The 106,434-nt window shown below is 43.2% G+C and overlaps 4 protein-coding genes across 4 annotated transcripts; 2 read left to right on the top strand and 2 right to left on the bottom strand.

Annotated features, from left to right (window-relative positions):
• Window positions 1–1,968: 1,968 nt before the first annotated feature.
• On the bottom strand, window positions 1,969–26,406 carry zdhhc5a (zDHHC palmitoyltransferase 5a). The gene is made up of 12 exons (XM_084005977.1): window positions 25,942–26,406; window positions 19,554–21,651; window positions 14,969–15,090; window positions 14,637–14,794; window positions 13,119–13,291; window positions 11,414–11,516; window positions 9,969–10,060; window positions 9,199–9,325; window positions 7,580–7,688; window positions 7,358–7,467; window positions 4,325–5,475; window positions 1,969–3,707 (listed from the first exon to the last, which is right to left on the bottom strand). The coding sequence occupies exons 2-12, from the start codon at window positions 19,715–19,717 to the stop codon at window positions 3,473–3,475; spliced, it is 2,544 nt and encodes an 847-aa protein (XP_083862103.1). The 5' UTR covers window positions 19,718–21,651; window positions 25,942–26,406; the 3' UTR covers window positions 1,969–3,472.
• Window positions 26,407–32,141: 5,735 nt separating this feature from the next.
• p2rx3b (purinergic receptor P2X, ligand-gated ion channel, 3b) lies at window positions 32,142–42,857 on the bottom strand (the record flags this gene model as incomplete). Its single annotated transcript, XM_084005021.1, has 12 exons — window positions 32,142–32,267; window positions 36,091–36,168; window positions 36,447–36,512; window positions 37,254–37,347; window positions 37,623–37,759; window positions 38,860–39,001; window positions 39,102–39,179; window positions 40,316–40,409; window positions 40,569–40,638; window positions 41,589–41,660; window positions 41,795–41,930; window positions 42,736–42,857. 12 exons carry the CDS (start codon window positions 42,855–42,857, stop codon window positions 32,142–32,144), a joined length of 1,215 nt encoding a protein of 404 aa, XP_083861147.1.
• A 9,981-nt stretch (window positions 42,858–52,838) lies between these two features.
• pold4 (DNA polymerase delta 4, accessory subunit) lies at window positions 52,839–56,387 on the top strand. The gene is made up of 5 exons (XM_084005282.1): window positions 52,839–52,973; window positions 54,773–54,891; window positions 55,126–55,209; window positions 55,462–55,573; window positions 56,095–56,387. The coding sequence occupies exons 2-5, from the start codon at window positions 54,783–54,785 to the stop codon at window positions 56,117–56,119; spliced, it is 330 nt and encodes a 109-aa protein (XP_083861408.1). The 5' UTR covers window positions 52,839–52,973; window positions 54,773–54,782; the 3' UTR covers window positions 56,120–56,387.
• Window positions 56,388–58,895: 2,508 nt separating this feature from the next.
• On the top strand, window positions 58,896–103,799 carry LOC311010503 (sarcoplasmic/endoplasmic reticulum calcium ATPase 2). Its single transcript, XM_084005019.1, has 24 exons — window positions 58,896–59,136; window positions 61,415–61,534; window positions 63,291–63,308; window positions 63,435–63,517; window positions 63,706–63,810; window positions 66,988–67,126; window positions 81,255–81,421; window positions 83,488–83,643; window positions 84,144–84,285; window positions 84,708–84,874; window positions 86,858–86,946; window positions 87,098–87,200; window positions 87,341–87,472; window positions 88,443–88,568; window positions 89,547–89,768; window positions 89,954–90,065; window positions 91,866–92,101; window positions 92,303–92,523; window positions 92,621–92,823; window positions 92,920–93,005; window positions 93,226–93,359; window positions 93,450–93,567; window positions 94,656–94,790; window positions 99,500–103,799. Exons 2-24 carry the CDS (start codon window positions 61,417–61,419, stop codon window positions 99,680–99,682), a joined length of 3,195 nt encoding a protein of 1,064 aa, XP_083861145.1. The 5' UTR covers window positions 58,896–59,136; window positions 61,415–61,416; the 3' UTR covers window positions 99,683–103,799.
• The last annotated feature ends 2,635 nt before the right edge of the window (window positions 103,800–106,434 follow it).

Below are 106,434 nucleotides of genomic sequence, written 5' to 3'. Positions count from 1 at the left end.
TTTAACTTGTTTTTTCAATGGGACGTTATAAAAAGATACGTTGGGACTGTTAACTACAAGATTTGTAATTTGAACTTTAAACTGCAATACAATTATGAGAGCTCAATATTTTCCCAATTCTTTTTCTTTAATTTTTTCATGAAGGGGAAAAGATTGATTTTGGACTATTTTTACTTTTGATATAAAAAAAGTTACGAACTGTTAACTACAAGATTACCATTGACTTCCATTTTACCCCCCCCCCCCCCCCCCCCCCCCCCCCCCCCTTTAAATTCAACATTGGGTCACCAGAGGTCAATGGGGGAGGGGCTATTGTATGAAGTTTGCTGCAGAGAAATGGGAAATTACAGGCAAAATAGTTTTTCACTTAATTTAAAAAATGTGGTAATAATGGAAGTCTATGGTACAAATGTTTAAGTTAACAGTCCAAATGTAACAAAAATATCTCACAGTTAAAATACAGTGGATATGGATGGAAAAAAAATAATAATTGAAAAACACTTCCTTATTCATTTTTATGGCTAGGGAACAATCACATGATCTCAAAAGATGCCCCTCACAGCTACACACACGTCCTTAACAGGCATAAGGGTTAAACGGTTCAGTGTGTACGCTCGGATGCTGCTCATGGATCGGATTCATGTCAAGTAACTGCTGATGAATTTCAGACTTTTATTGTGAAGAATTTAAAGGAAATTAAATGTGTTTTTCCAGCTGCTCCTTTGACCAAGAAATATATCTGATTCCAATCTGATCAGAAAGGTCACAAGAGGTCAAGTGTGGACACATACACACAAAAGAGGAGTGGACACACGGCCGATGTGAGCCAATATTTCACCTTCACGTAGACGTCGTATTCACAAACCTGATGAGAAGAGTCCGAGCTGTGGTTGGTCCCGTTGCTAGGTTACACATTATTTGAAAGAAGGTTGATCCAAAAGATGGATGCACTTTTAGTGACAATGGACAGAACGAATATTTTTACACTTTTTTTGTAATCTTAAAATGCTCCTAATAAGCGTATGGCACACTAACATGTAAAAAACATCCATCAGGTGTTGAAACTCATCAATATTTAATTCTCATATATTTATTATAAAAGTCAGACCGAATAAACTGATTGGGTGAGCTTACTGTCAATCATCCTCCTAGTGGCAGCCCGCCAAGCGTGCAAGACTGGGAAGCGGCGCGTCAACTAGCGTAGCTGATGCTACGTGCTAACACAGGTCAGGCTGGGGTCAGAGGGTGGGGCTTTGGAGGGAATTAACGCGGTTGGTTGGCTCAAGTATAAAAAACAAAGAACAAACATGATGAATCATCATTTCTCAGCAGCTGCAGTATGAAGCTAAACACACGTCTAGTGAGTCTCCATCACTTCATCTAGCTGGGAAAGGGAAAGTAGCCCAAAGTTAGCAACAATTCTGGCTCAGGAACACTTAAGGTGGGCTGACCTTTAAGGTGGACCAGCACTATTCACCTTTAAGTGCCAAGCTGCTCCTCTGAGTTTTATCTTTTTATCTCTAATATTTATTTGACCTGTTTAGCTGATTGAACAGTTAGTTATTAATATCCCTTCTGCAAACTCTGTTCGGTTTGTGTCAGGAAACACAATGTTATTGTTAGAACTGTGATGGTATTATAAATACTCATCAGTACTCTGTAAGTACTGGAATTTAATTATTTGTACTCGGTCTGATAAAAAGTGGTATCTGTGCATCTGTATTTGTAGAGGCTTCACATTGGGTGCATTTATGCCTTCTATCAATCATATTTCTGTTCCCGCAACATTTCTATATTTCTAAATGGTGATTAATCTTGATGAATCCAGAGCTACCCTGTGATTAATCAGATTTAAATGTTAATTGTTTGACAGCCCTAGAATAAACACAGATGATGCCGCCGTCAAGCTTTGCATTCAGTGTGAACACAGCCTCTTTGAATTGGAAACATTCTTTCGGATGTGAAATCTTGAACAAACGACGGACAGTTAAAGTTTATCAGGAGAAGGAAGACTTGGTGCACAGCTTTACAAGTGTCCACTACATCATCACAACTTTTTTTATTTTAACCATTTAACACATTTTCTCAGACGAGGAGCCTCATTTATGTATGAACTTCATCTTAAAGTCATTTGTCATGCCACACAGACTGAATTGGAGAGCAGGAAGAATTTCACGTAGACAGCCTCAGCTGGATCAGGAACAGAGTTCATGTTCTTCAACAGAAGCCAGAAAACACAGCGACTGTGAGACCATGTTAGAAATAAGGCGTCTGGTCTGAGAGATCACAAATCAACCCTCTTAACTCGATATTAAAAACTCTTCATTTATCAATAGCTATATTTCCATATAAATTCATATAAAACAATTTCAAATTAAATAGGTGACATAAAAAAACACTTACTTTTCAAGGCAATAGCTCGAGGAATGAATTTTCTAGAGAGACCGGCCTCATCAACAACAAAAGGCTAAAACATGACTTCCTTGTTCACGATCGTTTCCTCCCGTTTGTTCACACTTGGTCCACAGCCAAACACGCTGGCCTATAATAGTGGCTAGTAGTAATAGTAGTGCATGCTGCAGTCTGCTATGAACGCCACTTACAAAAAGAAATCCACATTTAAAATCACATCATCCTGTACAAACATGGAATCATATTCACATCTAGGAAGAAATCAACAAATCAATCAAAGAAACGAGGATCAACATCGGGTGGGGTTTTGTTTTTTTTTCAGTCCTCCATCCAAAGTCAGTTCACGCAGCAATAGCAAGCGAAAAGTCCACGCCTGGCGTTCCTTCCAGCCGCCGATAGATTGTCACATAACGGATCCCTTTGATTGGTTGATTACTGACCTCTGCCGGGTCCTGCTGTGCATTTCCATGACGGACTGGAAGGCCGTGAATGAGATCCGGGACAGCGGACCACAAGGACGCTGCCCAGCTGAGTCCTGAACTTGGGTTCAGAACTAGCCCAAGACTGTTGAATGAATACGTTTCTCATGACTAACATCATCATCATCATCATCATCATCATCACCACATGGTTCAGTGATGTTCCATATGTGACTGAAAATGGTGAAAAGTTAAAATATCAAACATTTGCACCAGTTTTTCCTTCAGTCCAAAAGTGAAGGTTGGAGTCAGCACTAGTCCAGAGCTCACTGATGGCGGATCAGGCTCCGCCCCCTGGCAGTGGTGACGCCGTGCGCTGCTATATTTGGAGAGCGTAACACCCAGACCTGAACTACGGTGAGGAGAAAACAACTAGCCAAATCATGGTGTGGTCTTTGTAGTCCAGAATCGGTGAGTCCTGGCTGACATGGGTAAAGGTCTTACTCTGTTATTAAGGAGTCCTCAGTCCAGCAGGTTCAGCTTCCCAGTCACTCAGCCTGGACTAAAGGGAGTCCAGGTCTGGAGGAGGTCTCTTGGATTTAATGTCTCCCTCAAAGGCAGAAGGAGGCAGCAGGATCTGATCAGACAGAGATCTCGTAGGTGGTGCCTCCGACGCCCGTCACCTTCTTCACCCCGCCACCCTGAGGCTTGTGGGCGGGACTCTGCGTCAACGCAGAGCTGGGATAGGCCACTCTGGGCCGGGCTGACACGCTGGCTGGGTGAGAGGGAGAGGAAGGGGCGGAGCAGGAGGAGGCGGAGGAGAAGGGCTGCCCGCCGTTGGTCCGACTCAGAGGTTTCATCTGGATCAGCTCATCCCTGATTTTAGAAAAACACAGAGACGATCAGTGGGAATCTGAGTCACAGCCGCACGACCACAGTGACACCGAAAACGCCTCAGCGTTTCCACTACTGTGGTTGTGTATCCGTGTATGAAGGCTGAATTATAGACCAATGGTCTATAATATATGCATATATATATATATATATATATGCATATATATATGCATATATACACACACACACACATATCCATGTTTGCTCTCCATCTTACTTCATAAATTGTTACTTGCATTCTAACACTATAGATAATTCTCTCGTGTTCCTGTGACATGGACTCATACTTCATAATCAGAGGTTTTATGCTGAAATGTTCTGTACCGTGTACTGTGGGAACAGTAATTATAATAATAACGAGCTCAAACAGGCCGACCACAACAGCATCATACATGTAGCAGTGAGAAACAAGGAAAGGAAAAGGAGGAAGAACTCACAGGAAGTCTGGCAGGAGGAGGAGAGGAGGAGGGAAGAAGAAGAAGAGGAGGAGGAGCAGGAGGAGCAGTCAATCAGGTAGTCAGGAGTTCAGGCGGGCAGGTGTTTTTTTCAGGGATAACAGCAAACCAATCGTCCTGACAGAAGGCGTAATTCATACTCACTTTGGTGCTTGTATTCCTCCTCCTCCTCCCATCCCTCCACTTCCTCCTCCTACCCCCGCCGCATTCGCTCCAGCTGATGCAGAAGCCTTGCGGACCAGTCGGTACTGCATCTCGGCGGCGGCGGCACTCGAGTAAGAGAGTGACTTGCCCAAAGGTGGGGGGTGCGGGGAGCGTGGAGGGTGGGTGGTGGAGGTGGAGGAGGCTCCCAGAGGGGTGTCCGTGGAGCGGGTGCGGTAGGGGTAAGCATGGTGGGGTGGTGGGTGAGGGGCAGCGAAGCGAGGAGGGCGCGAGGTAGTGGAAGAAGAGGAAGAGGAGGAATGGTGGTGGTGATGATGATGGCCGTGGTGGTGGTGATGATGGGCGTGGTGGTGGTGATGGTGTGGGGGCAGTGGGGCTGAAGAGGAGGGGGGAGCTGAGGTGTGATTGGCAGACGGGGGTTGAGCGCCAGGGTGGGGCTCGCCCAGCAGACACTCCCTCTCTGGAGGAGGCGGTGGGGAGGAGGACGTGGAGGAGGAGGAGCGATGGAGGAAGGAGTGGTGGTGGTGGTGGTGGGAGGAGCGGAGGTAGTGGTGGGGCGACTGGGCAGACTGGGAGTGCATCTCGGCCTCTCTCTGTTGTGATGACAGGAAGGGAGACGTGAAGCCGCCTGCTGCTGGCGTGCAGGGTCTCCCAGAGGAAACCTCAGGGGCTGCTGAACCCAACACCACCCCTTTGTCGAAATCATCGCCACCTGCCAGTAAGCTGTCATATGACAGGCTCCCGTTGCGGGACGGGTGGTGAGGCGGGGGCGTCTGATTGGCTAAGCTCTTGAAGCTGGCTGAGGTGGTGGTTGCCTCGGAGACGTGGACAGCACCTGCGGAGGTGTGCGCGGAGCTGGAAGATCGTGACGCCGCTCCTGATAGGACTGTAGGGTCGGAGAAGGAGGGGTACGAGCGCCCGCCGAGGGAGTAGCCGGGGATGCCCCCGCCCCCCGCCTCTCTTCTCCCCTCCCTCCTCTCCCCACCTCCTCCCACTCCCACTCTGTCGGATGAAGGGTCCCTCCGGTCCAGGCTGGGCTGGGAGCGGAAACCAGGCTGCTGGCTGGCCTGAAGGAGGGAGGAGGTGGAGGAGGAGGAGTCCCTGGCACTGCCAACACTCTCCCCTCGACTTAACTGGAGGAGGAGGAGGAGGAGGAGGAGGAGGAGGAGGAGGAGGAGGAGGAGGAGGAGGGAAGGTGAAGGAGAGAGAGGGGGCAGCAGGAGGGAAAAGAAACGACGAGCAAATGAGAGAAGAGACCATGAACTCCTGCTGAACTGAAACTGATGCTAAAGCCAAGACTTCTAACAGGTCAACACTGACATGATGGTCACCTACATATTATTACAACGTGTTTACTCTCTGCTGAGGGAGGAAGGCTGCATGGCCGCTACGTTTACAGACAGTTGATTGACAGGTGGGAGCTGTGGGCCAGATATGGGTACAAATACTGAGTAGAACCATCTTTGTACCATCCAGATGTTTCCAGCTACCATCCTTTTGGTTAAACTTTAAAGTCTCTTCATCAGACTTATCGTCCCGTTTTATTCATTCTGCCCAAACAGTGAACGTCATGACAGATAAATCTTGTCACTAACCGGTTTAAATGTGTTCAAACAATATTTCACCCATGTCCAGAACAAACAGAAAGGATCAGGAAACCAAAGTGAAGATAAGAGAAGGAAAAAAATGCTTTTAGAACAATCACTTACTGATACTGATCAACAGAAAGCCACTGAGAAACCAAACCCAGATGACGGACAGGAAATCAAAAGGAAAAACAAACAAAAAATGGAGATGCGTTAGCGTGAAATCAAAGATAAAAGAAACAGAAGCATGGACAAATGGAAAACCTCTCTGATCAGAAACAACATGCATACAGCTTCTGGCTTTAAAGTCAGACTTATATGGAGTCTTTGCTTTGCCTCGTCTTATGCAAACAGGCGCATGCAGGAAATACGACTTCAAGTTCAGTGCCTTGCTCGAGGACACTTGGACATGTAGCTTACGTTAACTAAATCATGTCAACATGGTTGGTGGTCCTCTGCCTGTGACAATGATTTTCTACGCTTACCTAATATTTGTACATTTATACTATAAAAACCTTGCAGACAGAGTCAACGTGGCGGTGGTTTGATCCCCGGCCCTGCACACCCGGTGTGGAAGTGTAAATACATTCAGCATTCATTTATGTAATTACTCAGATCTATTTGATCAAACCGAGTGTCAATATTCATTTTACGATGCTGACTGTTCTGTACACACGGCATCTATCGTGGTGTGGCTGTATTGTCGTACTGATGGTTAGGAGGGTTCCCACTTTAAGTCAATGGTCAAATTCCCGACATGTTCCTGAAAGTTAAGCTGAACAGCAAAACCAAACCAAGCTAGATTTCCACGACGGCTGCCTTTGTGCATATTTAAGTATTATTTGTCATTGACGAGAGGTAAACAGGCGCTGAAAAACCAAGTAACCATGGCAACTACTCATGAAATACCGCACAGGAAATGTTACATTGTGATAAATGGCAACTCAAATTTAACCATGCTACAAACAAAACTCCCTGATATTTCACGACTTGGCCCCCAAAAAATATCAAATCCCCCGATATTTCAGAAATCCCCTGACCTGTCTTTCTCTCCTGTGTGTGTGTGTCTGTGTGTGTGCATCACCTGTCTGTCTCTCCTGTGTGTGTGTGTGTGTGTGTGTGTGTGTGCATCACCTGTCTGTCTCTCCTGTGTGTGTGTGTGTGTGTGTGTGTGTGTGTGTGTGTGTGTGTGTGTGCATCACCTGTCTGTCTCTCCTGTGTGTGTGTGCATCACCTGTCTGTCTCTCCTGTGTGTGCGTGCGTGTACATCTGTCTGTCTCTCCTGTGTGTGTGTGTGTGTGTGTGTGTGTGTGTGTGTGTGTATGTATGTGTGTGTGTGTGTGTGTGTGTGTATGTATGTGTGTGTGTGTGTGTGTGTGTGTGTGTGTGTGTGTGTATGTGTGTGTGTGTGTGTGTGTGTGTGTATTACCTGGTTAGCGTAAGCGTGTGTGAGGGCTGTGTGGTTCTTGCCAGGGCTGTGGGCGGGCCTATATTTATACATGGTGGGGGTGGGCGGGGCTTTGTTCAGTAGACTGCACTCTGCAGGAGGGCGAGAAGACAAAGAATAAAACATCACTGTGACATCAATGTTTGGTTTTTACAACGAGAAGGTGAGATAAAGTCTGTGTGGCAGGAAGTCAGACAGCATTACCCTCCGTGTTTCCTCTGGTGATTCCTGGGTAACGGAGCTCCGGTTTAGGAGGAGGAGGAGGCTCAGCGTCACATGACTGGCTCTCCATCATCTCCAGGCTGGACTTGGACTGGATGGAAGGTCAAAGAATCACTTTTAGTTGACATATGGATGACAAATATATTGTGTGTGTGTGTGTGTGTGTGTGTGTGTGTGTGTGTGTGTGTGTGTGTGTGTGTGTGTGTGTGTGTGTGTGTGTGTGTATATATACACTGTGATCTGATTACATTTCTTTTTTTCCTAAATTAAAGTTGAACACCATAAAAGTCCCACTGGAACGTTTATTGAATATGGACAAAACATAAACAAACAATATCTAAAAAACAAAGACATTTGGTAAACATGGGAGAACAGCCTTCCCTTGAGACTGAAGTAACGGTTCGGTTATCGGTCCCTGATCCCAGGGTGGTGTCTCATTATTATTCATCTTTATTGATCATTAGAGATGCACCGAAATAAAAAATTCTTGGCTGAAACCCAAAACCGAAAATGAGGAAACAAAGGCCGAAAACCTAAACACTGAAAGAAATTAAAGTTCCAATTATTAGTACCATTCATTTATGGCTATGACTTTGTACTAACCTCACTAAAATCAAGGCATTGCAATTCAAAGAATAAATCAATTACAAAAGGATGAAAATATTTATTTAGCACTGACATTACAACAATGCACAGTATATAATAAAAATGAAATGTTTAATGTCGTATCGGACATATCAGACAACGAGGGTGCATGCCCCTCATCTGGTGCAGAGAGACGAGTCCTTTTTTCTGCACTCTGCTCTCCTTCTCCTGCGCTGTGAGCTTCTCTGTCGCGCCTGGATCATTTCTCGTGCGCGCTGCTTTAATCCCACATCCAAGTAATGATCTTTATAACGCGGATCAAGCACAGTCCCGAGGAGGTGCAGCGGATCCGAATAGATCTCAGCGAAACGTCCACACCGCAGACATGTTGGCGCTGATCCAGACAAGCGTGTGCTGGCCACGGTTTTTGTTTGCGTCATCACAACCTTCTGTTTCGGCCGTGTTGTTTCGGTGATAAAATGTATTTTGGCCGAAAAAAACGAAAATGTGCTTTTGGGCCATTTCCGGACGAAAATTTTCGGTGGGCGATTATTCGGTGCATCCCTTTTGATCATTGATATCAATAATTTGATTGATATCAGTATTAATTTTTAATAGTCGAAGCAGCTCTCTACTGAATCCCAACACTATTTTCCACCAGTTTTGTGCTTTTTGAACAAGACAGGTTTTCAAGATTCAGCAAAACAATCATTCAATCAAAAAACCCTGTGAGAGCGTGTTGGGTCTGACTTATGTGCATTCTCATATCCTTAAAAGCATTTCAGGCCGTCTGGCTGATGATGCTGTGACCTCAGAAGATTCCTGGCTGCTGAATTTCAAACAGCTTTTAAACCTCTTGCTGCCATCTGGAGCTGTAAACGAACCGAGTGCAGGTCTGAATAAGAAACAGCATCCTTACATAACGTGTTTCCTTTAAGGTGGGTTTACATCCAACGGAGGGTGACGACAACACCTCGGTATTTACGGCACTATGAGCACCCATCAGCTGGTCTTACCCGGTGCAGGTCTCCCTGTATGCCGTTGTCCAGGATCTTTGCAGCCAGCTGGGCCTCGGTCAGCTGTGGCCGCAGAAAGGGAGGCTGCACACACACACTCTGCACACACTTCTTTCTGCCCAGATACCTACAGAGAGACACACACACGGTGAGTCCACATCATGAAGTCCTGCAGGGACCAGGTCTAAAGCTGTGAGGACATTGGCAGGGGAACTTTCAGGGTTGGGCTTGCAGGGAGGAGCTGCTGATTGGTCGAACACACTCAACTTGTGTACTGTTTCATTCATAAAACCAGCATAGCACAGCATTTTTTCTTTTGTTTGATAATATTAAAAGTAAAGCCAGGCTTTGTAGTCGGCTTCTTGACCAATTTATAAAAAGAGAGAGAGATACAGCTGTGAATGAGAGAAATCTAAAGTTATTGTATGATTGTTTCATGCTGGTTACCTTCTAAAGCACAAATAAATTACATCAAACACTCAACAGATGATTGACTATAGAGACAGTTTCTGTCCTCACTCTCCAGGTCTTCAGACCTAACCAGGAACCATTTAGTTCACAGAAAAGTAGTCCCAGGACTCACATGACCAGGAACTTGTTGGTGAAATAATGTCTTTTTTTGATGCAGTGATACACTGAACTGAAGTGATCTTCCTTACTCCCTTTAAAATGACGGTGTTTGGATGTTTGACATCTGAGACATGATGCTTATGAACAGCCGACCAGAGTAACAAGTAGTTCATAAAAGGAGGGAAAGTTTAAAAAGTCACCTGGGAGCCTGGGAGCTGCAGAGGACATATGATACATTCTTCCAACAGCCATTGGTGAAAGGGTTGACTCCTCCTCTGAACTTCCCCGTTACCTGAGCAAGAAAAAGAGAAGCATTCAGAAGACGACTGGGAGGACAGATAGAGGACGTCTCCACAGCGTTGGGACGTCGGCAGACAAACGGACGCCCTGTATGGACAAGATGAAGCCTGAACATGTGGTCAAACAAAGGAGGACCACATGGAGACTGCATTCAACCATGAAGTCACCAGGGTTCGAAAAGGCAGCAGACCACTCCACACAGCACCTTTCCACGGGAACCAGTGACTACAGGAAGTGACCTGCTGACTAAACATTTTTCTTTTCAGGCAACAGTCTTTCCTCAACACGTTGGGCTGGAAACAGGCGGTTTTCTGCACGATCTCCCTTCTTTTTAGCTGCAGAAGGCAGAAATACGGAACGGACGTTTTCTACAATACACAAGGACCACCCTTACCTAAACCTGAAGTCATGTGACTTGCGCCTGTCACCACTTGCCGGACCGACTCACATACACTGTGACAAAGTGAGGGCTTTCTTGGGCAGAGCTTTAGGTTCGGTAGTGTAGCGCTTACAAACTTGCTTGTACTCGCACTGTGCTGCATAAAAATGCTCTCACGTTGAATAAAATTGCAGTGTTATTGAATGTGATCATCATGACTGGGATTTAATACATTCTATTATATTTGAACCAACAGTTTCTTGTGTATCTGGATAACAGCTGGTTGTAAAGGTTGGTTTCACTCCTTCAACCGTTTGTGCTCGTATGCAAATACTTATTGATAATTGGCTTTTGATTATATAAACCTTTGATACTGAGACTGTTTTCAAGGTTGGGTTATGTTTCCCTGATTCCAGGGCGGTGTCCATTATTACATTTGATCAATAATGCTATTGATATCAATACTTGTATTGTTATCAATACAAGTATTGATATTAAAAATGTGGTATTATTAGCCGAAGCTGCTCCTTCTTGTGCACAACAACAGGACGATTGAAGGCATGGACTCTCGGACTTGTGTTCTGAATAAACTCACTGATACTGAAATGTTTCTGATGTTAGCGAGGTGGGTCATTTGACGGAAAGCCCCACCTGCTGGCAGCAGAATGAAGTGCGGTTTTAGAGGTATTCGTGGAGTCTTTTTGAAATCAATATAATTCTGGATTAATGCATGACAAGAAAAAAAATCCTTCCGGCTACCATTTTGAATTCTCCCGCCAGGTCAGAGAGACAGCTACCCAGAGAACTGCTATGTGTGTAAAATGTGAAATAACACATTATGTCAAATTTAAAGGTGTAATTCTCTGGTTTCTCATCTGTCCCACCACCACTGAAAAGCACCACAGTACATTTTCATACATCAACGACAGGATTTCTGGGACTCAGCTATTTTACTTGACTCCCCACCTGTTCATTGGTAGTCCTGCCTCTGGCCACAAGCACTATGTGGAAACCAGTGAGGCCAGCGACAGGGATGAAGAACAGGCCTGCAACACACATTACAGCCAGCCTGAGAGCACGAGTCAAGGAACGTTTGGAGAGAGCCGATTAAACAGACAGGAAAGCCCACAGAATCATTTCAGAGATTTCATTTGGATGTGTGTGTGTGTGTGTGTGTGTGTGTGTACGTGTGTGTGTGTACGTGTGTGTGTGTGTGTGTGTGTGTACGTGTGTGTGTGTGTGTACGTGTGTGTACATGTGTGTGTGTGTGTGTGTGTGTGTATGAAGGTAAATCGATGTCAAAACACTTAGAAAGACGCGCAGCAGCGTGTGTGTGAACGCATGGTTATTTGTTATGCGTGCGTGCGTGCGTGCGTTGTCGTGCGCAGGTTGTATGTCACGCGTAACAAGAAGCTGCGTACATATGAAGCAGCGTGCGCACGTCTGTCTGTCACTGTTTGACAAATGTTGTTACGCGTTCACACGCACGTGCGGTCGCAGATTCTGATGCTGCGCGGCCGGAATTGATCTGCTGTGCGCACCTACTCCGCGTAACTTGAACGCGTAATGTAGTTGCCTCCCCTTGTTGACTGAAATGAACAGGCCAACTACATTACGCGTTCAAGTTACGCGGAGTAGTTGCGCACAGCAGATCAATTCCGGCCGCGCAGCATCAGAATCTTCGACCGCACGTGCGTGTGAACGCGTAACAACATTTGTCAAACAGTGACAGACAGACGTGCGCACGCTGCTTCATATGTACGCCGCTTCTTGTTACGCGTGACAGAGTCTGCGCACGTCGTTTCCGCGTACATGTGAGCGCCTGACAAAAATGTTCAATTATCTTCATGCGAGCGTTAATGCGCGCGTTCGCTAAAAAACGCATGAATGTTACGCGTAGTTACTCCGCGTAATGTGATCACAGGCGTGCAGCAGCCATCACGCGTGAACGCGTGACCATTATAAGTCAATGAGGAAACTACATTACACGTCAGGCGCTGTGTGCTGCACAGGCGTCAAAGCACGCGGGTGTGACGCGTTCAGTTGATAGTTGCGCAAGTAATATGAAACGATTCTGACGCCATTGTGTGTGTGTGTGTGTGTGTGTGTGTACGTGTGTGTACGTGTGTGTGTGTGTACGTGTGTGTGTGTGTGTGTGTGTGTGTGTGTGTGTACGTGCTCTGCCCTGCACACAGGAAAAGTAAAAGCCATGACTGTTTCTCATTTCTACTATCAGTGTGTGGTTGGTGTTTTGTGTGTTTATTCAAATGAGGGTTTGTTACTGTATTGATGAAACAAATATTTTTCTAAAAGTTGTGCAAGATGCGTTCGATGTATAATGGTTTGCTGGTAAAAGCTTTTGTGGGTTAGTGTGTCAAGCTTTGCAAAAAGATGGCCAATAGTTTCAAAGACAATGCTGACCAGAATAAACTGTAAGACATCCATGCTAGCTTGTCAGAAGGCTAAATAACTGGGACCTTATTTTAGAATAAACATGTTCTGTATTCAGACACGTGAGAACCTTTTGATCCTGTTTGTTTGTTCCCTGACTTCCACATCTGATGTGTGTTTCCAGTCCAGAAAGTCTCAGTGTGTCGTAGGTTTGTCCTCGTACCCTTTAGTTCGGTGTGAAACCGCTCAGCGAACTACATTCTCGGGTCTCAAAGGATACGTGACGATGGCGTGCAGGCGGTCGATGTTCTGACGATGGTAGAGGATGAAGAGCAGGCCAAAGCCAAACACGGCCATGATGTGAGCCGTCAGAGACAGCAGGAAGAGGAAGAAGTAGCGGTAGTTCCTCCTGCCGATGCAGTTGTTGACCCAAGGACAGTGGTGATCGAAGTCCTGCAGCAGGAGGCATAAAAGACACCGTGGTGAGGAAACAGCCAATAAGGTCGTCTCAGGGTGCGACTGGTCATCCGGTCAGTCAGCAGAGAGTCATCGACTGTCAACATGTCATTTAAACACGTACATTCAGAAAATAACAATACATTTAAACCAATGAGTAGTTCTGGTGCCGACTAACGAGGGTAGCAGCAGTTTAATGGACGAGTCAACCCATCCCCCATGATGCCATGCAGGAACTAGAGGTGTGGCTTTCAGGTATTTCTGTTACCAAACGTTAGTTGATTCGCTGCCACATTTCTGACAGGAACAACCTTCCTTTTGGTTACTGTGACACAAAAGCTCTGTTTCCATTCAAATGTCAATTTTAAGCAGACTTTTTTTTTTTTTAAAGTTGTGAATCAAAAAGCAAATTCGGTGAGAGAAACATCAAGGAACTTGTTTCTAACTGGACTTTTCATATGTCTTTCAAGTCGGCTACTATCGGCCATGTTTCATCCTGTCTGGAGACAAAGACAAGCATTTTGGCTTCATGGTAATATCCAGGAAGATGCCAACGGCAGAAATAGCTGATCAGTAATGTGAGCTGAATGTTGGCTCCATGTACTAAAGCTGTGAGTACATGTGTACTGTACTTCCGACTGCATTATACTGAACCATTAGGCACATTTGATACAAATGAAAGCAGACAAGTTCAGATAAGACACAAGCACTCAAGATCACAATAAGTCACATTAGTGACGCGTGCAGCACAAAGGGATGTGCCGAGCCCATCTGAAAGGACGATGTGTGTATATTTAATGGCTATGTATAGCCTGATCCACTTCAATCGTGACATTACTTTGACCCAATGCACTTTGGGTACGCTCGCACAGGAATGACTTCAAGTGAGTCTCTTTGTGTCTCCTATGGAAACATTTCTTAGGCATATAAATCATCTACAGTGCTGCTGCTGGTTGCTGTCCAGCATCTTCATATTTCAAGATGGCAGCACACAAAGACACAGACTATTGTCTTTCCCTGGAATGTAATCCAGGTGCATCCAACTTCTTCTATAGTTGGGAAGAACTTCCAATTTCCCATCGCGAGTTAATCTCATCACTCTCATTAGATACCAGCAGAGTTCGCAAGAGCACCGGGGTCTGGTGGATTACCTGAGACGGAGGAGGGTCCTTAAGAGGGACCCTCACAGACGCTAGGTAACATCCCAACAAAATGGAGGGGCTGAGACGGATCGTGGATTTGGTACTTTGAAACAATATATATACATATATTCAGCCATGGTGAACATGAATAATGTCCATGGTATAATATGGAAGCAGTGAATGGGCGAGTGGAAGCACACCTCGACACAGTTGTCACAGACGGAGCAGTGGGAGCACCGCGGCGGCCTGTAGAAGCGGCAGGTGGAGCACCACTTCATCCTGACCTGGATCCCTCTGATCTCCACCGTCTTGTAGAGCGGAGCGCGGAAATCGTCCTCCTTGTCCTCATCTTCCTCAGCTGCAGGGACAGAAGACACACGCATCATCCCAAACAAGCCTGACATTCACCTTGAACCTTTGAGCTCTCTCTCTCACACAAACACACACGATGAGTCTGGAACAGGAATCATCTTTGCGTGTGGACAACCATCACATCACACACATACAGTCTTTGTGCCGTCCATGCACTCACCTCTGGGGAAGATGCCGGGGTCCATGAACGTGGCCATACAGAAGTTAGCCAACACAAAGAGGAAGATGACTCCATTGTAGATGGGCACGGCGACCGAGAAACGCTCCGACAGCCACGGACACCTGAGACATGAACAGAGAGGACGGGGGCTGACACTCACAAAAGATCCAACACGTAGCATTTTGTTAGCCACTAAAACCACGTGGAGGTGCTCCAACCCGGCAACCTTCAGGAAACGGCTCAACACTCACTCTTAATTCCACCAACCAGCGTATGTCCATAAGCTGGTGTTGGAGCTGCAGGAAAGCATTTTGTCCCATTTGATGGCCACTGCTGGGTGCTAGTCATGGAGCTAAGCTTAGCTAAGACAGCACACAGGTTTGAGACCCAAAATGTCAAACTAGAAACTGAGTGTTTTGACAATTGATATGAAAAATGTTTTTGGAATAAATAAACTCTGTGTGCTGCAATTTAGTGACTATATTCATGTTTATAGTAGTAGGAATTACAACCGTACTCGGGCTGAACCATGTTTTGTAATGAATGCTCAGTCTCATGATGAACTCACCATTTTGTCTGTGTGGGAGGAGCCTCTCCCCAGTGGGAGGAGCCTCTCTCAGCAGATAATTTCCCTGTACTATCTTTTACAGTACAGATGTATTTGTATATAGTGTTTCTTTTTATGTTTGGAAATCGTCTTTTTATTTTTTCTCATGTTCCTGACTGCAGTACTTGCTTCATTGTTTACTGTTTGTTTGTAAAGTTTGTGCACACTGACGACAAAGGCAAATTCCTTACATGTGAAAACGTATTTGGAAATAAACTCCTCTCTGATTCTGAATGGCTATATGAGGCGGTCCTGGAGAGACCCGGGTTGAAGGTGGATAGTGGATCCGACCGTGAGCTTTCCAGCAGCCCTCGTCTTGACCTCGCCACTTCTTTAGTACACGCTTCACCCTCCCTCTCCCCCGGAGGAAGAACAGGGCTGCTGGTCGAATGTCCGAGTGGGAGGAGCCTGAACCCACCTGACCCGTGTGGGAACATGCAGCCTGTCTCGTTAACCTGCTTTGTGGGTGTTTCATGTCCATACAACCAGTGAGGTTATGAATACATTATTACTGGAGCACTCCATTGTTCAAAGAATGCAATTAACTTGCAATTTGTACCACATTTAGGGTGAAAACTCCTGTATTCTTTCATATCACAATATATATATGTTACAAAAAAGATATATCACAATGTCAGTTTTGTTCCATTTTGCCAAAAACAGCAGTCTGCCTTTGTGCAGTGTTGCATTAATTCAGTGGTGAGACAATAAGAGGTGTGAGTGAATGCAGGGATAAAAACACCAGCAGACCCAGAAAGACAGAAACACTGGATCATCACGGGTCAGAGTGACAGATGTTGGCCTATTTTCTCCTCAATAATCCACCACACACACACACACACACACACACACACACACACACACACACACACACACACACACACACACACACACACACACACACACACACACACACACACACACACACACACACACACACACACACACACACACACACACACACACACACACACACACACACACACACACACACACACACACACACACACACACACAGTGACGACAGCACCATTGACTTGCAGCATTTGTCAGAAACACTCATGGAGGCTGAAGGCTTATTTATCAGATATATCTGAAAATGCTTTGTTCAGTTTTCAGCTCGTTTTTTAGAAACATGTAAGGCAACATTAGCAGCTCAACAACAAACAAAGGAAACGGCCAGGCCGATAAAAGACAGTTAAATTAAAATTAAAAAAGACGGTTTGACAAGGAATGGGTAACAGTGCAAAAGTCCAATTTGTGGTGTGAGCGTGTCAGTTAGTCAGACATGCATGAGTTCCTGGCTGGTAGTGGGAAGGTAAAGGAGCTGAAAACAGACAACAGTCTGTTAAGAGGGGCCACTGTGGCTCAGTTGGTAGAGCGGGTTGGCCAATGTTCGGAGGGTCGGTGGTTCGATCCTTGTCACTGTGTCATGGTCGTTGTGTCTTTGAGCCAGCTTGTCTTGTGTGACTGTGTATGACTGCTGTATGTTTGAGGTGGTGGTCGGCTGTAGGCAGAATGGCAGCCACCCTTCCGTCAGTCTGCCCCAGGGCAGCTGTGGCTACTATGGTAGTTTACCACCACCGGTATGACTGTGTGTGAATGGAACCTGGAAGCCTGTCAGAGCGCTTTGAGTCTCCTGGGAAAAAAAGCTTCATACAAATCCAATCCATTATTATTTAACAGTCTCCGTTTACCAAAGTGACAAAGCAGGCCAACGGAGGATTCGTCTAGAGGCGTACATCTAACAAATCACAAAAAGCCGGATTGGAATGGAGGAGATGACTGCGGTGGCTGAAACGTTATTAAAAGGCCATAAAATCATAAGATAGAAATGTTGTCTGCTATTGGTGATTTAGAATTTGGTGCAACGAGCAGCTCAGGGCCACTTTCATTTTGGCAAGTTAGTAGTCAGAGGAATAAAGGTTGGAGACCGCTGTCCCAGAAGTTAAAGGACCACACCACAAGATGGGCCATCTAGTTAATATAAACCTGGTTTAACAAAGTAGCGTGATTTTGTTTTCTTCAATAAACGTTCCAGAATGTAACTGAACTCTTTTGACAACGTTCGCTAAAACTCACCTTGTCGTTCCTCCTTCTAGCTCAGTTAGAAATGCAGTCCTTGTAAAGGAACTATTTTTCCAGGCGTAATAACATTCAGCCCAACGGCTCTCTTGACTCGGTTGTGATTGACAGCTCAGAGGGCGGAACCAAAGTATGAAGGAGGTCAATGATTGGCTGAATGTTAGACCTCTGACTTGTTTCAGTCTCCATAAATGAATGATGTTCAACATCTCCCAGGACGTCTTCCTCATATTCACACTGGGAGTGTTGGGAAGTTGTTCTCTGACCAGTATCTTCTTCTCTTCATTGAATTGTGGATGGTTAACCAACGGTGAACATATTTCATACAAGCTTGTTTATCTCACTGCTTCCTGGTTACAAAGAGAACTTTCGACTAATGGGATGCAGCCGAGGGAACATGCGTTCCTTGTGCAGAAAGTAAAAGGAGTGTGTGCTTGTTATTGAGGTCGGCGTACGCCGGACTGAGATCCTCTTGAACTTGATGTCGGAGGCTAGCTCCACCCGGGCCACTTACGTAAACTGGAAGCAGCAAGTGAACCCAGAACCTGCTTCTAGCTTCAGACGCAGACGTGACTTGATATCAATGTGTGAATTTTAATGTATTTTATTAGAGTAATACAGTCATTTTAGATCATATAACAACACAAGGTTGAGTTACCTAGATAGTCTCAGTTTTTACACCATTTCAACATGAATGGCAGTGAACGGAGGTCAAAACAGGGAGGCTGAGCTCTACTACAGTAAACACTGCAGACACTGATGCTCACACATTGTGTTGAAGACGGGAGAGATGTCTGCTAACCCTAACCCTAACACATTGATAATTGTTATCTTAGTAATGTCAGACAGCCCGTCGTCTGCTGGAAAACCAGTCAAGTAATCAGAGAAGGATCCAGACGATCCATACTCTTCGTGATTATAGTGCTCACATGTGACAGAACTGTCACTTTCTGACACTAGTTTGGCCCCGCCCACAAAATATGTCATTTCTGTTTGCAAACACAGAAAGGGTCTATGAAGAGGGATACGTAGAGAACTTTATAGGAGTACTATGTAGAGGACTACATGGAGGACTACGTAGAGGACTATGTAGGAGGACTATATAGGAGGACTATGTATTGAGCTCATCTTTAAAATGTAAAAACACATTGGAACAATAATCGAGTCATGTTTTCTAGAGCTTGATAACTTTGATTTAACTCATGAAGTCTACCTGACACATTCAGGCAAAGGTTTCAACCCATTTAACAATTGTAATGCTTTAACCACATGTCCTATGTTACATTTAAACTGTCCCATGTTTACTGACAAATTTATATAACGCTAGTTATGAAAATATACCGGCCTTTTCACCTTAAAATTGTCACAGAAAAGCTGATGTGACATTTACATTTAGGGCATTTAGCAGACGCTTTTGTCCAAAGCGACTTACAATAAGTATTTGACAAAAGAAGGAAACAACATCATATTATTGCTGATAAAGTAGGAGCTAAAAAATAGAAACAAGTGTAGGTCCTCGTCTGAGTAAAGTAGTAGCTGTTCAGCAAACATACCTTAAGAACCACAGTGCTATGATCAAAGTGCTATAGGTAAGAACATAGAAGGGCTTTTTTTTTTTTTTTTTTTTTTTTTTTTAAATCAGTGCTCTCTCTACTCTCATCCATCTGTCATTTTTCCTTCAGTGCAATGCATGATGGTATATAATGCTAGGATGCAATAATTCTCACATTCAGCTTTGAGGACGTGTTACTCTGACAGCTCCGGAGCTAAACAACAAAGCCTGGTGTCAAAATCCTCATCAATCCACTCAAACAAAGCCCTGCGGTCTATTATCACTTATGATTGTTATGAAACTGGCCTGTATGTGTATGAGACAATGTAGTCGCCACTTACGTGAAGCAGAAGAAGAGCGTGGTGGAGCCAACGAGGAAGAAAGTGGCTGCCGACACCGGGACGTAGCGGGAGGGTCTCAGGGGTCTGGTGGGCGGGACCACGGCATGGGGAAGGGGTGAAGAGGACGGACCCCGCCCTCCACTCTTGCTGCTGCTCCCTGGCATCACTTCCTTTGTGTAATGGTGGGTGGGTCTGCTCAGCAGCTGCTATGCCGAGGAATTTAGCATTCAGATTTTAAAAAAAAATCTTTTGGTAGGATGTAGTGTGTGGATTTGGAAATCCTTTACATTAATACAATGTAAAAGAAACACAACAGAGATGTGGGGATAATTGAGGAGGACTTTGTCTTTCACGTGGACAAGAGGAGACCTCTGCTTCACCTCACTGATGGGAGGAGGAGCAAGCGCTTGTTTTCTTAGGTTCTTAGGTCAATCCTCATCTACTGTGTGTGTGAGATTAAAATAAGCTTACAAGTCGCTCTGCTGTAAAATCTTTGTTTTCCTATCAGCCAGAAAACAGGTGGGAAGGAGGGATGAACATATAAGCCAGAGACTGTAAAGGAATAGAGGTGTCTGGACAGCGAGTTCAAGGTAATTACACTAGTATCCCTCTGTTACATCCAAACATCCATCAATTACAAATACAGGCCAATAACAGTGATAGTCCTAACTGGTCCGTCTCAACAAGAGTAAAATCCGTCTAAAAACAGGACATCTGCAAGGGGAATAAAGGCTTGTTGGAAATTATGATAATAGTGCAATTAAAGAAACATGGCTGTTACTCAGGTATAAAATGCTATTTGAACCCTTCCATTAAACCCCCATTATTAATTAGTTGTGGAATTCCAATCAAATCCCGACAAACAGAAAACCTCAGCTGAACTGATGAACCTTGCACCGTGTGAACTCGTCCAGACTTGATTGGACTAGAAATGGGAGTTAAGTGAGGTCCAAGAGTTGGTAGAGGTAGTCCTGTTTTGGTGGGAGATGGACTTACAAGATGGACCAAAAGAAACCAGAAGAAAACAAATGAGGCTGAAACAAATAGAAAACGGAGCAAGAAACCTTGAAAGAAAAATAAATGTTCAAGGCCTAAAATGGGAAATGGCCTCGTTTGTAGCTAAGTCTATGCTAGCAACATGTATGGAGAATCCAGTTCACTTCAATTTAATATTTTTAGCACCCAGAGATCAGCAGTCTGGGAAAAGAAAAAGGCTTGTAAATAAAAAGTGGCAACCCCTTGCTCTCCGTTGGAGAAGGAGACTCTTTGCTTTCAGTCCAGGACTCGTACTAGAAACAGCAGTCTGTAAACGGGCCAGTGGAGTAGCCTGGTTTTCCTGTGTCGGGGCATCCCTAAACCCCGCCGGTGGCTGATTCACACCAGCTCACCTGCCAGCTGCACCAGAGATGTGACTGGACGACATAAAGCAGGAAGTGGTGGTGTGGTACTCTCCAAAACACCTCGGAGGGAATCCAGTAGAACATCCATTAGTATCCATGTAATTTTCTTTTTTTGTTGTTGTTGTTGTAAAATGACGGTGTTGCTTTGGAGTGCAGGGGTTATGTGTGAGAAGCCAATGGGTCCATCTCATATATCAGTCTGCAATGGCCACATAGAACAACTCAGTTCCCCCTGGTCTCCTTGTCCCACTGTGTTAGACAACCACGCCTGGTAGTTATGCAACAGCTCCGTCTTTTCCGTTTTGCCCTCCTCTCCAGAGACTTCCAGGGCCTTCCCTGTGCTTCCTTCCCCAGCAGAGAGCACTGAGGCTTGGATAACACCCTCCCACAACAATCCCTTGGAGGATACAGCCTCTCCGGAGCCGTCCCACATATGACCCTCAACAAAAACGTGAAGAACTGTGGCTTTTATATCTAGAAGATGGAGATTCCCAGGGCCATTGGTAACTTGGGGTCTGAAGTATCCTCCTCCAACCTCGAAAAACGGATTCAGTGCTGATCAGCGGCCTCCTCGGTTTGGACCAATTTATAAATGGATGAAACGTAGATGTGGCTGTGTTCGATATCAGCCTTTGCAGCGCATCCTGGGTCATAAAGACAAAGTAAATCCAGTCTGATGGTTGGTCAGGATTCTGCACCTACAGCAGCAATCAGAGGAGCAAAGGTTGAGGTTCAAATACTGGATTGTGATAACATTTATTTGACACTGTATTTACAGATACAGACACATTTAGAAACATCACACGACAACTATTTAGCTACTTGAGCCAAAGGAAATCTCCCATGATTCTCAGTATCATTACTTATCCAATATTAGTGGCCCGCCACAGTTTCATAAGTTTCTCTAGATATTTTGACTCTGTGTGAGAGGAGCCTCTCCCCAGCAGATAATGTCTCAATAGATCGGCTTTATCAGGTGGTCTTGAAGAGACCCGGTTTGAAGGGGTCTTTGGATCCGACAGTGAGCATTACAGCAGCCCTCGCCGCTTCCTTAGTACTCACTTCACCCTCTCTCCTGGGTGACTGTCCAGAGTGGGAGGAGCCTGAACCCACCTGACCCGTCTAGAGAAACAGAGCTTGTCTAGAGCTCCAATTATTTAGTTTATAAATGTATATTACTTTACTGCGTATTATATATGTATTATTATATTTCTCTTATACCATGGTCTGGGTGAATACTCGATTCTGATTGGCTGGAGGGTGTAGGTTAAAAAGTGTTAATGTACACCTACGAAAGACGTTCCGTCAAATTGCCTGATGACAGTTCTAAATGATTGCGCTGGCTCATATAATAAAAACGATTTAGGAAACTATCTGTGAACTTTGATTCTTTGAAACAACATTTTGCATCATCCTCTGGACACACAAGCGGTAAGTAGTGCACTGGCCTTCTGAAATGATACTTTGTATCACGTAACGTAAGGTTAAGCCATCATCTCACTTCCCATTACTGATCAACTGCTGCCGCTGCGGTCGGGTCGCTATAGCCACGTTGCTTGGCAACGCCTGCATACGGGAGATATTAAATAGTCCGCTCGACTTGTAAAGATAAAAAAAAAAAACTTACGATTTTAACTCTAAAACACATTAAAGTATTATTAATTGATTAAATATTTCTTTCTTTCGTAGGTGACCATGGTATAAGTGGGACAATGCCCGATGAGGTGTCCATTAACAGAAATCAATGGACTTCGCGGAAGCAACCGTTCACGCCTCTGCGTCGTCCATTCATTTCTGTTAATGGACACCTCATCGGGCATTGTCCCTTACATATTGCAATATATTTTGCAGAAAAAACTATTTCTAAATTCAGTTTTGTTTGACTATTGTGCAGCCCTATTCTGTACTGTCCATGCTAACGCACACTGACGCCATCTCCCAAAGGGCTGGCCAGGCTCTTATATTGACCAATATCAGCCGACTGCAGATCAGGGCTATTGATGAATATTCAAATTTTTAATACACAGTGTTTCTGCTATGTACATTTTGCATCGTTATCGGTATGTGCATCCCTATATTTACTGACTGAAAATTACCTGTAAGCTCAGCTAAATGAGGAATAATTCAACTAGTGGCTTTGAATTTAGCTTTACAGTATGGGGTATCATTTCATTTTGTAATGTGTAGGAATGTTGACCTTATAAAAAGACGTGCATGCTGAAACAAATCTTTACAAGTAATTATGTTTCTCATGTTAGTTTGCCTTCTTATACATACAATATGCAAAAATAGACATTAGAATAGGACCCGATTAGAGTTGAACCTGTGGGTTTTTTTGGAAGGAATCATCCAACATCATTTGTTTGCCAACTTTGCCTGCCCCACTGCAGATCTATCAGCATCGGTACACCAGCCGATAAGTAACAAACGAGGATTTATGCCTCAGATAAGATCATCTAAACCCCTGATAATTGTTTTACATGTATGTTGTTTTGTTGTTTAACCCTTGCAAAGTGTCTTTGAGTATCCTGAAAAGTGCTTTATAAATAAAATGTATTATTATTATCTTCATCACTCCCAAATTTACAGTATTATGGAAAGTGCAACAAGAAGGGCAGAACATTGTCCAAAATGTCATCACTTCATCAACTATCCTATTAGACATTGTAGCAAATTGTCATAATTAGCACATGGCCATAACATGTTTTCGAGGTCACAGTGACCTTTGACCACCAAATTGTAAATCAGTTAAACCTTCAGCGTTTCTGAGATATTGTGTTCATGAGAGCGGACCGGGCAGATGAAAACAACGCCAGCACAGAGGCATAAACATTATGGGACAGAAATACAAAACTAGCTGTGAGGGAATTTTCAAACAGTGTCATCACGGAAGTTGATTTCTCAACTTTAAAATATCCTGCTCATGAATCCTTGTCACAATAAAGAAGGAAAATCCGTCTTAAGATGGTTAGTTTATGTAAATACGATCGACTACTATCACTATAAGCTATAGTTAAATGAGTTTATGTTAATACTATCGACACCTATCCCTATAAGCTATAGTTTAAGGCATTTTTATAAGTCAGAAAAATGTGTTTAAATTAGTCGTTTGCAGTCACTCCTCAGGTCATTTCCTCAACATTTAACGGAAACACATGTGTATGTAGCAGGACTTCACGACGAGATGCTCTCCTAGAGCTGTCCCTAACAATTATTTTTCAAAGGATTAATCTAGCGATAATTTTTTCGATTAAAAAAAAAACTGTTGGGCTCAGCGCCTCCTCTCCTCGGGAGTGCAGATATATCTTTAAGTCCAGTTAGCAGGCCCATAACGACAGCGCTTTGAGGCTGATGTCTCCTGGCTGCCAGTTTCCCCATAGAAAACAATGGGAACAGACAGGAAGAGAACGAATAAACGCTCAACTTCGGGCCCACACAAGTTCGCCATACTTTAACTTTAACTAACTGTTAATATAAGAGCCTCATTAAGTTACGCTTTCCCAATAGGAAGCTCAGCATGTGGTTTTGGCTAATAATGCTACAGTTCCTTTGCATCTTAACAGGAAACAGTGGATAAACAAATACACGACCATAACATGTGGCCTGTGTATCTCAATCTTCCACCTGGATTACTCAACGTGGCAGTCCCAGCCACACTGTCAACATTTCTTTGGGAATTTTCTGATGATTGATGGTTACACAATCAGAAAAATGTCATTGATGTCTGAGGAAAGTTGGATTACATGAACATTACAGACATTCCTGTGATGTATTGTTATTGACTATACACCACTATTTGAGGATTATGGCCAATGAGCAACTGTTGAATGTTTTTATTTAATTTTTTCTTTGTTTTTTTGTACCAAAAACGTACCAATCTTTGTTCATACTGAACCATGCATTTTGTGTACCGTTACACCCCCAGTGATGATACAAACCTCTGTTCAATAAGGGATACATTTACTTTGGCAGGCTGTACAAATCTAGGATTGTATTTATGAAAGCCAACCACTGACTACATCTCAGCCTATCACATTATTATATTACTACACACAGAGCCAGATGTTATTGAGCCTTATTAGTGTTCTCAATCACAGAGGAATTCTGAACATACACCACTGATTTTCACTATAAACATAATCATTTCCTAATTCCTAACCCTGAGTCCTTTCCATCCTCACTTAATCAGGCCGAAGCTAGAAAATCTCCAGACACAATGGCAGCTTCTTGCATCTAAAAAAGAGGATCCTACAGCTGGGCTCCTGGGTGTCTGAGGCCCGCTGCAGCAGTGACAGCACCGTCGGTATATGCAGCAAACCGGTGAAACAACCTAATTTCATGACAACGAGTCCCCTGTTTTGGGTCGCTATTTCAGCGACATTTTACAGTTGTCTTGCCATGAATGGCATGGCTTTCTGGACGTCTGGCGTGCAGGCAGATGTAGAAGAAGCTGAGGCAGGTGACACGCCGCCCAGGGCGCAGCTTTGACAGCTCACTGGACGCGAGTAAACCCGGCAAAAATGTGCCAGTCACGTTAGAAACGACAGTGAAAGCTCACACGCACACATGCACACACACTGACGTGTTTAAAGCCTGCAGTCGCCCACCTTGGGGGTCCACTCCCGTCGGTCGGCGTCCATAGGACCGCACATTTAAGCAGTGGCTCCTGGATTTGGTTACCGTCAGCAGGAGAGCCTAGCTGGAATAAACCCTGGCGTTATGCTAACGTTAGCTAGTTTATATGAGAACTAACGTTAGCCGGCCAGCAATGTGACTAACTGCTAACATTAGCGTTAACGAGTGACAGCATGATAATCTAACATTAGCTACACTAAATCAGAGATGATGGATGGTTTAGGCGACAAGTAATGTTAGTGTGATATCAGCTACTTTTCCGTATTACACCAACATTAGCTAGCCTTAAGCTACCGTTACTCGGGTCTCCACTGGTTAGCCCCTGCTAGCATCAGACTAACGATTCACCTCACCTGTTATCGGTTTAGACTTTGTTCTGGGTCCGAGGTCGGTGAATGGGATGTGCCAGTCTTCCTCCTGGGAGTATTTTCAGCAACTCCTTAACGTTATATCCATTATTGCCCACACGACTCATTCAGCGGTGCCAGCGAGCTGTGCTGGGCTAGCTATCCCAGCGCCGAGCTAACACAGATAACGGTATCGTTAAATTGTTTGGCTAGCTAGCCAGGCACGGATACGTCTGCCGTTATTTTACTACACGCAGCTAGCTTCACTAACGGTAAGTGTTAGCTTGGAGGTGGAAGTGGCTGGTATTTGAAGTTCTTTGAAATAGCTACCATCTGTCTGCAGGTCGCTCCGCTAATACGGAAGTTAAACAGGAGGACACCAAGGGGATACAATGACAAACAACTCCTCTCTTCTCATTTATCCGTTATAGTGGCAGCCAAGAGATTTCCAGAGGCCGACATATTTGTCAAGACTACAGAACTCTAATGCCAGGGTCCAAACGGCAGAGTTGTCGCAATTAAAATAGCACTGATTGGAGGACAAATGTGTCAATCAAGCTGCAAGTGTTTTCTATTGCTTCTCCAGCCATGACCCCCTCCTTTACAGTACGCGTCATGATTTCACCCAATCGTGATTAAATGTATTCCGCCGCACAACAACACGCAGAGTTGCAGAAGATCATAACGCCCTGGTAATATTTTTATTGTCACTAAGCATGATTGGCACATAAGCTGTCTCTGACATGAGATTTTAATCCTCTCATGTGACACACTGACACAATAACGTATGCCTTTGTGTGCGTGCGTGTGTGTGTGTGTGTGTGTGTGTGTGTGTGTGTGTGTGTGTGTGTGTGTGTGTGTGTGTGTGTGTGTGTGCGTGCGTGCGTGTGTGTGTGTGTGGGTGCGCCCACATAATGAGAATAAACACGCACAGACACATTGGCAACACAAAGGGGAGATTAAAATGACAGCAGGGCCTATGGGGATAAAACAACAAAACCAAGCTCCTGATCAACACACACACACACACACACACACACACACACACACACACACACACACACACACACGCGCGCACACACACACACACACACACACACACACACACACACACATCTGGTATTTCTATCTTTGTTAGGACAAAGTGAAGCCAATGCTGAAGTTCCTTAAAGGGACAGTGTGTAGAAATTACTCCCATCTAGTGGTGAAATTGTATTATTCAGATGAATAGTGCTCTCTAGCGCATCTAGCTATGACAACATGTCGTCCAACACCACTTCACCAGTATTCTTTCAGGTGATGAGGTTGGTATTTCAAACAAACATGTGAGCATCTATAAGTAATAACTCCTCCAGCAAGATAGTGATTTATATTGCAATGTTTTTATTGGTTTATTTTTGGTGGCCGTAGCCCTACATTACTATGTCGTAGCCTATAGCATCAGCTAACAACTAGACACAACAAACACAAAGAAATGTTACTAAAGTGCTTATATTGCTCTACAACACTGACTGTAAAAGGCAAGAGGTCGTGTCAGTCATGTGCACCACGGGCGGATGAAGAACTCAGTAAAAGTAAAATGTTACACACTGTCCCTTTAAATCTACACTCTCTTTGCTGGCCACCAGGGGGCAACTCTTCTCTGATTGTATAGAAGTCTATGAGAAAATGGTCCTACTTCTCTCTTGATGTATTATCTCAGTAAACATTGTAAACATGAGTTTATGGTCTCAATCTCTAGTTTCAAGTCTTCTTCAATGCAGCATGATGTTCATTTAGTACATTATGGTCCATTTAGAGTCCACCAGACCAGAAAGCAGGGGATGATTTAGGGGCGGGGCTACCTGCTGATTGACAGGTCGCTACCACGCTACCAATGCAGTTAGCTACTAAGATAACTTTAACACTCAGTTGTAAAGTTGACCTTGAATTATGAAGCTAACTTTGTGAACAGCTTCACACCAGAATCCACTTTTCTGTACAGAGTATGGACACTCATTGACGAAATGCATTCCCTTTAATCAATTTTATTTTATTTATTGCGTCATATCACAACCTGTCTGTCCCAAAGTGAGAACTGACCAAAATGTCCTCACTTTCCACATATATCATCACTCTGGAGGTCTTAAATGGTCCTCACAAAGATAGCTGTACACACACACACGCACACACACACACACACACTCCGAAAAAAAACCATCTCAAATCCTGCCACCAGGAAATCATACACAGAATTGGGTTGAGACTAGTGTGTGTGCATAAGTGTGTGTGTTCAAGTGTGTGTGTGGGTGTGTGTGTGCGCGTGTATATTGAAGCCTCTTGGCAGTTGGCATGTCCATAAAGCTCTTAAACTAAAGGGGCAATCATGGCACTAAAAACAATGGCTGGTTTTGAGATGACCCATTTCCCACAGGGGGTTGAACAAAGAAAACTGTTTTATTTAAATGTGTGTTGAAGGACAGATCAGGTCTGTAGTCACATGTTCACATCCATAAAAAGAGCAAAAAGAGCTTAAAGAGTTCACGAGGAAACAGATGAATGTGAGGATCAGCGATGACTTCAACCCATCTATCACATTGATGATTCAATCTGAATCTGAAATGTGGACATAAAGCTTTAGATTTCCCCCACTGCAATAAGATCCCTGAACGCTTCTCAGTGACTCTGAGGTATCAAGGTGCACACTGTCTGTGAATTTTATCTTTACATGACAATCTATGAACAATGTTTATCGTGTTAGTCACATATCTACTGTGACGTTGATATCTGTCTGTGTTTGACGTTGCTATCACTGCTATATTGAGCTCACCCACCATGCTGTATCGAAAGCCACATATGATTGTTTAAACATTAAATTAAAAGGATCATTTTGCTACATGTCTTGTCTCCCGTCACCTAGCAACCAGCATCTGTTATGACCATGGGTCATAGGTTTTCATTGGTATATTTAAGTGCATGTGTTACCCTCCCTGCCAGAGGGGGGTGCTGCTTCTGGTGTGTGTATGGAACATAGACTGTATATTAGAAGATATGGGTGGGTATACTACCCATCCATCCATCCATCCATCCATCCATTTACCCATCCATCCATCCATCCATCCATTCATCCATCTACCCATCCATCCATCCATCCATCCATCCATCCATCCATCCATCCATCCATTCATCCATCTACCCATCCACCCATCCATCCATCCATCCATCCACCCATCCATCCATCCATCCATCCATCCATCCATCCATCCATCCATCCATCCATCCATCCATCCATTCATCCATCTACCCATCCACCCATCCATCCATCCATCCATCCATCCATCCATCCATCCATCCATCCATCCATCCATCCATTCATCCATCTACCCATCCACCCATCCATCCATCCATCCATCCATCCATCCATCCATCCATCCATCCATCCATTCATCCATCTACCCATCCATCCATCCATCCATCCATCCATCCATCCATCCATCCATCCATTCATCCATCTACCCATCCACCCATCCATCCATCCATCCATCCATCCATTCATCCATCTACCCATCCACCCATCCATCCATCCATCCATCCATCCATCCATCCATCCATCCATCCATCCATCCATCCATTCATCCATCTACCCATCCATCCATCCATCCATCCATCCATCCATTCATCCATCTACCCATCCATCCATCCATCCATCCATCCATCCATCCATCCATTCATCCATCTACCCATCCACCCATCCATCCATCCATCCATCCATCCATCCATTCATCCATCTACCCATCCATCCATGCATCCATCCATCCATCCATCCATCCATTCATCATCCATCCAACATCCATCCATCAGCTATCATCCAACATCCATCCATCATCATCATCCACCCAGTCATCATCCAACATCCATACATCAATCATCCATCCATCATGTTGTTTTTACATAAAAGTGACCACGGTTCTTATTTACACCTGAACCTTGAAGCATGTAAAATAGTGGTCAGATAAATGCAAGGCTGCAACATCGGGGCAAGAGAGGTTGTTGTTTTTTCCAGCAGAAGTTCGCCCTCTCGTGGCAACAATAGAATAGTGTTGCTTTTCTTTTCTGCTGCAGTGGATTATGCTAGTAACATTTATGAATACTTAATCATGTAGCCTTTTAATTACAAACATAGACACATTGTGTAGCCTGAACTCAGTCACAAGTTGACCACATGCTGTCTGCTATCATGATGTGATGTAAGTAACAAATATCATATAGTTAATTATTTATTGTATTAATATTGTTTTACAGTCAAGGCTTGGTATCTAGTCAAGGTGTGTTAAGATTTGAAAAGGAAGTCGGTCATTGCTCTTTTGTTTGAAATACAAAACATGCAAGCTTGTTCAAGGTTTAATCAAGGAGGTGTTGTATTGACAAGTGGACGGAGTAGTTTGAGGAGAATGGGGTTCAGATGCTTCAGAGGGTTCCAAGAGATCCGGGGTTTCCAGGTAGGTGGCTGTGGGTGAGGAGCGTCTCTCAATGCAGTTAGCTGCTAAGATGACTTTAACTTTTAGCTGTAAAGTTGACCTTGAATTATAAAGCTAACTTTGTTAGCAGATTCAGACCAGAATCCAGATGGATCCAGATCCAGTACGATTTCTGCTCGTGGTGCTGCTCTGTCACTTGTGTTCATCAGATCCACACGTCGTGCATCCTCTGTCCAAATATGGTTCTCTGGTTGCAAAAATTCCAAGAGAGCAACGGCAAAAATGCAGAACTCGAGGCTTCTAAACCGTCTTCTAATATACAGTCTATGTTCCACACACACACACACACACACACACACACACACACACACGGTAGCATGCTCTCCATCAATGTTAATGTACTCAACCACAATGCAGCTCCATTACACATCATAGTAGGAACCACAATCGAATTATTAAAGAAAACAAGTGAACCAAGTCAGCTCTTTGTTTATTTCATGTCACAAAGTTACTGCGTTACAGTCGTTTCAATGGAAGGTGCAAAACATCCAACCTGAAATCTTTGTCTGTGTCGGGAACAAGGAAAATCCACTGTCACATGCTGCAAGTGTCACCATGCAATGACAATTTTGCTTTTTTATTTGATTGATTTGAAACATTTAAGTATAATGTAGCAACAATTAAAGGTTCTTCACGTTTAGAAACATTTGGGTAACGCTATAATATAAACAGGACATTAAAACACATTTTGAGAGAAGCCCAACCCACATCTGTCATCATCTCAGTCAGGGGTGCAGATCCGATGTCAGGATTGGGGGGACACAAAAGTGATTTTTTTTTTTATGTATGCAACTCATACCATGCCATCATAAATCACAACTTCGTAGAGGCTCGCCATATCATTCAAAATGTACTGCACAGGGAATCATTTACTGTGCTTTCTTGTTAATGTGTCCTAAACAGCCAACAGTGCGTATCGCTGCTTACTTAACTGTTCTATTAGTAAATCATAATATCTCGGGCATGTAATGTCTGCTCTAGTTCTTGTCTTTCGACTCCCTCCAACCCTCCCAGATCCCCAATTCTTCTCACCATCTTCCTTTTCCCCAGTGTATGGGACTACTTTATACATGATGAATTGATGGATGAATATCAAAATATGAAGCCCTAACCAAGTTGTATAATCTAACTGATCATGTTTTTACAATACCAGTTATGCTAGTAAACAGTTTTATGAGCACAATAAACACAACACCAGTTGACCCAACAAAATCTGATTTATATAAATAAATCTATTAAAAAAATCATTCCTTGATTGTTTTCATGTCATTTTCCAGGACTCCCCTAAGAAACTCTTCTCATCTGTATAACTCTTCTTGTCTGTGTAACTCTTCTTGTCTGTATAACTCTTCTTATCTGTATAACTCTTCTTATCTGTATCTAGACAACTCAACAAATAAAGCATAAATAACTTGACAATAATTCATATCCATTAATTTATATAATCATGTTTTATAGTAAAAGAAAGTCCTATGTTGCCCTTTTTTATTTTAAATCTGACCAATAGACAAAAAATAACAAACTAACATGAAAATAACAAAATCATGAAAAACATTCAATTCAAATAGTTTTACAGGGTATTTTTATTGGGGGGGCCAATTCATGTTTTTCTCCGACATGTCCCCCCAGGATCTGCCCCCATGATCTCAGTCCACTGAGCTCCATGACCATTGGCCTTTGTCTGTACATTTAGCTGTAATGTTCGATAGAAAAGGCCCCCGAGTCACTGGACCTCATCATGGTCTCGTTGTGTCTGAGGGACAGCTGGGAGCGGTACAACCCGTTGCTGTGGAGGTCCAGCGGGCTGTCCGACACCTAAAGTTCATGAGACAGAGGGAGACTCTTTAGTATAGATTACCATAGTTAAACCCTCCAGTTTGGGGGATTTTCATGACTATATAAATTCCAGTGTTGTAGTAGGCAAGGCAAGGCAAGGCAATTTTATTTGTATAGCACATTTCATACACAAGGCAGACTCAAAGTGCTTCACATCATAAAACAGAGTGAGAAGAAAAAAGAAAAAAAATAGAAGAATTAAAAGAAAATAATAAAAATTTTAAAAATGCATTACAGAAAGAAAATAGAATAAAAACATATTTGCAATAATTAAAAACAGTGCAGACATTAAAAGATTTAGCAGAAAGCTATGGTGAACATAACAGTTTTCAGTCTAGTTTTAAAAGTGGTCAGAGTTGGGGCAAGTCTAACATCTTCAGGAAGTTTATTCCAGCCATTTGTTGCATAGTGACTAAATGATGCTCTCCCGTGATTGTTGTTTACTCTGGGAATCACTAACAGATTGGTCTCAGAAGATCTTAGTGGTCTAGAAGTCTTATGTAGTGGGAGCATATCAGTGATATACTTCGGTCCTAGACCATGTAGTGATTTATATGTGAGCAGGAGGATTTTGAAATCAATCCTCTGACATACAGGGAGTCAATGTAAGGATTTAAGAATTGGTGTAATGTGCTCACATTTTTTGGTCTTTGTAAGAACTCTAGCAGCAGCGTTCTGAACAAGCTGTAGCTGCCTGACAGTTTTTTTTCGGAAGACCTGCAAGGAGACCATTACAGTAGTCTAGCCTACTAGTAATAAAGGCATGTACAAGTTTTTCTAAGTCTTGAGCTGACATGAGCCCTCTAAGTCTTGCTACATTTTTTAGGTGATAGTAGGCTGATTTTGTTACTGATTTAACGTGACCGTCGAAATGTAAATCAGAATCCATAATAACCCCAAGATTTCTGGCTTTGTTTGAGGTTTTCAGGGACAGAGAGTGAAGGTGTTGAATTACTTTAAACCTTTCTTTTTTAGCACCAAAAACAATTATCTCAGTTTTGTCCTCATTTAGTTGTAGGAAGTTTTGGCACATCCAGTCTTTGACTTGCTCAATGCACTGGCACAGAAGATCTATGGGGCGATAGTCGTTTGGTGATAGTGCTACATAGATTTGGGTGTCATCGGCATAGCAATGGTGGTCAATGTTATTATTTTGCATGATTTGTCCTAGTGGGAGCATGTAGATGTTGAATAAAGTTGGCCCCAAGATTGAACCTTGGGGGACTCCACACGTTACATTGGTAGGTTCTGATACAAAGTCGCCAATGGAAACAAAATAGTTCCTATCTTGTAGATATGACTTGAACCAGTTTAAGACTGTGCCTGAGAGCCCCACCCAGTTTTCCAACCTGTCCAAGAGTATTGAGTGGTCGACAGTGTCAAATGCAGCACTGAGGTCTAATAGCATTAATATTGAAGTTTTGCCAGAGTCTGTGTTAAGACGGATGTCATTTACAACTTTAATAAGGGCCGTCTCGGTGCTATGAAAAGGTCGAAATCCTGACTGGAAGTTGTTGTGGCAGCCAGTTGAAGCCAGGAAGTGATTTAGTTGTTGGAGGACAACTTTCTCAATTATTTTACTTATGAAGGGTAGATTTGAAATTGGTCTGTAGTTGTTGATAATAGAGGCATCTAGGCTCCGCTTTTTTAGAAGAGGTTTAATGACTGCAGTTTTGAAGGCCTTTGGGAAATTGCCTGATTGAATGGAGTTATTAACTATTTGCAATACGTCTATTGATAGGCAGTCAAAAACATTCTTAAAAAAGTTGGTAGGTAAAGCATCAAGGCAGCAGGTGGATGATTTTAGATTTGTCACCGTTTCCACTAGAGTTTTAGAGTCTATGGCATTAAAGCTTGCCATCATTGCTGTGTTACTTTTGCCTGAACAGGGTGGTGATCCAACTTTTTTGTTTGAGATATTGATGGCGCGTCTGATGCCTTCAATTTTATTAGTATAAAAGAATGCAAACTCATTGCATTTCTGCGTGGAATGGAGTTTAGCTGGTATTTGTGTTGGGGGGTTGGTCAGTCTGTCAACAGTTGCAAATAGGGTTTTCGCCTTATTAGTGTTGTTGTTTATGATATTGGAGAAGTATGTTTCTCTCGCACTTTTTAAGACTAAATTGTAGGCCCGGAGGCTCTCTTTATAGATGTCATGGTGAATATGAAGTTTAGTACTCCGCCAGATTCGTTCAGCCTTCCTGCACTCTCTTCTCTGGGCTGTCACAACAGCAGCTTTTCTCCAGGGTGCCTTTTGCTTACCAGAAATTGTTTTAACCGTAGCAGGTGCAATGACATCTATGACATTCAGAATTTTGGAATCAAAGATGTTTACAAGATCATCAGCATGACATGGGTTTAGAGGTGGTAACGAGGAAATGGCATTTTTAAAGAGTACATTGGCATGTTCATTGATGTACCGCTTTTTGACCTTATTTGATTCTGTTTGTGTGTCAGGAATGAAAGAAATATTAAAGAAAACACAGAAGTGATCAGACAATGAAGGATCAGTCACAAAAACATCAGAAACATGGAGACCTTTTGTGATAATCAGGTCCAGGGTGTGTCCCTTACAATGAGTAGCCTCTTTCACATGTTGAGAAAGGTCAAATGTGTCTAGAATATTAAAAAGTTCTTTTGCACCCTTGTCATTCAACTCAAAAGTATTGTCTTGAGCCAAAGAGGACTCTGGGTTGTATTTCAGGACCGGTCAATAGCTGCTGCATTATCAACATCATGAGGCCTACTGTGATTGGAAGTAAAATTCCTGTTTCAAATTCAACTAATTTCTCATTTGTAACTCTACTTCCGTTAGTCCACTTTCGTGCGATACACTGTACTACACTGTGCTTGTGTACTGTGGGAATTTCCACATGGTAATGTCACAAATGGCAAATTGAAAGACTTAATTTACGTGACAATACATTCAAAACTGAATCAACATATATGCAATTTAACTTGCACATGTGCGCCTTTTTCACAAGTTTGGTGAAAGCTCTCCTTCAGCTACACAGCTAAGATGGCGACCGTTGAGGGTGAGAAGTGTCCAGTGTTCCACACCCAACTGCTTGACCATTATGAGAATATACCCGTCAGGTACTCAAATGCACCACGTTTTGCAATAGAGGGCCAAGACCATGAATATACATAGATGCTGTTTGTCAATTTTATTTATTTATTTTTCACATTCAGAAAGTCTCAGTGTGCCATAGGTTTGTCTGTATTATTTTTTGTTTAGTTTGAAACTGCTCAGTGAACTACATCTCTGGTCTCACACAACGTACCTCACCAACACAGCCGTTAGCTCATATTGCTAGCTAGCTAACTTAGCTATGTTCCACCATGATTAGCCTCTCCATACCTGTCAGTGAGAACTTAAATATCAAGTGTAATCCCCCCAAAAATACAAATTCAGACACAGCACAAATTACGCTAGCAAAGCTAGCTTATGCGAGCTTATGTTAGCAATCTGCCTCCCTATTAAACTCTTTTCAGACCCTGACCTAGTCCGGCTCTTGTCTCAAACACACAACCTGCTCAGCATGAACCAGCAGACACACACATTGGAGCCAATACAGAGCTAGAAGAAGAGTCAATATTGGACCTAAACCCATTTGAAAAGGGAGATGGTTTGTCACAGTTGTGATTACAGCTTGATCCACTGCAGTCAAATAACTCAAAATCAATGAATGCTGCCTTAATAAAACATGCTTCACATATTGTGATTCATGTTGATGAATAAGCGTGTGTAATAAGTGTGCATTCGATTGTGATCAATTATTTGACGTAGCAGATATTTTACCTCTTCAAATTTCTTGGCCTTGTACTGCTCCGCTCCTTTCAGGAAGTTCAGCAGTATGATGTCACACAACACCGTTCCCTACATAATAACAACAACAACAATAATAATAATAATAATAATAATAATAATAATAATAACCTTTATTTATAAAGCACTCAACAAAGCAAGAGTAGAGATGAAACTTTAAACGTCCAACAGAAGCCCCAAATGTCCTTTGTCCTTTATATACAACAAAGGTCCAATTGTACTTGAGGCTTCACAGATAGGAATGTTTGACTCTGTTAGTCAGTTCTGAGCCTATGAAAAATGACTGCTATGTAATGAGCTTCCACACAGGTTGTGTACTGTATACGTACCACTCCCACTGATGTGAAGGCTGCCACCATGTTGATGAGTGTCGGGATCATGTTGAACTTCCCTGCCTACCAAGTAAGAATAGCAGGCTTTATACATGTAGTGGTGCAGGAAATATCATTCATCATTCATCATGACTCATTATTCATGTTTTATTTCTGTGTCAGAGTTACACTAGCATAAATGCCAAGGCAAGTAAATGAATTTACCACTTTACAATCTTGTAAATTTGCGAGAAATTTGTGACTTTTTTCTCAGAATATTGGCCCCCTCTCTCAACTCTGTTTTGTTTTTTTCCTACAATGGCCTTAATATGCCGTTGTACTTGCCTCCATCGACAATTTTTAGCAGTTTATTAAATAAACAGGTAAAACATTATACAGACAAAGGTGTTAAATACTCAGACATTGCCAGAAGGCATATGAAATGGATTTGGGAATAATGTCAATGTTTATCTGTGCATGTATGAAAGTGTTTCATACATGCTCCTGTATGTGAGTAGCTGTGACTGCAGGTGTGTCCACGTACATCCCAGAGAGAAATAAATGTCATTATAATCATCTTATTATATTACTAGTATATATTATAATCATCACCATTATGATTCATATGTTGTTGTTTTTTTCTTTATGTTTTTTTTTGGTTGTTTTAGGGAACCTGCCCTCCCCCATGTCACCCGTCACCATTCTGCCCCAATGGACAATTAAACAAAAGAAATAATCGAAAGGAAAAAAATGACTACATACAGCTCCATATTGTTTGATTCATATTAGACAGTATCTTCGACACACACTAAGATACATACTCACATTTCCATTGACCAGAACATCAAACCTAATAGCACAGGCCTTGACCAGAGTGCGGTAGTCTGTCCCATTCTCCATCTTATAGTACTTGGCAAACCTGTACAGACAAATCACCTCATCTCTTTTTATACAAGAGAAAACACTTTCAGATTATGGATCAGTGTTCAGACACGGGTTGAATAGTAGAGTACAGGTTTATTTCAATCCTGCAACAGCCACAAATATATTTTTTTGTCAGATCATTTGATGTATTGATTGCTGTTTTATTATTATTTTTAAGTATCAATGTGAGCAGTGAGCCTCTCCGGTGCCCGTGAAGTGAATTTCAACAAGTATAAAGATAATATGTTGTGATACGGTGTAGTTGAATACCTGAAATTGTAGCCCGGTGAGACAGCGTTCTTCTGTGACATGGCATCCAGTCGGGTGAATGAGTACGAGGGGTTACACTGGTCATCTGACTTGTCCAGATCACATATCCAGCCGATCTTTATTCCAATCACTCCTCCCTGACACAAGTTTAAAAGAAGAGATGCACACGGATACATGTTTGTCTGCGGGGGATTACATTCAGAAACAATGAATTGGCACTGACTGATTGAATGACGATATGACCTAATATAACATGTTATTCCCCTACCTTAAAATGTTACTCACCTAACATAACATTCACCAGTAAAATATTATTCATATGACATGTTATTCACACAAAATATTATTCACATAACATAAAATGGTATTCCCCAAACATAAAATGTAATGTTAATTCATGAACATACCAGGTTATTCACCCAACATAACCTGTTAATTCATGAACATAAAATGTTATTCATTCAACATAACATGTCTATTCATGAACATAATATGTTATTCACCCAACATAACATGTTAATTCATGAACATAGCAGGTTATTCACCCAACAACATGTTGATTCATGAACATAGCAGGTTATTCACCCAACATAACATGTTAATTCATGAACATAGCAGGTTATTCACCCAACAACATGTTGATTCATGAACATAGCAGGTTATTCACCCAACATAACATGTTAATTCATGAACATAGCAGGTTATTCACCCAACAACATGTTGATTCATGAACATAGCAGGTTATTCACCCAACATAACATGTTAATTCATGAACATAGCAGGTTATTCACCCAACAACATGTTGATTCATGAACATAGCAGGTTATTCACCCAACATAACATGTTAATTCATGAACATAGCAGGTTATTCACCCAACATAACATGTTAATTCATGAACATAGCAGGTTATTCACCCAACATAACATGTTAATTCATGAACATAGCAGGTTATTCACCCAACAACATGTTGATTCATGAACATAGCAGGTTATTCACCCAACATAACATGTTAATTCATGAACATAACATGTTATTCACCCAACACAACATGTTATTCACTTAAAGGTTGAGCAGGTGATTCCATTCAGAAACACTTTCTGTTACTTGAAATCTTCCGATAGCAATGAATATATGAAATGGGATTGAGGCATGTTGGTTATTATGATAATTAGCACTGAGAGACAATCACCTGCCTTGCCGTACACATGTTCTCATGAAGACACGACTAGACCCTACCTTGTCTGCCAGCTTGGTGAAGTTCTGCTCTGCGTAGCGGACCACGTCTCCCACTCTGAAGATGGGGCAGTAGGTGTTGTTGACCTTGTCAAAGTTACATTTTTTTATGTAATTGTCAGTGATGTTAGGAAGGAAGTTCCCTCTGCACACATACAGACAGACATGTCACACATATTCAGGGTCACACATGTCAGACTTCATCATCATCATTATCATCATATATAAGATCATAACTGTCATACTTGGTGTAGTTGAAGGTTGGAAAGCGGATGCTATTCTTAATGAAAATGGTGAAATTCTCCACTTCCATCATTGATGTACTGAAAGAGAAGCGATGGGAGGAACATGGAAGAAATGACAGACAGACATGCAAACATAGGGAGCGAGTTAGCTTTCGAGTAAGAATATCAGGGTAAAACAATCAATCAATCAATCAATCAATCAATCAATCAATCAATCAATCAGGCAGAGTATGGCCGACGTTCCTTATGCCACATAGTAACTATCATAACTGGGAAGTTCCAGTGGTCATTTTGCATAATAATTAGCCATGTGCTTCTTTTTGTATTTGGGAGTAATTGGCATTTGTTTTTGGAATAATGGGTCTGCGGACAAATGGGCATTGGGTTAATGGGTGATTTTTTTTTTTTACTTTTAGGGCACCGGAAAAAGAGGCTGAATGTTGGTGTAGTGGGTAGCACTGTCGCCTCACAGCAAAAGGGTCCCAGGTTCAATTCCCGGTTCGGGAGTTCGCATGTTCTCCCCGTGTTAGCGTGGGTTCTCTCTGGCTTCCTCCCACAGTCCAATGACATGCAGGAAGGACCTGTCTGTCTCTACATGTTAGCCCTGTGATAGACTGGTTACCTGTCTGTCTCTACATGTCGGCCCTGTGATAGACTGGTTACCTGTCTGTATCTACATGTCTCCCTGTGATAGACTGGTTACCTGTCTGTCTCTACATGTCGGCCCTGTGATAGACTGGTTACCTGTCTGTATCTACATGTCTCCCTGTGATAGACTGGTTACCTGTCTGTCTCTACATGTCAGCCCTGTGATAGACTGGTTACCTGTCTGTCTCTACATGTCAGCCCTGTGATAGACTGGTTACCTGTCTGTCTCTACATATCAGCCCTGTGATAGACTGGTTACCTGTCTGTCTCTACATGTCAGCCCTCTGATAGACTGGTTACCTGTCTGTCTCTACATGTCAGCCCTGTGATAGACTGGTTACCTGTCTGTCTCTACATGTCAGCCCTCTGATAGACTGGTTACCTGTCTGTCTCTACATGTCAGCCCTGTGATAGACAGGTTAACTGTCCAGGGTGTATCCTTCCTTCACCCAATATCAGCTGGGATCGGCTCCAGCCCCACCGCGACCCCAAATACAGTATAAGCGGAAGACGATGGATGGATGGATGGCACCGGAAAAGCTCTGCGGCACACAGCAGGGTCTTACGTCTTGATGGTGTCGATCTCGGCAGGACACCATCCTTTTATCTCACACATCTTGACGGTGGCATTGGACGGAACACATTTCCCCGTTAGAATACCTGAGCAGGAAAAGGAAAATATTTTCTGCAAACTGTAACTGCAGCCATAAATGCATAAGCGTAATAATACTAATATTAATTGCAAAATTATTTGTAACAAACATGTTCTAATGTTTTTTCAAATATGATTAGAAAAGAAATGTAAGCAGAAGTTCTCACCATAGCTCCCTGGCTTGTTCAGGTGCTTTGTGCAGTTACTATCCTGGGTACAAATATACTTCTTCTCACTCTGGGTAACACATACACATCAGAGGGAATTAATCATTATTTCGTAACGACAAACACAAAATCATCATTCAACTCTGCAGATTGCTCAGACTTGAAAGATTTGCGTCTCTAAGCTCACATCTTTATGTGCCTTAATGTGTTTCTCATAGACCACTTCTCTACTGAGACTGGGTGAAGAGTAAACTGGAAATACACTGGGCATCTTGAGGTGTGGTTGGGCCAAACCCGACAAAACACTGGTGAAGGAAGGAGACACCAAGATCCTGCAGATTGATGCATGAACTGATGTTTTCTATGGTACTGGACTTTGCATGTCCATCATCATACGCAGTGGCATTAGTTAACAAATGTATGAATGCAATCTTTGTGTGGATACATTTCTCGTCAGTCTACAAGTGGGCCTTTGCATTCTCCATGTATCTGCCTGCACCATGGGGATCTTCAGTCATATATTGATCAATATTCATTGTTTTTTTTTTTTACTATTTCAGTGTTTTTGGGAGATTTGTATTATTTGTGTTTTGAAGTCAAACTCCTAGTAAACAGTCAAAATGTAAACCATAAAGAAGGCCAAATCTGCCCAAGCCTATCTTTGCCTAAATTGTGTCATTAATGTTGTATTTTAATATTGCCTCTGAAATGTATATTTTATACTAAATCACATTTTTTTCCTCTATTGTTCTCTATTGTCTCATGAATGGTAATATCGTTTTGTTTACTCACAATAGAGCTATATAGCTTCTTACCTTTGAAAAGATATCAGCTATATGTTTGAGGAGCTAGTCCTTATTTTTTGGGGGAGATGATGTTCGGCTTGTTTACTGAGTGATGGGACTCGTGGTTAAAAGGTTAATATTGATCCAAACGGTTATAATGGTGGTAGATGTATTCATAATTGTGTGGCACCAATAATGTTGTTGTACTGCAGTAATGATAGTGACAGTAGCTGACCTCAGGACAGTGTCCTTGGACCTGGTTCTCTGTAGAGATCATTTTGGTAATGATGCAGAAGACTGAAGCTCCCTGTGGAAAACACACACATACACACATATACATATATACACATATATATATATATATATATATATATATATATATATATATATATATATATATATATATATATATATACTGTATATTCACCTATCCATCCATACCTGTGTAGGAGTGACGTAGTCTGCAACATCCATCACCTTGTCATTGTGAATTCCAAAACCTTTGACCTTGGTCATCACTGATGATTCAATAGCAGTGTCTCTTACCTGGTAGGCCTTCTCATTGACAAACACCCACCTGAAGCACACACACACACACACACACACACACACACACACACACACACACACACACACACACACACACACACACACACACACACACACACACAGACCAATGTGACCCAGTACAGCGGGTTCAAATGAACAGGAACATGAAGACATTTGACTAGAAGTAAACGCTGCTGTCTGACTGCTCACCTGCTGTGGAATAAGCACTGACCTGTGAAAGGTCAAAATAAGCCTCACCTAGTTAGCTAGCTACTTTGAGAGCTTTGGTGGTTTTAACATTTTTGTTCAAGTGCTGAGTGGGAGGTCTTTGGGTTGCAGGGCTCTGAGACCCAGTGATTCAATTTTGGGCCAAAACCATGCCATTTTTGCATGAAGTATAAATATGTTACATTTTCCAATTTCTAAAATGGTGTATTTGGTATTTCTGCATACTGGGGACACGAACCCCCCCTCTCTTGTGGATCCAATGACCTGAGGATGTCTTTATGAGATAGACGACTAGAGACTGAGGAGATAGAGAGTTAGGGTTAGGGGGTTAAATGGTTCAGGAAGCCCCGGAGCACATCGTTCAGTCAAACCAAAGGGCGTCACAAGATACTCAAAGTGCCCAAGATAACATATTTTAATTCTAAACTTCCTCAATCAGGTCATAATTAACATTAAATCATGTATTCATAAGCAGTGGTTAATTGTCCATTCCTAATCTGTTACATTAAATATGACGTTTTATAAATATACATTTAGCAGCCGCTGTTGTTTCATTCACCTGGCCGAATGAAAACTGCAAACAACAGAATGAAGGAAGTGCTCACCCGATGAAGTAAGTGATGATGAGGAGTTGGACAACGCGGTTGATGATGCCGATGGTCCAGCTCTTCACTACCACCGACTTTGTGGTTTCATAGGTGAAGAAGTCTTTAATACAAGTCCACATCCTGGCCGTTCTTGAGTAAAAACAGGATGTGGTGTGATTCCAAGGAACAGAACACAATATTAAGAAAGTTCCACGAAGATTGGACTATGGAAATAAAGGCTGAAACTAGCATGTGTGCCTACAGCAACAACAGATTTAGATCCCCAAAAATATCTGATATCTTGATTATTATTTGTGTTGGAAAACTTATTTCAGGTCCAACACTGAGAGCAGTATCCAGATATCTAAGAGCTGTATCTGCTCTTCTTCATGGATCCCAGTTTTCAGTTAGTCCTCTCCTGCTGGGACTTCCTGTGCGATGTTCTCTGTCTCTTTTGTCTTTTGTCTCTCTCACCACCTACTCTTCCAGTCTCTTTCTCTCTCCTCTCTCTCTTCTGTAACTCTCTGGTTCTCCCCCCTCGGTTATCTAAACCACACCTCCTTCCTCCTCCTCTCAGTGCAACTTGGATGCAACCTCCAGTTCTGAGAAGTGAAGCCAACTCTGAAGGTCCTTAAAGCTGCATTCTCTCTGCTGGTCATCCGGGTGCGACTCCTCTAAGTCTCTGAGAAAATTGTCCTACTTCTCTCTTGATGTATTATCTCAGTAAACATTATAAACATGAGTTTATGGTCTCAATCTCTAGTTTCAAGTCTTCTTCAATCCAGCATGATGTTCATTTAGTACATTATGGTCCATTTAGAGTCCAACAGACCAGAAAGCAGGGGATGCTTTAGGGGGCGGGGCTTACCTGGTGATTGACAGGTCGCTATCACGCTACCAATGCAGTTAGCCATTAAGATGACTTGAACCTTGAATTCTGAAGCTAACTTTGTTAACAGCTGCACACCAGAATCAAGATGGATTCTGATTCAGTAAGGTTGCTTGTGTTTGTCAGTTACACATTCCAAATATGGTAACTTCACTGATTGCAAAAATTCCAAGTTGGCATTGACCGGAATGCCGAACTTGAGGCTTCAAAACCGTAGTCCACAAACTAATGGATGACATCACCATGACTACGTCCACTTCTTACATACAGTCCATGGTATAGAGATGCTGAGCCGCGCCCATTCCAGTGCTGCACCATGGAAACTTATTCTGGAGAAACAGAGAGAGACAAATACTTTTTTGATCCCGTTTGATGTTTGTCAGTTTAAAGATAATAAAGTCTCATATTGTGTTCTAAATGCTGAAGTATCAGACTGGTGACAGGAGGTCATTTTCAGAAAATAAAAGACCAAACATTTTCTAAAAATATCAGCAAAATAATATTACTGATGATCCCAGCTTTATCAAACCCCTGTCTGGATGTATCTTGACATGTCATTTCAAGTCAAAATCATCCAACATGGTCATTGATCTTTTGAGGACTTCAGAACGTTACCTTAAACAACCAGTTTAGTGTAGCAGATCAATTCTATGTTAAATGTCAAATAAGATTCAAAGTGCATGCATCATGTTAAGGTGGACCACAATGAGTGGAGCAGACCTCATTTTGTATAAAAAGATGCTGTCAGCCCCGTGTATCAGTCTCTCCATCCGAATACACACCGCAAACCATATCCAGGAGATAAGGTTTCGCCCTGATTCAATCACAGCCGCTACCTACACTCTGAATACCTCCATTAAACTGCAGTCACTTATGGTAATGGCCTGCTATTGGGTGAGAACATGGAAGTGGTCAAATATCAGTTTCACTGAGTTGGACATTACGACAGCAATGCCTAATGCCTTCACACTGCACCTAAGAGATTTTAGTGTTTTGCTCCTACTCCAATAAATGGTGCTACCATTGTAGTTACATTATTTCTTTTTATTATTAATGTGCACATTTAAATTACATATTGCCAGTCAATCTCATTCTCTGCTGATCGACTGTGGGGCCAGGACCACCCTGAAACTAGCTTATTAGCTACCTAGCCAGCTAGCATGTATGCTTAAGACTAATGTTGGTGACCGGTCAGGCTTGCATAAAAAAAACGAATACGAGTTAGCTCAATGACTCATCAAATATAACACTACCCACCTAGTTTCTGAGGCGCATTCAATACCACACATTGATTTTAACAGCATTTAAGATATGATTTAGTTGTGATTGTTAATTTCAAATGGCTCTTGTGATATACACAATATCCATAATAGAGTGCTGCAGGAATGAGTCCTAAAACCTGGAAATGAGTCTGTTCTGAATAGAGGACTATATAGAGAACTATATAAAGGACTATAAGACTATGTAGAGAACTATATAGATGAGGACTATATAGTCAGACTACATGTCAGCCCTGTGATAGACTGTGTCAGGGACCAAGCAGTAAGGCATGGAGGAAACCAGGGCTTTTCAAAAAATAAGGGTTTTTATTTACCCAAAACAAAGCACAAACTTAACAACTAGGCCTATAAAAGAGGTCAACTGAATAGAATCATAAACAAACTAAACAGCAACAGAAAACCAGGTGTTAACTGAACAAAAATGACCCCCCAAATGAAACACAGAACAACATATATAGTGGCTTGGCCAAACCAATTAACAGAACAGGGGAAACCCAAAATGGAGGTTAACTAGAACTAATATACAGCATCAACTAACAGACTCAAAACTCTCTCCCCCCCCCCCCCAACATGGCTGGAGACGGCCTGGCCCAACGATCAGGTGACCGCATAAGTCTTTCCTCCGCCCCTGGCCACGCCTTTTGCCTCTCCTTGATAGATCCCAGCTGCACCACTGTAACTCAAAGAGATTAACACAAAACAAAAAGTTAATACTGAAAATATAAGGTATAAACTTTACAGTGTAAAATGTGTGCATGCCATTTAAACAGTGTAAAGTTAAAAGAAATAAAAAGAAACTATCAAATAAATGGTGGTGTGTGATGAATGAATTGTTTGGGGTGTGGTCTACAAAAAAACTTAATTAGTGAAAGTAAAGTAGGTGAGTGTGATATTACCGTGTGGCCCTGGCCATCACACACTCCCCCCCTTCAGGACTCTTGCTGGAACTGCAAGAGAGATAGTCGGCTGTGAGGTTGCTCTTGCCTGGGATGTGCAGAATCCCGAAGCGGAAAGGCTGGAGGGCCAGGTACCAGCGGGTGATCCGCCCATTGCTGTCCTTCATCCTTCCAATCCACTGGAGAGCTTTATGATCCGTCTCCAGGGTGAATTCCCTGCCCAAGAGGTAGTATCGAAAGGAGTCCAGGGCCCACTTGATAGCCAGCGCCTCTTTTTCAATTGTTGAGTACCGTACTTCTTGTGGGAGCAGTTTGCGACTTATGTAGGCAACTGGGTGACGGTCATCTGGTGGTCCCTGGAGAAGCACAGCCCCCAGGCCTCTGTCGGAAGCATCAGTTTGCAAAATGAATGATTCATCAAAATTTGGACTGTATAAAACTGGTTTCTTACTCAGTGATTGTCTGATGTCATGAAATGCTGCCATCGCCTCCTCTGTCCACTGGATCTGATTAGGACATCGAGACCCAGTCAGGTCTGTGAGTCGAGCTGCCCTGGTGGAGAACTGTGGTATAAAGCGGTGATAAAAGCCTGCCATGCCCAGAAAGGACCGAAGTTGCTTCCTGGTCTGTGGTAAAGGGCATGACTCCATGGCCTGGATCTTACTGACCTGCGGCATTACCACCCCACCCCCAATGATGTGACCCAGATATTCTGTCTCTGCAGCAGCAAAGACGCATTTAGATGAGTTGACAGTCAGCCCGGCAGCATAGAGGCGCTCAAAGACAGCGTGCAGATGTACCAAGTGCTCCTCCCAGCTGGTACTGTAAATGACAATATCATCCAGATAAGCTGCAGCAAAATCACAGTCCCACAATACCTGGTCCATGAGCCTCTGGAAGGTTGCTGGAGCCCCATGCAAACCAAATGGCATAACGGTGAACTGGAAGAGACCCCATGGCGTCCTGAAAGCTGTCAACTTCTTGGAGTGCTCAGTGAGAGGAACTTGCCAGTACCCCTTACAGAGGTCTAGTGTGGTCAAGTACTTTGCCTTTCCCAGCCGTTCAAGCAGATCATCAATTCTTGGTGTTGGATAAGAGTCAAACAGAGACACTGAGTTCAGGTACCTGAAGTCAATGCAGAATCGTATACTACCATCCTTCTTTGGCACCAGGACCACTGGGTTACACCACTCACTTTTTGAAGTCTCAATAATCCCCAGGGAGAGCATCAGGTCAGTCTCCTTTTCCAATGAGGCTAGCAGGCGTTCAGGAATCCTGAACTGAGACGTCTCACAGAAGCACCTTCTTTAACAACAATGTCATGTTCAACAAGATTTGTCTTCCCAGGATTCTCCTGGAATACTTCTGACTTACAGATGTCTCTCACCTGATACTGCTTGTCCTCTGAGAGGTGGCTAAGGCTTTGGCTTTCTGGAGCACCAGCTGAAGGTAAGTATTGCTCGTCCTCTTCCTCTTCTTCTAGCACACCTCTAATCAGCATCACATCTTTTTTCTCAGATCGCTGCACCCACTCCTTAAGGAGATTTATGTGGAGCACCTTACTTGACCGTGGCCGCCCTGGGGTTGATACCTGGTATGTGGTGGGCCCAAATTTCTTCGTGATTTCAAATGGCCCTTGCCACTTTGCCAGAAGCGTATTGTCATCACTGGGGAGGAGCACTAGCACTTTCTGTCCCGGGTTGAAGGATCTCTGCTGGGCTGACTGATCATACCAGGATTTCTGCCGTTGCTGGGCCTCCGCCATGTGTGACTGGGCAAGCTCATTCATCTTCTCCAAACGTTCTCTCATCTGGACAACATAGGATACAATGTTAATGGAATCACCCCTCCCCTTGCTTCCCTCCCAAATCTCCCTCAATAATGAGAGAGGGCCTCGCATTTCATGCCCATACAAAAGTTCAAATGGAGAGAAGCCAGTGGAGGCTTGGGGTACTTCCCTATAGGCAAAAAGGAGGTATGGCAGCCACTGGTCCCAGTCAGTTCCACTGTCACTGACAAACTTCCGAAGCATCCGTTTCAGGGTCTGGTTGAAGCGCTCCGTTAGTCCATCAGTTTGAGGATGATATGGTGTAGTCCTGAGACTCCTTATCCCAAGCAGCTGGTACACCTGTTTCAGTAGAGTGGACATAAAATTAGTTCCCTGATCTGTCAAAATTTCTCGAGGGAAGCCCACTCTGGAGAAGAACTGCACCAGACAGAAAGCAACTGATTTCGCTTTTATAGACTTTAGTGGAAAGGCTTCCGGGTACTTTGTAGCATAGTCCGTTATCACCAGTATATACCGGTTTCCTGCTCCGCTCCTCTCAACAGGGCCAACAATGTCCATGCCTAGGCGCTCAAACGGGGTACCAATGATGGGTAATGGCTGGAGTGGAGCTCTAGAAAGCGTTTTAACAGATGTTATTTGGCACTGAGGGCAACTTTTACAGAATTGAGTGACATCCCTGCGCAGGCCAGGCCAGTGAAAATTGCGTTTAATGCGGGCTGTGGTTTTGTGTTTACCTAGGTGGCCAGCCCAGGGAACAGAGTGCCCCAAGGAGAGAATGGTGTCCCTAACAGCTTGGGGAACCACTAGCTGCAGCACTGACCCCTGCTGACGATAAAGCAGGCCATCTTGCAGGATATACTCATCTTTGTTGAAGTCCAGTTTAGCTCCTAGCTCCTTCTCCTTTATTTTCTGAAAGATAGGCACCAAAGATGGATCACTTTTTTGCATCTCAGAGATACTATCTGGCCTTTTAAATCCTAATGGAAACTCCGGCTCTGTGTTGGTTACCGGTTTCACCACCGTGCGCTGAAATTTCTCCTGCTTTCTCTGACTGCGAGTCTTCCGAGACTTCCCGGGTGTAGTCTCCAACTCCTCACTGTAGAAGGGCAGGGTACTAAGAGTCTCAGAGTGATCACTGGATCATTTTGCCTGTGCTCTTGTGACAGCAACATTACATTTTTTACTTTGCGCCTGCTCCAACAAATCGAACAACACTGGGAGGTCACTTCCCAGTACAGCAGGAAAAGGCAGGTTATCAGAAACACCAACATTCAGCAAGTAAGTTTGTCCATCTACCTTTATGTACACATCAGCTGTTGAATATGTCTTTTCATCACCATGTACACAACAGATAGGTATGGTAACTTGGGTGCTGATTACATTAGGTGGTATAAACTTCCGGTGTACCAGAGTCTGATTACTCCCAGAATCAAGTAAAGCCTTGAGACTTGTCCCATTGACTTCAATAGTTGTTATTTTAGAAGTCTGATCTTTTAGCTCAGGTCCCATTTGAGGACGTGGCACACAGCACATCTGTGTCATCTTAACAGAGTTTTTAGGACACATGGGTTTAGTGTGGCCTTCCAAGCCACAGAGGTAACATGTTGGCTTTTTCCCAAAATGTTTTAATGGTCTGCCAGCTGGCAGGTTCTCCCCAATGGGAGGCTTACCCACACTGGCCACTGGCCCCTGTTGGTACTGTTGGCCTGGCTTGCGGTTGTCCATTGATCTCCATGAATCATAGCTCCATGATTGTCCTTTCTTACGGGCAGCCACAAAATTTCTGCCTGTAGGTCTCAGGGTTAATGTCAAATTTAGAAAGAATGGCAGCTTTTACCTGCTCATAGTTAAGGGAGTCATCAGTGTCCATATGCACATATGCACCTCTAGCTTTGCCAGTTAGCAGTGGAACTAAATGAAAAACCCAGTCTGATTTTTGCCACCTGCATGCTAGAGCAATGCGTTCAAATGTAATCAAAAAATGTTCAATGTCATCATTGTCAGTTAATTTCTGCAGCCGGGGGTCAGGGTGTGCGTAAAACTGACCTGTAGGAGCCACTGTTGCTTCAGCCTGAGGTGGGTGCATACTGAGTGACTGGACCTCCAAACCTGATCGATCAGAGCCAAATGCTGGAGCAACTAGCACTGGAGTGTTCGAGCCTGAACTTCTAACTGTAAAAGCTGAAACTGATGTTGAAGTGCTTTATGACGCTGCTCCTGTTTTTCAGTCACCTCATTCTGCTTTGCCTCTCGGGCCTCCTGTTGCCCCATGTGGGCTCGAAGAATGGCCATGACATCTGCCAGAGTAGGTTCTTTACCTTCCCCCTCAGTGCTCTCCACCAGCCCAGAAGTCCCATTTTCCTCTTGTTCATTAATGTGCTCATCTTGGGCACCTGCTTGACTTGCTGGCCCTCCACGATTCCTTCCAGTTTTTCCTCTGATCATTTTTCCTCTTCCTCTGTGAGGGGGCAAAAAAAAAAATCCTGTTTCCTCCACTGGATGATCCCACCACTGCCACCAATTGTCAGGGACCAACCATATAAGGCAAGGAGGAAACCAGGGCTTTTAAAAAAATAAGGGTTTTTATTTACCCAAAACAAAGCACAAACTTAACAACTAGGCCTATGAAAGAGGTCAACTGAATAGAATCATAAACAAACTAAACAGCAACAGAAAACCAGGTGTTAACTGAACAAAAATGACCCCCCAAATGAAACACAGAAGAACATATATAGTGGCTTGGCCAAACCAATTAACAGAACAGGGGAAACCCAAAATGGAGGTTAACTAGAACTAATATACAGCATCAACTAACAGACTCAAACCCCCCCCCCCCCCCCCCCAACATGGCTGGAGACGGCGTGGCCCAACGATCAGGTGACCGCATAAGTCTTTCCTCCGCCCCTAGCCACGCCTTTTGCCTCTCCTTGATAGATCCCAGCTGCACCACTGTAACTCAAAGAGATTAACACAAAACAAAAAGTTAATACTGAAAATATATGGTATAAACTTTACAGTGTAAAATGTGTGCATGCCATTTAAACAGTGTAAAGTTAAAAGAAATAAAAAGAAACTATCAAATAAATGGTGGTGTGTGATGAATGAATTGTTTGGGGTGTGGTCTACAAAAAAACTTAATTAGTGAAACTAAAGTAGGTGAGTGTGATATTACCGTGTGGCCCTGGCCATCACAGACTGGTTACCTGTCTGTCTCTACATGTCAGCCCTGTGATAGACTGGTTACCTGTCTGCAGGGTTTAAAATTGGCACCCGCCACTCGCCAAATGCGGGTAAAAATATGTTTTGGCGAGTAAAATAAATAGGTCACACGCCATTGGCAGGCTGCTGAAATATGCCGACTTTGCTATGTAACTTTAAACATAAATTCCAAACAGTGACAGACACAATTCTACAGGCTGCAGATCTACTGATTGCGTTTCGAATTTCAAATTTGTCCCTCGCTGTCCACCGTCATTCAACATTTAAAAATGTATCAAAAGAGAAGAAGAAGAAAGGAGACGAAGAAGAAGACGACGACTACGAATCGAATACGAAGAGGTTTAAACAGAAGAAATTAAAGATGTGGCGACACATTGCGGGTGTAAAACCACCCGAAAAGAGACCTCAGGAGGAGAGCTGTGGAGGAACACAGCCTAAAAGAAAATTTAATGAAAAGTGGCGGTTCAATGAAATGGGGGTGAGAAGAGAGTGGCTAGTGTACAACAGCTGTGCGAATTGTGAACAGTTCAGTGGCCGGTAAAAATACATTTTGGCCGGTAAAATTTCAGACCCTACCTGCCATTGGCAGGTGGGTCAAAAATCTAATTTTATACCCTGCCTGTCTGTCTCTACATGTCATCCCTGTGATAGACCGGTTACCTGTCTGTCTCTACATGTCTCCCTGTGATAGACCGGTTACCTGTCTGTCTCTACATGTCAGCCCTGTGATAGACCGGTTACCTGTCTGTCTCTACATGTCAGCCCTGTGATAGACCGGTTACCTGTCTGTCTCTACATGTCGGCCCTGTGATAGACTGGTTACCTGTCTGTCTCTACATGTCATCCCTGTGACAGACTGGTTACCTGTCTGTCTCTACATGTCGGCCCTGTGATAGACTGGTTACCTGTCTGTCTCTACATGTCATCCCTGTGACAGACTGGTTACCTGTCTGTCTCTACATGTCAGCCCTGTGATAGACTGGTTACCTGTCTGTCTCTACATGTCTCACAAAATAAACCACACACACACACACACACACACACACACACACCTCACCTCAGATTAGATTATACAGTAAACGATCTGTGTGGATGGAGGGTGAGGGAGACACAGAGAAGGAATACCAAGGAAGAACTGGTCAAAAAAGATTTGTATTGATTTTAATATTCATGACCAGTGTGTGTGTCAGTGTGTGTGTGTGTGTGTGTGTGTGTGTGTCTGAGAGAGAGAGAGAGAGAGAGAGAGAGAGAGAGAGAGAGAGAGAGAGAGAGGCTGCTGTTCTACTTTTTCCTGTCAGCATCATAATCATCATCACCAGATTAACCTCCATCATCATCCCCAGCATCGTTTTCATTGGAAAAACATCCATTGAAGCATTAGCCACAAAGAGCCCACCACTAGCCTTTTATCTGGACCCACTTCATGGAAGCTAATGGGAAACTAAATGTCTTCCTCTCACTGACTGACGGGTAAAGTGGTGAAGAGTCCAGTCATCACTGCTGAGTCCAGCTCTCTCCATGGATAAATAAAGAATTACAATGAAACATAACCACTACTGTTGTTCTTATTACCTACCAATGCAGTTAGCTACTAAGATGACTTTTACACTCCAGATCCAGTAAGGTTGCTGCTCTGCTGCTTGTTTTCATCAGATCCACCCGTCACTCCTGCACAGTCCAAATATGGTCACTTCCTTCACTGGTGGAAAAACAAATCTAAGATGGCAACGGCCAAAATGCTGAATTCGAGGCTTCAAAACTGTAGTCCACAAACCAACGGGTGACATCACCATTATGTAAACCTCTTATAGACAGTCGAGGAAAAGCTTTTAGAATGGCTCAAAATCTATAACTAAAATGTTATTATGAATATTATTTTAGTAGACAATTTCGAACACACTGCCAATGATGATAAGGGAGATAGAGATAGTTTACAAACCTCTGTGATATCAACATTAATCTTGAATGTACGTTGCTGACCTGTAATACACGTAAACCTACCGGCAGGTGGCAGCAAGGAGCTCCAGTAGTCTGGAGTGTGCCAAAGCGACAGAAGAAGAAGAACGCGTCATCATTGTTTTTGTCCCAGACTGAAATAAGAGAGAACATCATTAACCGGACCTTTGATTGTTTCAATAACTGCGCTTCCCTGCGCGTTCCACCGTGCACGCTCTTCCAACCAGGTACTGTGCGACTTTTTTAGAAAAGAAAGGAGTGAAAGTGGAAGCGATCGAAAGGTTCACAAGCCAGTATGTCCCATTGCCAGTGAAGAAGCTTTTCGTTGTTTGTGCCGAATTAAAAATGATGTCGCCAAGAGTGGTTAACGTGAATAGATGATCATCATGGATCACGTATATTTGTCGACAAGCATGTCAATATAAATCATCCGATTTTTAAGCTGAATTTGGTGTGACTTTATGAGATGCAACTACGGGTCCTCACTGTAACTGTTTGTGGTTACAATCAACGTGCAACCTTATACATCATCACATGTGAATCAAAACGCTCGGTTATTGGTATTGTAACAACCGTTTACGCTGAATTTCCTGCTTCAAACCATCCCGATCGGTGTGTTCAGAGAGCTTTTATTTTGAAAGTTCAAATCGGAAGAAGCATAGCCTTAGCCCAGACATGTTCAGACATACGAGGCCAGTGTCGATGTTCTGAAGCAAATATCTCACATATAATACTGCATGGACAAAATATTATCACAAAATGATTTATTGATAATTAACATTAACATTTGGTGTAAACATTGACATTTCTTACCACATTTATACAAATTGGCATTTTATACTGAATACCTTTTTGTTTTTACTGCTATAAGGTACTTTCACACAAAACACTAAGCGATTTTTTTCGCAAGGTGCTACAGCATACAGTCAATGTAAAGAAGTGAATACACCAGAGATGTACTTTATATATTAACACATTTTCTTGTACTTATTACTTTTAAATGACAGTAACAAGTAATAAATAATGCATTACGCTTTTGAAGTAACTTGCCCAACACTGTGTGTATATACATATATATACATAGTATGAGCAAGAGTCACAAATATTTTTATATTTTTATAGCAAGGTTTGTCACAATAAATAGAAAATACGTTGAGAGACTGATGACATAGGTCTCACATTGAGCAATGATTTAGAAAATAATACACAAATTTAATTAATTTTCGAAAAACTGTAATGGATCACAGTTTAGTTATGATAAAGCACTTTGATAAAGTGAGTGACTTAAGAAAGGTATAATCCATTTTCATTTTATATACAATTACTTTCATGTCACACCATAAGACGATTTTAGGCACTAATACAACAAATTGTCACATAAATTCTGATTCCAATTGAAAATCTAAAAACAACATATGTTTCTATAAAGATGAGAGTTAGTAGAATAAAAGTCAATCATTTTTATGCCTGTTATTTGAAGTTTTTGAAAAAACACTTTTTCTGGTGTATATGTCACTGACCCATATATATATATCAAAACATGACTTTAAAAGTCAAACCTACGACAAACTGAGACTTTATTGATGTGCAAAATTGTCTTTTAAGTTTCCCAACACCATGTGTAATTCACCGTAGAATTCTGCTTTGTCTCTCCATCGCATCGTTACATGATCACACCTGACATTGGACAACTTAACGTACAAATTACCCAGCAATCATCACTGCATATCTGAACTATCCTACACTTTGGTAAAAAATACCAAAAATAATGATTCATTTAATTGACTTGTATATACTTGATGTAGAATAAGCAGCATATCGTTTTCTGGTAGATTACTAATGACTTTATTAGAAAACATGACTTGGATGGGTTTGCATATCGGTTATATATGTGGGTTCTGCTTTCACACAACACAGGTGCTACAGTGGCAATCTGAATCTCTCTGTCTCCACTCAACACATAATGTGCATGCTCCATTTTCACTCACTGGACTGTGTGCAGACTATTTACCTTGATGTGTTCTAGATCAGTCACCATGACGACCAAGCGCAGACTGATAACCGACTCATTCAAGGTGGTGAAGAAGTCGAGGAATGGCTCGAAGCGAGAGAAGAGGTCTACTCCGCCACCGCCGCCTCAAAAAGGTGAAGGATCCGCTAGCCTAGTGTAGCTAATCTTCCTTGAGTTAAAGATACACTCGTTGTTGTCGATGGAGGTGGCGCCACATTTATAACTATATATATACACTATACTGTATATATATATATATATAAAAAAATAAATAAATATATATATATATATATATATATATATATATATATATATATATATATATATATTACTACTTGAGTTCTCTCTGAATGTTTTCATTGGATTAGAGGCTGAAAGTGTAACGGTCCGTGAGGAGGAGCTGCAGAGACTCACACAGTTTGATCTGGACTGGAGGTTCGGACCCTGCACAGGTAACACACATGAATGCACTTCAGATCATCTGGCTGGGAGTAACAGAAAGTGGTGTCAACAATAAAGATAGCTAGCTTCATCAGGGAATAGGCTATAGATGGTGGTGATGATGATGATGAAAGGTGTTATGGTTTCTACTCGCATGGATGGTTCATCCCATGCTCTCTCTCTCTCTCTCTCTCTCTCTCTCTCTCTCTCTCTATATATATATATATATATATATATATATATATTATGTGAAAATACCACAGGTATCAGCAGGTTGCAGAGATGGGAGAGAGCACAGCTTCATGGTCTGAACCCACCTGAGGAGATCAGAGAGCTGCTGCTGCAAACACACGCTGAGCCTGAGTACAACCAGAGGTAACACACGCGCACACACACGCGCACACACACACACACACACACACACACACACACACACACACACACACACACACACACACACACACACACACACACATGTATCTTCACTGGTACACAATGCTCACTATCTCCTCCAGCACCATTAGCGACATGGCCACCTTAGTATTCCCGATGTTTACGATGCTCTTATCCTGTTCATAGCAGTTCCATTCACTTTTTTTCACAGAATTGAGAAGATTAATGAATTAATGAAATGCTGAGTTGTAGAGTTGTAGTTGTAAAAAATGGTGAGATATAGTTAATGTGTTCTTCTTCTTATCTATTGTAAGAAGAAGAACGCCCACTGGGCTTATGGGCGCACTCCCACTAAGCCCAGTTGCTCTGTACATGTTTGCCCCCCCCCTCCCAGTCCCCCACCAGCCTGCACTCACCCTGCTCCAGACCCAGCAGGCTAGAGCACGGTTACCTCATGTACATACGGCATCACGGTGCTGATGAGTGTGTTCTTTGTCTTTCAGCCTTTGGAGTGAATATCCTCTGTGACGAAGACCAACCAGAGTCAAGCTAAGTTTTATATCATCGCAGATCTCTCCCAGGGATTTTCCATGTATACTGAAGCCCAGAAGAAAAGCAGATTTAATCGGTGAAAGATATTGAAAAGGAGAAACCCAAAGAAGAGCAACAGAGGAAGAATGACCGAGCTTGTGTGTTTTTTCTTGCAGTTGTACTACGTTGTGAGTTTTTATTTAATAAAAGTGGAGTCAGGTGTTACCTCACTGTTGTAGAACTGAAATGGTGAGCGAGATAAACCTCACAATGACATACATTTGCCTCATTCTCTCTTTTTATAGCTGACCTAACTTAGTGCACTCCCTCTCAATGAAGATACATGGGAAAGACTTCAGCATGCATGATTAGTCTGTGCTATGTTAGAGATAAAAAAGACATCCATCCATCCATCCATCCATCGTCTACCGCTTATCCTGTATTCAGGGTCGCGGGGGGACTGGAGCCGATCCCAGCTGATATTGGGTGAAGGCAGGGTACACCCTGGACAGGTAACCAGTCTATCAGAGGGCCGACATGTAGAGACAGACAGGTAACCAGTCTATCACAGGGCCGACATGTAGAGACAGACAGGTAACCAGTCTATCACAGGGCCAACATGTAGAGACAGACAGGTAACCAGTCTATCACAGGGCCGACATGTAGAGACAGACAGGTAACCAGTCTATCACAGGGCAGACATGTAGAGACAGACAGGTAACCAGTCTATCACAGGGCAGACATGTAGAGACAGACAGGTAACCAGTCTATCACAGGGCTGACATGTAGAGACAGACAGGTAACCAGTCTATCACAGGGATGACATGTAGAGACAGACAGGTAACCAGTCTATCACAGGGCCGACATGTAGAGACAGACAGGTAACCAGTCTATCACAGGGCCGACATGTAGAGACAGACAGGTAACCAGTCTATCACAGGGCCGACATGTAGAGACAGACAGGTAACCAGTCTATCACAGGGCAGACATGTAGAGACAGACAGGTAACCAGTCTATCACAGGGCAGACATGTAGAGACAGACAGGTAACCAGTCTATCACAGGGCTGACATGTAGAGACAGACAGGTAACCAGTCTATCACAGGGATGACATGTAGAGACAGACAGGTAACCAGTCTATCACAGGGCCGACATGTAGAGACAGACAGGTAACCAGTCTATCACAGGGCCGACATGTAGAGACAGACAGGTAACCAGTCTATCACAGGGCTGACATGTAGAGACAGACAGGTAACCAGTCTATCACAGGGCCGACATGTAGAGACAGACAGGTAACCAGTCTACCACAGGGCCGACAGAGACAGACAGGTAACCAGTCTACCACAGGGCTGACATTTAGAGACAGACAGGTAACCAGTCTATCACAGGGCTGACATGTAGAGACAGACAGGTAACCAGTCTACCACAGGGCTGACATTTAGAGACAGACAGGTAACCAGTCTATCACAGGGCTGACATGTAGAGACAGACAGGTAACCAGTCTATCACAGGGCTGACATGTAGAGACAGACAGGTAACCAGTCTATCACAGGGCTGACATGTAGAGACAGACAGGTAACCAGTCTACCACAGGGCCGACAGAGACAGACAGGTAACCAGTCTACCACAGGGCTGACATTTAGAGACAAACAACCATTCACACTCACATTCACACCTATGGGCATAAAATACATGACATGAAAATAGTTATTGGAAACCAAATAACGACAACACACTTATACAGTATGTCCCTGTCTAACATGTAGGTCTCCCTAATATTAAGACCAGTATTTTTTTAATTTATAACAAGTTTCCTGAAATATCATGTTTATATATCAAATGAAGCATCATGTAATGGTACGTTTTGGTGAATTTAGTGAATCTACAGAGGCAAGTGAAATAAACAAAATAGCTCAAAATATCAAAATTGACCAGTGAATGAAAAATGTGGGAACAAATTAGACACTGTGTTTGACAGTGACGAGTCACTGGTTCGAACTTTGCCAAAAAAAAAAGTGTTTCGCAAATACGAGCACACTTTTTTTATATAAATATATTTTTAATTACATTTTTATACATGTATTAACCACCGGAGGGAAAAGAAAGAGGGCATTCAGCGCTGTTCGATTGGTCAGCGGTGTCGTCAGACACTCAAAGCTGATTGGGTCGCATGCCGATCAGTTGAGCGACAGCAGACGCACCGCCCGCTGATTGATCGAGAGCCTCGAGAGGCGGGCTCTTCCGTAATAATGCTTGTAGTGGGCGGGGATTGAGAAGATTCTACACAGTGATATGATAATGTATTGCGTCACTCAGATTTACGGGCCTCTCATTGGTTCATACTCAACTCCGTTGGGTTTCTGCATTGGGAAAATACGGTGAATCACGTTCATTGCGGCAGCGTCAAGGCTGACAGAATTAGCAGAAGTCAGACGATTTTTATAGAAAATAAAAGTTCAAAATCTGTTGATGTTTGAAGAAATATAGCTGTCAGTTTCCCCTTTGTCGAGAATCCTCCAAAACAAGCGCTGTAATGAAATTGACATTGTGGTTATATCACGCGTGCAGTGTTTCTTAAACAGGAATGCTTACTTTTAAGGTTTGAACCGGAAGTGTCCGTCTGTGATTAGCTAGCTTGATGTTATTTGGCGGTTGTAGGCTGTAGCCTGAGTATTAGTGACCCATAGAGTCTCCCGCAGTCAGGGCAAGGAGTAATAATACCACACTGTCTGTATACCAAAAATATTTAGAGAGTACTTTGCCTTAAACAAGCCTTAATGTTTTCAACCGGCAACATTTTCACCACCCTGGAATGAGATTACGGACTGTTACTATGGAAATATCAGCGGCGGTCACAGTGTAACTAAGCTAGACAGCCTGTTGTAAAAGAACACATTTGAAAGTATTTGTTGCTGCTTCTTGTCGTCGCTGTGGGAAGTTCATCCTAACCGCATGCTGCCGTGATAGCTGGTGTCTTCTAAAGGTGTAGGGACAGTGGACAGACGTCACACTCGGGTAAGCAACCTGTTCATCTCGGGGGATTAACGGTAGAACACAGCGCTAGCAGCCGGCTAGCTAGCTAGCTGGTCACCTCCATGTAAATTAGCCTGCTAGCTGCTTGCTAGCTTGTGGCTGGAAGGCTTTTCGCCTCTTCTGATTTTCACCTGTCATCTGACATGGGGCTCCTGGTACCCGCGTATTACCAGGTCATTATGTCGCCATGTCGACATGCTGAAACCTCACCAGTACCGAGCAACATGTCTCCGCAGTATTTGCCGTTATGTCACCCATAGTACTCAGAATTAAGGCGAGACTTTTGGAGAAAGCGCGTACCGTTAACTCTTCATATTGTATGTATAACATTAAGCAAATGACCGGAAGTGTCGTCATTTTTACGGGTTTGTCGGACAATCATGTTTGGCACCTGTGCAGAATGCAGGGGCGGTCACTCATGGCTGATATATGTTATATATTACTGGAATTATAAGGGGCGTGGCCAGAAAAATAAATACATTTACTACATTTAATGACGTGCAAATCAAACAATATGAACGCCTCCACATTTGTCAACCAATACAAAAGCATTGCCAAGAGGGACAGCAGTCAAAGGGCCTCCAGTGTGAAGTCGTAAAATGAATGACATCAAGAAAAAAAGATTTCAATAATAAAATAGCTTTAACACAATTTCATAGCTCTATTGCTGCCATTCAGATAAGTGTGACGTTCTCTCATAACATCATATAAACTTTGGCTACTTTTAGTATTTAAGGATTTCAAGTACATTTTAAATTCATTTAGGAAACACATTTAGGGGATGACTTCAGGTTCTACTCTTGTGAATAAAAAATTCAGCATAGAATTGCATCAGAGTGTTAATGTTATCTTCAGAAATAGAAGCTGGGAATTATGAGATTTTCCTTTTTATCCATTTGTGAATATCAAACCAAAATGTCTGTACAATATGGCATGAGAAAAATACATGGTCTGCAGTTTCAACATGACTCACATAGCAAGCATATAAACAAATTCTCAGCAGTTCCTAAATTTTAAGTGTATTTCTTCTGTTTTGGGTGTTATAGGGAATGTAAGATACAAGTTTTTTCTTAAATTTGTTTCTTAAGAAAGATCCTAAAAAATCATGATGAATCTCCATCTTCGTAAATTGAAAGTGTGTACCAGTTGTTTGTAATTAGCAAACACCCCGGCAATGCTCATAAAAGGGCATGAGACTGCAGGGGCGTGTTGCTGGTATTTATAATGAATTCCTCAAAGAAGTGTATATGAGCCATGCGTCTCCAGCAGCTCCTTGTTAGAGGCGCAAACCCACAGAGCTGTGTAATAACATACAGGAATGTATGTGTGTGTGTTGGTTTTATTTTAAAAGGCCACCATGCCTTATAATATAATGAAAATAATAATTGAACAAGATTATAAATGATACAAATATTATTGTAATTTAAATCCTACAGTATTATACAATTGTAGAATTTAAGAAAACGCAATAACCAATTATTTGACACACGTGTAAAATACTCAAATGTGCGCAAGTGTGCTTTTGAATGTGCCCATAAGAATCCCACATAAGAAAAAATTGGTGAATGCCAGAATCTTCGTGAAAACTGCATAAGTGTGGTTAAAGAACACATTTCTTCTAAGAGAGCTTGGTGAATTAAGCCCATTGTTTTTGATATTCCAAGCTACTCGCTTTCACATGGCCACACTGGTATATAATAACAGACAATTCATGATTTCTAATGATTTCTTAGTCTTACAATATTCTTATAAGGTATAAACTACCTCGAATCATGTTATTTCGGAGCAGCTCACACCCTGTGGACACGGCTTCAGGTCTCATGGGCCTGTTTGTGTGGTTGCTCAGCTATATAGGACATGTGATTCCCCAGACAACTGATGCTGTAACAGTGTGTAACGTTTACACATCCAAGAAGCCCTGAAATGCTGCCTTTATATTGAGAACCAGATTAGTTCCAGTTCTCCATCTGTGATATGATGAAACGGACCAATAAGAACATCAGAGGAAAACACAAACTAATTTATATTATATTATATTATATTATATTAATATTCATAAAAGCTTTCCTATAGAAGAACGTTTTAAGATGGGATTTAAAAGAGGCTACTCATGTAATAATTGTATAAATAATAAAAGTTGTACAATTATTACAGCCATATCACCTTCCGTTTAAAAACGTTTTGATTGTAAAGAAGGACTGTTTTATGTGTAAGGAGTGAGAAAGCTGAGCCTGTCTTCTGTTCTCTCCTCCCTCCACAGCGATGGATAATGCTCATACTAAGACGGTGGAGGAGGTGTTGGGCTTTTTCTCTGTAAATGAGTCTACAGGTCTGAGCTGTGAGCAGCTGAAGAAGACCAGGGAGCGATGGGGACCCAACGGTACAAGTGCAAGTCATTTTTCAATGAACACATAATCACTGTCTCTTTTTTTTGTAGATGACACTGTGACTTCGATTTAGTTGATTCATTTGCATTTTTACCTTCCTACGATTTGTGAAATGGCTGAACCGCAAAATCGCAATTTAAAAACAGTTCTAGACTCTGTAGATTTGTTTTGCTTTAAGGGACTCCGCAGTAGCCGACTCTCTCACTTTCCACATACGATCACATCCACCGCTCCCCGACAGATGGACCAAAAATGTCTACGAACTCAATGTCCTTTTACCAACTAACGAGAAGACTTCCAAAAGTTTGCGATCTCTGTTTACTGCTCCTTGGCGCTAGCCTATCTCTCCTCTCTCTTCCCTCTCGCATCTTCCTGCCCCTCCTCCTTAAGCCCCGCCCCTCCTGGGCTCTTCCTTACCCGCGGCCAATCACAACAGGCAACACTGACAGAAACATGCAGTGAATCAAATTACACAAACCAGAATAAAGTTTCACAGTTTACCTTACTGTTACAAACATTTACAATCGTTTACTCATTTCTGATTAATTTGCCCTGTGATAGACTGGCGTCCTGTCCAGGTGAACCCTGCCTTCGCCCAATGACAGCTGGGATCGCCCCCCCCCCCCCCCGCGACCCTGAATACAGGATGAGCGGTAGACGATGGATGGATGGATGATTAATTTGTCTTAATCTCTGAGTTAACCTATTTTACTCTTCATTAAACCAAATTACTTTTAGTTTAGCTATCTTATGGATTTATTACTGCACTTATTTAGGAACTAATTTATTTAAATCCCTGCTTTCTACACCCGGGCTACATATTATTTATTGTATTTCATTTTACAAGTTTTTTTAGGGATGGCCGACAAGAGACATTTTTTTTCAATTTGATTAAAAAACGTTTTTTTTTTTCTTGAACAACTGATTTGTTCACATAGGCCTAGACTACTTGGTAATCACATTTATTTTGATTGTGTTAATAAAGAAAATATGTATTTACATTTTTAGTTTGTTTAGAGAAACATGGATTGAGCACATTTCTAATACATTGGTCTGTACATTGAGCATCCTGGTTTCAACAATAGATGTTGCTAGAATTTTGTGAAACCAATATTTACTGTCTGTGCCTGTTCTGCATAGATTGACCTCCTACACTTACATTTGCATCGTAATCTTTAAAGTGGCCCCTGGGCCATGAACACAAACCAGTATTTGGCAATTTACTCATGTTTTTACTTAACTTGTTTGTAGATTTACACATAACATCATAACATTTCAAGTGGGCACAGTGTGATATGCGCACTAGATTTTTAAAAGTATGAAATTGATTGAAATGAAATACAAGAGCAGCAGATACAGAAATACTTTGATAGAAAATGAATTTTCTTTGGCATAATGAGGTTTAAAACACAGATTTGTTTGCAGTGTAAGTGGTTGAAAACTACACATTCACTATTGTTTGACCTGTGACTCCTTAGATTTTTCTGCATATGACCCTCAATCATAAAATCTGGCCAACGCTGCGTTATGTATTCTGTTTTTCGGTAAAAGCTTTACTGTGTATCTGCATCATGTTCAGGCGAAATATCAATCTAGTCCTGCTGCTGCAGCAAAAAATCTGCTTGGTGCTACTCCGCATTGTAATTTATTAAACAAAGTACCAGTGATGATGATGATGATGATGTAATATTTTTCTTTTCTCCATCCTCCCTCCTTTCTGTCCCCCTTAAACTCTTTCTTTGCTCACAGAATTGCCAGCTGAAGAAGGTGAGCTATCGATCTATCTCCGTCCTCTTCTGTTCCTCTTCTGTCTGTTTTTCTTCCATCCATCTTTGTTTCTCTTGTTCTTTCCTCTGCTGCTCCTTGCTGCTGCTCCTCGCTGTCCTCATGCAGGGAAGTCACTTTGGGAGCTGGTCCTGGAACAGTTTGAGGATCTGTTGGTTCGAATTTTACTGCTGGCTGCATGCATCTCCTTTGTAAGGAAACACAACAGTTCATGATCACAAACCAACAAACACACACACTCACATATACACAGATAATAATACATTTTATTTATTTGTATAGCGCTATTTAAAAAAATATACAACTTTTTAAAATATACAAGTGATATAAGTTAAAGTGATGCATTCGTGTTAATCCCACCGTTCTCTCCATCTCGTAGACCCTGGCTTGGTTCGAGGAAGGAGAGGGGACAATCACAGCCTTTGTTGAACCCTTCGTCATCCTCCTCATCCTCATCGCCAATGCTATTGTAGGAGTTTGGCAGGTAAGCAGTAGACTCTGTTAATTAAAATAAATGTTATTATAAATTGTTAATAAATTGCAGTCAGTCTTCTGCTAATTTCCCAAATGTTTGTGTTATGTTTAATGTAATGTAATATAAAATAGACTCAAGTTGGATTTGAGGTGAATAAGTAAAATTCTCATAATTTGCGTCATTCCATCAAGTTCAAATATATATAATATATAACTTTTGTGCGATAAATTCTCATGACGCTGTGTCGAGAGCCTACCAGCGTTGAAATTGGATGGACGAAACCTTAAGCTGTGTACACACCGGAAGAACTGCCCGACTCGCGTCGGTAAATTCGGCCTTGGCTACTTAATATGGCCGACTCGAACAACGACATGGGCGGTTCACACCTACGGAATTACAGCCGACGCCATACGTTCCGCGCTTGCGCGAGATGTAATGTCTCCAAAACAACAGGCGGCGCTAATCTGTATTGTGGGCCAAAAAACACGAAAACCGGAAGTATGCGGTCCTCTCTAGACCACCTTCTTCGATTCCACTGGTTATCTGGTATGTTTACCATCGTCACTTCCGGGCTTCACTGATTCGCTAGTCAAGCTGCTAGCCTCCACCAATCAGAATGGTAAAAGAATGACCGACTCGAATGGTGGATTACACATTTGAATCGGCTGAAATGAACGCCGACGTGGGCCGATTCGAGCGACCACACCAAGTAGACTCATGTCACGGACGCCGAATCTCTCAAAGACGCCGATTTTCGGTCCGGTGTGAGCCCGCCTTTAGACACCAACAAGGTTTCATCAATCATGACTGAAATAACCACCATTGCTTCATTTTCACCAAGCTGTATTCACTGAATCCAGCAAGTCACGTCGGCTGGTTTACCACAGATGGAGGAAGCAGTTCGACCCCCAACAAGGAGGTTCTGATGTGGAGGCCACAGACAGCTGCTCTCTCAGTCTCCTTCTCTAGTTCTGGTTCTGCTAGTCTCCTTGTCACTACTTGTAGCATGAGGCAGAACCTGCAGCCCAATCAGGTTCACAGGCAGTCCAGCTCCTCCAGGATCTACATCCATATGTTAGGTCACAAGAAGGTTTGCTGCGTCTGCCAGCACTCAAGAACCTGGAGGAGGACCATGAGACCGTTACACCAGGACAGCTGGACATCAACCCAGCACCAGGACCCCGTTACACCAGGAGAGCTGGATGTTTGCTATTGTTATTATTATTGTGTTTTTTGTAACATTCTGTCCTTTGGCTGCTGTGGCTAACAAATTTCCCCGTTGAGGGACAATAAAGGAATTCTGATTCTGATTCTGATATCAACCCAGCACCAGGACCTGTATCTGCTCTTTTGTGGAGGAGGACCAGGAGGAGAACTGCCAGAGTCCTCTCCAGCAAGCTACTGGTGTTCATGTTTCTGACCAAACTGTCAGAAACAGAGTCCATGAGGATGACATGAGGGTCTGATGTCCTCTTGTGGGACCTGGTCTCACAGCCCAGCATCGAGCAGCCCCATTGGCACACAGACCTCCCTGTTATAGCCAACCGTACCCTGATTGTTGTTAGGTACCAGGATGAAATCCTCAGAGCGACTGTCAGACCTCACGCTGGTGCAGTGGGCCCTTGGTTCCTCCTGGTGCAGTGGGCCCTGGGTTCCTGGTGGTGCAGTGGGCCCTGGGTTCCTCCTGGTGCAGTGGGCCCTGGGTTCCTCCTGGTGCAGTGGGCCCTGGGTTCCTCCTGGTGCAGTGGGCCCTGGGTTCCTCCTGGTGCAGTGGGCCCTCGGTTCTTCCTGGTGCAGTGGGCCCTGGGTTCCTCCTGGTGCAGTGGGCCCTCTGTTCTTCCTGGTGCAGTGGGCCCTGGGTTCCTGGTGGTGCAGTGGGCCCTGGGTTCCTCCTGGTGCAGTGGGTCCTGGGTTCCTGGTGGTGCAGTGGGCCCTGGGTTCCTGGTGGTGCAGTGGGCCCTGGGTTCCTCCTGGTGCAGTGGGTCCTGGGTTCCTCCTGGTGCAGTGGGCCCTCTGTTCTTCCTGGTGCAGTGGGCCCTGGGTTCCTGGTGGTGCAGTGGGCCCTGGGTTCCTCCTGGTGCAGTGGGTCCTGGGTTCCTCCTGGTGCAGTGGGCCCTCTGTTCTTCCTGGTGCAGTGGGTCCTGGGATCCTGCTGGTGTAGGAGTTCCTGGCTTACAATTGATCCAACTGAGAACCTGTGTAATGTTATGCATCAGTGCATCTGATGCCACCAAGTACCGCCACAGACTGGCCAGGAGCTCACTGATGCCCTGATCCAGGTTTGGGAGGAGATCCCCCAGGGCATCATCCTCAGCCCAGACGTTGTTGGGAGTTCATCCAAGCAGACAGGGGCCAAACTCACTACTGAGTCACATGATGAGCTGATGTGATGAAATTCACTCCTGTTGGATCAACCTGAGATGTCAGTGTTTCACTTTGATTCTAAATCCAGCCCTCAAGGGTTGATGGCTCTCCAGTTTACTGTTGTTACATCATTTTGATCTCAACACATTAAACAACGTACATCAGTGAAGATTTTCAACTTGAATTAAGTGTTCTCTTCATTTTTTGAGCAGTGTTTATATAAAACCAGGGCAGAAATCTTTCATGACAGCACAGACCAGATTCACTCCGTATGTTCTTGCCCTTTCACAATAAAAGCCCTCGACATGTTCACTGTGGGAAATCAAATTTCACTTAAAGGAAACTCGATAAGATAGCTGACAGTAGTTTAAGACTATACAACAGTTCACCTCAGACAGACTGTCAGATGTCGCTCTAGATCAACAGGATCCTTTATTTGCATCACCAGTAAGAGCTGGTTTGAGGTGAGTATTTTGCATTTGTGCGCCTTATTCTGAGTGTAGTTCCTCTTGTGTTGTGTTCGTTTCTTGTTGGGTCTGGTGTTTCCTGTTGACCTAATTTTGATCTTAAGAACATCAGAGCAACCACAGGTTTCAAAATCCAGTCTGATGGGCTTCAGTTCCTCGGCAGTGTGATGTTGATTTTAACAATTAAATTACTGTCTGTGTTCATCAACCCTTTACCGTTCCCACTTTTAAATCACTGCTGAAAATGTCCGTATCTCAAACAGGGAACTTCCTGATATTCTATAGAACCTGTTGCTTCCTGTTCCCGCTGTCAGAGGGTGAACATGCCCAAAGTGATTTTTATTCTCTCCTCCAGGAGCGTAATGCAGAGAATGCCATTGAGGCTCTGAAGGAGTACGAGCCAGAGATGGGCAAGGTGTACCGGCAGGACAAGAAGAGCGTCCAGAGAATCAGAGCCCGAGACATCGTTCCTGGAGACATTGTGGAAGTCGCCGGTAAGTCACCGTCTGGTGAAACACGTGAAATCCAATTGATTCAACAAGTGTCAATACAATAGCTGTAAAAGCAACTTCTAAATAAATTGTGGCGTGAATGCTGAATGCAGAGAAGCTGACGTTACACTGATTGATGGTTTCATTTTGTAAGGGCGCACTCACACTACACCAACCACTCCGCGCCCAGGCACAATTGAGCCCAATTTTTTTGCCGGTGTGATGCTTCGTTCCATACTTAAGAGTGGTACGCTTCCTCGGCCCCGGCAGACTTGAAGAGGTGGATTTGAGTATGGTGGTGGTGCGATTCATACACGAGCACATGCACGGGTACACAATGTGGACATGACGTAGGCTTTAATCGATCAGCCGTCCCTCTCATTATCACTCAGTGTTCTACTTGGATCTCCCTCCGCTATCGAGACGATTTATGACTGAAAACTGTTGACGAGTGTAGGACACAGATGGATTCTGGGTCGGGTTTGGGCTTCAGACTGGTGGTGTGAACGGTACCGGAGCAGAACCTCTTCATCAGAACGGTACTTTTATAATAAAAATACAGCTGTGTCTCCGTCCAAAATCTGCTCACTCGCTCAGCTCCACTCACATGCACTGATGCAGGCCGAGTGTTTACTAGAAATATGTGCAGACGTGACTTGTCAGTAAAGTTTCATCATGTTCTCTGTGTTGTTCTCTATTGTGATGACTTTGAGACGGCGCTCCTTGAAAACAACATCAAGCCGTGCGTGTGTCGTATTACGACGTGATGACGTATGTACAAGAGACGATCGGGCCGAGGGCTTGGAGCAGTGTGAGTGCGAGCCGGCTGGGGACCCCTGTGGGGGGGAATCCTGCCGAGGCACGGTACGGGTCAAATGGCTCTGGTGTGAGTGTGCCCTAAGGGAGTGGAGTATAGAAATGTCAGTTAACATGAGAGCAGCAGTTGGTTGGAGTTCCTCTCATGTTCAGGCTCCTGTGGTCAAACAAGGTAGGTCTATTTGTTTCCATGGTGACACTGAATGAAAGAGCACATGTGCGTCTGAATGAGAATGAGAGATTTTAAAGCTCCTCTAACTCTAACTCTTGAACATTCACTCCAATACACACCAATGTGAAAATGTGAGGAAGGCATCTTAACAAAGCTTCAAATAAAGTTTAATGTGTTAAATAGGATTTAAATGAATGTGTGAAAGTGGAATAATTATAAATGAAATGGTAATGGAAGAAAATATGTTATGATGCTTCCAGCATTCACACCAATAATTAGGTGCTAATCTAAACATACAGTATATATCAACATCTGATCCACATGTGAACACTCTAACCTGACCCTCTTAATGCTTTGCAACTTGTAATTCTAGTATTTTGTCCAGAAATAAACAGTTGATTCAAGTAACTCAGGCCCCCAAGCAACAAACACTGAAGGACACATTAACATTAAGGTACAGGCTTTTTTCCAGGACTTGGTATCAGCAGATACTCACCCACGTCCCCAACTCAGGCAAGGGGAGTTTATTCATAAAACATGGTCAGGATGGAAAAAAACGAGAATATGAACCCGACTTGTTTTTACACACACAGAAAGATGATGCATTTAAAGCACATTGTTGTTTAGACGCTGTTAAAATAACACTCTTGCGTCTCTGTTTAGTCATTCCTGGAAAGCATCTTAATCTCTGCCCTCTTCTCTGGCTGTTGTCGTCATGGAAACTCACTGAGAGGCACACAAAGCCGTCATGGGAAATATCTGATTAGCGTTCATCTCAAAGCAGCAACCTGAGAACGTCTCTTGGTATAGATTCATGAAAGCTCACATAAATCCCTTTTCAGTAATGTGTGAATGATGTGACATTTACGTAATGGCCGAGTGGGTAAACCATTTTCATGCACAAGGAGTGCTTTTTTGGTTGCCGCCATTTTTTCTCTACTGTTTTAGAGTGCAGGTAGAGGTTTTAAGGTGCTTCTGACAGCCAGCATTGGTATTTGATGTATTGTAAAGATGCAATTTTTTGCCAAAACTAAATTTCTTTATTACTTAAGGCCTTTTGAATTTTTCGTTCAAAATTGTAGCACGCCAAAAAATAAATATGACCTCACGTTGTGTCAATCACGTTTGCACACAGACTCCAAAACTTTCGTCCATCAACAAGCGTTTTGGAACATGTTTGATTTAGACAGTTTTTTGACCACTCAGAGCCACCGTAGAGCTCCAAACATCCAAAATATCAACAGATGAGCTCGTCCACCTTGTCACTTAAAGCAAGGCGCTGTATAACAAACAGTCTGAAGACAATAAAAATGCAGAGACGAAGGACAGATTGTGGCGAGCGATCACTGATCAGCTCAGGGTTCAGCTCAGGGTCAGGTGGATTGTGGAGATCGGTGGTCTTCTTTCTTGCAGCACCACTGGGACCACACATCAGAAAGAAGACCACTGATCTCCAGGATCCAACTGTTAAACAGCTCTTTTTCGTTTAGCTTTTCAGATTCAGCTTCTGTCGTCAGTACAAAGCTGGCTTTGCCTCGACACTGACCCTCCTAAAAGGATCTGTCCCAACCATACGGGACCCAGCAACTTCACCTGAGACACATAGGCGAGCCATAGCAATACATCCACGTAAACATTGGCCCATGCTACTGCTAGCGTAAGCTGCATCCTCTCTGTCTCTCTCCAAGTAGGGGATGACAGACATTAGCATTTAAAGGTGCAGACACAGAAACAGTCTGTTCTCAGCAGAGCTCATTTGAGCAACTTTTAGACAGCTGAAATTCAGGACCATGGATGGGTTTGGGGCAATGCATAAACAGTGTTTTGGACCTCTGACAGCTGTGTGGAATTGATGAAAAACAGTATAATATGGGACCTTTAAGTCACAATACAGTGACAGTATTTGCAATATTAGTAGTTTATATAATAAAGGATTGATACTTGGTGTAGGAGACATACAGGTTGAGGATGAGGAGCACGGTGTGCTTGAGAGTGTGTGTGTTGCAGAGGTGGTGGTTCACGTTGTAGTGGGCGTGTGCACGTGCGGAAGTGGGTGTGTTTAAAGGTGCGCACTCACCTGTGACACAGATGATGAGAGAGGCAGGGTTGGGTAGTAGCCGTAATTTTTGTTGACCGCTACTCATTCATTCATCACCCTTTTATCTGTTTAATCCGCTGGTTTCCATTCATCCATCTCAGCTGCGCTGTAATAGCTCTCTGCTGTTTGTCACTAATAAATGCACCAAAAGCATCTTTGAATCTCAGCGTATCTGTCCTCATAGCCTCTTAGCGCGTCAAAAATCTGCGAACCTGAGGACCCAACCTCTTACTCTCAGCGGCTAATAATGTTTTGTAAGGAAGCCGCAACACTTGGTGTCCACATATCGATACAATATTGCCATGCAAAATATCAAGATACTATGCTGTATACATTTCTTACCAATATTATCATTAATGTCCATAATAAAATATGAACTGTTAAATAGGGGTGTAATGGTACACATGTTTTTACCATACATTTTGGTACAGGATGTACAGGATGATTAATTTGTCTTAATATCTGAGTTAAACATTTATACTTTATTAAACCAAATTACTTTTAGTTTAGCTATCTTACGGATTTATTACTGTACTTATTTAGGAACTAATTTATTAAGCCTACAAGAGAGATTTTTTTCAATTTGATTAAAAAAAAGAAAAAAAGTGGTGTTTTTTTCTTGAACAACTGATTTGTTCACATAGGCTGAGACTACTTGGTAATCTCATTTATTTGTATTGTGTTAATAAAAAAAATATGTATTTCAATTTTGCCTTGGTCGTTTTAGTTTGTTTAGAGAAACAGAAAAAATTGAGGTTTAAATCGAAAATTGTCCATTAGTTTGAACAAAATTTGCCTAATTTTATTTTTAGGCCAAATTGCCCGGCCCTAGGTTAAAGGCTTCTCATGCTATAGTTGTATTTATTGAGTGATTATATCTGGTCTGGCCAAAACAAATATAAGAGAACCTACAATATGGATTGAGCACATTTCTAATACATTGGTCTGTACATTGAGCATCCTGGTTTCAACAAAATATGTTGCAAGAATTTTGTGAAACCAATATTTACTGTCTGTGCCTGTTCTGCATAGATTGACCTCCTACACTTACATTTGCATCGTAATCTTTAAAGTGGGCCCCTGGGCCATGAACACAAACCAGTATTTGGCAATTTACTCATGTTTTTACTTAACTTGTTTGTAGATTGGGCTGCACGGTGTAGTGGGTAGCACTGTCGCCTCACAGCGAGAGGATCCCGGGTTCGATTCCTGGGTCGGCCAGGGCTCCTTCTGTGTGGAGTTTGCATGTTGGTGACTCTCAATTGCCCATAGGTGTGAATGGTTGCCCTGCGATGGACTGGCGACCTGTCCAGGGTGTACCCTGCCTTTGCGCAATGACAGCTGGGATTGGCTCCAGCCCCCCCGCTACCCTGAATACAGGATAAGCGGTAGGCAATGGATGATTTACACATAACATCATAACATTTCAAGTGTGCACAGTGGGATATGCGCACTATTAGATCTCTTAAATGTGGGAACAGTGTCTGCCCTCCGAACCAGAACTGGAAGACGGTTTCACAGAAGAGGAGCTTGATGACTGAACGCTCTGGCACCTGTTCTAATTTTGGAGACTTTAGGAACTACAAGTAACCCTTTATTCTGAGAGCGTAGTGCTCTAGCAGGACAGTAGGGTTTAATGAGCTCTTTAAGATATGGTGGTGCCTGACCATTAAGAGCCTTGTAAGTGAGGAGAAGGATAAAGTAGATAAATTCTATTCTGGATTTTACTGGGAGCCAGTACAGAGAAGCTAATACAGGAGAAATGTGATCCCTTCTTCTGGTTTTAGTCAGAACACACGCTGCAGCATTCTGGACCAGCTGGAGAGATTTAAGAGATTCATTTGGCCTGATAATAGTGAATTACAATAGTCCAGCCTTGAGGTAACAAATGCATGGACAAGTAAGTTTTTCTGCATCTTTTTGAGACAGCATTGGCCTAATTTTAGTAATGTTACGCAGGTGAAAGTAGGCTGTCCTCGTGGTTTGTTTAATATGCGAGTCAAAGGACAGGTCCTGATCAAAGATAACTCCAAGGTTTCTTACAGTAGCATTTACATTATACATTTATAAGAAGTAGTAGGCGACGTAAAATGACAGAGCAGAGTCAGCGGATGCTGAGGAACATAGTGCGCAGAGGTCGCAAACATGACTGTGCACCAGTGCACAAAGCAAGGTCCATAAAGACATGGATGAGAGAGTTTGGTGTGGATGAACTTTACTGGTCTGCACAGAGTCCTGACCTCAACCTGAACACCTTTGGGATGAATTAGAGTGGAGACTGAGTGCCAGGCTTTACCGTCCAACATCAGTGTGTGACCTCACAAATTAGGGTTGTCACAAGAACCGATACTTCGGTACCAATTCGATGCCGACACGAAAAAAATAATTAGATACTTGCTTTTTTCTGGTAACGTCAGAACCGAATATACAACTTTTCACTCGGCGAGCCGTGTCGATTCTTGGCGGAACTGACGGGGGCAGTATACGCGTGTGAGCAGCACAGAGCAGTAAGCGGCGCTGAAGAAGAAAACTTGCCGTCTTCAAAAAAAATGGCTTCAGCAGGTGGGAGCGAAAGCACAACACGTCGGCTCGTCGACAAGACAGGTGTGAAGAGTCGCGTGTGGAAATATTTTGCATTCGAGGCGGATGAATCCGGAGCAATTCTTGATTCAAACAAGCCGACATGCAAAAAGTGCCTCAGAAGTTTTCAGACCAAAGGAGGAAGCACGTCAAACCTGGCTATAGGCCACTGCTGTTCTTTTTTTAATGTAAAATAGTTGTTGTTATTTATGACCATATTTATAAGCACAGTATTGTTTGTTTTTATACTGGATGGCTATAGGTCTGTTGGCAGCTGGTACTGCAATTTAAATTCTGTGCAAAAAGATCTTAAAGCACAGTGGTGTTAAATACTTGACAGTTTGAAGCAGTTTTCAATAAATTAGTGAATTTAAAAGTACATGGGTCCTGTTGTTTTTTTTAAATTGTGGTATCGAATTAGTATCGAGAATCGTGGAAATTCACAGGTATTGGTATCGACTACTGAAATTCTGGTATCGTGACAACCCTATCACAAATACACTTCTGGAAGAATGGTCAAAAAGTCCCATAAACACACTCCTAAACCTCGTGGAAAGCCTTCCAGAAGAGTTGAGCTGTTATAGCTGCAAAGGGTCAATATCAATGTCAATGCTTTATTTTTGGATAGGGACAGTGCACATTAATGAACATCGATAATTACATATCTCTGTAAATATGCCGGATTATAGCAAAGATGCTAATTTGCATCCGTAGTCCCTACTAAATAAATAGATAAAATACAAATAGAAGAGACAAGACAAAGCGCAATACATTACATACTCAGAAGGACACCAGACCCAGACAGGATATAACAATGAAATAAAAAGTAATGTGTAATTTGATTCAAGTCGAGTCAGTGGTCGCACTTTTGATTTGATTCAAGCCACTGTCGGGTGGACCGACGTCATATTAAACTGTATGGATTAAGAATGGGATGTCACTTATGATTTATATGCAAGTCAAGGCAAGTGAGCGAATACTTTTGGCAACATGCAACTGATCTGCCGGTCATAGCCGATCGGCTGACAAGTGATCAGTTTATCAATCAGTGCTTCTCTAATTCATGCTCTGGCTTTTTTTTTTACATTATGCAGGTTGTATAGCCACTTCTCACCTGGTCAACAGCATTGCTCTCATTATCTAAGTGCCTCAAACATTTCTCTGGTGATCCCAACATTTATCCGTGCTCTTCTTTTCACAAAGACATTCGACTGGTGTGACCTGATGTCCCTGGCTTTTTGAACATTTAGCAGCAGCATTCATGTGAGAAACAGTTTTGTATTTCCACAGATCCAAATTCAGTCCAACTTGGTCTGATGAATACACTCCCCTACATTCTATCTCCTATCTGACCCAGTAAGAAAAGTGTTGAATCCTCCAGATACCTACTGCTATTTCAGGCTGCGCATAGACGGGAAGCAGGGTTACGAGTGTGTGAGCAGGGTTAGGAGTGTGTGAGTGTGTGTGTGTGTGTGTGTGTGTCTGTGTGTGTCTGTGTGTGTCTGTGTGTCTGTGTGTCTGTGTATTTAACTTTCAGAGCATGGGAACTCGGTGACACTCGTCTGAGTTGGACGCTGTGTTTGAAGTGACTCACAGTTATATTCTCTTTCCGATGTTTCTGGCCAAACATAACGGAGTGACCGATATGACTTTTTGGCCAGAGCCATACATACACTATATTGCCAAAAGTATTCGCTCACCTGCCTTGACTTGCATAACAACTTAAGTGACACCTCATTAATCCAACAGCTTCAACTCTTCTGGAAGGCTTTCCACAAGGTTTAGGAGTGTGTTTACATTTACATTTAGGTCATTTAGCAGACGCTTTTGTCCAAAGCGACTTACAATAAGTACATTTGTCAAAAGAAGGAAACAAGGAAACCACAACGAATCATTGCCGATAAAGTAAGAGCTAAAAATAGAACAAGTGTTAGGTCCTCATCTGAGTAAACTAGTAGTTCAAGAGCAACAGTGCTACGATCAGAGTGCTATAGGTAAGGGGTTTTTTTTTGTTTGTTTTTTTTTTGGGGGGGGGGGGGGGGGTGTTGGTGGGTCATGCTAGTCGAGGTGAAGTCTGAACAGGTGAGTCTTGAGCCTTTTTCTGAAAATGGCAAATGACTCAGCTGTCCTGACATTAGTCGGGAGTTCGTTCCACCACTGAGGCGCCAGAACAGAGAAGAGTCTGGACTTTGCTGAGCGACATTTGTTTGATTTCAGCGATGGTGGTACCAGCCGGCCAGCTGAAGTAGAGGAGCGAAGTGCTTGCTTCGGGGCATGAGGTTTGACCAGTGTTTGAAGGTAGATGGGTGCCGTTCCATTGATGGCCCTGAAGGCCAGTGTCATCGTCTTGAATTGGATGTGTGCTGCAACAGGGAGCCAGTGGAGGTCACGGAGGAGGGGGGTCACATGGGAGAATTTGGGTAGATTGAAGATAAGGCGTGCTGCAGCGTTCTGGATACGCTGCAATGGTTTAATCGCAGAGGCCGAGAGTCCGGCCAGGGGAGAGTTGCAGTAGTCAAGGCGGGAGATGACCAGTGCTTGGACCAAGAGTTGCGTTGCATCCTTTGTGAGGAGGGTCCGAATCCTGCGGATGTTGTAGAGGGCAAATCTGCAGGATCGGGCCACAGCAGTGATGTTGGGGGTGCAGGATAGTTGGTCATCGAGGATTACACCCAGGTTCCTCGCAGTTGACGACGGCAATACTGTGATGCCCTCGACAGTGACCGACAGGTCCATGCGAGGGCAGTCTTTCCCTGGGATGAAGAGGAGTTCGGTTTTATTCAGGTTAAGCTTGAGGTGATCTGCAGTTGTCCAGACAGAGATGTCAGCCAGACAGTCCGAGATGCGAGTTGCAATGTGGGTGTCAGAGGACGGGGGAAAAGAGAGGAACAGCTGGGTGTCATCTGCGTAGCAATGGTAGGAGAATCCATGCGATGTGATAACAGAACCTAGTGATCTGGTGTATAGTGAGAACAGAAGCGGTCCTAATACTGAGCCTTGAGGGACACCCGTGTCCAGAGAACAGGGTTTGGACATAGAGCCATTCCATGTGACCTGAAAGGTGCGATTTGTCAGGTATGATGTAAACCAGGCGAGAGCAGAGTCAGTTATGCCAAGTTCAGCCAGAGTGGAGAGGAGGATTTGGTGATTGACTGTGTCGAACGCAGCAGATAGGTCGAGGAGAACGAGAACGGAGGAGTGGGACGAGGCTCTGGCGTCTCGCAGGGACTCGGTCACTGTGAGGAGGGCCGTCTCAGTGGAGTGAGCAGTCCTGAATCCTGATTGATTAGGGTCTAGGAGGTTGTTCAGCGAGAGATAGGATGACAGTTGGTTGTAGGCGGCACGTTCCAAGGTTTTAGAGAGGAATGAAAGAAGAGATACAGGTCTGTAGCTTTGGATGTCAGTAGCGTCTAGGGTGGGTTTTTTAAGGAGAGGCTTCACGGTAGCTGTCTTAAAATCCGCTGGAATGACACCTGAGGTGAGGGAGGAGTTGATCAGGGTGGTGAGGAATGGCAAGATGTCGTGTGAGATGTCTTGGAGAAGAGAGGAGGGGATCGGGTCGAGGGAGCAGGTGGTGGCACGGTTAGATATAACAAGTGCGTGAACATCTTCAGAGGTGAGGGGGGTAAAGCTGGTAAGACCATCCGAGTTGAGGGTTGGGGGAGATGTCTTCTGGGAGGGAATAGGCGTAAATGAGGAGCTGATGTCATTTACTTTCTTGGTAAAGTAAGTAGCAAAGTCATCGGCAGTAAGGAAGGAAGGGGGCGGAGGGGTAGGAGGGGTGAGGAGGGAGGAGAACACGGAGAAGAGTTTCCTGGGGTTGGAGGCAGAAGAGTTGATCTTTGCCAGGTAGAAGGCAGATTTAGCTGCCGAAACAGTTGAGGTGAAGTCAGAGAGGAGGCGGTGGTAGTGAGTAAGGTCCTCGTGCTGGCCCGATTTCTTCCATTTTCTCTCTGACGCTCGCAACAATGATCTGTTGGTTCGCAGAGGTTCAGACAGCCAGGGAGGGGGGGGGGGGAGATGATCGCGCAGGTCGTGAGATAGGGGGACAGAGAGTGTCCAAAGAAGAGGAGAGTGAGGACATCAGGATGGAGGAGGCTTCTTCAGTAGGTATTAAGGAGAACTGTTCTGAGGATGGTAGCGAGGAGATAACAGTTGAGGAGAGAGCGGAGGGAGTGAGGGATTTCAGGTTGTGGCGGCTGGTGACCATTCGAGGCGTAGAGGGGAGGGATGTGGTGGGCTCCATGGGGAGGGAGAAAGTCACAAAGTGGTGGTCGGACACGGTGAGCGGGGTAACAGAGAGTGCCGAGATGCCACAGGATCTTGTGAAGACAAGGTCAAGTTGGTTCCCGGCGCGGTGAGTTGGTGGAGAGGGGTAGAGCGTAAGGTCAAATGCGGAAAAGAAGTCGATGAATTCAGATGAGTGCAGCTTTCCCGAGTGGATGTTGAAGTCACCGAGGACGACAAGTGGTGTGCCATCATCAGGGGAGCAGCTCAGGAGGGCATCCATCTCATCCAAAAAGTCACAGAGAGGACCGGGTGGGCGATAGATCACTATGATGTTGAGTTTGAAAGGAAGGGTGACAGAGATGGCGTGGAATTCAAGTGTAGATCGGGGTAGGTGGTCCAGAGGAAGGATCTGGTAGGACCATCTCGGTGAGATGAGGAGCCCAGTTCCTCCTCCTCGCCCTGTTCGTCTTGGGGAGTGTGAAAATGAGTAGGCAGTTGAAAGGGCAGCTGGAGTGGCAGTGTTTTCTGGGGTGATCCAGGTCTCTGTGAGGGCCAGGAAGTGGAGAGACTGCAGGGAGGCATAGGCTGAAATGGTGTCCGCCTTCTTGACTGCAGACTGGCAGTTCCACAGTCCCCCTAGTACTTCAAGGTCCTTACCGGTGGAGAATGGTGGGTAGCAGAGATAAGATGGGTTACAGCCTCGAGTGAAGGGTCTCTGGTGAAATCTTCTCCAGTGTGATGTCCTGACTGGGATAGGACACATGGCTGCGAGGGGGGGTAAGATGTTATGCCTACCTCGGTGGACTTCCTCGGTGGACTCCCGCAGATAGACTCCCTTGTCTTTGTTCAGCTGTCTTGACTCCCGCAGATAGACTCCCTTGTCTTTGTTCAGCTGTCTTGACTCCCGCAGATAGACTCCCTGCTTTGTTCAGCTGTCTTGACTCCCGCAGATAGACTCCCTTGTCTTTGTTCAGCTGTCTTCGTTCAGATGGCCAGACGCTGCAGCTGACGCTGTAGTGACAGCCTTTTTAGTGCGCAGTTTACCGTAAGTATCAAGTCTATTCACTACACCTGAGGTGGCTCAAACTTAGTTGATTACTCACTTAGCATATGCAGTTTCACGACGATTTCAACAACAAGCTATCAGCACAAGACTAATGTTGCAACTAGCTTTACTCACACAATGCCTGAACCCAAATCTACAATTAGTTTCTGACTTACCAACAACAGACAAAGCAGCTTCCTTCCTTGCTCCAGACAAAATGTGTTTATGGGACTTTTTGACCATTCTTCAAGAAGTGTATTTGTGAGGTCACACACTGATGTTGGAGGGAAGGCCTGGCTCTCAGTCTCCACTCTAAATTCATCCCAAAGGTGTTCTATCTGGTTGAGGTCAGGACTCTGTGCAGGCCAGTCAAGGTTATCCACACCAAACTCTCTCATCCATGTCTTTGTGGACCTTGCTTTGTGCACTGGTGCACAGTCATGTTGGAACAGGAGAAGCCGTCCCCAAACTGTTCCACAAAGTTGGGAGCATGGAATTGTCCAACATCTCTTGGTATGCTGAAGCATTCAGAGTTCCTTTCAGTGGAACTAAGGGGCCAAGCCCATATTTGCCCTCTACAATATCCACAGGATTCTGACTTTCCTCACAAAGGATGCAATGCAACTCCTGGTCCAAGCACTGGTCATCTCCCGCCTTGACCACTGCAACTCTCTCCTGGCTGGACTCCCGGCCTCTGCGATTAAACCATTGCAGCGTATCCAGAACGCTGCAGCACGCCTTGTCTTCAATCTACCCAAATTCTCCCATGTGACCCCCCTCCTCCGTGACCTCCACTGGCTCCCTGTTGCAGCACGCATCCAATTCAAAACGATGGTACTGGCCTTCAAGGCCATCAATGGAACGGCACCCGTCTACCTTCAAACACTGGTCAAACCACACGCCCCGAAGCGAGCACTTCGCTCCTCAACTTCAGCTGGCCGGCTGGTACCACCATCACTGAAATCAAACAAATGTCGCTCAGCAAAGTCCAGACTCTTCTCTGTTCTGGTCCTCAGTGGTGGAACGAACTCCCGACCAATGTCAGGACAGCAGAGTCATTTGCCATCTTCCGAAAAAGGCTCAAGACTCACCTGTTCAGACTTCACCTCGACTCTACATAGTATGACCCACTAACAACACCCCCCCCCCCAAAAAAACCTTACCTATGGCACTTTGATCATAGCACTGTTGTTCTTAAGGTATCCTTGCTGAACAGCTACTACTTTACTCAGGCGAGGACCTAACACTTGTTTCTATTTTTTAGCTCTTACTTTATCGGCAATGATATGTTGTGGTTTCTTTGTTTTGACAAATGTACTTATTGTAAGTAGCTTTGGACAAAAGCGTCTGCTAAATGACTTAAATGTAAATAATCCCACTGACACTTGACTGTGGAATATTTAGGAGTGAGGACATTTCATGACTGGACTTGTTGCACAGGTGGCATCCTATCACAGTACCACGCTGGAATTCACTGAGCTCCTGAGAGAGACCCATTCTTTCACACATGTTTGTAGAAACTTGCTTTTATACACCTGTGGCCATGGAAGTGATTGAACACCTGATTTCAATTACAGTATTTGGATGGGTGAGTGAATACTTTTGGCAATATAGTGCATCTAAATTGAAGCAGTTGGAGATTTTGAGTTAATGATTTGTACCAATATCCATAATTATTACAAAAAGGCAAATCGACGTGATCACTGTTGGGTTCAACGATGGTTCAAAGTTGTTATTTAAAAAAAGTGGGTGGTATATTGTGACTCCTACATAAATGATTGCACATACATTTGCATATTTATGCTCATGTTCATGGTCTCTGAATGACAAGGAAATATAATTAGAAATACTAGAATGTTTCTTCAATACATTTATCATATTTTCTAATATTTTCTTCTTGATTTGTTGAATTTTGAGTCATCAACCACATGATTAGACACCTTTTGATTTAAACCTTTAATTCTGAAACACAGAATTATAAAAAATGTCAACGGAAAACACAATTTGGGAAAAAATAAAACGGAATCTGGTAAATAAAAACTGATTTCATCGAGAGGAGGGGGGGGGGGGATTCATTTTTTTTTATCGACAAAGGGGGGGCTCTGCAGAAAAAGCACTGCTTAGTCGATGTTGAAAGAAAGCCAAAGGCTGATGTCTTAATTCATTTCTCGCTGGGTTCCTCTGACTCACTCTCATATGTAAACACCAGTAAACAGTTTATGAAAGGCTGTGCTCTTCCAAGAGAAAGAATGCTAACCTTTCACGTGTCCATTTCTATGAATAAAGCAGACATGATTTCACCTTGAATAATATGTACTCATGATTTACAGTTCTTTTCCGATTGCTAAACGACAGTGGACACAACTGCAGCTACACGTGCAAAACTTTAACACAGTCCAACAGTCACCTGAGCTAAACAGTTCATATCGCCTTCAAAACAGGTTGAGTGCAACACTGTCAACAATCTTCATGACGACAACACTCACTGTCACAAATTCACATATTGATATCTAATCACGTCTGCGTCTGAAGCTAGAAGCAGATTCTGGGTTCACTTGCTGCTTCCAGTTTACAGAAGTGGCCCGGGTGGAGCTAGCCGCTGTTAGCCAGTAGAAGTGAGACGAAACGGTGGAGCTAAGTCCAACCGAATAACTGAATTCGACTTTTTAACTTGACCAAAATATCACAAAAACTTTCATGAAGTGAAAACATACTCTGAAGGGGTAAAAGTTATCAGATGAAACACGGACAACTCCTTGGTAGCGGCAGGTCAATCACAAGGCAGTCATAAGCTCTGTACAATCAGAGAGGAGTCGCCCCCTGATGGCCGTAGAGAGGATGCAGCTTCAAGGCACTTCAGCATCGACTTCACTTTGTCCACGTATATAATCATACAATACCATAAAATGCAACAGGTACTATTGTGTGTGGTGAGCAGTGATAGCAGAGCATTTCCTACAAGGAGGATTTTGTAGCTTTGAGTTCAGACCAACCAGCTATTGATGCTACATAATCGACATTTAAGTCATATTTCAGTTTAGAGGCTTGTCACACTACTTAAGTCAGAAAAGCAAAGTGTATGTACAGAATTGAATACAAAAGCCACCTTTGTGCTAATCTCAAATAAAATACCTAAATGAAAAGTGAAATTCAGATTTGTATTTCTCTTTCTCCTCCCAACACGCTGCAGTTGGTGATAAGGTCCCAGCTGACATCAGGCTGACGTCCATCTGTTCCACCACTCTGAGGGTGGACCAGTCCATTCTGACGGGGGAGTCTGTGTCCGTGCTCAAACACACAGACCCTGTACCTGATCCCAGAGCTGTCAACCAGGACAAGAAGAACATGCTCTTCTCTGTGAGTCTCAACAATAGTGTCTATCTTTTGCTAATTCACATGCCATGTATTGCCATCAACAGGGTGTTCAACATTTTATTATTGTCATTATCAAAGAGCCAGTCCTGCTGCCACAAAACGCACCAGAGCAACAAATGTGCAGTTTCAAGCAATTTCTTTAACCAATAGTCAGGTGTTTAACAATCGATCATCGCTTGATAATTTATCAATTATTAAATAAGTTTGTTTTGCAGTTTTTGTGTCCGTTTCAGGCAGTCACAAAAACTGACATTAAATCAGTGCTATTACATGTTTGCTGCTAACATGCTGCAACTATGAAGTGATGTCTCTATATTTATGACCAATCTCTGAAGAAATTCCTCCATAAAATAAACCCCTCCCACCATATCAGGTTCCTACTAAGACATGTTCACATGCTTTACTGCATGAAACTGTCTTATTTTTCCCATCAGGCTGTGCTAAAGTGGCTCCTGCCCCTCCCTCCCCAAAAGCCCAGTCTTCTCTGATTGGTCAGCTGGCCCAATCTCTTACACAGCGTGTGACATCACTGTTGTGGGAGAGAAAGACACTCGTGAACTTCACATTTCACTTTGACTGCTTTTTGGGAGATCATATCAAATACAGTAGTGGCCAAAAGTTTGAGAATGACTTATAACTAAACATTTTCAGTTTTCCAGTCTGCTGCCTCAATTTATATGATGGACATTTGCATATACTTCAGAATAATATGAAGAGTGATCAGATGAATTGCAATTAATTGCAAAGTCCCTCTTTGCTATGCAAATTAACTCAATGCCCAAAAAACATTTCCACTGCACTTCAGCCCTGCCACAAAAGGACCAGATGAGATCATGTCAGTGATTCTCTCGTTATCACAGGTGATAGTGTTCACGAGGACAAGGCTGGAGATCATGATTGAGTTAGAATAACTGGAACCTTTAAATGGAGGGTTGTGCTTGAAATTATTGTTCTTCCTCTGTTAACCACGTTAAGGAAACACGTGCAGTCATCATTGCTTTGCACAAAAGGGGTTTCGCAGGCAAAGATATTGCTGCCTAAATCAACCATTAATCGGATCATCAAGAACTTCAAGGAGAGAGGTTCAATTGTTGTGAAGAAGGCTTCAGGGCACCCAAGAAAGTCCAGCAAGCACTGGGTTCGGAGCATCACCAGTGCAGAGCTTGCTCAGGAATGGCAGCAGGCAGGTGTGAGTGCATCTGAAGCTACTTCTCTCCAGGAGAAACATCAGGGAGTGATATTCTGCAAAAGTTACAAGGTTTGGACTGCTGAGGACTGGGGTTAAGTCATTTTCTCAGATGAACCCCTTTCCGATTGTTTGGGGCATCAGGAAAAAAGCTTGTCCAGAGAAGAAAAGGTGAGTGCTACCATCAGTCCTGTGTCATGTCAACAGTAAAGCATCCTGAGACCATCCATGTGTGGGGTTGTTTCTAGGCAAAGGGAGTGGGCTCACTCACAAGTTTGCCTCAGAACACAGCCATGAATAGAGCAACTTCCCCAACCATCCAAGAACAGTTTGGTGACCATCGATGCCATTTCCAGGATGATGGAGCACCTTGCCATAAGGCAGTGATAACTAAGTTGCTTGAGGAACAAAACATCAAACTTTTGTGCCCACAGCCAGGAAACTCCCCAGATCTTAATCCCATTGAGAACTTGTGGTCAATCCTTAAGAGGCAGATGGACAAAGAAAAACCTACAAGTTCTAACAAACTCCAAGCATTGATAATGCAAGAACGGGCTGCCATCAGGACGTGGCCCAGAAGTTGATTGACAGCATGCCAGGGCGAATTGCAGAGGGCTTAAAAAAGAAGGGTCAACACTGCAAATATTAACTCTTTGCATAAAGTTAATGTTCAAAAAAAAAAAAGTTAAAGCCTTTGAGTCTGACAAAAGATCTAAAAACACTGATACTTGTGTGATTCTCAAACCTTTTGGCCACTGCTGTAGACTCGGGCTGCTGAAGAACGACACAAACTGGGGCTTACTATGTGTCAATATATGTTATGATGAAAACCAGTTTGACAGTTAGCCACCTTTTTTCCCAGGGCACCAACATTGCAGCGGGTCGTGCCGTCGGGGTTGTCGTGGCAACAGGGGTGCAGACAGAAATTGGGAAAATCCGGGATGAGATGGCCTCCACTGACCCAGAAAGGACTCCACTACAACAGAAACTAGACCAGTTTGGAGAACAGCTGTCTAAGGCAAGAACCTGACTGATACATCATCCTGAACTCTCTGCAGCTCATTTCTATCAGTGGTCTCCTGTGAATCACACACATTGATAAATCAGTGATGGAGTTGGTTAGTATTGTAGTAATTAGTAACATTCTCAATAATGGCAAACACCACTGATCAACCTCAGTAATATTAGAATGTTAGCAGAAGTAGGGTTTTTCCACCAGATATTGAAGATGTCCATCCACTTTACTTTAGTCCATGTAGTTGGATCTGTACAGTGACTACGGGTCAGTGAACTCACCACAAAGATAATCGTTAACTTATTAATGTATAATATTAAAGTCAGAGAAGGATCCAGATGATCCAGATTCTCACCTGTGACAGCGCTAATACAGAACTCTCCCTTTCTGTCACCAGTTTGGCTCCGCCCATAAAAAATACTGCATTGCTGTTTACAAACACAAAACAGGTCTACTGAATGAATATATGTGTGTTACTACCTTTCACATGTTCTTACCTGCAGGTCATCAGTGTGATCTGTGTGGCAGTGTGGGCCATCAATGTGGGACACTTCAATGACCCGGTCCACGGAGGCAGCTGGCTGAGAGGAGCTGTGTACTATTTCAAGATCGCTGTTGCCTTGGCTGTAGCTGCCATACCAGAAGGTCAAACATCTTATCTATCCATCCATGCAGAAATATCTCTTCTTACACATGTGTACTTAATGCTTTTACAGTTGAATGTCTATTCTTTGTCAGTGTGAGGACAAAAATATAGGCATGTTTCTAATTCCCAAAGATCGATGCTGCTAGCCACACCATTACAGTGAAATAGTGTGTGTTGCTCTAATACCATTGGGGCAACATCTTTAGTGAATCGGACCTGGAGACAGAGCAGGTAGCAGTTGCAAGTGATGTTCAATGCATGATGCTATCAGCGGCCGCAGTCCATTCTGTGAATTCCGCCCTGAGCTGGCCAAACTTGGGGAGGGAAACTAAATTCCACTCACTAAATAAAAACAAGATGAAGCTGCTACGACTCCCAGCTTCCCTCCTCTCATTACCATCATGATCCTGTTTTCTCCCAGGCCTCCCAGCAGTCATCACGACCTGCCTGGCACTGGGCACCAGGAGGATGGCCAGGAAGAATGCCATCGTCCGCAGCCTGCCGTCAGTGGAGACGCTGGGCTGCACCTCCGTCATCTGCTCTGACAAGACGGGAACACTGACCACCAACCAGATGTCAGTCTGCAGGGTAAGATGTCAGAGGAATGGAACACCACACTGACCAGTCAGCCTCATTTAGCTCTCATATGAATGATATGATGCAGTGTTATTGATTACATCACCGTCTTCATGACAGGAGCGTCAGAAAGCAGGAAACTCAGGAGATCCACAAGAGTAGTTTGCTATTCTAATGGCTTGTCATACTAGCATTAGACTAACAAAGGGTTAAGCTCACTGACATGTTGTCGAAGAAATGCATATACCATTAATTATCATATAAAAGACAATATTCAATTTAGTGCCATAATGTTAGCTAATGCAGGCTGATAAATAAAGAGGTTGATATAACTGCAAACATTACACATTTAGATAAGATGACATGAGATAAACCTTTATTAGTCCCACATCGGGGACATTTACAACAAGAAAAGTTAGTTTTAAAAAAACGAAATATGAAAATATAATAGAAGTTAGACTGAATGGTTGAGTTCACATTTTTGTACATATGGACAAGGAAATATTAAATCATTTAAAATAAGCATCTGGAATACTTGATGTGAAACATTGTCAGGAAGAGTTTCTTTGTCTGCATCTCAACACCAAATGAAAAATCAGCTTTAAATGAAGGCAGTTGTGAGTATGACGGAGTCAGTGCTTTAGAAATGTTCCAACAGCCCCTTCAATGTTTTCTCTTTATTTACTGGCCACAGCTGTTGTTTGACAACTGGCTTTCATATGACAATTTCCTGGATTGAAAACGCCTTCCAGTGCATCGCTGGTGAAAAGTAGCATCAGTGCAGCACAATAAGGTACACAGGCTTTCTATGGGTCTCAAGTTGACTCAAACTTACAGAGTAATATGGAGGAATGAATGCATTTTTTTAGGAAACTTATAGGGGCTACATTTCCAGAGGAGAAATAGAAATAGGGATGTCCCGATCCGATATTTGGATATCGATATCCCCTAAACAACAATAAGACGGACTTGTCTGTGCATGTCCCACTAAGAATTTAAAGTTATCGATAAAATGTCAGCTGTGTGGGATTATTTTACCCTAAAAGACGACGTTTGTGTGTGGTTAATTGACTATTTATTTTCTACTCAGGTTTTCTGTGTGTTTTGCTTTTTTTTATACAGTTTACAATATTTGCACTGATGGCTTTTTAAGCCTTGGTTTACACTCTTGTTGTTCAAGAGCAGAGCACTGATGCCAATTCAGTTTGTGTGGTTAATTGACTATTTATTATTTAGTCTATTTTGTGTTTATTTAACCCTGTTAAGAATAAACAGGTCAGCTTCTCATTACCAACCATTGTGGATTATTCAAACTAACCTAATTAAGTTGGCTAGTTGTTCTTAAGAGTAAAACCCTTTTCAACATGAGTCTGACAACAAAATAAGTAAATATCTTTAATCTTTAATACATGCTTGGATCGGCCGGTATCGGTATTGGCCGATACTAAAAGCTACAATATCGGTATCGGATCGGAAGTGCAAAAAGCTGGATCGGGACATCTCTAAATAGAAAGCATCCTGACTGTAAACATGACAGACTATCATGTGATGTTCAGGGTCCAGGACAGGATGACTCTACAGAACAGGACATCGTTACCATCTACCAGCAGTCATATTGGTGACAAGAGGTGCCTGCACAGAGCCCAAAGATATTAAAAGACAAAACCCACGCAGACACAGCCTTTTCACCCTGCTGCATTCTAGGAAGAGATACACAAGTATCATCTGATGAACCAGCAGACTTCAGAGCAGCTAGAGACTCCTACATGCGTCCTCCACCCTTCACCAGATAGTAGAGTTTATTTTTTATTTGTGTGTATTAAAAACGGGACTACACTGCAGTTGCTGTGCAACTCTGTTGTACAATGACAATAAACCCTAACCCTTGAACTTTGACATTTCAAATGGGTATTACATTTAATTCCATGTGATTGAAATATACGTATTATGATAGAACTAATCTACTACTGTGTGTGTGTGTGTGTGTGTGTTCAGATGTTTGTGGTAGACAGTGTGTCAGGGGAGCGCTGCAGCATGAACGAGTTCACAGTGACTGGATCTACTTACGCCCCTGAAGGGGAAGTGTGAGTGTCTTTAACCCCTCTCAGTTTATGGATTATGGACGATGATGGATTACGAGAGCCCATAATTTATCTCTCCTTCCCTTTTCTTACTGTCTCTATACATGTCCTCTTTGTTTGCCTTTGCTGTGTCATGGTCCTGGTGTCTTCCTAGTTATAAGGACGACTCAGTGGTGAAGTCCAGTCAGTATGAAGGCCTGGTGGAGCTGGCCTCCATCTGTGCTCTGTGCAATGACTCATCACTGGACTTCAATGAGGTAAGACAGGCTCACATCGTCATAGATTACCATGTATGGTGCTGGAACTGGAATCTGATTGTGATCACGCGTTACCACAAATAACCTCTGTTCCTTCTCTGCTCCTTGTGTGTGTGTGTGTGTGTGTGTGTGTGTTCTAGGCAAAGGGTGCGTATGAGAAGGTTGGAGAGGCAACGGAGACTGCTCTCTGCTGTCTGGTGGAGAAAATGAACGTGTTCGATACTGACCTGAGAGGACTGGGCCCTGTTGAGAGAGCTACAGCGTGCTGCTCTGTAAGTGTGTGTGTGTGCCCACGTGTGTGTGCATGTGCTCGGTGTATTTGTGTGTGTGTGTGTGCGTGTGTGTGTGTGTGTGCGTGCGTGTGTGTGTGTGTGTGTGCCCACGTGTGTGTGCATGTGCTCGGTGTATTTGTGTGTGCGTGTGTGTGTGTGTGTGTGTGTGTGCGTGTGTGTGTGCGTGCGCGTGTGTGTGTGTGTGTGCGCGTGTGTGAGTGAGTGAGTGAGTGAGTGAGTGAGTGAGTGAGTGAGTGAGTGAGTGAGTGAGTGAGTGAGTGAGTGAGAGAAAGGCGCATTGATCCTTTCCTCTGACATCACATCCACCCCAGTCTGTGCCACATAGCCTCTTTCTCTTGGAGCATGGAAATGCTTCTTCCCAGTGTTTCACTCCCAGTGCATTTTAAATGTTTCTACGGAAATAATGTCTTTTTTATGTGTCCAAAAAGTGATCACAGAACAGATGAAGGGAAGTGCAGGGTTCAGGGTGCAGGAAAAAGGAAAATGATGCAGGGTGCAGGAAAAAGAAAAAATGATGCAGGGTGCAGGAAAAAGGAAAATGATGCAGGGTGCAGGAAAAAGGAAAATGATGCAGGGTGCAGGAAAAAGGAAAAAGGTGCAGGGTGCAGGAAAAAGGAAAAAGATGCAGAGTGCAGGAAAAAGGTGCAGGGTGCAGGAAAAAGAAAAAATGATGCAGGGTGCAGGAAAAAGAAAAAATGATGCAGGGTGCAGGAAAAAGGTGCAGGGTGCAGGAAAAAGGAAAAAGATGCAGAGTGCAGGAAAAAGGTGCAGGGTGCAGGAACAAGAGAAACAATGCAGGGTGCAGAAAAAGGAAAGATGCTGGGTAAAGGAAAGGGGAAAAAGGAAAAAGGTGCAGGGTGCAGGAAAAAAATGTGTTCTGCAGCTCAAGCTCACTGAACTGTACTAAAGATGAACTGTACAAACTGTAGATTTGACTGCTTGTTTTCAGGTGATTAAGCAGTTGATGAGGAAGGAGCTGACACTGGAGTTTTCCAGAGACAGGAAGTCCATGTCTGTCTTCTGTTCATCCAATAAACTCAACAGGTCTGCCTCCGGAGCCAAGATGTTTGTCAAGGTGTGTTGACAACATTGATTAACGTGTGACAATGACAATCATGATATTACGCTTACTTGTATGTGAGAGTTACCAGTCATGCACCCTGTTGCACATCACTTTCACTGTTAAAGAGAAAACTACTGTATCAAACAGTAGATGGGACACTTGCTGTTCCAGGTTGCTATGATAGGAACTTATGGTGAAAGAGGTTGATGTTGTCTTTATAATCCTTGTATGTTTCTACCAATACACCAACCAGAGGCAATGAGAGTAAGACAACTGTGTGTCTAAAATGAACCAAAAAACAAAGATTCTGGAGGATTTCTTCTTCTTCTTCTTCTTCTTCTTCTTCTTATTATTATTATTATTATTATTATTATTATTATTATTATTATTATTATTATAGCTCCATGAGAACAAATCATGCTTTCAGTCATGAAGACAATCTCATAATTGTGGATTTATATTCCAGATCATTATTTTATTTTTATGATGAATGATTTTTATTTTTGAATATATGCAAATAGAATTCATTAGGCAATATCTTTTATGTAGAAATATAAAATAGATTCAGTATTATGGCCTATAGGCTGGCAATTACATTCAGACACAAGAGAGAAATGTTCCTACTGTGATATATGAATATATTAATGTCTAAATGATTCTCTATCTATGGTTGAACCCCATTATTCACATGGAACAGAGCAGATAAACAGATGTTCCCCATTTAACTCATATCGTCTGATGAACATCTCAGAAAACCAGAATTCTCACTAGAAAACTAGGATCTCCACTTTGATGTAGTTTGATTTATTATTCAGGATTTAAGTGATCAACACTTTTAGAGGGATCAATAAAACACTGACTGTTGTATTTATCTCCTTTAGGCCAACGTTACACACATGAATGAGATTATGAATCCAAGCTGGTATTTGGTCAGGAGGTTTTGTTCCAGACTCTTTAGAGTTGTGTCTAACCCCGGTCCGTCCCTCTCAGGGAGCTCCAGAGAGCGTGTTGGAACGCTGTAATTACATCCGGGTCAGCGGTTCTTCTCGTGTGCCTTTGACCCCGGCGGTTCGAGAGCAGCTGCTGTCCACTGTAAGAGAATGGGGATCTGGCCGAGACACACTTCGTTGCCTCGCCATGGCAACCAGGGACACGCCCCCGGATATCCACAGCCTCAACCTGGAGAACTCAGCTGCGTTTGGCAATTATGAGGTGATGATGATGATGGTGGTTGTTCTTAAAAAGGAAGCACTGGATCCTGATATCTCTTTTAAAAGCATGAGACCCTTAAATATTTCACTGTCACATCCTGCTCTGTTTAAACACTTTACCAGCAGCTCTAACTATAACGTGAATTGTCACTCCCCCCCTCCCCTCCATCTCTTCCCTCTCCCAAGTCGGACCTCACCTTCGTGGGCTGTGTGGGCATGTTGGACCCCCCCAGGAAAGAGGTGCTGACTGCAGTCCGAATGTGTCGGCAGGCTGGCATCAGAGTCATCATGATCACAGGTATCGCACAACGTCTATATGTAAACTACACATCATCCCAGTTTCATGTTGACAACATGTCATCCCTCTACTCACTGTTGTATGATCGACTGTTTATGTTACTCTCTATTTGTTTGACATTGTGTTTACACCACGAGCATCAGAGGATGCTGCTTCCTTCTTTGTATGATGAGCTCGCCTCCTCAATCTGACAGCCGGAACGTCAGAGCGAGGTCAACGATCTCATCACCAGCATTCAGGGTCCGCCAGCTGATCTGCTCCCACTACGACCTTTTCTTTGTGTGATGGTATCAAGCTCTGGACAGAAAGACACACACAGTGATGTCACCAGCGCTTGTCTGTAACAAAGAGAGGCACACTCAGAAAACGGCTGCCGCATGCAATCTCCTCAATGATAACAATCGGGGAAAAGATGCTTAAAGGTGCTACGTGGACACAGACCTTTAACAGCCAGTGTTGGTGTATTTTACTTACTTACTCTAACTAACCGTTTCATTCTTGATGGAAAAATTATGAAAATGAAATTACATGAAATTCCTTAAAGGAGTCATCACCCGGAAATCGCAATTTCTCTTGTTAAAACATGCATATCTGTGTTTGACCTCAGTTGAAACTTGCCTGAAAGGCTGGAGTTTGAAAGTGGCGCCGTTTTTTCGCTTCTGCTCTTTTTCCGAACAGGAATAGCACACAAGGGTGTGCATTCCTAAAGCACGAGATTTTGATTCTGCGCCTTCGGTGACGTCACCGTGGCGGCTACTTGCATAAGCCCACCCCTCTTTCACCACCCAACCCCGCCCCGTCCGCTACCTGAAATCGCCGAAGCGCCGCCATTATGTTTTGGAGTCTGCATGCAGGCAAGCCCCCCCGGCTCTGTCCTTCCTGCGGCGAATCAACGCGCGCCTCATTACATATTATACAATGCACATCCGGACCAGTCAAAACCTCGCGCGTAATCTCGCGTGATAAAATCGCGGTACGAAAAAGGGTCAGAACAAGCTCAATGTTTGATTAAAATTTTTTTTTTTTTTTCTAATAAGTTTTACGAATTGATCCAAAGCGATCCAAGGGGGGCTGGATACGTATAAAACCAGGTGATGACTCCTTTAAACAGCCGCCCTCTGGTGCTACATTTCAGCAGCAGAACCTGTAGCCATCCAGTTGGAATGATTTGCCTTGCCTTTCATTTGGGATCTGTTGGCTTTGCTGCATTCTGATTAGCCTTCTGTATTATCAGCTGATATTCCTTCTAGATAGACAACAGCGATCAGATGTGTTCTGTTCTTATTTGTCTCTCACTCTTTAATTCACACTGAGAGTGAATTCAAGAGCGATGAGAAAGAAACGCAGTTACACACACACACATACACACACGTCCTGTCTGCTCCATTAGTTAACATGAGGTTTCCTGTCGGCGGCCATGTTAAATGAACATATTGGCCATAAATTAAGCTATAAGCGGTTTACTGTTGACAAACCCCGAGCCATGATACACATATAAACATGTTATAAATAAACATGACAGGACATTTTAGATTTGATGTATTTATTTTGTCATTCACTGCCGCGGTAGCATTAATAGTTAATGGTTGTATTTCTGTCTCTGACACTCTCCAAACTCCACACATCGCTGCTTCTGGGGAGTTCAGGTTATCTCAGTTATCTCTCACCCAACTTCCTGTTTTAGTTTCCATTTACAGGACCGCAAGTCATGACATGTCTTCAACCTTTTGTGACATTAATCAACGGACACCGGGTTAGTTTGGAATACAACAATTCATCACTTTCCATGTTTGTGTCCAGGCGACAACAAAGGGACGGCCCTGTCCATCTGCCGGAGGGTGGGCATCATCACGGAGCAGGAGGAGCAGGAGGGCACCGGCGTTAGTGGGGGCCTGACCGGCCGGGAGTTTGATGAGCTGCCCCCTCACCTGCAGCGGCAGGCCTGCAGGACGGTCAGGTGCTTCGCCCGCGTGGAACCGGCACACAAAAGTCGTATCGTGGAGTACCTGCAGAGCCTCAGTGACATCACGGCCATGGTGAGATCCCCGTGTTGAGCAGACACGGGACCATATGAAAGATGACAGTCATCAAAATGATTGCAATTATATTATATTATTATTATTATAAACCATAAGTTCTCCCTGCATAAATGAAGCATAAATAAAAACCCTGCATCGTCCCATCACTGGTGGACAGCCGGTATAACAGCGATCGTCCTCCGTCTCTCGTGGCCTCAGACAGGTGACGGGGTGAACGACGCGCCTGCGTTGAAGAAGGCAGAGATTGGCATCGCCATGGGCAGCGGCACGGCGGTGGCCAAGTCGGCCTCCGAGATGATCCTGGCCGATGACAACTTCTCCACCATCGTGGCTGCAGTGGAGGAGGGCAGAGCCATTTACAACAACATGAAGCAGTTCATCAGATACCTGATCTCGTCCAACATAGGGGAGGTGGTCTGGTTAGTAGAAGAGCTGATGGTACACCGAAACATACTAACTTTTACTGAGACATGCAGGTTTTGGATCATTGTCCTCCGTCTGTCCTCCTGTCCTCAGTATTTTCCTGACGGCCGCACTGGGCATGCCCGAAGCACTGATCCCAGTCCAGCTGTTATGGGTCAACCTCGTCACCGACGGTTTCCCAGCAACAGCCCTGGGCTTCAACCCTCCGGACCTGGACATCATGTCCAGGCCCCCCCGCTCCCCCAAAGAGCCTCTGATCTCCAGCTGGTTGTTCTGCCGCTACCTCATCATCGGATGTGAGCCAAAATCTGTTTATCCACCATCAGGGCTTCTTACCACCGACCAAGTTCTCCAAACCAAACAGCTTCACTCACCAACCTTTTAACCTGCAGGTTATGTGGGCGCTGCCACAGTCGGAGCGGCTGCCTGGTGGTTTATGGCGGCCCACGATGGACCAAAGCTCTCCTTCTACCAGCTGGTAAACACAGTGTCTCCACATCACTGCACCGCTTTCTTGGCCAGCATTAGATACTGTAGTTGAATGGATACAATGTGGAAACACAGAGCTTGTTGAAATCTTCACATGTTGCTAAAAGTGGTATCAAAACATATTACACAGGCAATAAGGTGATCGTAGTGGTGGGGAGAAAATGCAGGGAGGTCAGTGATACTTATTTCCCCGTTTGGTTCCTCCATAGTCCCACTACCTGCAGTGCAGCGAAGGCCACGTCGAGTTTGCAGGGGTGCAGTGTTCAGTCTTTGAGTCTCCGTATCCCATGACTATGGCCCTGTCTGTCCTGGTTACCATAGAGATGTGCAATGCCTTGAACAGGTAAGCATAAAACAAACCTCCTGTGTGAAACAGGATACAGATGAAGTTGTGATGGAGCAGAAACAATGTCTTCCTTGTGTTCCGGTCCAGTCTTTCAGAGAACCAGTCGCTGCTGAAGATGCCTCCCTGGTCCAACCCCTGGCTGGTGGGAGCCATCTGTCTGTCCATGGCTCTACACTTCCTCATCCTATATGTAGACCCCCTGCCAGTAAGCATGCACTATATGGATAAACAATATTTAGAGATGCACCTATTGCTATTTTCTGGTTACAATTGTTTTACTGAGAACTATAATTGACAGCAAGGCTACGCCATCACGAGGTCAGTGTAAACTGTTATATTTATGATATATATTTATGTATATGTAATCATAATCATATCATTTTTATTGATAATATAAGCTGCTTAGAAGTTAAACATCTCATAATACCCTCCCCATCTGTTTTATATAGCTGTGAAAAAATGTCCTTTACATAACAAAGTTTCTCAAAAAAGATTTTAAGAAAGAATTAAATCATTTTCCTTCATCTAAATCCAATTTTTATTGAATACGGCCTGAATGCCTCCGAATCAAGTCAATGTTAACGTTAGCTGTTAGCTCCGTCCAGACGCTGAACAGTGAAGCCAACTCTGAAGGTCCTTAAAGCTGCATTCTCTCTGCTGACCACCAGGGGGCGACTCCTCTCTGATTGTATAGAAGTCTCTGAGAAAATGGTCCTACTTCTCTCTTGATGTATTATCTCAGTAAACATTGTAAACATGAGTTTATGGTCTCAATCTCTAGTTTCAAGTCTTCTTCAATCCAGCATGATGTTCATTTAGTACATTATGGTCCATTTAGAGTCCACCAGACCAGAAAGCAGGGGATGCTTTAGGGGCGGGGCTACCTGCTGATTGACAGGTCGCTACCACGCTACCAATGCAGTTAGCCATTAAGATGACTTTAACACTTAGCTGTAAATTTGACCTTGAATTATGAAGCTAACTTTGTTAGCAGCTTCAGACCAGAATCCAGATGGATCTGCATGTAGAGTCGTTGACCCCTCACCAGTTACGGCTAGTCGGCTGAAATGTTCTGGTGGAGCTGATTCTTCTTATCTACTTACGGCTTAAAGCTATGGTCTATGATTTGGAATAAAAAAATCCATTCAGTCTATCAGCCGTAGGCCTGCATAGAAATTGACCGATGGGAGCCATTGCTCCAGAAGGCTCCCATCGGTCAAATCTGTCTCAGGCTCAACTGACTTTCAGAATGTAGCTTTAAATGTCTTCCGTTCCCTCCGTTTGTGTCTTCAGGTGATTTTCCAGATACGTCCTCTGTCGTGGCCTCAGTGGGTGGTGGTGTTGAAGATGTCACTTCCTGTCATTTTCATGGATGAGGCTCTCAAGTTCCTGGCCCGCAACTACATCGAGCCAGGAAGTCAGATCCAGGTGAGAAGAAATGCCTCAGAGAGCTTCTGTTAAAGAGGAACCTATCTTTCACCCTGGACCCCATTGTCCCATGTTTTTGTTTCTAAATGACAAATATTATATATAATAAGATGGAGCTCTTCATCCGTATTATCGAGCTCAAATAAATACAGGTGGCCATCAAATTCAGAGACCTCATCCACATTTCACTATGAGACTCTGAACAACCTGACCTGTCAGTGGCAGAAACAAGCACTTTAAGTTGACGTTAAGCCGTGTTCACACCAAACTTTTTTCAAACTATTTGCCGGATCGCTAGACGTGCTGGAGAGAAGATGTTCACCTCCGTGTAGACGGCAATCTTTCGTCCATCATGGCTGAAATAAACACTATTGCTGTTTTGTAGATGTTGTGAAGTCCCAGATAAACCAGGAAACCAAACGGCGTCCTGTCTGTGTTCATAACATGACAACTGAATTGAGCTGTATTCACTTTCACATATCACCTGGTTTACTACGAACTTTGTTGTAATTTAATTACAATAATGGAAGAGTTCTGAAGCCATGGTTTGTTTAGTCTGTCAGCGAGAGGATAAGCAAACAACTTTTAAAATGTTTTCTGAATGGCGTTGGGATCGGTCTCTGTATAATACTACCGTTAGTCAGGCAGATAGGTGTAACAATTGTGGGTTTATACGTACAAGCATGAAATTTTGCACAGTCATATATAATAGTCTAATGAATAATTCCAGATATGGAGCCACCGCGAAAACGTCCTATGGTAGCCATGGCGGCCATTTTACAAAATGGCCGTTTTGACCCCAAATATGTTTTACCAGACGACACAAATGCTTCATTATGTTCCAATGAAATTACTCTAGATACACATATATGCCATAATTGTATTCTCTAAATGACCACAATTTGCATTTGTGTTGCAAGCAATGTCAATTAACCCACCAAGGAGCGTAATACGTGCTGACTCAAACATTTTTTGAGCCTCTGTTCAGGACTAAAATTCAGGACTAAATGTTTCCAGTGAAATTACAGAACAAAATTAACTAGTTGACAGGTAAGTATATATTTATTTTAGGTAAACCACTATGAAATGACAACAATTGGTTCTGAACATTTAATATTAGTGATAGTGAAATTATTAAACAATAAAGCACTGTTAAGGTAAGTTACAAGTTAGTTCCAGTTTGATCTTGTTTATACATCACAATTTTCTCCACCACACTGGCACAAAGCAGTACATTTCAAACCAGCTTGTTGGCACTTGCATCGTCCCTTGCAACCCTTTTTGCAGTTACAACAAATCAGTTGCCTTGATGAAGTGCTGGCTTCAGGAAGCGTGGACCACAGGGGTTTCCAGTTTTGGGGATCGATCCATCCCCAATCCCCAGGTGAGGGCAGATCCATAACAACCTTGAGCATGTTTCCCCAGCAGTGCCCACCCGTGTACACAGCCCTCTTGATTTGTTGGACCAGGACTCCTCTGGTAGGGGGAATAGCTTCCATGGCTCGTCCTTTCTTTGTGAAGAGTGCCTGTCGAGCTTCGTCTATGTTGAGGAGATTGCTGGTGCGATCGTAGAGAAGAATGGTGAACCGTTCAAGTACTGCCACAATGTCATCAGAGATGTCTGCTGTCCCCGTGGACAGATCAACTAAGGCTGGCGTCAATTCGTCAAATGCTTTCCAGGTATCCCAGGCTATCTTCTTTCCCCGTGTATTAAACGACGACACTGTGTCACACCCTGTGTATGCATGGAACATCGGGAGGGCCTGTGACTTATCTGGTCCAAGGAATGCTGCAATTTCATGTGCTGGTATATACCTGAAGTGCTTCCCTGTCCCAAAGGCCACCCAAAGCTCCTTGATTTTGAGTTTGGTTGTTGCTGCCATAGCCAATACCACAACATCTGTGTCCACCGTACGCAGAAGAATTTTCTGAAATCCATCACGGACTGCATCCGCGAGATGAAGCATCATTCGTGTATCAGCCTCCTCATGGTCACATGGGGCAAGATGACTGGTGTCCCGCGTACGAAGATGTGCATTAGAGCTGAGGTCAGAGGTGATGGTCCAAAACCAGATACTGACGTCACTATCCTTGACGGGGCAGTGTTGGTCAACTTTCTGAAACCAGTTGCTGCCAAAACCTTAGATGATTATGCACTGAAAGTATTCTTGCCATACATACAAGGACACTTGCAAAGAGCCTGTCGTGTGGATATAGTCTGGGACCAGTACTGTAATAACAGCCTGAAATCTCAAGCCAGGGACAAACGTGGGAAAGGCATTCGAAGGAGAGTTGACGGATCCACTGTTCTACCAGGTAATTGGCAGCAGTTCCTGAGAATTGATGCAAACAAAACAGAACTGTTTGCCTTCTTGACAAAACACATCACACATCTTGTATCAGATAAGCAGTCACCACGAATGGTTCAGATGTGACGTGCATTCCCGCACGGGACACCAGTCATCTTGCCCCATGTGACCATGAGGAGGCTGATACACGAATGATGCTACATCTCGCGGATGCAGTCCGTGATGGATTTCAGAAAATTCTTCTGCGTACGGTGGACACAGATGTTGTGGTATTGGCTATGGCAGCAACAACCAAACTCAAAATCAAGGAGCTTTGGGTGGCCTTTGGGACAGGGAAGCACTTCAGGTATATACCAGCACATGAAATTGCAGCATTCCTTGGACCAGATAAGTCACAGGCCCTCCCGATGTTCCATGCATACACAGGGTGTGACACAGTGTCGTCGTTTAATACACGGGGAAAGAAGATAGCCTGGGATACCTGGAAAGCATTTGACGAATTGACGCCAGCCTTAGTTGATCTGTCCACGGGGACAGCAGACATCTCTGATGACATTGTGGCAGTACTTGAACGGTTCACCATTCTTCTCTACGATCGCACCAGCAATCTCCTCAACATAGACGAAGCTCGACAGGCACTCTTCACAAAGAAAGGACTAGCCATGGAAGCTATTCCCCCTACCAGAGGAGTCCTGGTCCAACAAATCAAGAGGGCTGTGTACACGGGTGGGCACTGCTGGGGAAACATGCTCAAGGTTGTTATGGATCTGCCCTCACCTGGGGATTGGGGATGGATCGATCCCCAAAACTGGAAACCCCTGTGGTCCACGCTTCCTGAAGCCAGCACTTCATCAAGGCAACTGATTTGTTGTAACTGCAAAAAGGGTTGCAAGGGACGATGCAAGTGCCAACAAGCTGGTTTGAAATGTACTGCTTTGTGCCAGTGTGGTGGAGAAAATTGTGATGTATAAACAAGATCAAACTGGAACTAACTTGTAACTTACCTTAACAGTGCTTTATTGTTTAATAATTTCACTATCACTAATATTAAATGTTCAGAACCAATTGTTGTCATTTCATAGTGGTTTACCTAAAATAAATATATACTTACCTGTCAACTAGTTAATTTTGTTCTGTAATTTCACTGGAAACATTTAGTCCTGAATTTTAGTCCTGAACAGAGGCTCAAAAAATGTTTGAGTCAGCACGTATTACGCTCCTTGGTGGGTTAATTGACATTGCTTGCAACACAAATGCAAATTGTGGTCATTTAGAGAATACAATTATGGCATATATGTGTATCTAGAGTAATTTCATTGGAACATAATGAAGCATTTGTGTCGTCTGGTAAAACATATTTGGGGTCAAAACGGCCATTTTGTAAAATGGCCGCCATGGCTACCATAGGACGTTTTCGCGGTGGCTCCATATCTGGAATTATTCATTAGACTATTATATATGACTGTGCCAAATTTCATGCTTGTACGTATAAACCCACAATTCTTATGTATGGATGCACCTATCTGCCTGACTACGTAGAGCTCTGGGAGGGCACAGACCGCTACGACACAAGGAGAATCTAAACGCTGATTGGCTTCGCATCAGAGCGTCACATGTGAATGTGTGAATTTTGGGTCATTGGCATCCAGTTGTTGCATTGACTTTCTGTGTAATTGTGTCGTGCGTTAGGTGTGAACACACCAAGTGGGCTCTTGCAGCTCAATACAGGACTATTTAAAAACTCTAAAAACGATTTCTGAAGACATTGCCGTGTGAATACTGGATGCTTCCGCATAATGAGAATCTCTGCAGCAGCTGGTTGGAGATCCTCTCACAAACGTACCTCCATGTTGACCTGAATGACGTAGGAAGGGTGAAACTTCAAAGCTCCTCTCCACTCGCTCTGAACACTCACTCCAACACACACCAATGTAAACATGTGAGGAAGGCATTTTCACCAAGCTTCAAAGAAAGTTTAATATGAATCAAAGTTTTGATGTTGAATGTGTGAAAGACGTGGAAGGTTGTAAAGTTAGAGTTTGTGAAGTTATGAATGAGTGTTGAAAATGCACTAATCTGTCAAGTTTGAACATCATGTTGTAATGAGCTGAACATTTTGATGCTTGAATGAAGTTTAGTTGAAAAAATGTGGAAAAAGTAAAATTATGAAGAAACAGGCATGAGAATAATATTGAATGGAATATTTCTGGGTCAAAGAACATTTGTTGTAATGCTTCCAGCATTCACACCTAAAGCCGTCTCCCCGAGTCATTTAGACACAACAACATGCTTCATATACAACATAATGAAAAAACACCAAAGTGACCCTTTCATGTGCAGCAGGTCTTCAAGCGGTTTGTGTCTAACCCTTTCTTTTGTTACACCCCATGTCTCAAAAAGTCACTGGAGGAGGAAGAGGAGCTGCGGAGGACGGGGGCTAGCGTGGGATTGGTCGGCGCCGTGGTGACGAAGCTGTGCCGGTCGCTGAGGGGCGTGTGCTGGTCCTTCGTCATGATCTCTGCACCACTAGTGATCTGGATCTTCAGCCTGGACTCTGACATCACCAACATCTTCTGGGAGTGATGGGAGGCAGAGAGGACTGTAGGGGAATAAGAAGGGGACCATCTAAAGAAGGGAAGCAGGGGTGAGTGAGGGTGAGGAGAGGTGAGGGAGGGTGAGGAGAGGTGAGTGAGGGTGAGGAGAGGTGAGAGAGAGAGAGAGAAACAAGACGACCAATGCTTTGCTGAGCTACAACATACATGTATAAAGGGATCAAGAGTGAAATATTTATCCAGCAGACAATCAGAAAACCAGAAAGACCACCACCTCCTCAGTACTACAGGTGCTACGTGTAGCATTTCACATCCACATCTGTCCCAACACCTGGACCAGAGTAAAAGTTGTCTGATCTCGCTAAAGCTCTACTTTAATGCTAACGTTTCCTTCTCTAATGCTAAAGGTGACATGATAATCATTAGCATGTTAGCCTGCTATAATGGGTTTTCCATCAGTGGTTCCCAACCATTCTGGCTCCTCACAGGTTGCATCTTGTTTCTTGGGTTACACCAGCTCTTCATAAAGCTTTCACACGTTCTCAGTCTCTGCTTTCTCGTGGCTCACTAGTAAATACTAACTCAGAGAACGTGGAGACCTTTCTTTGTTGGGAAAGTAACAAGGGACATATGACTACAGTCAGATAACAGTAGTATTACAGTAGGATTAGCAGTAGTAGTAATATTTATTGATGGAAACATGACACCGCTCCTTTTCCAGCTCCGTCTTTGTCGTTTCAGCCACAACGTCCACTCAAACACTGAATTTAACGTTGTGTACTGGTCATTGGAAAGGAAGTTTATCGCCAGTGGAAGCAGTTTTTTTCTGCCTTTAAAACCTGCATGTACACACTCATTCTCGTGAGCTAAAGTTTCAGGCAGCCAAACTTGTTTTTTAAAGTAAATCTTTAAAAATAAACGATTACATTGCAAATCCGGGTTTAAACACTAGATGTCCGAATCCATTTATTGAGAGGAAAGAAAGCAATATTTAATCATTCATGGCTATTCTGTTTGATACATCTGAATATTAGATTGACAGATTTGCTTAAACTTATTTATAGACTTACACTTAATATTGAAACAACTGTAACAGCGTCCAATCAAATACAATCAACAGGAAGTTGTAACATAACTAACCAACCACATCATGTGTGAGATCATCGGCAGAACATTTTGTAACTTTGTGAAATGTAATTAGTAGTAATAGTATAGCCAGATTAATCCTAAAGTCTTCAAAGTTTGTTTACAGTCAGATGTGTCGCATTATCTCTTTAAAATATGAATATTATATATCAGATATTCGCTCATTCAGCTACATCAGTTTGTTTGACTTTGTTTGGTGCGACCTGATGTAGTTTAGTGCTGCATGGATCTACACTTCTGTTAGAACAAGGCTCACATTGACACCACTTCATAAACATAACTAAATAAAAAGACAATGATCTTCTTGTTTATGTCCAGTTGATATGTTAAACCTCTTTAAATTACTTCCTCACTTATATTATGTAACAATATATGCGGAAAAATTACAAAAACATTTATCTGTATTTTCAAAATCCGATTTATTTATTTTTTTGCCCTGGAAAACAAACTACGATGCATGCTTACATCAGCTGGTAGCAACCAATAATATCATGACATCAACCAATCAGAGCTGGAGAAGGTGCTGAGCTCATCTTTTCAACCGTCAAATCAACGCAGGTTAGAAGCCGAGTAACAACAGTGTTGATGGTGTGTGGATGGTAAAATGCTACATGGAGCACCTTTTTAGGTGAAACATGATAAAAGAAAGAAGGAAGCGCTGAGTGATCTTGAATCCAACACACACACACACACACACACACACACACACACACACACACACACACACACACACACACACACACACAGGTCAGTACCAGGCGATGAGGTTAGGACCAGACGTAGAAACATCCAGCCATCATTGCTCCTTTTAGATACATGAGAGCAAACGAGCATTTAACCTGTGAGTATAGACTCAGTACAGGATGCATGTCAGCGCACGGCTCCATTCCAACACTGTTCAAAGCCCACTGACGTCCACGGACGCTGCAGGAACACACCACTTCCTGCAGAGACACTACAGGTGAATAAAGGTCAACATTTAACCAGAAATCACCGTGAAGGCTCCTCAGCCGATTACTAACAATCAGACAGGTATTTTTATTCTATGTTTTAATATATAAATATAAAATATATGCATACAGAAATCTGAACATTGGATATTACTAACACTAAGACAATCATTTTTTTGTTTTACAAGGTATTGAAAATGTTATGTTTAAATCTGCAAATGAGGCATTATCTCATGCTAACCTTTGGCTAATTTAGGAGAAATCTACAGACACAAATAGACAAATTGGTAAAATAAACACTTAAAAAAATAACCCAAAATTGACTAAGTTCATGAAAAACAATGTTTTCCTATAGTGTCTCCCCTCACAGTGGGACGTACGGTGTGTATATATATATATATATATATATATATATATATATATATATATATAAAATACACACACGTTATAAAGGTCAGTCATTCCCATTGATGTACAGTTCCGTATCCCTCTTTGTCTTTTCCGTTGTTCCGACACTGAAGAGATGAGAACGTCTTAAACGTGACTTGACGTCCCGCGGCTTCATAGACTGAAGTCGACTTTGAGCCTTCAAACACGTTGATCCTATGATTTAAATATTTAAACAGAGTAGAGTTTGATGTGTGATTCCAGGTAGAGTCAGCATTTGAATAATACGTGACTAATATGTGACTTCGTGTTGGGGCTTGGCTATGACTCAGTCCACCGGTCCGCTCGGTGCTGCAGCGAGGTCTGTGTCCGTGTTCGTGTACTGAAGGTGATTTCAGCGCTTCAGCAGAGCTGTCAAACATAGATCCTAGTGAGTCCTACAGCATCGCTGAATGAGCCATTTTCCCATTGATGTCATTGTGACATCTCACTCTGTTTGCCATTGAAGGGATTTTTATTTTTTATTTTTGATGAAGGCGTTTTGATTCATCTTAATTATAAACACTTTTGTTGTATATCACATCAAGTATTAGGGCCACTGTTAAGAAAGCAAAATCTAAGATTTGGAGAATAAAGTCATCATAAATATTATATGAAGTCCTACTTTTCTGAGAAAAACTCATGTGAGAGAAGTCACAATACTGTATGGAAAGTGGTTGGAAATTTGTCACGTTTCTTCTCATAAAAGCACCACTAGTCAAAATTGAGACGTATTCTCATAACAGTATGATTTTTTTCTCAAAATATTGCACCTTGATTCTCGAAATGTCCAATTTATTTATTTATTTTTTCTAAAAGTGGCCCTAATAGTAGGTTGTAGGCTCTTTATGATGCTATTTAATAAAAACATAAGTGTGTTTTCGTTTATTTGGATTTTAGTTTCAGTCTACTCTAAACCCATAGAACAAATGTTTGCTTCCTTGCTGCCCACAATTCTGCCTCTTTTTCTTTTCTTTACTTTTGCTCAATTTCAATAGCTTGAAAACTACAAATATGACTAAGAGGGACGTTTGTAATGTAATATTCTGGTTTTGATCAAGTTAAGACAGAAGATACACATGTAGATGCACTTAGTTACTGAGTGTTTGCTTTCTATTTCCATTATTTATTCACATGTTATTGTTATTAAAGGATGTATTATACCATGACAAGTCCCCAATGTACCAACTTTGTTTACACGTTGTTCTTTATTATTATTATTATTATTATTATTATTATTATTATTATTATTATTATTATTATTGTCGTTGTTATTATTATTATTATTGTTATTATTATTATTATTATTACCCATGTCTTTGGGGGAAGAATAAGTGGAAGTTTATAATGTTCAATATTGTAAAAATGAAGTTTTCTTGACAAACTCGCCTGTTTAAATAAAGGTTGACTTGAAGAACGTTATAATTAGAGACTCCCCCTCCTTCCCCTCTCCTCCTCTCTACTCCCTCACCACCAACCAATGTTCACTGAAGCTAAACGAGGGAGCACATTTACATTTTTGTAGTTCTTATTTGTAACTTCTTTTCTGCGTTGAACTGCTGAAGGGTTTGTCGTCATTGGAAACGATGTTACAGGATGAAAACAACAATAAATAAAATGGGCCAGAATTTGTAATGAGTGCTGTGTTTCTTTGACACAAGACAATATGCCTGCTGCTGTTTTATTTCCGTTCGTATTCAATTCCAGTCCCTGTTGAACACAAGCACCCCTCATTCTAGTAAATGAGGTGGTGATTAGGTGATCACCCGAACCAGGGCCCTCATTTATAAAGCTTGCGTACGCACAAAACGGGGCTGGAAACGTGCGTACGCCACTTTCCACGCAAATGTTGTGATCTATAAAAACCAAACTTGACGGGAAAGTGTGCGTACCCGTAAGCAAACTCTGAGGCATGCGTACCGGTACGCACATTCTGGAGACTGGAAGGGAATCAGCAGTAAACGTGAGAAGAACTATATATTTTTGATGACTCGCACACATTTAATTACACTCCATATCATACGTTAGATCTGCGTTATCATGATGAACTCCAGCAATGTTTTTGACGCTTTTAATGAGTGATAGTTTTTTTCATATTAACACCTTCTTTTAAAATCTGACTTGTATCTTAAATCAAAATCATTTTGAAATATTGAATCAGCGCTGTCACCGCAGGAGGAGGAGACGGCCCAAATGCATGTAATACAATACCTTCCATTAGATCACTGTAGAACACAGCGGGAATAACTAAATATTCTCCTTATTTATGCGCATATATCATCAACACACATACATACAGCCATTAAGCCATCGTATACTTGTTACACTTTATCCTCGTTTTTAAACCACCAGAGCGCAGAGGAAATGCGCTATAATGAGTGGCACGCTCGTGCGCGCTCAGTCGTGGAGCGTGGAGAGCGCAACTTTACCAAACTTCAGGAGGCAGACTCTACCACCCGGCAAAGGTGGTAGAGACCCCAGCATGATGAGCCCGAGCCACGGCCCCCTGCCCGACTGGAGGGGTATCAACAGGGCGCAAGAATCCGTGAGGATGTCAGGCTGCGTTTGTAATATAAGGAAGACAACAATCAATGTTCATTGTAAACGTATTATTTTATTAATCACAGTGCGCGTTTGCCGTAGCTCATCTGCAACGTTGTTGATGGCGGTGATTGTGTCTCGCTGAAGTTGCAGGACGGCATCAATGAGCACCCGACCGCTTGATGTGCCATTCGTCCGGGGTGCGCTGCTGCTTTGCGCCGGACCCGGACGCTGTGCCGAGGGCCCGTCACCTTCACCCTCCTCACATCACCCTCCTCACCATCACCCTCCTCTGAGCCCAACGCTGCAGACTCTGGAAGGACAAAAAATATTTAACGTTTTGTTTTATATACAATAAAAGTTTAAAATCTATTCACCCTCATACCTCTGGTCTCAGTCGCGTCTGTTTCTCCCTCCTTTTCAGACACAATCCCCGTCAAAGTCACATCAAAATCAAACTTCCTCAAATACACTAGCAATACATTAAATCCATGTTAGGAGCGGAAAGATGTCATTTACCTTCAGACCACCGTCCGCTCCGTCCAGCTGACGCCGTTGACAGCAGCAGCAATGTGTTGTCACTCGCACTGCTTCTTTTTATTCGTGATCCCGCTGCTGTGGCCACTAAATTAAATTATTGTCCGTGCCTCCACCTCCCCAACAAGTGTCTCTTTCTCCGTTTCTGAAAAGTTACGTTTCTTCGCTTTTTCCTGACCTGTCGCCGTGATTCACCACACGGAAACGATTGCATGCCGGCTCATTAATATAGTAAAATGTGGGCGTGTACAGGGCGGGATTCAGGTACGCACACTTGTAGGTGATCCTGTGATTTATAAAGGGAACATTGCGTAGCCTACAGCTTGCAAACTTTGGCTTTTTGGCGTACGTACACTTTTAGTAAGGATCCTACGCACAGTTTTATAAATGAGGGCCCTGGAGAGGCCTACAAGCCAGAGTGTCTCACACCCACTGTGTTATTTGGAGGAGGATCATGATGATCTGGGGTCCTCAGGTAGACTGGAATCAGGCAGGTTTGTCTTTGTGAAGGACTCTTGAATCAAGACCCGTACAAGGTCCTCCTGGAAGAAAAGCTGCTTCCCTGCTCTGAAAATGTTCCCCAACACTCAGGGTTGGTTCTTCCAGGACGATGCTCCATGCCACACTGCCAGGTCCATTAAGGTGTGCATGGAGGACCACCAGATCAAGACCCTGTCATGGCCAGCCCAATCTATAGACCTGAACCCCACTGAAAACCTCTGGAATGTGATCAAGAGGAAGATGGAGTACATACGCCATCAAACAAAGTCAAAGTTTGCACCGGGAGTGAGATAAAGTCTCCCAAGAGTAACGTGAGAGACTGGTGGAGATGTCAAGATGCATGAAAGCTGGGACCTTTTTTAACTATTTAGAGACATACTGCGATGCTGACCACATGATGGGGCCAGTGAGCAGTGTATCAGTGTCTCTGGAGTCATTTTAGTTTCAATGTGTTTATGACGTGTACATCCTTAACAAGTATTAAAGATCACTGGAAAGCAACAGACAGCAAACTTCCAGACCTGTACGTCCAGACTGTAAGACTTCTGTTGTGGTTGGTTGTTGTTACTGTGTGTGTGTGTGTGTGTGTGTGTGTGTGTGTGTGTGTGTGTGTGTGTGTGTGTGTGTGTGTGTGTGTGTGTGTGTGTGAGTGTGTGTGTGTGTGTGTGTGTGTGTGTGTGTG

Source organism: Eutrigla gurnardus (assembly GCF_963514095.1).
Source record: "Eutrigla gurnardus genome assembly, chromosome: 3".
Lineage (NCBI taxonomy): Eukaryota > Metazoa > Chordata > Actinopteri > Perciformes > Triglidae > Eutrigla > Eutrigla gurnardus.
Note: the sequence above shows the minus strand (reverse complement) of the source record. Positions and strands in the feature narration are given on the sequence as shown.

Coding starts and splice junctions, on each gene's coding strand:
- zdhhc5a (XM_084005977.1), bottom strand. CDS start 19,717: ATGCCAGGGAGCAGCAGCAAGAGTGGAGGGCGGGGTCCGTCCTCTTCA. Junction 14,795..14,968: donor CCCCGGCATCTTCCCCAGAG/GTGAGTGCATGG, acceptor CTGTCCCTGCAG/CTGAGGAAGATGAGGACAAG. Junction 11,517..13,118: donor CGCCTGCACGCCATCGTCAC/GTATCCTTTGAG, acceptor TCGTGCTCTCAG/GCTGGCTGTAATGTGTGTTG.
- pold4 (XM_084005282.1), top strand. CDS start 54,783: ATGACGACCAAGCGCAGACTGATAACCGACTCATTCAAGGTGGTGAAG. Junction 54,892..55,125: donor GCCACCGCCGCCTCAAAAAG/GTGAAGGATCCG, acceptor TCATTGGATTAG/AGGCTGAAAGTGTAACGGTC. Junction 55,210..55,461: donor GAGGTTCGGACCCTGCACAG/GTAACACACATG, acceptor AAAATACCACAG/GTATCAGCAGGTTGCAGAGA.
- LOC311010503 (XM_084005019.1), top strand. CDS start 61,417: ATGGATAATGCTCATACTAAGACGGTGGAGGAGGTGTTGGGCTTTTTC. Junction 67,127..81,254: donor AGACATTGTGGAAGTCGCCG/GTAAGTCACCGT, acceptor AACACGCTGCAG/TTGGTGATAAGGTCCCAGCT. Junction 92,524..92,620: donor AACATAGGGGAGGTGGTCTG/GTTAGTAGAAGA, acceptor TCCTGTCCTCAG/TATTTTCCTGACGGCCGCAC.